The 144,179-nt window shown below is 31.4% G+C and overlaps 1 long non-coding RNA gene across 1 annotated transcript; it reads left to right on the forward strand.

Moving 5' to 3' along the window:
• Positions 1-18,273: 18,273 nt before the first annotated feature.
• On the forward strand, positions 18,274-92,121 carry LOC146529407 (uncharacterized). Its single transcript, XR_014878987.1, has 3 exons — positions 18,274-18,448; positions 26,442-26,513; positions 92,087-92,121. It is a non-coding gene; the product is annotated as an uncharacterized LOC146529407 (long non-coding RNA).
• The last annotated feature ends 52,058 nt before the right edge of the window (positions 92,122-144,179 follow it).

Genomic DNA, 144,179 nt, shown 5'->3' on the forward strand with positions numbered 1-144,179 from the left:
ACATAAAAGTACCATTTCATCCTCACAAAAGATAATATGATCGTAAATACCTTCTCCAAAATACTCCTAGAGGAATTTTAAGCTTCATATACGAGTTTTTACATCTAAAAGGGTTGAATATGAAAAAAATATAAAAACAAGGTCCTTGTCCCAACAAATTTTATTACATTTGACATTTGATGTATAAAATATAAAGGGATACACGTTATACAGTGAAATGTTTCTTATTTGAAATTCAAAGGACAATTGAAAATGGAACTCATATTTTATGAGCTTATCTTATTAGTTTCCTTTTAATTAGCTCCACGTTGTATCCCGCACACAGCAGGGTAGGCAGAGGGAACATAGTGTTTAGACACTCAGCTCTGGGTGCTAATAAGATTTCTGAAACAATATTAATGTTCAAATAAATAACCTCGCTAATTATGTTTAATTAACTACGCCATTAGCTGCTTATATGATTAAACTGATGCGAAAAACCTAACCATGCACTCTTTTAGTCAGATGTGGAATTTATGATACATTTTCTAAGATGAATGGACGGTTGGAAGATATCCGAGAGGCGTGGGTTCAATTCCCGCTACATTCAAATTCTTATACTTCCACACGCCAAGGAATTGGGGGTGAGTAACACTCCAAAAATGATAAAGTACGTATAACAACATGTCTTCGAGCAACCCTCAACCATCGCGTACAAAACTTTGCCTACTAAATTTCTCTATGGTAAAAAATGGTCTCTTCTTAAGTAAAAAAAGAAAATAATAAAAATAGGTGTCACCAACAAAAAATAGAGATACTATTACAAGGTAATGTGTCAAGATTGTATCATGACAGCGAATAATTTATTAAAATAAAGCATTGATTACAGTTGTTTGCATGAAGACGGCAAGGTCTTTGACACTATACTAGTTTTTGGTAAGTTTTTTTTGTTAAAACGGTAGAGAATGTCACTTCAAACATTATGATTCAAATAAAAAGAAAATTTACAATTGTCAGCTATTTCTCATTGTGGATTAAATATATTTGGCTTAAAATTTATATTTCAAATGGAGGGTTTTTAACATGTATTCTCCTATTATGAAACCTTATCTCTTTTTAATAGTAATATATATGTAGTATGTAAATCGGTGAAATAAATAAAATGTTCTACATTACTAAAGTAATTTCATTATCTTGTTTCCACACAGTATAATCAAGAATATTATGAAATGAAAATTAAAAAAACATATATTTAATGATTAATTATTTAATGAGTAGCCTTAAAAATATTAAAAAAATACCCTCCATGTGAATCCCACGATACTTGTTACGTCGACCAAAAAACTATGTGAACTCGAAGCCATAGAACATTTGTTTACAATTTGATAGAATCTGAACACCTTCAAGCGGCTTTGGCCGTAGTAAAATATTTGCGAAGAATGCGCGTACACATGTCCACAGGTTGTGCTCTTTTAAGGATTCCTTGCATACAGGAAATTTGTGAATGAATCTGGAGTACTTTGGGGTAACAGTATATTTGCTTTCTCACGCTTTTTCATTGAGATCTGATGACAACAACAAACTGTAAGATTTAATAACAATATGTAATATAAAAAAATACCTGAAGCGGTCAATATTAGCTAACGATACATGTAAAAAATCACCACTATACTGCAAGTAAGACTCACATAAAATCTCACCATAATAAAATATCACAAATTTTATATTATAAGTTTGATGTATTACTAAGTAGATGACGTCGCAGATAATCACGTCCAAGTCGCAAAAGTACACTAAAATTTTATGAATTATAAAAGAATAGAACGTTTAGGCAAAATATTTACAACTAACATAAGAATAAAGTTAACGTGGCCGTATTTCTTTTACTATGCTATAAAATTATATATTTTTGTATTTGATTCTATGCAGATATTAAATGTGATGGTGGATATTAACAATAAAATGGTTTCGTTATTACATTATATTTTCTACTAATCTTTAGGGGTGTTATAAAGATGAAAGTTATATCTTTTTTATATATAATTTATAGCTGCTGCACATTCAAAAATATTTCATTATTTTTAACTATATTTAGGAGAAAGAAAGTGCAAAAAATAATTTACTATAATCTTTTCTTTCATTATGGGTAAACTTCATTGACGTAATTATGCTAACTAGACTATGGTTTTACTAAATACAACATATTGCTTAAAGTATCTCTTAAGATATAAATTTTACATATAACTTTTTAAGCCGTTATACATTCGGCGACGTTACCTAATACTGCTTTTTATTTACAAAACCAAAGAAGTAATATATTTTTAAATATTCTGATGAGGCCGTCATGGCCCAGGGGCACAAGCGTCCAGCTGTAGACGAGATGGTCATGGGTACGATTCTCACTCGGAGCATGAAATAATTACTATCTCCTCACTCTAGTATGGAGACAAAATGGGCGATATATACATACTATATATTACGTAGGTACATATATTACATATAACGTATGTTTCTATGTAGGTAGTCCAAATAGAAAAATACATTATAATATTTTTATAAACAAAACATATTTTCCAATAATATGAATAGGCTAGACAATTTTCAATTTATTGGAGCTATAAAAGCAATTTGTTTCCATTTGTAAAGGGGGATAAAGCAATACACGAGATTTAACGTAACAATTCACACTTGGATTGCTGTTTTGACAAATAGGTGTTGATGTGTGAAATGGCCTCGCTTAACACTTGCTGCCTACATACTTGACGTTGATTTTTGTGAGAGTTTTAAATAGATATATTGCTAGATCTAGAGATAGTTCTCATATTATATACGAATATATCTATGATAAATTATTTAAATTATATATTTACTTTGTAGTCTATATTTATGAAAACAGAATCAATAAATATATTTGTTGCAAATTATATTTTAAAAGAGTTTATAGTCGTTTAAGGCTCTTCTCAGCAAATATGACTTCCGAGCAGGATCTTCATGTAGGACTGACACTACTCTTGTATCTTGACTTAATTCAAAAGTAATTTTAATAAAAACATATAATTAATTTATCATTTAATATCTGTGATTTATAAAGCTTTTACTTTAAATTCGATTCTGCAAAAGGTCATATAAACGAAATATATCTTGATAAAACATATGTTAGAAGTTTTCCTAGCTGACCTCGATTTCTGAGAAAGCGGTTACAGCTGTAAATGGTTTGAAAAGCGTTAGTCTAGATATTTTTACTATTTATGGACAATATAAGGCCTTTGTGACCTTAGCCATTGATTGTATAGAGATTGGCTGAATTATCTAAGTCATGGCCTGCCTGTGGCTAGTGGTAGCTTGGCCTTTGATTTTGACATTAAGAAAATATATTGCTATAGTATATTGTATTTTCTTATGATGAGAGGCAGAAAAATATATTATATGATAAAAATATATGTAAATTTATTATTGCAAAATTAACTAAAGAAACGCATATTTTGATTCGATTCACTGTAATATAATATGCAGAAAAAATGCAACGTAAAATACAAGATAAGCCTGATTGCATTCATACATAAACAAACAAAAATAAATAATTTATTTACGTATCGATATCGCAACGTCCATCGCTTCCACGGATGGTATTAAAGGCAATTAAAAAGCACACACTCATAAGTAAAGATCAAAATCAAGTGAAGGAGGCGTGAGATCTTTTAGCAATATGTTTACATTTATTATTATAGAAAGCGCAGAGGCACAAAGGTGTGACTGTAATGTGAAGGGTGTGAGTTCGATCCCCGCTCGAGGAACTGAATTATTATTTACTAGCGACCCTCTTGCGGCTTCGCCCGCTTTTACTACTAGATTATTCATATAATGTATGTTTGGAAAGCACTTAAGATAATGTGAAAATTAATTAAACCCTAATGCAACCCGCATTTTCGTAGTTTCAATAAGGATTTTCCAATTGTTTTACACAGCAAGAATTTTTTAGTAGGTACCGTAATTTTAAATCTGTGCTACTAATCTTTTCAAGTACTTATTAAAATATATTTAAATGACTATTTTTAGATAGTTAAATGACTATTTTTAAACGGAAGAAATTATAAACAAAAACCTACCTACTAATAACTATTACAAAAAATATGAAACCAAATATATCGCGCTGAAATAATACATTCAACTCCGATTATCCAATACGTGCAAACGCATCTAAATCTTCGTTGCTATAAAGGCAGGCGGGTTTTTTTTTCTAGCTTGTGGTTAATGCAGAAGAGGGTATTCTGTCCCTGATGAAAAGCAAGCACTACGTGGCAAATTAAATAGAATGCATCGGCCGGGAATCGAACCCGGGCCGCCCGCGTGGCAGGCGAGCATTCTACCACTGAACCACCGATGCGTGTAAGGCAGGCGGGTGCGGCAGACGCATGGCGAGTGGCGAGCCGTTTCGCAGCAAGGATTTTTTGATATTGTAACAACTTCTAAAGTACATATTAAAATGAAAAACAGTAAAAATCAGTTTTGGTCTACATTAAATGGCCAACGTAGCTAATATATATACTTATTTATATGCTGAGAGTAAAGGATAAGTGAAACTTGAGTAACATACAGCTGATGTGTCACCGGCGGGATGTGTCAACAATTAAATGCGTTTTTCTGTAAAACTATTCACAATTTCGAAATATTGTAAAAAGCAAATTTTATCTTCGTTTAACGTAGAAAATTAATAAAGTATTTTAAAGGATAAGGATTAATACCATTATGGAAAAATATCCCTCACAATAAAAAATATATTGAAATTATTATATTTAGACAGAAAAATGATCACTACACGTTATTCTTAAAAGATACGAATATGCTTTCGCGGACTTTTTTGTAGATCTTATTAAGAGGAACAATACCCCAGTACATTTTTTCATGTAGTACTTACCATTAGAGCAGCGCATGCGCGAAAGTGTCTCAACGGGTAGGACTTTATACATATTTATCGTATTTATGTTAATTTACATAAGAATGTACAAATAATAAACTATATATAAACCTTCTACGAAAAACACTCAACTTAATGGTGAAGACCGCATCAAAATCCGTTGGGTGGTTTAGAAGAAGAAGAGTTAGAAACAACAGACAGACACGAAAAGCGACTTTGTTTTATAAGATATAGGATAGGATTAATATTTTATTTTCTTCGCGTTGGCACGAAGGCAAAATGTTAGTAGGCTTATTCTCACTCGGGGGAATGATGTTTCCATATCCTTGCTGTTGTAACAAAATAAAGCGTGGCGTTAAGTTCCGCCACTCAACACGCTATATCTCTAAATCGTAGTAGGCAATTATAACTCGTTATAGATAATGTTAAAGAAATTTAAATAATGTTAAAGAATTGTAAGCATATCTGTATATCAGTTAATAATAATATTTGATAAAAATACTACTTATTAAGTACAATTAAAATAATTCATTTTTATACATATTCTTAATATCTATTTTTCATTCCAGTGGATATTCTTAAAGTTACTCCGTACTACTAATTCTTATAAAATTAGTAATTACTATACTAAAAATATTTCTTAATTCTTTGCATCTTAACTATATCGACATGATGTATAAAATAAAACATTTTTATTAGTTCTTTAAAAAAATCAAAACAATCAACACAATCATGTCCTTTATAAATTGTGTATTTTCAATAGAGTTAAAACAAAAATGAAAAAAAAAAGCTTAATTTGAATACACAATTAAAATATTTATAGCATCTCCAAACTAAATAGTTTATTACAAAAAAGCCCCAGGTGTCCTCTAATAAAGAATATTGTAATTGCTGAACAAAGCACTTTAGTCATTATTGAATTGGGATAAGGTAATGGGCGGAAAATGTTATCATAGCGACGTGGGTAGCCTTCATAAACATCCATGTTTGGACAGACGGACAGCTCCGGACACTTTTACGCCAATTAAAAAGATTTTAAGCATCCTCTATCACGGCGTGTCGGTGTTTTAATGAAATGATTCGCGAACCTGCGATGTTGATTAAAGATAAACATCTAATTTGTTCAATTAGTGGAAATTTGAGTTTTTGTAGGCCCATAGTTGATGTTTTCTGTAAACAAACTATGTGGCATGGAATTGCTGTTTTTTTCTTATTAATAAGTAATTAATTATATGATTCAAAATTATATTCTAATTTTGAAATATATTTAAACGTGAGAATACTTAGAGGTCATCGATGCGAGTCAATGGTTGTTGGTTCAAGCACCATCCAGGGGAATAAATAATTTTAATTTTCCCATTCTGGTATAGTAAAGCGGGCAAGGGAGTGTCTATATACTAGGCTCTCTTAGCCCTACAGGTTACAGAAACAAAAATCGTGATAAAGATGTAAGAACAAAAAAGATGCTTACGTTTTCTTGCAAGGCCGTAAAATATTAGTCAATAGCGTGAATGCCAAAATTTTTTGTATATCACATATGATTTTATTATAATAACGAACTGTAAAAAAGTGCTATATGTTTAATTTAGAAAAGTAAAATGTTATAATTTTTCATTTCACATCTTAATTTTTTATTACAGTTCGTAATTACTCAAAATTTAACATTAATAAGGCAATAACAATAAATCTGAATACAAATTAAATGAGAATTAGTAAGAATTTGATTAACCTACATCAACTAAAATAAAATTCAAAAGAATAATTGATTATACGAAAGAAACAATGAAGAGATTACTCGAACAAAAAGTTAAACAATGAGTTATTATTCAATGTATAGGCTTTTATTGTCAGTTGCCAGATACTGAGCTAGGCCTTTAAAGCGTAGATATGAGTCGATTACAATTAATAAATATGTTTTTAGCGTAACGTTTTATCCCGGACATAGCAGGGTAGGTAGAGGAAACATAGTGTTAAGACACTCCATCTCCCTCTTACCACTCAGTGTTCAAAACGGGAGTGCCGTAACTCAACGTCTCATATTGTCTTGTTACCAGAGCGAGAAAATGGAGAAAATGGAACTACTACCAGATACAGCGTTCTTAATTATCACTACATGTCTTAAAAAATTTAAGCCAAACATACCAACTTAAGGTGAAATAAATAGACATTTTTTTTTAAACGATATCTTCGAATCGTTAGATACCATAAGTCTTAAGACTTATCTTAAGATAGTTTTGTTTCATGTCTGCGCTTCACTCAACTCTGACAGCTCGGTTCGATGGCCGCGTTCAACTGTATCATTTGTTTGTTCGATCATCCGAATTAGATATTAATCTTGCAACGATGAAAAGTAAGATTCTTTAATCGATACCGATGAGATATGTGTAATCAATTATAATGATTGTTTTGTTCTTGTCGTCGATATTATAGGAGGTAAGTTTTTGTCGAGACAAACATTTTACTACTGACGCGATAGATGTGGGTTCATTTTCTGTCCGATAGAATGAGTTACTTATATTTTCTCGCCCTGGATAAAGTCAAAATGCGGCGTTGAGTACCGCCACTTATAAGGTATTTCAGAAGTTAGGTTTCCCTTAGCCATATGCAATATACGGGTATTTTGTAAATATACTCGTATCTTCACGCCGCTTCGCTTTACGCTTAAAACATTTTTTTGCTATCTTTTTTACCATTATGACAAGAAAAACTTTTGATCGTAATTGATTTAAGTTTGCATAAAAGTGACAATATTACCTAACACTAATTAATCTTTATCAGTAAGAAGTACAATGTATGTAAGTTAAATATCAAATATAAAAATTTGAAACCATATTAAGTAAATATGTCGTTCGTCCTTCCGTATATGCGCTATAAATGTGAAAATATATCAGTATTTTATACCACATTTAATAATTTGTATGACGCTAAGAGGATTATGTGCTGCGAAGAGCTATAAATTTAGGAATCTTTATAATTTTTAGTCGCCGAACCGTCTTACCATCATAAATTGAATATCGTTACATGCACCGACTCCAGGTAAGTGCTTAAGTAGGCATTATTCTATAAGATAAAGTCGTTAAAACTCACTGGGTTCCGTTTTAAATGAGTACAACTGACCGCCATTTGAATAAGACTATTTTTATGTTAAAGAATAAAAAGCTCTACTGTTTTGGGATAGAGATTAATTTAGAATGTTAAGTTTAGTTTACTGTATGCACGAATGTAAATAGTTGATAGTTATGTCGTATAACTTTAGTGGGTAACGTCTAATACGTAAAGCACGTGAAGTACTAACCCTGATTTTATTGGTCGATAATTTTGGATGCCCCTCTGAGTAGTTTTTTTTTTTATTTTTTAACATAAAACACAGCTTAAATATATCTAATGTTATATCTTTAAAACAAATAATATATTTAATTTTAATATAAGTTTATTAATATATGAAAATTGGAAGTAAGCTATTTCATACTGAAAATGTAATGTAAATATATAGATACTTTTTGAAGAGGTAAAACAAGGGCAGAGGTTTCTTAAGAATATTTTCTTTTTTTGCTTTTTTAATATCTGGATGTAATATCTTGTATACAATAAAAAAATATTTTTTAAATACTTAATGAATGTTTTTTAAAATATACAATCCCTTAACAAATGTTTATACAAGTTCTAAAATTATACAAAAGGCCGAGGCCGAGGCTCTTAATTCTAGGTTTCCTCTACCTAAATATGTACTTATATACAGTGTAATCCATACCATTCTTGCAAAGCTTTAAAATTCAATAATTTTTAAGCATAAAAAGTAAAACACAATGCAAAATACCGCAAACATTTATTCAAAAACATATATATAAAAATGGTTAGTTAGCAAGTAAAATACTTACACGTAACGTGGCCCGCTTCCCGCGGCGCTCTGCTTCGCGCCCATACGACTCGACTTTATAGCTTAATCTTTAACATGCTATATCAATAAATAAGCCGCTCGAAAACAAAATAAGTTCTTAAAAAGCCTCTCTAGGCGGTATAATTCAATTTTACTTTTTGTCGAGCTTAGAAGGGCATCGGGTATCTCTTACCAATTTATTAGCCGCCCTGCGGTTGTTTGTGCCTAAATTATTTGATATCCTAACTTGAATTACAGATAAGTTTTATTTGGTATTGCTTTGACTTTTAGAATGTAGATAAAAATTTTATGGTATTATTAAAGTTTGAATTAAAATGGATAATGTTGTTTATTATTAATAGTAGGGTAGGTCTTGCACATAACAGGTTAGGCAGAGGGAACTTGGGAACCTAGTACTAAGACATTCTGTTCTGTTGTTTATTTTATGATTATTAAACTTCTATAGGTTTCTATGTATTGTTAATTCAATTTCTTAGTAAGCATGTTAGAAAGCTAATAAGATATTAAAATAAACTATATAAATGGATAATAATAATTATATTCTGTATAAACTATAAATAGGCCCTCGTGGCACAGTAGGACAGCATTTTATTCGATTGTTATAGGTTCCAATTTCACTGGGAATAATGATTATATTTTTTTTTCTAGCTCTGGTAGACAAGTTACTGGGTTGCCACCATTCAGTGTACTATATTTCGAAATTTGAACGAAAGGTGGGGAAAAGAGTGTTTCAACACTAAATTTTCCTTATCTAACCTACTACGTGGGAAAAAATCGAGAATCAGCTTAAAGAATTAGAGTAACTACAATTTTACTCAAATAACTTGAGAATGGACGGTACTAATGCTTCGCACTGTAATATAATACTTTTATTGTAGCAGTTTCTTTCTTTATGGTCTTTTAAAATGAAAGCACGAAAATTTATAGCTAAGATAAAGCGACGACAATATTTAGATACAAAATGTACTATAAAGTTTACTTCTGGTTTCATAAAGTGGCCATTTTATTTTATGTTGCAAGATAACTATTATGAACAACTGCGAATAAAAACATTTCTTTCTGCAAAAATAGTTTATGCTCGTAATTTATACATTTTTTTATGAATAAAGGAGTGCCAAGTATTTTTAGTAACAAAATTAATGGTAAGATTGTTTTTTTCTTATATAACTAAAAAATGATTTTTTTTAATGAAACAACCTAAAACATTGAAAAGTTATTTTTTTCCAAGCAAAATCAATTTTACAGTCAATATAGCTAATAAATATATCATTTAATCAAATGCAAGTTTATTTTAAAGGCAATCATTATATAAGCGGACTAGGGGGACCCCCCCCCCCCTCATTTGTCGCAATGGGACCGTACGTACTGAACGTTCTATGCTGTGAACTGCGCAAATAAACTTTTTCATTATAGCCAACGTTACTTTGCGTCTTTTAGATTGGTAGTCCAGTAAAAATATCGCTGTTAATAAAGCAATAAATGCTAAAGCGATATTTTCTTAGAGAAATCTTATAAGAAAGCACAGAATCACTCTAAATTCTGTTCACTGAAATCTATATTTTAGAGTTGTCTGTAACTTGATTAATGCTTTATCATATTCTTAGTAAGACACTGAAAAATAAGTGAGGATCGGAGTGTTTTTACACTAGGTTTCCAGGTTCTTTTGCTTACCCTGCTATGTGCGGGATACAGCATGAAGCAAAATAAAAGTTCAACTACATCATTTAAATAATACAAAATAAGAAATAAACTGATACAGATACAACAAGAAATAAACTGATATAGATATTCTCTTATCAAAATCGATCTCAAAATATATGAGATAATCCTACTCTACATGCGACTAAAATTGTACCACGCGATAAAAGCAATAACGATAACACTAGTAGTAATGACGACAATGCAACAGACACTACGCTTGCTATATATTACCTACATTTAATGGACGGTAATCCTATAGCGGATCTCCCTTAGGACGGGTGTTAGCGTTCAGCAAAAGCGGCTTGGTATTTCATTCGCTCTTAACTTTTCACGACAAAAACTCATTTAGTTCATAGCTTCTACGCTCTTATTTTTAAAGAATTGCGAAGAAAATTTTGTTTTTCACTTCATTTTTACTATTCTTTATTGTATAATGTGTTTTCAGATATAAGCAGTTTTAAAACGCGCGGAGCGCGTGCCAAGTTTCTGGGTTTCAGAACTGGCGAGCAGCACCGTGTGTTATTTTACACGAACCATTTGAAGCCACTTTTTACCTATTCGTAACTCAAAAACTATTCCACTTAAAGCTGTCATATTTGGCTCAAATATTTAGACCCCCTACCTGTATACGTGCATTAAATTTCATAAACACAGCTCAAACAGTTATTTAGATAATGACGTCCAAAAATCGTAAATTTTTAGGGGGGTGACTGACCTATAGACCTTAATGTTAACCAAGTTCCAGATGATCTAGAATGGTGAAATTTAGCATCCGGTTAAGTAATTGGGTGTATGTCAAGGGAAAAATCCGAAACTAGTATTTTTTTAAATATTTTCTTATAATTTTTCAATAAATAGATTCAATTAGGAACATTTACTTATAGCACCTGTAATGAAAGCATAGCAATCAAAGTTAATGATAACTGATTTTTAGGCATAGCGCCTGCCAACAAAATTAGAGCAATGCATTATTTATATATATTTACTTTTATTTATGTCACACGTTAGTAAATATTTTATTTGTTTTGTAGACTAACTTCACTATTACTTACGTAAGCCATCTCAAACAACACGATGCTTTCAAGTATATTTTAAGATAAGATATGTCTCCATTTGTAGCTGAAAATGACTCTAATTTATGTCCTGAGAAAGCCTGTCATCATGTGGACTTCAAGGGCTTCACGTAAAAATATAAAAATATAATAAATGGATTAACATCCTTCATTATTATTTATTACTAGCGGACGCGCGCAGCTTCGCTTGCCTATTTAAGGGTGAATTCTAATAATCCATAAAACATGTGTTCAATGAAATATTTTTAAGTCTAAATTTCAAGTTTTATAATAATCGGTGGCGTTTTAAAAATTTTTCTATATAAACTTTCAACCCCTTATTTGCACCCTTAGGGGGTGAATTCTAGAAAACCATACAACACAACATATGTTTAATTATATACGTTTAAGAGTCTGAATTTCAAATTTTATCAATATTTATGAATATTTGCACCCCTAAAGGTTCTCTCTAGGGGGGGAATAATAAGAGGGGAGAATTCTAGAAAACGATGAAACACGTGTTCAATTAAATACCTTTAAAAATCTAAATTTCAAATTTTATAAAAATCGGTGCCGATTTAAATTTTTTTCCATAAAAACTTTGAACCGCTATTTCATCTCTTTAAGGTTAAAATTTTTCGAAATCCCTTCTTAGTGGATGTCCAGATTACGAAAGTAAACTTTTGTCCAAATTTAACGTTTCTACCATCAGCGGTTACGGCTGTGCGTGCGTCTTATCTCAGTCAGTGAGGACAAGTCCTTTTATATATATAGATAATTTAAACATTTTAGTACTTATTATACTAAGAGCATTTGCATAGTCGATTAACGTATTTGATATTGAATACCTGAAGAATTTTTATTAAATTAGTGAATCACTTTTACATTTTTAAATATAAATTATTATAAAAAAGAAACATTTAAAAATATAAAAAAACCACTCTTCCGAGGGCGGGACAAGGGTCCAAGCCATCGGTGGCTAGGGCTCCAGAGAGAGGAACCTCCGCACAATACGTGCCGTCTCAAGCAATACTGCCTTCTGTATCCGGTTCTTGATCCAACAGCTAAGCGATAGCCTCTTAAGGTGTTGGTCGAGGCTTTTCGCTATTAAACCGTTAACCGAAACCACTATCGGCACAATGATAACAAATAACAAATTATTATAACAAATTATTATTACAATATTTAAGTACTAAGTCCTATAAGGGTTCTGTTTTATTGCTTTCGAGGTACAGAATCCTAAAACAGAAAAAAATACACTAAAAAATAAATACAAATAAAAACTTTTAAAAAGTAATTATATTGATAGAAATATATATAAAATTTAATATTAATATACTATCTGTAAGGTCAGTCGTGGCACAGGGGCATAAAGTGTGACTGTAAAACCTGACTGGTTACTGGTTACTAGTTACTGAGTGTTTTAACACTAGGTTCTCTCTGTCTACTCTTCTGTGTGCGGGATACAGAGTGAAGCTGATTTGATTTTTGGGTCATAATCAGAAAAGTGGACATTTTCGAATTCGTAACGTAACTGATAAGTAACAACACTGATAATGTTTGTTACGAAACTGATGATATAAGGCATTATACACAACAAAGTAAGGATATTATACGAATAAAACTACTGTTGTTTTTATTTAATGAGACACAAATTAAAATTTTAAAGATTCATTTATAATCTGTTAATTCAACGGAATTAACAGATTATAAATGTAAGAAAACATAACAAAGTGACAATATTAACAATATAATAATGCTAGTTCGTAACGTAATAAACTTCTATTTCTAGTTAGAGATCACAAAGTTAATGATAAAATTAAATCCACCTTAAAATATATCAAAATTTGAGTCGTTATCACGGGAATTAAGTTTAATTCTTTGTAAGTGTTTATTCCGCATATCTTCATATTTAATAGGATTGGTCTTTTTAAGACGTTCTCTATATCTTTTATGTGTTTCAGCATTTGACATAGGAGCCATGACGCTTACTGAAAATAAAAAAATATTTATCAATAGGTATTTAATAATATTTTATGTTTATTGTTTAGATCTTTAACAACGCTAGTACAGAATGTATTTGTTTTTAAATAAAAGCTTCACCCACTTGAACTACATATTTATTAATTCACTATCTCCAGAGAAAAAAATAGTAATTACAAAATCACAACTAATTTCAGGAAGAATAAAAAAATGTTTTTAACTAAATCGGTTAAGCCGTTTCTGAGATAAGCGTGCACAAACACATTAGACAAACAAGCAAACAGGCAAAAAACTTAAAAATCATTATTTTTGGTTACTTTACGTTATCAAAAGTCACCAATTATTTTTTTCATATGCCAGCAATTTTTTTTTATATACATATCTTCCGATGGTAACGTAATTATGAACTAGGCTTCATATTTTCTCAGTTTCGTTACGTAACGAAATATAACGCAATTGAGAATAAAGTCTGAGAAATTCTAACCTTTTTAAATATTTGCTCATAAGCCACGTGTTGCATGTGTAAGCACTGAAGTTCTTTTTTGAGATTTTGTAAAAAGAAGCAAATAACATAAACAAGAAAACGAAATTATAGAATACTTACCAAAATAAAAGCCGTTTATAACCCTGAGATGTAATTTTACATATTCCCTCTAAAACATTTGAACCCCTCTACTGCTGCGAGAACACTACTTGTTGTAGCTACGACAGCATTTACTTTTAGAATTATGGTGCCACAATAAAAACTAATATTAAACACCATCCAAAATAATTGCATTCATAATTTAATTGTACGTTACTAGCCCTGAGTAACAAAAAAGACAATATTTTGGGACAAATTTACTTAATTCATATATATTATTTATTAAATAATATATCAATAAAAGTACTTTTGTTTAATATTTTGCATAAAGTAAAGTAATATAAACATATCTGAAATCAAATAAAACCATAAACATTCGTAACAAATCAATTTTTAAAAAGTAAAGTGGTGAATGGGACACGAAAAATTGTATGGAAGCATTTTGAAAAGTTTTTTGCAACTAACAAAAAATACTATTAATAGCCATAATACATTTAAAATATTACAAAAATCTTTAAGTTAATAAGTAAATTTATCGTAAATGGCAAAATATTTAAATTATCTTTAAAATTGTATTTTTAAAACGCATTCAAAGTAGCGGGACAAGAAAAGACACAAAATGTACACTTTTTCTGATTATGACCCTTTTATTTTGAAACATTGTCAGCCTACCAGCTATCTTAACAGAAGTAATTATAAAGTAATTATTAACAGTAAAAATTTAAGTAATTGTTAATAAAAAAATAAGAGAAAAAAAGAGAAAATTAAAAATTACTTAAACAAAATAATAAAAAAAACCAAAATGTGGTGTCGTGGGACACCAGTTAGGAACGAAGTTCGACGAACGACGAGTCCTTCGGCTAATGTAGAATCGACACAAATTGCAAAAAAAGTCGTGCTCAATTTTATGTAGGTTTTCTTGATTTTTCTCTTAAATTTTGCTGATTTGTTTTTATTTAAGTACAAGAAAGTATTTAGAAAATTCAGTATTTTAGGAAATAATAAATTACTTAAAATAAAAAAACATCGTAATTTAAATTATCAACTAAAAAAAGAAAGAGGGAGAAAGAGAAAGGTATTATACATTACTCGTCTGTGTATGCGACTGTCGCGCCTGCGCACGTCTCATTTAACGGTTTTATTCCACGCATTTTTCTTACGGTTTTACTATCACATTTTTTTCAGTTCGTTCACGCAGCGAAATCCCTATCCCTTCCAAGCCTGCCGTAAGGAACTTCGTTCCAATAAATAAATCCGCTTTACGGTGTATCCCACACATAGCGGGGTAGACAGAGGGAACCTAGTGTTAAGACACTCAGTTCCCCTCTTTCCATCGAACTCTGGAGGCATTGCGTGTTGAGTTATTCCAACAAAATAATAAAATTAGAAAAAAATAATAATAAATTTATCAGATTTCTAAACGCAGCATACATTAATTACTTTATAATCTGACAACTGTCATTTAATCAACAAAATAAAAACTATAGTCGAGATTCATAGATAAATATAATCTAAATTCATATATAATTAATATTTAGATACATTTTATTGTACGAAGGCGCTCATATTTTAATGGTTTTTTTGGCCTGGGTTTCATGATTTTACTGGTTTTAGGAACACTTGTGAAAACGGCAGAGAACGAAGTTAACCTTGGGATCATATCAATTCAGATTGGTACCGTCAGCACTTAATAAACTTATTGTTTATATTTTTTCCAAGACATGTTGAACAATGAGTCGTTCAATAGAATTGCTTGTGGGTGAAACAAGAACCTTACACCGAATTGTTCCAATGCCTCCCGATGGGAGCTGTCTCTTCCATGCTTTTGCATATTCTTTGTTTGAGCGTATTGATATACAACAAACTAATAAATTGCGCGAGACTATAGTAGAGTACGTATGTCGTAACTGGAATGATTTAAGTATCTACACTAGCGCTCGAAACGGGAATCCTTACTCTTCTAAAGAAGACATGCTTTGCTTAACTACGTACGGAGCTACTTCCGAAATAAAGGCTGCAGTAGATTTGTACAATATTAAGATAGAAGTGTATTATCACAATGGTGTCCTACTTGGTTTATTCGGCGAAGAGAAATGTCCTATGAAGCGCTTACTCTAAACTATGTTTTAAAAAGGGCAACTCTTGAGTTTCTTGCTATAGTAGCTTCCTATAGGAAAAGTACTTATAATGGCCAAATTGAATAAAGAATATTTTGATTTTGATAACATTATGAACCTTCCTACTTATAATTTCTGTACAAAAAGTAATGATATCCCATCAAAAACATAAATGTAAAAAGAAAGCCAAGTTCTATAATAAAACGTATGCTTTCAGCGATAAAAGAAGTGAGATGTAAATGTATGCCAAGTTCAATGGTCAGTCCTGAAATTTATTTTTAACAATATAAAATATTTTATAACAACTGAAAATGCCCATTCTTCTTACAACTTGGAGACTTTATTTATGTGTAATATCTGACTTGGCTAGTTTTCATATAAATTTACAATAGAATCTAAATAGAATAGAATAGAATTTGAATACATTCATTAATATTGATGTAAATTAATTTGAAAACTAGCCAAGTCAGATATTACACATAAATAAAGTCTCCAAGTTGTAAGAAGAATGGGCATTTTCAGTTGTTATAAAATATTTTATATTGTTAAAAATAAATTTCAGGACTGACCATTGAACTTGGCATACATTTACATCTCACTTCTTTTATCGCTGAAAGCATACGTTTTATTATAGAACTTGGCTTTCTTTTTACATTTATGTTTTTGATGGGATATTTTTATAATCTTCAAACAGTTTTTTAGATGTAGTTGGAGTTTTTTCATGTTATTATCAAGAATAATAGTGAACACTTATTTCGTTTATCGATTTATTTTGCATTTATTTATTCTTGTATCTAATATAGATCCGGACTATAGATATATGTAAATCTAGTACAAGTGTGTGTTGATTGTGTGTTCAATCACCGAGGACTCGAGAATATTTATTTATTTAAATATTATTAATGTAATGAGAATATTTATTTAAAGTTATATTTTTATTCCTCGCTCTGGTGTCCAGGCAAAGCGCGGCGTTTTCAAGACATTGGATGTGGAGTGGCAGAAGCGAAGAAAAGACAATAGTTTATTTCCTCAAGTGGTAATCGAACCCTCAACCCTCATGTTTTACAGTCAGATGCTGTGCCACTACGCAGCCTTATCTAATAAAGTAATGTAATCAAGTATGTTTTGAAGAATAGTACGTATATATAAGACTAGCGGCCCGCTCGCGGTTTCACCTGTGTGAACTATGTTATTATTCATTTCTGTCTCCATGACTACGTCCTAGTGACTATGCAAAATTTGTCTATGCAAAATTTGAGACTCCTAGCATTTGTAGTAACGAAGTTTCATACAAACTTTCGACCCCAAAAACAACCCCTTAGAAGTCGAATATTGCAAATTCCCGTCTTAGCGAGCACCTACGTCCTATAAGTAACTCCTATGCAAAATTTCAGATTTCTAGCACATGTAGTTTCTGAGATTTCGTGATGAGTGAGTGACCTTTCGATTTTATATATATAGATTAACAATGTCACTAGGGTATATACTCGTATATACATTTACAACTCCTTGTGCATCGCGCTTCCTAAAAGTTTAAATGTAGAAACTTTACTCCAGTAATCCTTTTAATTCTAAAGTTAGCAGAATTGAATTAAATTAGACGTTCAATTGTAACTTCTACTTAGCGACTTTTATTTGTTTATCTTTATATTTAAACTTTTAGTATAGATTTTTTACGACGTTCAGTAATCTATAAACAAAAAAAACATTCTTAGAATGTATTGCTAATTTTCATTATTAACATACAAAATCGAAAAGATCCATAGGTATGTAGGGTATGTAGGGAATTATTATTTATATTTATAGTTTATTTAGTATGTATCAATTAAATATTTTATTATTGGTAACTTATTTATTTATCATTTATATAAAATCATACATAAATTAAATAGAATTTATCTATTTTATAGTAACTATTCGTATTTAGTATATTTAAATGAAAGCGGTCGTTGCCGTCGACCGAACCACTAAACAGTTGTCGTTTTTACATCTACCCTCTTGTCGACGGCATAATATAATAACTCTAACAGTCGTCGCTTGCCACTCGGTGCGTTTTCTACACGCTCCATCGTTTTCTCAGTAATTTGTTAATATTGTTGTAATTATGGTGTTAAATAAGTTTGTGGTTGACTTTTGTATGAACTGTGTCGTGATATACTATTTGTGTTCAAACTATATATACTTTAAAGTGGTGTGAGACGAGTATACGCAGTGTTAACCGTAAGTAGACTTTTTATTATTCATCAACCCTACAGATATTGATTCCCAATATCAATACTTATTAAAAGCAACATTAAGACGAATCATTCCATAAGTAAGTTATTTTACTTATACTAGTAGTATAAGTAAAATAAAATTAATATATTTCATAATATTGTGTATTTAAATCCTTCAGTTTTTGGTTATTTATATTTCACAGACCGTCCGTGAAACATAATTTGTAAAAAGTTATAAAAATATAGAAAAACTTGTATAATTGTAAAATTACTGACGGTTAATAATATTTAAATGTAATGAGCACAAATTTTACTTTACTAGAATTTTATTTTACAAGAAGGTAGTCCGATTCCATTAACACACCAGCTCGACGGTACCATAATATTATATTTGTTAAAGATGATGCAACAATTAGAAACACGTGTAATTCATATTCTTAGATTTTATTATATACTTCCTTAGTTACTCAACCTAACAAAAGCGTGTAAAAAACCTGCTAACGGTACAGCAGAGACTACCGTATAAACACCAAAAGTGAATCAGTAAGTGCTGTGTGTGATACATTCGTCGATAAAACAAATCGTGAGTTTCGGATCTGTGGCACAAATCGTCGTGCAAACAAGATTCGATCTTAATTAAAACTTTATCGGCTCGTAATTGGAATTATATAATTGACTTTTGATATCAAAAAGCCTTTTGTTTTTCTCGCTTATAAGAAAGGCTTTTTATTTTTTATTTTCGTTAAGTCCACATTATGTTTTACAATAATTGATATAAATTGATAATTAATAATTGATTGAGGCTAGTCGTGGCGCAGGGGCACAAAGTGTCATTGCAAACGCGTGGTTGTGGAATCGATCCCCACTCGGGGAAATTAAATAGTTATTTAAATTTATATTACCATTTTCTTTGGTTACACGGCGAATTCTCGGTCTTGAAAGACGGAAAAAAAAAGATCCTGTTAGAGTTCCATTGTCACCTTTTGGGATACGGAATCCTAAGAATATGCACCTAAATAGGCATTTGTTATAAGCAAATTATTATTAACATCTATACAGCTATATCTAAAGTCTTATAGTCACATAAGGCAATTAAGCCGTTTCTTAAGCCTTTATTCGATATTAGGTTCTTTAGTTTAATATATTGCAGGGCCTAGTAATTAATGGGACGGTCTTGGAGCCTTTAGGGGGCAGGAGTTTATCGTGCCGTTAATACTAGTGTCCTATTTGTAATCTCTTAAAGGTATTTTCAAAGTTTCATTAGTGTATATCATAATGGTTAGAATATAATATCTTCTTATGTATATCTATATCTATAATAATTTGACATGTTGTCAGTGTGTGACTGTAATCGGTTGTTGTGGAGTCGATCTAGACTTGAAGGAATATTTATGGTTCCATCAGTCAACACACCTGACGCTGTCTTAATTTTATGAATAGTAGAAAACGAATTGTCTTAACATTAGGTTCCTTTTATGACATGCAGAAAAAAGTAATTCGCAAAAGTAGAACATAATAATAAATTTTAATATCGTGTAGAAATATTGCCTATATATTATCTATTTTAATTAGTAGTTCCAACTTCTATTTTCACTCGGGGCGTTTATTAGACAAGCTAGTTAATAATAATATGTAGATAATTAAAGGGTTAATTAACAACTATAGCCTAAAGCTGTGTAAAGTTTTATACAAGAATATTCTACAGAGTATATTACTAGATACTAGTAGATTATACATTTTAGAGGTAATAGACAGTCTTTATTAAGAATCTCAATTAAAATTGATAATTGATTTGCAATTAGCCGTGCATTACTCTTAACGTAGTTTAATAAATCCTTCCTGAATTGAACAATATCTGCGAGAGGGTCGTAGGTAGAACCAGTCGGAGAAATGATTCTATTTTTTAACTTCACGCTATATTCCGCACCTAACAGAGAAGGCAGAGGGAATCTGGGAACTTAGTGTCTTAGTTAACACACTCTATTCCTCACTTTTCGTCAAATTCTCGAGGGATTTTGATCACACATGATATCAATCAAAGCGGGAAAATGAAAATACTAATTCACTTTGCTGATTAGGAATCAAACCCACAACTAAAACGTTTTACAGTTACGCGTCTGCGCCACGAAGGCCTCTCTTGACATCTACCACTCAACACGCAATGTCACGAAAAGTGTAGTATCTTAACTTTAGATTTGCTCTGAGTATTCTTGAGTGGAGACAAAAGCGTGAAGATGAATAATATATATTTAATTTATTACCGCCGCTATAGCGCTTCTGGTAAGTTTCATTGTACATAGTGTTTCATGTTACCTGGTCCTCCTCCTGGTATTAATTGTTTGTCAGGGTCTGCCTTCCTGATCCACTTTGTACGGTCTTGTTACGTACTAAAGTTCATGTACATCTGGCATACAGAATCTCTTTGACCTTTAATGGACTCTCTGATAAGGGAACTACTATATAATAATATATATGAAAAGTATTCCATTCTCTTACGAAAGCTATTTTTTAAATATAGAAAAGCAAAAGCTTGTTTTTTGTTATTTTAACCTCAATATTTCGTTATTTTTGGAAATACGTTTATAGGCCACGTTTGCTTAATGAACGGGCGACGTCAAGACGTCTTGCCTTGATAAGTTTTAATAATTTATCATCGCGTCAAGTTTATTTTAGGTTCTGTTTACTTAACCCTTATTTGTGAAGGAAAGTGAAGGTGCTGGCGTGAAATTTGGATGTTTTAGATTATACTGTATTTTTGTATAAAGAATTTTACTTTTTCTTAATAAAAATAATTTCAACTTTCTTATTTATATTTTAGTGGTCGTTTTTATGTAATTACTAATGGATCTTTCTCAAAATGTGTATTGCTATAATTATATTGAACTTAGTAGTAAACCAAAATTAAGTGATATAAATAAAATAAGTATACAAAACTCAGCATTCAGTTGCGCTTTTCAAGACGACAAGTCTTGAAAATAAGGCGGTACATGGGAAACAGAGGGTTTTAACACTAAGTTCCCTTTGCCTACTATATGCGGAGAAAACCTTAGAATGAAAGCTGCAAGGACACAAAATAATTATTTCGTGTACATGCAGCTTTCCTTCCAAGGCAGACAGAACAACAACTTCGCACTTCTTTCTTAGTTTTCCGGCAATTTAGTCACAATGCGTGCTTAGAAACAAATCTTGAGTTCACGCTTTGTCTTAAGCAGACTGCGATAAACATTAGTCTAAGGATGTACATTCCTGCTATTATGTGTACTCATATTTTTACATTTAGTGTTATTTTTCATATATTTTATGGTAATTGTACAGCATAAATATTAATTACACTAAAAAGTAGCCAAAAATTACAATTAACTTTAATGTAGAAAACGACAATATTCCATCTCTTTACTCCCATAGTAGGTTTTCCAATTAATTTATTAGTATACGAATAATCTATCGCAAAATTGATTGTAGGTTCTTTTTTAATTTAAAATCTGATAACTCAACAGACATTATACTCTAAAGGTTAATAATATCTAAAAGACTTATTTTTTTTACGTCACTTATGTTTTAATATTATACACTACTCATCACAGATATTTTTACGAATAGGACAGCATCGCTATGGTGGAGGACAAAATTGTTCAGTGGTTTGAGATATGCGTTGGTTCTCTGTTCTTTCATAATCTTACGTAGTCTTCTTCTTCCTGGCATTAATCCCGGCTATCACCAGGGTCTGCCTTCCTACTCAACATACTCCACTTTGCACGATCTTTTGCGTCCTCGGTGGGTAGACCATAATCTTACGTAGTATAACTAATAAATTAACAAGGCTAACGACACGTCTTTGAAATAATCATATTAAGGTGTTATGTAGAAATGCCATATTTAAAATTAATTTTGATAATCGGATTATTAATGTTATTAAATTTATACATTTCACAATGAACATTGACGTGGTCCGACAGGCAACACTTGCTACAATAAACTGAATCAATATATCAGCTAGAATCACAACGAAATTTATTAGAAGTGATAATAGAGAAAGATACTAAATATATTATTAAATTAATTATTTTATTCGTTGACAGACTTAGACTTGGATAATTGATATTTTTTTATAATAATAATGGCTACATAAAGTTCTTTAACCCTTATATTTTTTAATGCACTATAAAGTGTGTTTTGTAGTTTTTGTACGTTTCTATAATTCTTCTTCTTTCTATCTTCTTACAAAACTGTAAATAAATACCATATATTTCCATATATTTCATTACTTTTGAATGGTGTCACTTCTAACAAATTTATTCTGTTCTAAGACTAACCCGTATACATAATCCGATTAGGAGCTAAATAGGGATATGTAACGGAACTAAAATGCTCAGTTATTCGAACTGTTAAATCGCTTGTGGCATTAACAATTCATTTAATAATTTTGTAATTTATATTGCTTATTGAACTATAGAGATGAATTTAATTCGTAATTACTTAAAGAAGTAAAGACCAATTACATAACATTTACTTTTTAAAAGCTTTTATTTAACTTGCAATGTATGTATGTGGGTTCGGGTGAAATCTTAGAGCTCAATTTTGAAGTAGATATCGTCAACCGATTGAGCTGAAATTTTGTATACACGTTTACTTTGGATGACAATGCACGATAGAATATGTGACGTCATTCTAAATTTAATATGGCGGACCGTGCAAGATGGCAGAATAGTTATTTTTAATGTACTTCTACAATATGGGTATCAAATGAAAGGGCTCGTTGAGAGCAACTCGAAAAATAATGTGATGTCATTCTAAATCCCATAAGGAGGATATCGAAGATAGCCGAGTATCTTTTTGGTCTACTTCTACAATATAGATATTAAAAAATGAAATGGGTCGTTGACCGTAACTCTAAAAATAATATGACGTTATACTAAATCCAATATGGCGGAACATCTAAGATGGCGGAATAGTTATTAATTATGCACTTCTGCAATATGGGTATCAAATGAAAGTTCTTGCCGAGAACTATTAGAAAAATAATGTGACATCACTTGAAATCCAATAGAATCGACACGATTCAAGTTTTTTGTGCTTTCATATAATGAAAGGTATGTTCGTACGATTGAGCTGGAATTTTGTATACACGATTGGTTTGGATGACAATGCACGATAAGGTTTGTGACTTCATTCTAAATACAATATGGCGGACCATCCAGGATGGCGGAATAGTTATATTTCATGAACTTCTATAATATAGGTATCAAATGAAAGGGCTTGTTGAGAGTAAATGGAAAAATAGTGTAACGTTATTCTAAATCCAATATGGCGGACCATCCAAAGTAACAGAATAGTTATTTTTGATGTACTTGTACATTACGGGTATCAAATGAAAGGGCTTCTTAAGAGCAACTTGAAAAATGATGTGACGTCATTCTAAATCTAATAAGGCGGACTATCCAAGATGGCGGAATAGTTATATTTAATGCACTTCTATAATATGGGTATCAAATGAAAGGGCTTCTTGAGAGCAACTTGGGAAATAATGTGACGTCATTCTAAATCTAATATGGGGGACCATCCAAGATGAACGAATAGTTATTATTTTTGCAATTCTGCAATATGGATATCAAATGAAAGGGCTCATTGAGAGCAACTCGAAAAATAATCTAACGTCATTCTAAATCCAATATGGCGGACCATCCAAGATAGCCGAATAGGTAATTTTAGTCTACTTCTACAATATGAATATCTATTGAAAGGGCTCGTTGAGAGTAACTCGAAAAATGTGACATTTTTCTAAATCCAATATGGCGGAACATCTAAGATGGCGGAATAGTTTTTATTTATGCACATCTGCAACACGTGTATCAAATGAAAGGGCTTGCCGAGAATAATTAGAAAAATAATATGACATCTAGTGTGAGAAACCTTCTTCCACCTGGCATTAATCCCGGCTATTCCCAGGGTCTGCCTTCCTACTCAACCTACTCCACTTTGCGCGGTCTTTTGCGTCCTCGGTGGTTAGACCATTGGCTCTCATATCCGGCATCACGACATCCAACCAGCGCTTCCTTGGGCGTCCAGGAGGTCTCACTCCAGGAACTGATATAGCAAGGCACTTGCTTCCGACTTAGTTCTTAGACCGGCGCGTAACGTAGCCAAGCCATCTCAGGCGGCGCTCTTGGAGCTTATCCGCTACGTCACAGACCCCAAGACTACCTCGAACGAATGTGTTGCGTTACGCCGCACATCCACCTCAGCATCTTCATTTTCGTGACGTGAAGCTCCTGAGTGTGCCGAGATAGTGCTGGCCAACATTTGCTGCCGTATAAAAGAACCGGTCGTATGATGCTCTTGTATATTCCTTGACCTTGGCGGTTTTCTTCGGACACAGACCACACCAGTGACCTCCCGCCATTTGGCCCAGGCAGCACTTATCCGGCCATGGACATCGTAATCGATGCCTCCAGACTCGTGCATAACGGATCCAAGGTACCTGAACTTTTCTGACTTAACGGCTGGCTCAGGACCTATAAGGATCCTGCTCGAGTCCGGGCTCCCGCAGGCCATGTACTCGGTCTTCGACACATTTAGTTTAAGACCGCCGTTCTTAAGCGTATCCTTCATGAGGTTCACTTTACGCTCCAGCGTCAGTCGGTTCTCGTCAATGAGTGCTGTGTCGTCAGCATACATCATCAGCCATAGAGGCTGCACTGCATTGAATAAGAACGGACTAAGAGTCGAGCCCTGGTGAACCCCCACTGTAATCGGGAAGGGTCTAGTGTCGCTAACAGCATTCCTAACCATAGAAGAGGAATCTTGGTACATATCTCTAGTGGGAGAAACCTTGCCGGTGGTAACTAAAAAGTAAAAAATAAATTATAAGCAAAAAATCATTTTTAGAAAAAGCTTTTATTTAAACGCTTTAAAAAGGAGAAAATAAAATTTGTCTTTTAAATTTTAACTATCAACTCATAACCTCATTGTACACAATTTATATGATCATAAAAGCTTGTCGCGTTAATCAATATTTAACTAAATTGAAACTTTAAAAATTGAAACTTAGCAGATTTTACATAATTAAATTAGTACTAGTTTAGTTACACAAGTGAATCGCGCGACAAGCTTTTATGATCATATAAATTGTGTACAATGAGGTTATGAGTTGATAGTTAAAATTTAAAAGAGAAATTTTATTTTCTCCTTTTTAAAGCGTTTAAATAAAAGCTTTTTCTAAAAATGATTTTTTGCTTATAATTTATTATTATTTATTTAGATATTTAAAAAAAAATGAGATATTTTTTTTATATAGGTACTTACGTATGTTTTACAAATATTATCTATTATTTTTTATTAAGAGTTATTAAATTTTGCAAGATTGGCATTACTACATATATACTATCATTGTTCATATCATATATTTGAAATAAAAAGTACATCAAAAATATAAGTTTGATATTACGCATTAAATTTAAAGAATTCTACTACTCTACTCCAACCAACCAATATGGTCTAATACAGTCGACCTAAATCCAAATAACCCATGCTTTGCTCTGACGTAGAAAAATTACATAAGAAACCTCGTGACTAAGCTCGTAAAGCGGTTTTCTACAATATTTATGGGCTTAGGTTAATCCTATCTGCACAGACTGACACGACGACCTTGCTACAATGAAAGTGAAAAATGTGAACTTCTTGGCCTTATGCTTTTATAAAATCCAGAAAAAGTAGAGAAACTAGATATATGTGGTACTTTATTAATTGTTTTGAAAGAGTATTAAGTAAATAACATTATTATAATGATGGCAAAAAAATGCTTTAGCAATTGTTGTTTAAATAGTGTAGAAATAATTAATTAAATAAAGATAATATTAATTATAAATTATGAAAATAATAATTGTGGCTTTAAAAATCATTATTTATTTATTATTATATTAATTTTAAGTAATTAACCATATCGATTGAATTAAATAATAAATTTTAAGTTCTTATCCCAATTTACTCATTTGTTTAAGGAATGGTGTCCTTCGATAAGGAAGGCCTTAATGTAATTCGTAACTTCCGAGATATCTTCATTTCTCCATCACGTGAGTAAAGTTTAGTCCAATAACACTTTGTCACTACTAACACTTTATAAAGCCCATGATTTGTACCCATTGCTTGAGATAGCTAGTATTTTATAGTGCTTAAATCAATGTATAGTGTTAAAAAGATTTATTTTTATCTTTAATTTTTTTGTATTTTGCGTGAAAGATACGATAAGTCACTAATTATATAAAAAAATAATGTCAATTTTAGAGGATTTACTTCCTGTTCAAAAATTCAGTTGAAAAAAAATTTCAGGAAAATGGTTATAGTTTTGTTTTTGATCATATAACTTGTGACAGTGCTTCCTTATGCAAGGTGAGGAGCTCCAAGCAGATCCTTCGATCGATTCGATCTGCCGTCAATGTCTCAGCTCGTCTCTCTACCTAACTAAATTAGTAAAAAAGATGTAAGAAAATTTACCAATTGTATTGATAACCTCCCCCTTTTAAAATCGGTTATAAACAAACCAATTAATTAATAAATCGCATTGTCACGTTTAAAACTGTTACTATATAGTTTATATATAGGTAGGTATATATATTCTTGTGGTCGTCTCGTGGTCGTGATTGGTCCGCCGATACGTTAAGCGTATCAGCACTTAATTGATTTCAGTGCCACTCGATAATCCTTTAACGGTGTTCAGCTATCGAAATCTGCATCTTGGCTTCGCTTCTGTTAAGCCATAGCTATGGTCAAACGGTATATTGACCGTATTAAATCGGTAATTAATATTTCTTCTATTAGTTCTATATTAAACGTACTGTAACGCGACGGTTGCGGGTTCGATCCTCAGTTGGGGGAATGAATTATTATTTTTTTAATATGTTCAATTATTCACTGGCAAAATCCCGGCGTTGACTTTCACCACTTAACACGCAATACCTTGAAAAATTCGGCGGAAAGTGGGGAACGGAGTTTCTTAACTCTAAGTTTCCTCTGCCTATCCTGCTGAGTGCGGGATAGATATATAGTAAGATAGAGCTCTTAGATATTCATATAAAACCTACGAATTCAAGATGCGGTGGCGAATTCCGGTAGTTAACATGCAATGTTGATTGGCGGAATTCAATTACGTGACGTGTCTCTATGATTTAGCTTAGATGTAAAAGAATATAATATATTTATATATTTTTTACATATATTAGTATGTATTTTAATTTGATAACAAAGAGAAAACTTCGCGTTATGGAGAAATAATGAAATGAATCACTATAATAAAAAGGCGATAATTGTCACATATTATGCAAATAAAATGTATTTTTACGCCGTCTTAAATGTTTTTGGATACAATTTGGTGTCAAACGACAAACATTTAACTTGTTTTATTTCGAATGTAAAAATAAAGTGCTATTTAGAAAGAAATTAAAAAGGTGCATAATTTAACTGAATGACTGTCTTAATTAACGGCGGAAATCGTACTTAAGAAAACGTTATTTCGATACCTGTGTATACATAATCCGTATCTCCATATATATCCTGTAAATAATTACATATCATTATTTAAATTGAATTCAATTAACAGAAAGATATTTTAGCAGATTTTTACAATTTAGGAATGTGGATATTTATTACATTAAAACAGTAATATATTCTTACTAAGATGATTAGGTGAGTAGTATAAAAAAGCTATGTATGGCCACATATTTCAAATTAGGCCACTGATTTTAATATCTCATAGTAAGAAATGGAAATGTCTTAACCGGGAACGGAGTGTTTAAAACTAAGTTATTAAATTATTTACCTTTCAAAGCGTGGAATGAAGCTAAAAAAATCTACAATATATATTACCAATATAAAATATATTATAGACATAATATAAAACAACTCCTAGTATATACTAAATATTCGTAATACATACATTTTAATTTCTAAATGAGGTTGCATTTAAAATAAAAAAAATACATTGTCGACTATCGCCAGCCTGTAATTAGAGTTACCCTTATTTCTTTCAACGGTGCCTTATCGCTACAATTTATCGTATCTGTTTTGCCTGTTTGTATGCTAATGGTTCTGCGGTTAATTTCTGTATATCTCTTATAAGTAATTTTTGAAATTTTTATTATAGAACTAATACACTAATATAATTATGTTTGTAGTTACGATCCTATAAGATTTAAGAGTTCTTTTTTTTAAACGGTTTTATTTAGCTCACCCCGTTTGTTTGTTTGTTTGGGTCAAATTTAGTAATTGAAATTTAACCCTCTTCCCGTTAACCGATTGATCTGAAATTTGGTATACGCCTTTGATTCTGGTGACAATACAATTATCCATATTCAATATTATTGTGAATCCAAGATGGCCGCCGCTACAAGATGGCGGACAACTTAGTTTTTTTCAATCCCATCAATATGGATATCAAATGAAAGGGCTTGTCAAGTAGAATTCAGTGGACTATACAAAATCAAAATCCAAGATGGCCGCCACTATAAGATGGCGGACAAGTTAGTTTTTTTCAATCCTATCAATACGGGTATCAAATGAAAGGGCTTGTCAAGCAGAATTCAGTGGACTATACAAAATCAAAATCCAAGATGGCCGCCGCTACAAGATGGCGTACAAGTTAGTTTTTTCGATCCCATCAATATGGGTATCAAATGAAAGGGCTTGTCAAGTAGAATTCAGTGCACTATACAAAATCAAAATCAAAGATGGCCACTGCTACAAAATGGCGGATAATGTAGTTTTCAATCCCATCAATATGGGTATCAAAATAAAGGGCTTGGTAAGTATAATACAGTATACTATACACAATTACAATATGAATCTCCCACCTAAGTCAAAATCTGGTATCCTGTCGAGGACTGTGTGGCTATAGGGTGCCTAAAAATGATACGTCGCTAGGGGTACCACCCAAGGTAAAAGGTAAAAGCGCGCCGAGAACTGTATGGCACTAGGTGGATAAAAATGATATGTCGTTAGCGTTTTCCCCTCAAGATTCAGGCACATCTTGTTGTACATAGCCTTGTCCCTCTATTGGACCTCTGGGGGGGTCGTTCGTAACATTCTCCATTAACCTTGCAATAATGAGACATCGAGCCTCATTTCAACGAATTGAATAGCATGAGAAATAAAAACTAAAAACTTAAAAATAAAAAAGTAAAAAAAAAATTTTAAGTTAAACGGTTTTATATTGCAGATAAATGTACTAAAAGCTAAAAAATAATTTCATAGAAATTATGATTACTAAAATAAAATCGTGGGGACACTTGCTACTTACCACTAGGTGGGTGAAGTCTCACGCTATGTCTTTCAATTGTAGATATTGGACGTGCCCGACGATTAAATTTTAGTAATCATAATTTCTATGAAATTATTTTTTAGCTTTTAGTACATTTATCTGCAATATAAAACCGTTTAACTTAAAATTTTTTTTTTTCTATTTTGAGGTACGGAACCAAACACTCAAAACCATAAAAGTGCTTATTTCACATACAAAATACACTGAACTGTAAGAAAATCATATATACTAAAATTAGTTCCAACAATGTATACTTACTGGTTACGCTGCAATATATTATATTGAACGTAAAATTATTACGATACAATAAAACTCAATTTGCGAAAAGATTCTGATCTTAAAACTACAGGCAAAGTTATAGGTCATAAACATCGCTCGATACTTATGGTTTGATTAATGTCGAAAATTCTTACTTGCAAAATTGTTCTTTACATTGTATACTTCACAATTGACTACTTAGGGGGAGTTAAGTTTAAGAGGGGGCTTTAAATCTAGGATTAATGTTGCTCCCATACTTGCCCTTAAGGGACAGGAGAAGAACAAAGATGCCGTAGGCCTTAGGATATTTCTGCTCATTTGATCGTAGGGTGGCGCTTACCGATTATAATTGAAGTCATTCAATTATTACTTTTACTTTTCAGATTTCATAGAGAAGTAAGTAATAGGGGTTAAGTCTATATTTAAAGCCGTCTGTATGATGAGGATGAGAAAATGAATAAATATTGAATAAATAATATAAAAAATAACTTCCAAAACTTTAAACTATTAAAGTACGAAAAAATTAAAAGAAATTAAAATATATATATTTATTAATTTTATATTTATTTAGTAAAAAAACTTTTATATCTAAAAAGTCACTGTGCAACCTCCATAACCGTAAAGCTGACGTTAGGTGTAATCAAAATAAAATTATATTTGTGACGATAATTTCGGTTCCGGCACTAATGGCCAGCAGGTGCAATGTTAAAATAACAGTTAAAGCTATATAAGTTGTGCAGACTCTAATTTTATAAATATAGAAATATATAAATATTAAGGTCATCATGACGCAGTTGCACAAGTGTGCCACTGTAAACACAACTGTTGTTTGTGGGTTCGATTCACACTTAAGGAAATTAAATATTTAATATTGGAAATATTCGCCCTGGTAAAGAGGAAAAGCGAGGCGTTTTTATAAAATTATTCAGCTCTCTGCCTCCAGAATTCGGCGGAAAGTGGGCAACGGAGTGTCTTAACACTAAGTTACGAATTATTTGCATTTTCACACTCTGGTAAGAACACGGCGCTAAGTACCGCTACTCAACACGACGTATCTCGAATGGATAATTTGACAAATTATTTTTTACATCTAATAATTTGCCTTTTTCCTTTCCACTAAGAAATTGAAACCACACGTTACACGAACCTAAGATATACTCCTAGATACATACATGTACATTGTACGTACACTCTGTTAACAGGTTCCATTTTATCTCTTGTCATGTAGTGCGAATTCTTATTCACACGTCATAATAACTTAGCTTATCTCGATCATCTATAGGACCGGGACGTTGGAACAATGTATCAAGTTAAGACAAGTATAACTAACGTGGTATATGTGAAATAAAAACACTATGATAAAGTATAAGAATACACCGTTGTGGTTTAGTTGTGTATACCGAGGATGTAGATTCGAATTTTGTTCAGGGGAACGAATATATTATATTATATTTATATGGCGCATCCTGGCTTAATTTCACAAAAACGGTCAGAAGAGTAAGTTTTTGCAATTTTTGGAGCGGAACCCAATACCGTATTTTGTTTTATCAGGGTGAAGAATGGAAAATATTTTTAATATACCCAATCATTCCCAGTTGGGGTGGGCTAGGGCCCAGTGGTTGAGTCCTTCATCTCAAAGAAAATTACAACCGCATTTTATTTAAGTAAAAAAGCACATTATTATCAGCAAATATAACAAGTTAACAATAATAAGTTTAAATAAAATAAAACCAACCACTATTATTAGCACAATCTAAAAAACTTAAACTCGAAGTAAAAAGCGATACTTTAAAAATATTTCCATTCATCACGACATCCTGTCCCATAAAACATTCACTTACGTAATGAACAGTGATTTATGCGGACGGAAAGTACATATCTGTCTTTAGTCCAGTACTAAAACAGACCACACACTAGTAGATAGATTTGAAACTCTGACTGTATGAAAATACTATTTAATTAATTTTAAAGAACCTGTCCAGAAAATACTTATTAATTTCGTTCTCAACTTACTGCCGAATTCTTGAGGCGTTGTGTGTTGTGTGGAGTGGCGGAACCCAACGCCGTGCTTTGCCTCGAAATCAGAGTGAAGAAATGGAAATATAAATTTAAATAAATATTTCATTACCTGGAGTGGGGATCGAACCCACAACCAGTTGCGTCACAATCACACTTTGAACAACTGCGCCACGACTAGCTTCTTATATATATGCCAATAATTTTTTTCCAACTTCACTTTGTATGCCGCATGTAGGGTAGGACGGAGGAAGCCTAAAGTTAAGACACTCCGCTCCCCGTTTTCCGCCGAATACTGGAGCCGTTACGTATTGAGTTTCGGAGCTCAACGCTTCAACATCAGAGCGCAGAATTTAAAATATTAAATATCCTTAAGTGGGGATCGAACCCAACCAAACAATGAGAAACTTGTGATTGTGACCACTGCCTTCAAAAAATATATTTGTATATATCTATATATAAAATAATAATTCAAATGTGTTAACCGCTATCAAGTGTACGTTATTAACGAGAGTAGCAATTTGGAGCGGTTTCCCGGAATATGCAGGGTATTTGCATTTCATTACACTGCCTCGAGTAGTGGCTCGCTTTGTTTATATTGATGCAGATACGAACTGTTATTGTACATAGTATATTAAGACAGAAGCGGACGAGCCATAATGTTTAATCGATAAATGTTTCAGTGGTTGTTAAAACTTTTGTAATATTGTATGATTTTGATTTTAGTATCACGCTGTATCCCGCGTACAGCAGGATAGCAGAGGATATGTAGTGTTAATACACTCCGTTTCCATTTCATTGCGAGTTCAATGACGGAATTTCAAACCGTGTCGCAGTAGGACAGTTCCTTAGTGTATATAAATACAACTTAAATAACTTTCACGCTGTATCCCGTATATAACAGAGTAGGCAGAGTGAAACTAGTGAAGGCAACCTTTCCGTTTCCCACTTTCCGCCGAATTCTGTAGGCATTGCGTGTTGAGTGGCGGAACTCAACACCGTGCTTTGCCTCGATACCAGAGCGAAGAAATTAAAATATAAATAACCCTTCCTCAGCAGTCGGGAATTACCTCTATAGAAAATGTGTAATATAATAATCGATAATTGAAGCTATTTTTAAGCTTCGTATATATTTCTGCATTACAACATTTACTTTTCATATTGAATAATATTTACAACAATTTCCATAACTTCTACACTTACACAACCTTTGTATACAATTATACATTAAGCCAATGATTTATACATTGCCTATTGTGCTACATAATCAATTATATTACTTTAGTAAGTCCAAGCGAAATGCAAATAAATTTATTTATAATAAATTCCATTATACAGATAGCTACTCGAGCATACCCAGAATTCGTTTCGAAACTATGTAAGTTGAACACTTTCATTCCGGACTTGTAGAATGCTTGGTTGTATCATGAAATACCGCAAATTAATTGCTGCAAACTTTGCTCATTGCGAGCTTTCTTGATTTTGAGAATTTATATGCTTTATAAATAAAATAAAAAAAATGTTTTTTACCAGGCATAATATAATAATTATAATCAATGAAAAGACCAGTATTCTGCTACTAGCTACTCTGGTGATACACGAAGTGACCACGACCATCAAGTTCTGGACGCTAGTTAGTTTTCTAAAAAAGCGTAATAATTATAAAATTAACAAAAAATGGATAACGAAATGTGCTAAGATGCTTTTTTACATTTTTAGTCTTAACTATCAGCTCTGTAAAGCCTATAGAATAATATTAATAATGAGTCTTCAATATGTTTTTAATACAATGAAATTGCCTTTAATTTAATCACATTTTTTATTAAACTAGATCATTTAAAAGAATAACTAAAAGGTCATTTTGTTGTGGACTTTTGTTAGGCCAGATGTAAAGAAAAACATGAAATTGTTTTTGTTATCATTAAAACCAAATACATACCAAGTTGTTTCTAGAAGGGTTAAATAGTTTACTTAACAAAAGATCAGAGCCACAGTTTCCTTTGATCTCATTTTATCACAAACAAAAAATACCAATTTAAAGTTGCAAGGTTGATACGTAGCTCTATTAGTTTCCGATTTCGATAAAAGAGAAAGAAATAAAACCCAAAGCTATTTGAGATAAAAAGACGTAACTTTTCTTTAATAAAACTTTATTTGGTTGCAAATCCTGGGTATGGATAGGTAAAGAGGCTTATAGTGGTAAGCCTCCTTTCTGCCAGCTCCAATAATTTTATACTCTGCTTCATTCAGTTATCGAAATAAATATGATAGCGGTTTCGTTGTATTGCTGGAAAGGATAGGTTAAATAGCAGTAAAATATTATTATGATTTGAACTGTTCCAACTTATGGCTACTTTTGAAGATCCTTCTAAAAGGGACAAGCAAACGACCACAATGAAAAATATCTATAATACCTACCCATAAAATAAAAATATGATTATTATGTAAAGTAAATTTTATATGATAAGTTTACCACGTGCAGTTTAACTATTCACTCTCTTCCTTCCACGCGCAGGAAAGGAATGGCCTACCTACGACAGTGTTTCTAGGTTGCTACGACATGGGTACCTTCAAAAAGCGCGTCTGTCTCCATCCTTAAGACCAGAAACCCCTGTAGCTCCTGTGGTGTTACATGGGCTCGAGGAAGATAGCGATCACTTATCATCAGGTGACCCGTACTCCCGTTTGCCTTGTATTTTCCATAAGAAAGCACATTTTTTAAGAATAAGTTATCCTATATCTTATAAAACAAAGTCGCTTTTCGTGTCTGTCTGTTGTTTCTAACTCTTCTTCTTCTAAACCACCCAACAGATTTTGAGGCGGTCTTCACCATTAAGTCGAGTGTTTTTCGTAGAAGGTTTATATATAGTTTATTATTTGTACATTCTTATTTAAATTAACATAAATACGATAAATGTGTATAAAGTCCTACCCATTGAGACACTTTCGCGCATGCGCTGCTTTAATGGTAAGTACTACATGAAAATAATGTACAGGAGTATTGTTTCTCTTAATAAGATCTACAAAAAAGTCCGCGAGAGCATATTCGTATCTTTTAAGAATAACGTGTAGTGATCATTTTTCTGTCTAAAAATAATAATTTCAATATATTTTTATTGTGAGGGATATTTTTCCATAATGGTATTAATCCTTATCCTTTAAAATACTTTATTAATTTTCTACGTTAAACGAAGATACAATTTGCTTTTTACAATATTTCGAAATTGCGAATAGTTTTACAGAAAAACTCATTTAATTGTTGACACATCAGCTGTATGTTACTCAAGTTTCACTTATCCCTTACTCTCAGCATATAAATAAGTACATTAGTTACGCTGGCCATTTAATGTAGACCAAAACTGTCTTTTAGTGTTTTTCATTTTAATAAGTACTTTAGAAGTTGTTACAATATCAAAAAAATCCTTGCTGCGAAACGGCTCGCCACTCGCCATGCGTCCTCCATGCCCGCCTGCCTTACACGCATCGGTGGTTCAGTGGTAGAATGCTCGCCTGCCACGCGGGCGGCCCGGGTTCGATTCCCGGCCGATCATTCTATTTAATTTTCCTCACAGGCAGCTACGTAATGCTTGCTTTTCATCAGGGACAGAATACCCTCTTCAGCATTAACCACAAGCTCTAGGTAGGTAGGCTTTTGTTTATAATTTCTTCCGTTTAAAAATAGTCATTTAACTATCTAAAAATAGTAATTTAAATATATTTTAATAAGTACTTGAAAAGATTAGTAGCACAGATTTAAAATTACGGTAGGTACCTACTAAAAAATCCTTGCTGTGTAAAACAATTGGAAAAGTTATTGAAACTACGAAAATGCGGGTTGCATTAGGGTTTCATTAATTTTCACATTATCTTAAGTGCTTTGCAAACATACATTACATGAATAATCCAGTAGTTAAAGCGGGCGAAGCCGCAAGAGGGTCGCTAGTTATAATATATTGTATAAGAATTTTAAGCAGGCTTTCAGAGGCTGCGACACTCATGATTGAGATAAATAGATCTATTGGCAGTTCATTTGTCAAAATTGACGTTAAGCCGTTAACAAAGGCATGTTACGTCGATACATATGGGGGAATCTTATGTAAATTTGTTTTTTTCCTTTACGCCTTTCTTACTTCCTGCGTTGTTGCCAGGAACGACAATAAGGTAAAGATGAACTCAAATATGTTACGCTGTATCCCGTACATAGTAGGGTAGGCAGAGAAAACCGGAGAACCTAACCTAACATGTTGTCCAATTTAGTTATATATTTTTATTTCCCAAAGCTTTAATTTTTACAGAATTCGCAATTTTATATGGCAACAATAGTATTTTTTGGGTAATAAACTAACGTACAATTTGTGTTTTATGAAATGCACGGCGTGTAAAGCACGCAAAATGAACAATATGGCTGTGATTATTGTCGCGATGAACCGTCATAACGACTCAAAAGCTCACCGCCACGTTGGCGGTAGGCTATCTGTGATATAGAAACGTGTGCAAGGTAAAAGAGAAAGGAATTATAGAAAAAAATATGTGGATATATCTGTCTGTGGACTGTTGAAGGAACTTAAAGCTGAACTTTTTAATCAGAATGGAGAGACAAAAATTTGATAAATTCTACAAAAAAATTACGGTTGTCTCCAATCACTACATTAAACGTTTATCAAATCGGTAATCCTCACAACAGAATACGTATTATTTTTATTCTTCTTGCGTAGAAAAGAAAAATATAAAGCTTTACTTAACTTTTAACTAATAACAATAATATAAATTAAACTTACTTTTTTAAATTTTTAGTATAAAAGATATGGTAGCTACAACTTATTACTTGCATCCCTTCAAAGAATTAGCGACAACCTTTATTTCATTTCGTTCAACCAACAAGGGTTGACAATGACATTAAATTTATGTCATATTCGTCTCGATGCCCTCGCGAAACATCCGAGTTCTATGTGCGTTAATATTGTATTTATACTACAGGATGTTTCTAAGTTACAAAAACAAAATTGTATATGGTTTTTCTTTGTAATTTAATTTTTATTTAATTAAATAAAATTATCTATGTTAGATTATGAGTAAAAATATTTTAAAAGTATATGTTATTAAATGCTAGGTATACAACTATTATAAAATATCTTTAGATTTGAAATGCTAAATATATAATGAAATTATTAATATTAATAAAATATAACAATTATATACGTTTCACCACTAAAACACCATATAATAAAGAGTAGAGGCCGATCAACCGTACCCCTAAGGTTAATCATTTTATTCAAAGCTCGACAATTATTATTGACATGCCAACTGTTGGGGTCGAAATACATTTGATCCAAACATGTTCAAATAGAAACATCTACAATGTTACATTAAGCATGGGAGGGCTTTTACAATTTAGGGTAAAAGTGCGGATAGTATTACACTAGCGGGCTATCTCTTGATGTACCATAAGTGATAGCTATATTTTTTTTAAAACCAGCATTGTGTGGAGCAGCGTTTGGCTGTAAGGGCGACGTTTATAGGTTCAATCCATATTCCTATTTACTCTGGTATAATGTCACATGGAATAATATTTTTCATATGAAAGAAAAATACATTTATAAAAATTGAGATCTAAGATATGCGACTATTTAAAGCACATTTTGTACTAATTTTTGTTAGCTACACCCTGTACCCCGCCCAAAGGTAAAGGGAAACTGGGAACCTAGTGTTAAAGCAGTCTGTTCTCATTAAAATACATCAGTTCCCCCGAATTCTCAAGGCTGTTAGGCTTAAACTTTTTACCAGACCGAAGCAATGGAAATATGTCAATCCCCACAGTGGGAAATCAACCCACACACAACATAAAAATTATTTTACATTGGCATTTTATCAAGGATCGTCCACATAGAGAAATTCCAACCTTAATAATAGATATTGGAATGAAAACGAATGGCTTCAGAAAATTATATCATTGTGTTCAATCTAGCCGCGTCAAAGGAACCAAATCAATTTTCAAGTTAGTACGTAGTTTGAGATCTCCATCACCGGAGTTCATTGATGTGATTTCATCGAATAATTTTCGATAATGATTGGAATCTATTTTTGGCGTTCCTATATACAGTTATGGTATACATAGAGGTAAGAACAAAACGGAATCCTTATAGGATCACTTTGTTGTCCGTCCGTATGTCTATCAAGACCTATCCCCTCGAGATCGCGTATATCTAACAGAATTAATATGATATATGGATTCTATGGTCCCTTAAAGTACAGAAAAAATCAAACTACTAAGTAAGAGCAATCAAAAGATGCGGGCAATTATACATCGATTTTAAATTTAAAAAATCATTACATTTATATTTGCAGTTCATTTTATACAATTGTGAATTTAAGTATAATTTACAGAATATTTTGACACTAGACACTCTTTTTGCCTAGCCGGCTTTGCGGAGAAATACTTTAAAATAAAACTAAATAATAAAAAATTAAAATACTCTATATGAAATGTAATATACTTAATAGCAGACCAAATTAGGTTCGTCCACAGTCTCTTGACCCAAACATTCACGAATTGCATAATTTTTAAATAAATGTTTCCCATAAGAGGCTCCCGTCGGTTTCGATATCTATTCTATTTATCTGATTCACACTAACAATCGAACTGATTCTAGGGACTTTGCATCTTGTCGTTTTAAAATGAGCTTACCGTTATGGAGGTTAGAGATGTTATCTGATGCGAAAATTATGTATATGTCTTATGTCGCAGTAGAGCAACAAGTGATTGTAAGCACGAATCGAGCCTACAGCCATGTAGGCTCGATTCCTACTTGATGAAAATATATTTATTTAAACATATTAAATATCAACTAAACTATAGTCTACTTATATTGCATCGTTAATATTATACTCCTACTTATTGTATAACATTCTAAATAATAATTGTATGTTTACTTATACACCCAATATATTTTTTTGGCATATGAATATAGGGTAAAAGTGCCAATAATCAACTATTGTCCTCAAACGCCCCTGTTGCAGCACCATATTGTGTCGGATGGTGTGGTTGTAAATTCGGTCATTTTAAATGACTACTAATTCTATAGTCGTTTTGTCACATGTTAGTGTTGGTTATTGTGTTTTTTATTATTATTTTTTTTAATACTGTTACAGTGCTTTAAAAATTTGTAGATAATACAAGAAAATGTATTTTATACATTTTGAATACTAATTCTTGACGAATGACATGTATATTAGACGTCCTTAACTCTTTCGAAATCTTTTTTTATAATTATATCTCTAAGTAGAATAGGATCTTTCTGATCCGATTTCGATAGACAACTGGTTTATTCGATAGATATTCGATAGATATTTTAATTGAGCAAGTAATATGTAAAAAAATAATAATAAAACAAATAATAAATCTTTTAGATACCAGTGAAAGTTAATAAAGGACATTCACATAAAAGGGCAAACAAAAACACAATTAGCAATACAGAGGTGAACGAACAAAGACTGCGGTCCGCATTCGGTTAGGTTACCCTAATTTGTTACTAATGTCAGATTCTAACGGTTGTCTTATGGTAATTACAGCTTATCTCGTTTTAATATTAAAATTTGGTTTATATTTTTCTAGTTTTTGCTGGCGAAAATCGAAATTTAATCACATAATTATCAACATACATATCTACATATATGTATGTATATAAAATTAGTCGCCCATCTAAACGTTAAAGTAGGTAAAAAGATTATTTATTAATTGAGTACTAACTAAATTTACTTTTTTATGAAATATTTTCTCAATCTTATAATATTTATAAAAGATGTGTATAAAGCTCGAATTACTGAAGGGGTTTTCTAAATTCAAGCAGCATCTGGGAATTTGCTTAGTTAACATTGTCTATGCTAAATTTATATATATCTTTATATCTACAATTCTTAACCAATCACAATAAGGTAAGGTATTCAAAACGGATTATATATGAATACTAGCGGACGCGCGCAGCTTCGCTTGCCTATTTAAGGGGGAATTCTAATAACCCATGAAACATGTGTTCAATGAAATATTTTTAAGTCTAAATTTCAAATTTTATAAAAATCGGTGGCGATTTAAAGATTTTTCCATACAAACTTTCAACCCCTTATTTGCACCCTTAGGGGAAAAATTCTAGAAAACCATGAAACATGTGTTCAATTAAATACTTTTAAGAGTCTGAATTTCAAATTTTATAAGAATTGGTGCCGATTTAAAAAAAAATCTATACAAACTTTCAACCCCTTATTTGCACCCTTAGGGGGAGAATTCTAGAAATTTAAATTTTTTTCCATACAAACTTTGAACCCCTATTTCACCCCTTTAGGGATAAAATTTTTCAAAATCCCTTCTTAGTGGATGTCCAGATTACAAAAGTAAACTTTTGTCCAAATTTAACGTTTCTACCATCAGCGGTTAAGGCTGTGCGTGCGTCTTACCTCAGTCAGTGAGGACAAGTCCTTTTATATATATAGATTACTATCGTTAACCAGTTTATGAGCAATATATCTAAATATTTGAACTAAAAATACAAATATATTTCTTTTTATTTTAATAAAAACATACAAAAGATATAAACGTAAAACAAACCGCGTCATGTACGATTTTAATCTACACCAATTATATAGATTTTGCGTGGGCCGACTACCATTATTCAAATGCACCTCGGTAAGAAGAATTGTAATACACTGTTTCTGGTACATTTGATTTGTTTCACAGCGCAAGCCATTTGCCAGCATTATGTTCTTGATAAGCACTCGAGAGAACATTATTAATCTCGTGGCGATTCACGTTTTATCATCTCCTGTGAAGTATGGTGATGGTTAATAAATCAAAAATTGAATAGAATGGAAATTGTTTGATGTTGGAAATGCAAAGTACGTGCAAGGTGAAGTTTATACGATTTTATAGCTTGTGTATGTAATTTCTATTATATAGCAGTATAGCAGCTAGGATTTGATATCTATGTGCGTTTGTTATGACCCATTTCTGGTAACGCTATAGTTGTCAATTCAAATTCTACTAAATGAAATATTTATAAATAACAGGTGTTTTTAGGCTTTCATGGCGCAGTGGTCGTAGAAATTTTAATATTTACACGTTAGTTGTGAATTCGAACGAATTTTTTCTTGGAAAAAAATATTTGTGATTTTAACTTACTACCACGCATACCATGGGTACATCAATGTGGGCGAAAAGAGAATAGCGAAGTGATTTGTCTTTTGATAAAACACTGTCTTCTTCGTTAGCCACAACAGAACTTTAAACAAATAATTATATTACTGTTATTATTTCTATCATCTTATTTATTGTGGCGTTAAATAAGAATAGTATTTTTTATTAATTGGATTTCTCTTCTATATACATTAAACGTTAAATATATGTGAAATAACCATTTATTTTATTAATCTAATAGATATTTGAACAATAAATTTAGTATTAATAATTATTAAGTGGCAGGATTTTAGTCCACACATTTAGGAATATGTGTGATCTGCCTAAGCTTAAGCTATACGAGTACGTCCTTAATCTTATTGTGAGAATAAAACTAGAATATCAGAAAATATTTTGCTCTCAGACTGAGACCACTAATTGTCTTTCTATCAGATTTACGGTCAATTGGTACTTACATCAAGTACGAGAATTGGAGTTGGAAACTAAATAACAACTAACAATTATTCGAAGTTATAAATAATAACTAAGTTAAGCTTTATTGGGAATTTCAAACTAGATTTGCTGGTTCTAAGGAATGTTGGTTTTCTAAACGTAATTGCTTATTCAATTATAATCAAATAAATTTCTCTTAGCTTCATGCTTTATCCCTGATAAACAAAAAATAGACGTATGACAATGATAAACCAAATAGAGACATAAAGAAAAACTTAAATGCATAGTTTTACTAACTATATTTAAATCTTAATTAATTAAATATAAAATAAGAACCTAATTGAAAACAAAAATATAAAATTACAAATATATTTTCAACATTACGCCATGCCCTTTTTAAACTGAGAGCGCATGAGACTTGCCATTTTTATTTAAGGTCCGATTCACATTAAATTCGACCCAATAAAGACATTATCGCTACCCTTAAGCCATACAACGTTTTATGGGCGGCGTAAAATTCCAAATTGATTTTATCCCAGCAAGTAATTAAAATGTAAATGAGTATTGTGATCCAGTGCCCGATAAAAAAGAGAAAAAAATGAACGTATTGTATTGGTCTCATTAAAATAAAGCGACTAAACCAACTATGGATGGAATGCAAGTAAAGAGTCCTTTAGCATCTTTGTTAAATAAATACGGTTTAACAAGTCAAAAAATTGCATTCAAAGCAAGACTTGGGTTTTTACGTTTTATACTCCATACATAAGACCACCAAGAGATCACTCGTGGGTTTCCAGGGGAACCTGGGAACCACGTTCCCCTGGGAACCACAGTGTTCCCAGTGGCCCCGGTGTTCAGAGGGAACCTCTACCTACCCTGCTATGTGTGGGATATAACGATACATTTTGTACATTAATTAATAGTAGAGATTTAAAACAATTTATAATTAAACTACGTTTTAAGTAGTAAGCAATCGATGTGAAAACTTAAGAGCATCTGAAGTAAACAGCTCGCTTCATCAGTTTTAAAGTGTTTCAAAAGAAAATCTTTCGTGAGCTCATTGCTGAGTATTTAATATAACTGCAAGAAAGTTTTTTTTTCCGTATTTTTAAATTATACAATATTTTAATTTAATTTCAATTTACTTTTATATTTGGGATGCTTTTTAAATATAAGCGATGACTTTATCTATTTCACTAACAAGTCTTAGGGTATTCTCTTCTGTTATTACATATGTATAATAAGTATTCTGTATGATAAATATGTTTCGTATGAAAAATTCATATGAAAATATGGAATTTGGCCAAATTAGTTATTACAATATTCATATTTCTTACTGTAGTTTTGTATTAGAAAAGTAAGTCGAGAACTATATTAATCATAAATATGGAAATTGAAGTATTTATATTATATTTTTTATTTCTCCTTATTTTGGTGAATTTATAGGATAAGATTTTTATCTACTTACATATATAGTACCATAACTGCAATTATTCAATAACAGCGTTCCATTTATAAGATGTGTTTAAATTATTATTATTAAAAAGTGTCCATTATACAAAATCCAAAACAAATAAACAAACAAACCAAAAAAAATCGCTTTCATTAAGAAAAATATGAATAATGTCAAGTCCCATTATAATATATGCGTACATCAGATATGCTGTTTATTATTAATAGCTCCACAACCGATACGAGCCCGCACGATAGCTGGCACCGGGCTGTAGTAGCACATAACGAAGTGGAACTAGCTTCTTACAATACTATCTATCTAAGGAACCAGTTATGATGCATTATCAGATCTCGAGCCTGGGGTGGCGTTAAAACATCGAGTCTCTTCGGCTTTGTTTATTAAATTATGCCCACTATATAGGGACATTAATTTGGCCGATTCGAAATATGATATGAATAACATCGTATTTTATAGAATATTTCTGAAAGATTAATAGTGTATTGTTTTGTAGGCATATCTTCTATGTTGTTAATGTATTGGAAATTTTATATTTTTAGCGTATTTTGTATGTATAAAGGTATAGCTTTATGAGTAATTACAATATTTTTAGAAAGTAAAATTTAACTTATATGTATTAAACTTAACGCATGTAAGTCGCTAAAAGAGAACAAAATAAATAAAAAATACAATGAAATAAAAACTCAAAATATCCTTTGAAAACATTTTATAATAACCCAACCACAATTTACTGTTAAGTCTAATTGAATAAAAAACAAATAGAAATGGTAGCAGAAAAAGAAATTAAACCGCTAAAAGGGAAGGATCGAGATGTAATGATGTAGATAAGTTCAACCAATTACTGGAGAGCAAAAGTGCTGCATCGGATAAAAATTGAGTCCAGTCTCACAAATATGCAGGATGGTATTATGTGTGGAGTAGACTCGAAGTGGGCTTTGTTAGAATTTATTTTTATTGCGAAATGTGGATGTGGCTTATGCGTACAGTGTATGGGGATGGGGATAGGGATAGCGAGGCTTAGGCGTTAGCACTCGTCCTTTTTCTGGTGTTTTTGCGGATTAAAATGAAAATATTTACTGTTAGGTTTATTTTTATAAATATTACATACATATTGTGTTATTGTCTTTTTGTATTTTCAACTTTGTTAATAATAAATTTAAAAATTACAAGTTATACCGACATAATGCTGCATGCAAATTTTTAATAACAATAATTAATCTATATTAGAGCGTAAAACATTAAGCAAAAGATATAATTTTTTTATTGCAGAGTTCTGATTTCCGCCGGTATTCAAAACACAGCGTGTTAAATACTGAACGGTACCATCGTACTTTCCTTCCCCAATTCCCCTTCTTTCCTTCCCCAGTTCTCAATGAAACACTGTTCCACCGTACCACTTTGGGAACCTTGATTCGTTACAATTACAACATTTTTTTTATAATTATGGGTTCTTAGACGAAAATGTCTTAAGTCTGCATCTTACCAAGACGGTACGAAGGCGGAGCCACGTGATTTTATCTCATACGAAAACGAGTCATTATTCTCACTGTCCTTTAGCAAATGGTGAAATTACTACGAGGTGGCGGTGATCTCTCTTATGATTGTAATAAAACTTTTACTAAGCACATTTTTAAGATCTCTTCTGGTGATAAATTTTTGTCATGACATTTTATCCTCAACGCGTAGACAGTAGACACTAACCAAGAGGATGTTCTGAAATGAGAGAAAGGAAAAGGAATTAATAGAAAACTAATCTGTGGATATATATTGTTAATTTTTTTCTATGTTACGTACAAAATTGATACTGTAATATTCATATAATTGAATCATTATAATTAAATTCATGAATATATTTTTTTAAGCGTCGCGTTATTGGAATAACTTAAGCTTACTATATTTTTTTATCTGTGGCCGAGCGTATTAGTAAATTGTTGTATTATAAAATTTCTACTTGTCGTGTATTGTAGTTACGAAAAACAAACACCGTTGTTTATATCGAATATTTAATCATAGCAATTAGCAAGTTATTTTTCTAATTCTAATTAAAAAAAAACAAATTTCATCTTGAACAAGTTTAATTGTCCTTGACTTTATACACTCACATAACAATATTAAATCTAATTACCAAGTCAAATAAAATTAAGTATAATTAAAAAACCATGTAACATTTTCATAAATGCAAATAAAAACATAGAAAAGCAAAAAAAAAACGAATGTTAATAATTAGCAAAAATGTACGATGATTGCTCTATCTCAAGCTTCAATCTGTACATCATTAATTAATATGGGCAGCAAATGAAATCATCACGCTTATCTCACCATCTCTAACAGGATATTTGATAGTTCTCATGCCATTATATTAATATTTAGTATAATTATACTTGTACGAAAGTGCCAAATAATTAGTTCCTTTTGTCGTTTCTTTATAATTTATTTCATCATAAATAATCACGAGGTTTTTTTAAATGATATATTTCTTTTTTAAATTATATATGAGAACACTTCTACTCATATATCTTATAAAAAATAAGTATTCAAATTTATTCTGTTTCCGCAATAACGTAATTTAAGCTTTTTGTCGAATATTGTAGATTATGTTCATCTCGATGTTAAGCAGTTTTAAGGAATATGCAAATGAATTTCCGTTTGAATATTTATATTTTTTCATATATATTTTCATTAGTACGCATATCCTAGACATTTACTTTTTGTACCTTGTTTTTCTCACTCTTCTAATTTCCTAAGTGGTAGTGGAATTCTATTTAAATGAAGTTATACTGGGTTTTAGTATCAGTTTAACGTTTACATAAAACAACACTTAATACAAATATTAGTATCGAAAGTTGACAAAAGCCCATTATGCAGTTTAAATAGAAAGCAAGTGGATCAAACATTGTGGTCCATCCAGTATGACAAATGACTGGCACGCCTCACCTCGCCATAGATTCCTATCACGGACGGCACAGTATAAACATTTACATTAGACGTGTGCTCGGTAAAAACGTACCTCAATTTTAGACTTATCTGGCTCTCTTTGTTTTCTTGACAGGTGCATTAGCGTGCTATCATAGAACAATTAAATGCATCACTTTGCTCTATCATCGTGAGTGGGAGTTTTATATCGAGTAGATTCGATCGGACATTGTAGATTTGATTAAGGAATTCCTTTGTTTCGTAATATTGTTGCGTGCGTGATACTCTTGATTGGTTTGGGTGGTGTTTACTGGAGGTATAATAAAATCTTCTATATCTGCCAGAGCTTTAAAAAGGGTGACCGATTGATTGTTTGAAATTAAGTATTTTTATAATATGTAATGTGGATTTAAATAAAAAAAATATATATATATTTCATGTAAAGAAATAATTGTTGAAAATTTGGATTTGTGTTTAAATTGTTTTTCATTGTATTGTTTTACGTTGTAATCCACTATTCAAAAAGCAATGTTTCGAAAATTCAGTTTAAAGTGGCAAACGGAGAGTTTTAACACTAATTTCCCTTAGCTTATATTAATATCACTATGTTTTATCCATAATTCTCTATCATTCACGCGAAGGCGATAATAAACACAGATAAATAAAAAAGTATTTCATTGAATACTGAATACCGACTTTGATATTCAAATGCGTGTTGAAAGTGCAGTGACTTAAAAACACTTTTATTGCTTTTAAATGGCAGGTAACAGTTCGTTTCCAATGAGTCATAAAAGTTTTCTATCGAATGTGTAGTATACTATCTACTCTATAGACGTGGGCTGGTGACGAAATCTTTTGATTAATATATAATCAACATCGAAGTAAAAATCGAAGTCAATATCTATAAAGTTATTTTAATGTGGTCTATAAAATTTAACTGAATGATACAAGTAAGCTACGAACGAATTATCTTTAGTATATCTTTGTAGAGCTGTCTTAATTTAATTTATTTAAATAGAGAAAATTAGTGGATTTTGTGGCGTTGAGTTTCGCCACTTAATACACAATAACAGAATTCGGCAGTAGCTCAAGAACGGCGTGGTTCTAATAGGAACGAAGAAAACCTGTTAAGATATTAATTCTATGTTCCCATATTCTCTCTGCCTACTCTGCTAGCACGGGCTTTGTGTGGGATCCAGCATGAAGCTAAAAAAAGAAAACGAATATTTTTTTTATCTTTTCAAATTTTAAGCAAATCATAATCTACACTGATCGAGCGAATATTATTTCTTATTTACAAATAACAAATCACAAATTATATCGTAATCCAAATTAAAATTAAAATAATTTTACAAAGACCTTATAATTTTGAAGTCAAAATTAACAAACATAAAAAAAACGTACAATCGAATTGATAACCTCCTTTTCTTACAGAAGTCGGTTAAAAAGTATCACCCAACACAAAAATGACTCAAGACTCAAGAAGTATTAACTCCCAAAACTTATCTGCAGTTGAATAGAATATATTTTTATCATATAGATAGATTTTGGATCTCTCTACCATTAAAGGTCATCGTGTTAGCTATAAATAAGGTGTTTAAATGTATGCGTGTGGGCTTTAACAGTGGCCCTGGGAACGCAACTACAATAGTCAATACGGATTCAATATAACGTAACTTGTAAGGTAACCGTATTTAGCTACGTAGATTTTGGTAGTACAATCGTGAACGTTAATCTAATAAATTATAATATGAGACGGTTTTCATGTATTTTTAAGTGGCAACAAGTGGGAAACAGAGTGTCTTGACACTACCCTATGTATGCGCAGAATACAGCGTGAAGCAGATTTTTTATAAGTTGTTATGAGTTAGACATTTTGACATTTTAATATATATTAAGCTTTGCTACGTTTTTTAGAGCACTGTACCTAATTTATAAAGACAAATTAATTGACTATATTTGCGATCAGTTACCTCAGACACTTAGATTCTTTCTCGTGTCAAACAATATTCTCAGTCACTTTCAATATATAATTCAGAAAAATCCTTTAAAAGTAAACAAAAATAAACAGATAAACCATTTGGTTAATATAATTTTTTAAACTAAAAAAAAATCTTCAAAACACAAAGCTAAAACAAAAACACCCACAACTAACAAATGTTGACTCGATAAAAGCTCGGCTATGAAACGAAAATATGAATCGAGATTACACTACGTCGAAATACGTAAACTTATATTCTGACCAACGTGGGACGTAAAAGGTAGTAAAATGAACATTTTACCGACTTACTTAGAATAAAGAATACAATGGAGATGCTAATTTACTACTATTTATCTAGCACATATATGTAAGTACATAATATAGCTAGTCGATAGAGATTTTGTTTTAAAAAATAAAATATGTATAATTATGTAATTGTAATTCGAGTATTCATGTTATGTATGTACGTTACTAAGCTGTTGTTGCGGGTTCGATTTCCACTCAAGGCTTTTTTATTTATTTTTAGCAATTTTATTGAAGTATATGATCATAGATAAATTATAAAAAATTTATGCATAGTACTAAATACATATTATATAACTGGTCTAAGAAACTTTATGATAATAAAATAGACATTATGCTAGGCTTAAGCTTACCTTTCTCATTTCAAACTTATCGAAAACCATTTCCTTGAGTACCTTCATAATTGATGTCAATTCCACATTCTGTTCTGAACGTGAGACAGCATGAGAGGACCATTTGCAATTACACGATATTGTGGCTTCATGCTATTAATAACAGGGCTTTTAGGATTCAGTATTGTAAGCAAAATAGTGCGTCGTTTATTTGCGTCGATTGTTGATATGTACATTTTAGTACCGCCATCCTTTGAACCCTTAGAAAGTCTACTGGTCTATGAATTGATGGCAGTTCTGCTAATTGCCTCATTTGTAAGGAAATCCTCGCGTACGATTTCTAGAAAAGGAAGTACAAATGCTTATACAACTAGTCTTGTAAAGGTACATTGCTTATATAAATTATGATAGACGACCTATTGAGTTGGAATTATCTACACTTCTATAGTAATATTGTAAAGGGAAAGAGTTTGTTTTGTTGGATGTGCTAATCTCAGGTGGTTCAAATTAGAAAATTATTTTTGTTAGAATGGTTTCCAGGTTCCCTCAGCCTATCCTGCTATGTGTGAGATACTGTATAGTAATATTTTTATTTTTTCACATTTTTTTTATATTGAAAAAAGCTTACAAAATAAGAATATCTACGTTGGAAGTGTACTATTCCTTTAAATAGGGACGCGTGGTTTTGTTTAATTATTCTCGTGTGCTTTTGTTGAAATAAGGACAAGTTAAAACGTTCGACATACATTGCGTGACAACACAGTGCACGCAATGCACGATTTTGATTTTTAAATATATTCCTAGAGTTAATGAAGAAATATGTCTGGTATTTGTTTAAAAATAATTTATATCTTTTTCATAATAAGAATATAGATTTTAGTAATTTAGTGGTATTTTATGTCACAAAAATGCTGCTACAGTAAAAAATGTAGAAAATAAATTCACTTATGTCAATTTATGTATAGTAGTTTATGGCATAGGCAAGATGGGGCTTGGTATCACATTAACTGCGTTTCAAAACTCGTGACATTACATGTTGAGAAGAGGAATACAACGCCGCCTTTTGTCTTACCAGAGCGGAGAAAAAAAAGTAGTCCTCTAAATAAACGTAAATTATTATTATTTAGAAAGAAATAGAGACTGTATTCAATATTTACAAAATGTATATAATAGATACATGAACAAATATGAAACCAATCTCATCCAATAAACTATTATGGTTGAACAGGGATTGTCTTCGATTTGTGTTAAATCAGAAGTTTAATTGTCCGAGAAATGAAGGGATTAAACAGCTGATCCCAAACTTGGAATTCTCCAGACAGCCGGCTAGCGGGATTATTGGATTTCTTTGTGTACTTGGTAAACTACTGCTAACTTGCTGTATCTTATTTGATGTATTTACATTATTATTGTCTCGTTGTGGGTAGCTTGCACTTTCTTTATCTATATATAGATATACTTTACATCTTTAAAAATAAACATTCGTATCTTGTCATAAACAAAATATATGACTATAAAAATATTATTAATTAAAAAAATATATAAAGCTAACACGGGCTCGGAAGGCAGTTTTACATAGTTTTGGAAGATAATTATTTAAACAGTATTTATACTTTCAGTATTATTAATGTCAATCATTGATTGATTTCTCGAAATATGGCGTTTCGAGCGTGCCAGTTGAGCACAATTCATTTCGCCAATGTCACGTTGTATGGAAAACCCACGAAGGAAATTGACCGGTAAAATGTCAATCATTGCGTTTGAAATGTTGAATCTTATTAAAAAAAATCAAATAATGTCATATAGTCAAAAATGTCACATGCCTTAAAATAACCATATTGATGCCAAAATAATGCAATTAAATTATATTTGTAAAATACACAATTTGCAAAAAAATGTCAATACTTGCGACCTGATATTTAAATACTTTTAATATAACTGAACATTTTTAAAATTTTCCTGTAAAGTTTCCGAGCTAGATTTTTATTTAGAACAAACATATAAATTTCTTGAAACAAACTAAATATTTTTCAGTCAAGTATTTGAAGTACAATGCTAAAATGAATTTTGATATAAAAATTTGTAAAATCCTTACTTAAAAGAAAAAATAAACAACTTAGTCCATATAAATTTGTTTCTATCTAAACCAAACATTAACTATATGATAACAATAAACCACGTAATCATATACCAAAATTCATACAAAAAAAAACAAATACAATATTGAAATAGTTGAGTCAAAGCAATAAATGTAAATCATAATGTAGCCATAACAAACAAATATTTTATAAAGGTATGTACACACCAAATGTACCGTAGCGTGTAATGCGTTACAAATTTATAATAGTATGCGGCGACTGTCCATGGAATTTAGTGCGTTTAATTGCTTTGTGATGTCGGTGTACTTCAATTAGATATAGATATCGAAGTTTTTAGTGAATTAAGGCTGTGTTCATCAATATATGTAAATAGTTTACCTATATATGTATAATATATATATAACGTCGTAGCTTTGTGTATCAATTCGAAAGTGCTTAAACGCGCTGACCGTGGCTTCAAATTCTAATAAGAGGGAATATTTTTATCATAAGCCTGTTTTTTCGTTATTCTATAAAAGGAAGTAGTATTTTGCCATAAAATCCATATCTTCAAATGCTATAGAAATACGATGTAGATTATTTAATTAGATTGGACAAATGAAAATATTTTTAATATAAAACTGGATATCGAACACACACTGATTCAAAGCAATTAAATACTCTTATATTTCTATTTAAATATTGCTATCAAGCAATTAGAAATATTAAAAAATACTAAATATCCAGCTAAATGTGTGAAAATTAAAATGTAACCGACTTATAATCAAATTATCATAAAATATACATAAAATGTATTATATTTTCTGCACTATAGTTGTGAACAAAAATTGACAATTTATAAGAATATTATTTTATGCGAAAATGGCAACATTGTTGATGATTTAGCAAAAATAAGTACCAACATAAAAAATGTTGAAAAAAAATACAGATAACAAATATGTCACTCCTTAAATTGAAATAAGAATTGCTTTAGCTTTTTTTTCTCGTTGTTGCCGCAATTTTAAGGCTATCAAAAGTTTTAATATGATATAAAATTAGTAATTTAACGGACATTAAAAGTGGCTGATTTGAATACTGGTTTTCACGGCGCTCGTGCCTTATTAGTGGACGCTTTGGACGCTTTTAATGAAGTTACATGTTTATTTACTTAGCTTATTAGCATAAGCTATTTTTCAGGTTTTTTTGGGGAAATTAAGTTTGTGAAATATATTTTGTAGATTAATTAAATTTTTATATCTATTTTGCTTTGAAATTATTCTGAAAAATAATGATTATTTAGTTATATACTATATATACTACTTTGTTTTTAAAAATGAATATCAGTTTTAAACTTGAATAATTTACTTTGACTTTATAGATGAGGCCATCGTAGCGCATTGAGACGTCTTACGCATATCGTCATTGTTGTGGATTCTATCGATTATTAAAGGGTTGAATTATTTTATTTTATTTTTTTCATTTTTTGAAACAAAAATGTGGTTTTAACTTCTATTACTCAGCACAAGTTATCAAACGAAAATGAGCGAACGAACAGCGGAGATTGGATATCTTGAAAAAAAAAAAGCTTTCATACAAAATTACAATAAGCTTATATAACTATCACTGACTAAAACACATTTTACATTATATTAAAATAACTTCCATTATAAATATAAAATGAACATTTATTAAGTATAATTGAACAAGTAGGTATATGACTGACCGGCTTCGTTACAATAAGATAATCCCGAAGAGGCACTTAATGAATCATTATAGCTGACATCACGGTCTCGACGCGATACGCACAATTTATAGCCTAGGATTAAAAATATAATCCGTTAAATAAAAACATGCCTTTATTTTATATTTTTGCAATAACTCAATTTTACTTAAATTATGTATTAATATAATAGCGGCGTATATAAATAAAATAATGTTCTTAAAACTTTTTTTATTAATAGTCAAGTTAGTATAGTAAAAATTAGAGAAATAATTGACTTATTTAAATTTAATAAAGACTTTTTGTTTAATATAACAACAAGTCATGTTCTCTTTGCGGGAGTTGATCTTATTAATATTTTTAGGATTCCATTACTTCAAAAGGTAAAAATGGTTGCTGGTTTGTCTAATTGTCAAGATAATTTATCTCGAGATTATGTGGTCTCGTAGAACACAAAGATTGTGATGATTAGAAGATATTTATGCATCATTTTTGTTTAAAATTTGATGAGATGAGAACTTCCCGTGGAGATACACTTAACGTACAATGAAAGTAGTAGTAGCATGCAATACCATTTAATAGAAAAAAATAGGTCACTAATTATATGTTTCTATGAGTTTTTGTTTATTAAAGTAACGTCATTTTTTTTAAAACCATGATATCAAAGGCTGTTAAGTAAACAAAAAATATCATTTTATTTACTACACTTAACTTATTACAATACTTAATTATTTCTTTTGCTAAAAGTGAAGTTATGACGAAATAAAATAGTATCCGAATATTAAAGTTCCTAATTCTGTAAAGAACATAATTGTTATACGAGTACTCGTATATTTACAATTTTATTTTTAAATTTTTTATACTCGTCTATGAATACTACCAAGGTGAGAAGAAGATAGACGTTTGAACGACTTGGAGTCAAAGGCGACGCGCGTCAACATCATTCACAGACCTGGTGTGACCTTGCCTTTGGAACGTCAAGTAATGTGAGATTACTTGTTTGTAAATAGTGTACACGTATACTTTTTATGGTCATTTTTTGATCATTCATCATGTTTAAAAGTACGTCGTAAAAATCTTTGACTGTAGGCATTTGGTATCCCGTTTTCTCTGTTTACTTAGAAGAATAAGTAAATAAATAATCAGCTTCACTCTGTATCCTGCAATATAGCAGGTTAGGCAGAGGGAAACTAGTATTAAGGAACTCCTTTCCCCACTTTTCGCTGAATTCAGGAGGCATTACGTGTTGAGTGGCGGAAATTAACGCGACGCTTTGCCTCGAAATCAGCGCGAAGAAATGAAAATATAAATTTAAACAAATATTCCATTTCCTCGAAGGGGATCGCACCCACAACCTCTCACGTCACATACTTAATCCCCTGCGCCACAACTGGTCTCAAGAATAAAGTGAAAAGTCAAAAAAAAGCTATTAGAAGCTATTAAAATCTTATGTACATATTTGCCTTTGGAAATGAAGTCTTTTTGATGTCGTTAAAGACTATACACACTATATTCATAATATTATGAATGTAATCCTTATAAATTTTGAACCTTTTTAATCATTATTACCTTCACTAGTTGCATTTATACTACGTAGTAGTAATTATAAATTTTAACAAACAACAAAAATATATAAATGTTAATATTAGATTTCTAATACTAAAATATTGTCAGTTATTCAATTTTAACCTCCATTCAAAATATTAAAACATTTTCAGGGCAAAAATTAAATTAATATCTTCAATTTTAAGGCAACGAGTTTCGAAAATCATCTAATTAATAATTTATTAGGCTTTTAAAGAACGGAGGGACACAAGTAATGAGAGTTTTGAAACGATTAGCCGCTTTTCTTCTGCATATAAAATCGGACTTAAGAGCTGGTGTAATTCAGCGTAATCGGAGCCATTTTACAAAAATATACAGTTTCAAATTCACAAGTATACAAATTTTGTAATAATTTCAACCTTTAATGCCAGTAATAAGGGCTGTAATTGCTTGAAGTTTTACTTTAATAATAGTTGTCTCTGCCTTGTCTCCCTTAGGGGAGAGCGGGCAATATATGTTGTTAAACGAGTAAATGGATGGTAAGTATCATTTTAAAATATTATCTGTGCTCGTAATATTCATTTATTCATATTTTGTGTTTCAATATGAAAAAATGAAGTATTCAAATAATGCCAGACAAGCGCTTAGTTTGCATACTTGCATATAGTAGCGACATCGATTTTATTGCTTAACCTAGAAATTAAACATTTTATATGCTATATGTTCTGCTAAGTTTTTGCTGCTGTTACTTCTGCCATTGCTAATTTAAAAATTTGTATTACAATTCAACAATTTCGTTAAAGTCACAAGTAGACAATCATGAAAGTGTGGCCAGTAACAATATAATGTTCGGCAACATCAGGCAGGTTACTGTAGAATATAGAAGTTTCCTAGAACGTATGAAAAGTAGGAAGGAAAAGTCATTTGCAATCTCTATCGCAGATTTTTACCTATGTGAGATATCAGGAAACCGTCTTAGAGTAACCTTTCAAATTAATTTATTATTACTTTTAGTAGTTTAAGTCATTCTTTCTGCTAGATGCACTTCTATTTAAATAATCTTGATAAATAAAAGGTACTGTTGTAATTTCTTCATATTTAAGCATATTATTAGTACAACAAGATTAATTAGAGAGTCATTTTATAAATTGATGTGAACCAATTTAAAGTGCAGTACATAAATACGGTAATGTATAATTTAACTAATTTTACTTATACTATTATTGGGTGTAGCTCCAAGCGACTAAATAAACGTTTTTTAGAGGCCACTGGTGAAAGAAATGCGGATCGTTATAATTCTAGAAGAATAACACGGTAATGATGGCTCAAGTTTAATTGGTACATATCTATTTGAACATCAGGCTTGATGCGACTAAAATTAGATACATCAAAATCATATCTTTATCACAGTTATTATCATTATTAAGGTATTATGTGAAGTACAACGACGAAGTTGTTTGATGGTTTTTGTTGTTAATACCGTTACGGTTAATTTTAAATTAGTCTTTTTATTGTTTTTTTAGTTTTATACCTCCTAGTTAGACAAAGATAAAATTAATTCATTCGAAGATCGAACCCACGAATGTCGTATCTACAGTCAGTCGCTTTCCCATTCCGCCACCATGCTCACTATTTTTTAATAGGTATAAGGAGTCATAATATTGTTGTATCATTAATTTTGTTTCTGGGTATGTACGAGTATAAGAAAAATCTAATCATTATTTTTTATATTAGGTTTTGTTTGGCTAAATTGGTAAATTTTGTATGTATCTCCAAAATATTAATCATAATTAATGAGACACATTTCACCTGTACCAATACAATTTTTAATTTTTGACATCACGACGTCTTACAACCTTAAATTCTTCTTAAATATTAAATGATATTTAAATAAATATAAACATAGCTACTAAACAGAAGTACTACAAAGGATCAAATAAATTGATTCTTTGAAGACAAAAAGAATATCATACATAAACTAAGGGGTTACTGGTTCGTTCATCTGTTTCAATCTTCTTTCTAATCAGTGTAGGTCGAACTAAAAATAAAACACTAAACGAACACATGTTATTTGTCAGCGCTCGTTTAAACGCTTAAAAATAGTTTAAGTTTTGCTTTTTAATTAGCTTTTGTCTATAAGTTTGATTTAAGCGACTGAATTTCTACTTTGAGTTTATATAATATAAGCAAATAAATTGATTTCAATGCATTTTTTAAATAATAAGTATGGCCTAGTTTTGAAATTTATATCAATATATTTATTTAGTCATAATTAACAAGCATTTTTAAATTTTCGCTTATTGTAAAAATGTTAATATTGTAGGCCCTATGGAATCTCAATTAAAGATTCAGATGATAAAGGTATACAAGTATACAATAAGTATAGGTCCATTTGAAATAAAGAAAAATGTAAAACAATTTCATTTAGTTATACTCATCTAGAAAAACAAAAAATAATGCACTAAAATATTATAGATCTAAACTATTTAGTGATAAAAAATCATTTTACTACAATTGCTGAAACGAAGCCATATGCAAAAACCCATCGATTGTACACAAAACAAACCAAAGCGCATATAGTTTTGTCCCGATCTGTTCAAAGACTGAAAATTCTATAGACGTTATTCTCATGACGGATAGCGTTCAAAATTAGGTCGGATTGGTGATTCCATTGATGTTTTTACTTTATTTTGTCGGTCTGTAAAACGTATTGGATTTCGAGCCACCGCGGCGAGCGGAACTGAAAAAATATGAGGCAGGTCCTTTTGTTTATTCTACGTGTGTTTTATATTTATTTCTTTATTTTCACTCTCGTTGCATTAATAAAATGCTATTATACGTCTATAGGGATAATTTTCATACGACGTTTGAACGGTGCATCTGATAAAAACATTTTGTTTAGTAAAAATATGAAATTAAAAACCTTTTGCATCTTGCGTATTGATGGCGGATATGGCTGTCTACGTAGCTAGCAGCAGGTCGGATCAATATTGATCTCATAAATATATCTATAAAGGCATAAATACACGGCATTAATTCACAATAAATAATTATAACAATGACGGGGATGGTTCTCACACACCAATGTTTATATTAGAGCAGTTATTGCTGCTTTTATGAATTTTAAAGTCATTATTTGTAAATAATAAGAACTAACTGTGACGATTACTAAATATAGTACTTATCTTGACATTTAGTGTGAAACTTTTCTTTATATACTGGCTAGCAAGGTGAGCATAGAGAACCTACTGACAAAGCACTCCGTTGTCTACTTTCCGGCAAAACTTAAATGAGAGATTGGTTATAGATGGTGTAACTCCATATTCGGATCCGGTGGCAAGCAGAGTTTCGCCAGATCCACCATTGGAATATATGTTAAAGGAAACAATGAATTTCTCAGAGCGAAGATTGAATCCACAATCATCGCGGCTATTCATGCGACCATTCATCCATTCGGCATTCACACAGACTGTCCTACTAAGTCACGCTGCCCCCTACTTATGTTTGTCATAAAAAACTTGTTTTATTTTAATAAAACCTAAAGTACTGAGGTGTTCTGACGAGAGGTGCCTAATGAGAGGTGAACATCACGTAATGTCCGGTTAGTACCTACTTCAGCATCGTGCATCGATAATACTAAATAACTTATAATCTTTGTAGCATAGTTAACAATCACACCAGTTGAGCGGACGGCGCAAATTGTCCCCTCAAGCTTTTAACAGAAAGCAACATACAAAGCTTTAATATTGAAAAAAGTAACACAATTTTCGATTTTATTTTTATGAGGCTAACAGTCAAAATAGTTTAACATAAATATTTTGCTAGCGACTTCGTATATAGCATGTATTTAGAAAAAATCATACGCGTTGGAAAGTATCAAGTCAGTTTTTGATTGGACTGTGTTTAAGGTAACATTTTATTTAATCGTAATTAGTATAATGGAATGTTTTGAGATAATTTGATTTAAGCTGGAGCCAAACATTCTTTCCTAATAATAGGGATTTACTATTGAACAAATACAAATTATGTATAAATGCTTGTAGTTTTAAACCGAATAAACTGAGTTTGTGGTTAATAATGTAATATTCAATGTTTATTTTGATGTTAGCTACCAATGGACGTAGACCCCATACCAATATAACAAAAAATATATAAGGTAATTTAATATAATCCTAGGTTCCCTCTGCCTACGGTGCTATGTGCGGAATACAGCGTGATGCCAAAATAAAATAAATACTAGCTTTAACTTGCGTCTCTTCCCGCGTTATCAAATGGAAATCAATAGGAGTTCCTGAGTTTAAGTGGGTTCAACCAAACAAACTCTTCTTAATTTCTTAATTTGAATAACTAACACAAAATATATCTAAATCAAAAACGTATCTCATTCTAGTGTGAAAGTAAACGGTAAATCTATTCGAGCAAATATTACGCCATGTATATTAATGTAGACAACCTACTACCACTATTAGAAAACAATTTATTCATTGTATTGCGTTTGTTACTACAATTTTCAGTAGTGATTTACGATGAGATAATGGAAGTTATGATAGTAGTTCTACAACTTTAGATATCTATTGATTATCATGAACACGTCGTGGCCCAGTGGTATGGCGTTTGACTGTAATTGAGGTGGTTGTGAGTTTAATTCCTATATAAGGGAATGACTTTATTTAAATTATTATAGTGTAGTCTTTTTTGTCTGTGGAGTACGTTGAAAATGGGGCAGAGCTAAAAAGTACAGACAGACTGCCAAGTATCTTTAATTTAGATCTCAACTTCTCTTGTTATATATGAGAAGTTGTGTAAATTAAAAAAATATATAAGTATGCATGAAATAAAACTGTTGTGGTTTTTTTAGCCTCACGGTGTATCCCGCACATATCCCGGCAGAGAGAACCGGAGAAGATTTGTTCCCATTAAGACACTTCTGTGATCTATTTTGCACCGAATTGTGCCGCTCCCGCTTTGCCTCCTTACCAAAACGAAGAAATGAAAATATTAAATATTTAATTTCCTCGAGTGGGATCGAACCCACCACCAGTCACGCTACCGCTACCGTCTTATGTTTATTAGCGTGAAATATATTGGACATAAAATATTATAAAATGAATGATCTAATAATAGAAATCGTTTGTATAATTAAATTCCTCTCAGCAAACAAGAAATGATTAGGATACTTCAAGTAAATTGAATGTTTTTGTATAAAGATACGATTTGAGATATTTCTAAATATAAATTAAAGTAAGAAATATATTTATTTAATATTATTTATTTTTATGTATATAATAAAATTTTAATAAAATAATAATTTACAAAGTATTGTGTAAAGACAAAAGAGTTATAATGATGAGACCTAATAATAAATATTATTATTTCCCTAGAAGGTATGTTTAGACTGCGGCGTTAAGTTCCGCTGTATCTTACACTAGCGGACCCGGACGCGGCTACGCCTGCTTGAAATATAAGAATATAATTTCTATAGAAATATAATTTCAATCTAGATGAAATGCTAAAAGTGACTATTATATTTATTTTCATAAGGATGAATATCAAAATGACGCGGTAACGAACGCGGTCGCGTAGCAACGACGGTTGTTATTAACATGGCAGAATAAATTGCATGTCAAATTAGAAAGTATTTTAATTTATTAGTATATATGTGCTATGTAATGTTATATAGCCTATAGCACTTCTGAAGAATGCAGCTTTCATACAAAACAAAAACAAAGTAAATCGATCCAGTAGATCCAGAGATCTTAGCGTTCAAACAAACAAACAAACAAACAAACTCTTCCGCTTTATTATATTAGTATAGATAACATTTCTGAATATGCAAAATTTAATAAACTACTGTCAACACTTTTTACCAACTGTTTTACACTTTTGACCCAAAAAATAAATAAACAACACTATACCATTATGTTTATAGCGTAACTTAAATCTACTATTTAAAATCTTATGGTAATCCAACGCAACCTGTGAGTAATGACACTACTTCATATCTACACTTTCGGTCCATTCTTCTCTGACAGGGTCCGCGATAATATTGAAATGCCGCCTGAATAGACCATCTATTCATTTATCTTTACATCGGCTTAATAGAACATACGGCTTGCAAGATATTTTAAAATGGTAGAAAAAGCAATTTTATCTTGGTAAATTGCCTTTGTAGTAACTGCTAATAATCATATTGTTATTTATCCAATTTTTGAGACGTTGTGTACTAAAGGTAGAGAGAGATCTCAACTCGCATTGTCATCCTGAGCAAGGAAAAGATATGAGAGGATATTCCTATGAACCTCCTCCTTCCTCAGTAGTAGAGTGCCGCGCATCTAGATGATGTAGAAAATAATTATGACATTTTTTGTGTATCGACAACGTGTTAAACTGACACCTATTAAGTTTTATACTGGCACCTATTAATTTACATCATAAAAAGGGTCAACCAACAACTAGCTTTGAGAAACAAGAAACATTTTTTTTATAAGAAAAAAAAATATAAAATCTTTTATTTAATTCATTATTTCTATACCTCTACTAATATTATAAAGCTGACGACTGTTTGGTTGGACACACTGATCTCAGGAATTATAGTTTCAATCCATTTATCAAGGAAAGCATATAATATAGGCTAAATTAAACCACTTCACCAGTTTCGTAGCACCCGTATGTCACGATATTTACAAGAAATTCTTGCAACACTATTAGGTTATTATTACGGCTACCGTTTTTATTGTGACAAGGTCGATGTTACATGTTTCTATGAGATATAATTAGGCAGTTCATATAATTAAATGTTGCATAAAGTTGAAAAGGAATATCTATCTAGTCGATTTCTAATAGCATTTGATATTTAATTTAGACATATTTTAATTAATATTATTTTATTGATTAACGTGTGCGTGGAAATGTGTAACCCCATTTATTATTTAATACGCAGTATATACGTACGGTACGGCGTTTATTGTTATTTCTCAACAAATTTTAACATTTATAAGTTTCATAAGGTAATTTAGGACATGTTTTCAACTTTTAAAATATACTTCATATATTATGGTTTTCCCTTCTATCCTGCGTTTAAAAACTTGCGTGCTGAGCTAGGGAACTCAAGCCAGCGCTTTGTTTTCTTACTAAAGCGGGAAATGAAAAGAATTTACTTACCCCAAGTTGAATTTAAATCCACAACCATAACGTTTCCAGTTAGACGCTGTGTTGCTGACACAAGTGTATTTATACAAACATACATACATAGCTTCACGCCTATCCCAAGCGGGGTAGTTAGAGAGAACGGAGTGCCAAACGCTACGATCTCTACATACCTCTTTCGCCTCGTCCACTGTCATCAACCTCTTCATACATACCCTCCGGGGGATTCTCATGCTTTTTACGTAACCTTCCTCCGGTATCTTTGATACTGTTTTCAAAGGTCAAAATATATTCGTTTTAATAATATTTAAAAAGACACACTAATAGGCTTCTATAATTATGTAACTACAATTTCAAAAACAGTACGTAGGTACAATGTATTGAGAAAATGTGGCCACTATGCTGGTTTGTTTAGGAGCACAGTGCGCCGCTAACGAGTTGCACGTCTGAATAAAACATTACTTGGGCAAGCGGTTTTTGGAACAAGAAATAGCGATGTTTAAGTAAAATTATATATTTTTTTATTTCATTTTCATATAATTATAAGTCACAACGATAACATAATATTAATTTTGAGTTAAGATTTCCTTCCCTGATTAGTAAAACTCAAAGCCGTATAGTTGTTTCTTGCCTGAGCCAAGAAATAGATGTAATCAATGGAGGGAATTTATTGGGGGAATACCCCCAAGTAGGAACAGACGCTGTGTTGCTGCGTCTCTGTAACTCCCATAATTGATTTTTTATTTTTTTATATTAGTACTATCTCCATTTCATTTATTTGATATTGATTTATTGTAATTTGAATTATTTATTTCACTATCGAAAATGCGAAATTAGAATAAATTCATTATCAAGCCCTTTGCGTTACCCCCAAAAAAAAACACAATATCACAATTTCTGTACTATAAATTTCACCCGCTTTAGTCTTTTAAATGACACCAAATAAAACGTTAAAACATTTCACTTTGCACAATAGACTAGGTTTGCTTGTAACCTAAATATCGAATTGCGGCACTACAGTCCACAGTCCACGGGCCACGGAAATGTCGATGTTTAACAGATTGAATAAAATATCTGTAGGTACAGCAAACGGGTAATTTGAATTATTTAATGTAATAGAGTTCAATTAACAGTATAATAGCGTGCTAGAACTCAATGAGTTAAAATTTAGTGTAAGCTGATACTTTAATCTCAGAATCTTAGAGCAAATTGTCACATTTTCTTATTATTTCGGGTTGTGAAATAGTATAATTTGTTTAAAGTTTTAGTTCTTATGCATATCAAAAATAGAAATTTAATAATGTTACTACTTTAGTCAACAATCTGTACTTATTAATGTATGGGAAAATCGATATTTTTATATTGTCTAGGTAAATTCTGGTTAAATATTTTAGATGCTAGTCATATGTTGACGAGAGGATGTTAAAGGCGCGTTCATTAGTGGTAATTGCATTGTACGTGACCATGCAGGTTTATCTATTTTTGTGCAGCCACCTGTAGCAGTGATACTCGTTTAACTACAAAACCTATATAAATCGTAAATAGGCCATCCGGTGGAGTTTCTTTATACTATCCTCACAGCCATCAATCATTAATTTTTCATTTACAATATTATATAGGAAACAGAAAGTGCTGATTGAAGTAGCTATTTTAGCGCTTTGAAATGGAAAGAAAAATGGTAATGATGGTATCATGGTTAAAGAAAATTTCATTTCATTTAATATCTATTTAAGGAAGTAGGTACGGATATATTAGATAATATAAATTCTAACTAATCGTTTAGTCAAATCATTTAGTTGCTTAATGCATCCACATATAACACATAATTTAATAATTTTATAATATTATTATTTTTACTAAAATTTTTTTCGATTGTATTCACTAGTTCACTTATACAAATATTGAATAAAAAAGAGAATTAAAACTTTCTCACGGTGTCGTGTCGTATGGTGTAAATAGTAGTAATTATTCGAAAATATCGCAAAAAGTGAATTGTTTTGTAAGTAAAAAAATATGGCGGTCACCATATTAATAGCTGACATTGTAATGCTTGGATTGACGGCAGATGGTAAGCGAGGTAGATTTAAGAGATTAATTAACTTTTATAGACATAAATGACTTTGATGATATGAATGTTACAAGTTTCATATTATTTTTCTTTGCTTTGTTCAGTTTCCGCATATAGCAGGGTAGAGAAAACACTCTGTTCTCAATTTTCTGCTGTTTAAACTGTATAACTTTGTCACATTAGATGGGGAATGATAATAATTGCAATATTTTAATGATAGTATTCCTTGTTCCATTTAACATGACTGTAATGACAAGATGATAAATAAAGATAACTTATCGAAGTAAAATAGCATTTTTGTTGCAATAGTTCCGAGGGGATCGAAGGTTTCGAGTCATTTAAAATGTATTCCTCTAAACTCAAAAACTTTTTCAGTACCCAGAAATATATAAATGAAAAAAAAATCAATATATTGTCAAATATACTATACCTTCATTTTTCATTAATATTTCTAAGTTTATAACAAAATATAATATCATTGACAATCTAAAATTCCCATTTGAATAAATACAATATTTTGGGAAGATATGAAAATAATTTATTTCCCCGAATGGAAACTAACTCACTACCGTCAGGTTTATACAACGCTGCGTCATGTCACCCTTAGTAGATGTTAAAAAGCACAATTATTATAAAAAGCAAATAAAACTCATTCCCAGCCATTTTTACTTCGATAAACATATCTTTATTTATCGTAGTGTCAATACAGTCATGTTAAATGGAACAAGGCATACTATCATCAACACGACTGTTTTCGCAATCAACAAGTTTTATTGTAATTATCGAAAGCTATTTCGCTTTGTTTCACTTTTTACCAGTATCTGCCGCACCAATTTAAAAACACATTACCTCTAGTAATGTAAACGTTTGTAATTATAAAATAAAGGGGCCGTATACATCTGCTAAGTTATTAAAGGTGGGAAAAATACACACACCTTATGATGAGAATGAAAATAATTCCAACGTATGCCATTTTTTTATGACGATCAACTGCCTTCGTCATTTAAAGCTATTAACGCTTCGAGCGCCGCGAGCTCTACTCGGTCGCGCCGTCAGCAACACTTGTGCCACATTTAAATAAAATTACAATATTTTTCTTGCAAATTGTGAAAATAACATCTAAATGATAGTGTAATTTCACACGAAACCCTTCCAATAACGTTATCGAAAGGAAACTGCCGCATTAGTTTTTATTTATACAGGGTGTCTATTCCGAAGTAAAAAGGCCGACAAACCTCCATTAAGCCCAACAAAGTGCCGTGGACATCATAAAATATATTTTCCGATAGTCAAATTGCAGCATTGGCACGATCCACAAATCTTTTACGATAAATTTTGTGCGGGCGACTACCATTTATATAGTCGTCCGATTATACCGGTATTGACTGATTTTGCTGTAGTTTTCGAGCTATGAGGAGTTTCGGGCTGATCTTGTTTACTGTAATATATTTTTATAACATTGGAATATGAGCACAAGCATGCAAATCTAAGCGCGATCGGTTGTGGGTTCGATTCTCACTCGAAAAAATGATTTTTTTTATATGAGACATATAATGAAAAGCTAAATAATATATTAAGTATACGTAAGTATGTGTGTATAGTAATAAAACACAATTAATTATAATTTGGAAATAGTTGCATTCTAAAAACCGATCTTTTTAAAAGATTACTATATGAAACTAGACAATCAAGCGTTAATTATATGCATCAGTATATATAAGCTTTTAACAGCTTTTACATTTTAGATATGGCCATTTCAGTAACCTTTTTTTAAAATAATTTTTTGACTATTTTTATTGAGCGAGAAAACATCGAATATTCGACAAGTGGTACTCCATAAAAGTTTTAGACGTTCGGTCACCTTCCTGGTCCGCAATGCATTTTCTGAATTATTCCTTAGCTGCGGCGACTAGTGAATATTCGACGTACGATTCAGTTCAACGAATTCTTTGCACCTGTCTACGGTTGAACGTGCTTTGCGGCAAATCTGCGGTTTTGTGACGATTATATTATAACTTGCTATACCGAAAGTGTCAAGCGTTTTAAATATAAAAATCATTTAGTACTCTATTTGATAGACTATTTGTATTAATAATTGATTTTGTGTGTTATTCATATTGTTAATATACAAAATTATGCCTAAATATCGAAAGACGTTTATTAAGCAACCTATGTTAAAATATTATGTTCCTATAATAATTCCTATCTAGGTTCCTATACTAATTCCTTTCTAGGGGAGGACGTGTCATCGACAAGGAGACATGGTGGTGGAATGATGAGGTGCAGGAGGTGACTCGTGAAAAGAAGGCTGCCTTTAAGAAGTGGCAGGAATCCAACTCTCCTGAAGACAGACTGGAGTACACAGTAGCTAAACGTGCCTGTAAAAGAGCTGTAGCCAGAGCCCGCAGTGAAAGTTTGTCACCATTGTATGATAAACTTGAAACTGTGGAGGGGCAGAAGCTCATTTACAAACTGGCACGTTCCCGGGATAAAGTGACGCAAGATATTGCAAAATGTCTTTGCGTCAGAGATTCCCAGGGCACGCTGCTCTGTAATCATGACTCTGTGAAGGAGAGGTGGAGAAGCTACTTCCAGGAGTTGCTGAATACTCAGCACCCATGCAGTCTTCATCACGACCCACCGCCTAACCTCGGACTTATTGCCCCAATAACCCTTGACGAAACACGTAATTGCCTTCGACGCATGAAGAACGGAAAAGCGGTGGGACCTGACGACATTCCGATCGAAGCGTGGAAATCGTTGGGCTCTCTTGGTGTGCTCATGCTTACTGACCTTTTTAACCATATCTTGAACACTGGTAAGATGCCGCATCAGTGGCGGCTTAGCTTCATTACCCCTATTTACAAAGGAAGGGGCAGTGTTCAAGATTGTGGTAGTTATAGGGGCATTAAGCTTATGAGTCATACCATGAAGCTCTTCGAGCGCATGATCGACCTCAGGCTCCGCCGAGAGTGTACTATCTCTGAGTCTCAATATGGATTTCAGCCAGGATCGGGCACCATGGACGCCATTTTCGCCCTCAGAACTTTGATGGAGGCATACAGGGAAAAAAGGAGAGCTCTGCATGTGGCCTTTTTAGATCTGCAGAAGGCCTTTGACTGTGTGCCTCGTCAGTGTATCTGGTGGGCATTGCGATCCAAAGGGATCCCTGAGGCCTATATTGAGATTATCAGAGACATGTACCACGATTCCGCTTCTATGGTTAGGACTGCTGTTGGCGACACTAGACCCTTCCCGATTACAGTGGGGGTTCACCAGGGCTCGGCTCTTAGTCCGTTCTTATTCAATGTAGTGCTCGATACTGTCTCGGCTCACATCCAGGACCAGCCTCCATGGCTGATGATGTATGCCGACGACATAGCACTCATTGCCGAGAACCGACTGACGCTGGAGCGTAAAGTGAACCTCTGGAAGGGTACGCTTGAGAACGGCGGTCTTAAACTAAATGTGTCGAAGACAGAGTACATGGCCTGCGGGAGCCGGGACTCGAGCACCATCCTTATAGGTCCTGAGCCAGCCGTTAAGTCGGAGAAGTTCAGGTACCTTGGATCCGTTATGCACGAGTCTGGAGGCATCGATCACGATGTCCAAGGGCGGATAAGCGCTGCCTGGGCCAAATGGCGGGAGGTCACTGGTGTGGTCTGCGACCGCAGAATACCGCCCAAGCTCAAGGGGCTGATATACAAGAGCATCATCCGACCGGTTCTTTTATACGGCAGCGAATGTTGGCCGGCACTATCTCGGCACACTCAGGAGCTTCACGTCACGGAAATGAAGATGCTGAGGTGGATGTGCGGCGTAACGCGGTCTGACCGCATACGCAACACATTCATTCGAGGTAGTCTTGGGGTCCGTGACGTAGCGGATAAGCTCCAAGAGCGCCGCCTGAGATGGTTTGGCCACGTTACGCGCCGGCCTAAGAACTATGTCGGATGCAAGTGCCTTGCTATATCAGTTCCTGGAGTGAGACCTCCTGGACGCCCAAGGAAGCGCTGGCTGGATGTCGTGATGCAGGACATGAGAGCCAATGGTCTAACCACCGAGGACGCAAAAGACCGCGCAAAGTGGAGTAGGTTGAGTAGGAGGGCAGACCCTGGCAATAGCCGGGATTAATGCCAGGAGGAAGGAATAATTCCTATCTATATTATATGTATCTTGAAACTGAAGATACATAGAAATAAACGAAAACAAAACAACCACAAACTATATTAATTAAAATATATTTCAAACTTATTTATAGATAATCAATAAATGAAACGAACATTCACAGATTATAATTGAAATATAATCTGTGACTGTTCATATAGACCTAGCTGGTAGTACAGTTATAATATGTCAAATATTTAGTTGACATTATATTAAATTTAGCTATTGAAATTGAAATCTAGTTATGCTTATCTAGATTTATACAAATTTATTGCAAAATTACTTTATGTCACTGTACTATTACTTTATGTCAATATAATAAAATACTATTGGCTGGCAAATTTTATGTTAGGCTTAGGTCAGTCGTAGCGCAGGGGCTCAAACACGCTTATGTAAACACGACATATTGTGGGGTCTATTCCCTCTAGAGGAAATGAAATGAAAAGTGTGAAATTTATATTTTCCTTTCTTCATCTTGGTGTCGAGGCAGAGCGTGGCGTTACGCTTCAGTGTTAAGTTACTAAATATATTGATTGCTAATAATTAATAAAAAAAATACAATTAATTGATTTATATAATACAGGAAATGCGTAAAGATAAAAAATATGTCGTTCATTTGTCCGTTTGTTACTTTTTATCTCATTTTATCGTGAATAAATCAATTATCTGTCGAAATTGTTTGACAGCATTACTCAATGTTTTATTACTTGCCCTAACACGATTGAATAATGTAATTGATCGTAAAGAAACGCGCACACAGAATTTTTGGAATTGATGGTTTTTTTTTAATTTTATGGTTTATTTTCGGATTTATTAAAATAAAAAATTAAAAAATGATGCTTAGAAAATATAGTTGTCATATAGCCAGACTTTTAAAATTTGGTTCAATAGTTTAATGTCTAGAATGTGTAGTATATATGTACTAACCTTTTTATATATCATGTAAAATGTTTATATCTAGGGGCGATAAAGATATTGTGTCATATATTTTGTAACTGTAAACATATAATTGTAAACATTTTAATGCAAATTTAAAACCTTTAATTATAACATTAATAACATTATTTGTACAGTTTATTTATACTTTTAATAAAATATTAATAATATTATTTAAACAATTTACCCATAATAAACGTGTTTTATATATATTTTTTATTTTTAAAAATTCACTGTACGTTTTCCATTAGAGTTAAAAGTGAGAGGCGTTTGAATTCATCCGCGGTCGCCATTTTATTGTCACGTCTACATTGACACCGCCGGAATTACGAGGACGTTATACATAATGCGTATAATAATAATATTATATTATTGGACCACAAATTTCTGCAATGTCATTATTATGTAATGAATTTTAAGTTATTTTTTTTATTGTGGCTTCACGCGTTTCTCCCCATCACGGTAGGTAGAGGGAACCTCGGGTTAAAACACACCATTCCAAACTTTACACCCAATTTTCTTGTCTTTACTTTAGTGTAAAATTCATATTAACGAAAATAACACTAAAATCCATTGTGTTCAGCTAATAGATTGAAAGATCTACGAGTACCTCACTGGGAAACAGGTTTGTTTTATACTATGAGCTAGATGGGGCTTCTTCGACCCTTAGAATCACTTTATTTCAGAAATGGCGATTCTGAAAACAAATATAGATATAATCGCATATGATTTTATGATGGTATATTGGGGAACGGAAGTATGTTAATGGTAATGGAGTGTCTTATCTCTAGTTATCCAGATTCCCTCCAGGCCTACTCCTTAGGTGCGGGATAAATATAATATTTTCATTTTCCATAATCAGTATAATATGCGATTAAAAACATATCAACAAACATTCCGACATATAAATAACGTCGATAACAATCTTGCTCTACTAATAACGATCATTCGCTATTAAAATGAAAAATTAATTCCAAATATCAATATATAAGCAACATTATGCTTATTCAATATGAAATGAAACATTTCATATCATGAATAGATATTTGATTAATTCGTAATTAACACCTGCTCGTGTCACATGTGTGGCAGTTTTGCTTATATTAATTACTATTCGGTTCAAAGCTTTAGATAATATAGAGTAAAATTTTATTGCCGTTATGGCACCGTGGGTAGTGTTTGATTGAAGCCAGCGTTTAATTCCGCCACACAATACTCAAGTCCGTGAGGCCGTGAGACCTTTATGGTGGATGGGTACAAGCTTGGCAAAAAGACAAAGCGCGACGTTAAGCTCAGCCAAGCTTCTTTCTATAAATACAGAAATGTGAGTAAAAAAAGACAAACGTACATTGACTGTCTTGTAGATGTAGTATCTAGTACATATTTTCGCAATATAGAAAGACATTAACATTATAATATATTTGACATTGCTATCGATGCAATGTTCCTTATAAGGCATTATTTAAGAATGAACTATATCAAACTCGAATCTACGACCTTCAACGTAATAGCCAAAACTAGTTCACCTTCGAAAATATATATAGGTACCTGTCACATAAACCTACTCTAAATACCGATCTGATAAAGGTAATTAAGTCGTTTAATACAACCAGCATTAAATTAAGGAAACGTATGAAATTTCTATATATACTCATATACAATTATATCGCTTAGTGGTCCAGTTCTCATGTTAGTATCCGCTTTGTCTTGCTTATCTGGATCATAGGGGTCTGGCTGGTTCTAATGTCACAAATTATAAGATTAAGCGAAAATACCTTAGTAACTCAGTGGGTAAATACAACGTCGTTTGTTTATAGTAGGTACAGATTTGAACCTTGTTTTATATGTAGACTAGTGGGCCCGAACGCGGCTACGCCCGCGAAAATATAAGCCTAAATAATTAAAATAAGTTCAAAAATAATAATAAGTGGAGATTTATTATTAGAAAAAAATATCTGAGTAACCCAAATGAACAAACAAAAGAAGTAAAAGTAACTAAAGGATTTTTTTAATATTAGAAAAAGTACCTAAAGTTTGCCGTGCGCGCGTACTAAGCATTTTTCTATATTAAATAATTATTAAAATTACGATATTTTAAGTATATAACATCGGTATAGATAACCGAACTGAGATAAATTAATTATAAGCAGTAAATAATTTCATAAAAAATAATAGTAACTCGAAAATATATAAAAATTTACTAAATCATCAAAGTCATTTGCCCGTTCTCGCATTAAGTTCATGCATTAAGCAAACTCACTTTGGGTGACGTTTTCTTAAAACAACAAACTTTGCAAGCCGTTGCTTAGCAACGCGTAGCGACGATTGTTATTAACATGGCGGAATAAATTGCATGTCAAATTAATTATTTTAATATATTGCTATATATCGAAAATATTACAAATATGAGAAAAAAAAGTACCCTATGTTCATCCCGAGACCCTCAAGTATCTCTATATGAGTATTTTATCACAATTAAATTAGCGGTTTGGGCCTGATTGCGTAAAAGACAGACAGACAGACAGACAGACAGACAGACAGAGTTACTTTCGAATTTATAATATAGGTATGGATTGTATTTATGTAATAAATAAGAATTGTCATTGTTGGTAACTAATAAAAACTAGACAAGTGCGAGAAGGACTCATCCACCGAGGGTTCCGTACAAATTTCAGGATGAAATTCCAGGATGGGTTTGCTTACATTCATTTTGTGTGAATTGAATACTATTATAAGTTTGTAATAGTTATATTTTTTTATACATGTATAATATAACCTAAATTTCTTTTTTTGTAAGGAATAACAAAATAATAAAAAGAAATTCATTAGTTAACAATATACTAAAAAGGTCCAGTGACATTAAAAAAAAACAATTAAATGGAACATGGAATAATAATCAGCCTTTACACCTAGACTCACGTTATCTAAACTAGTAGCTTGTTTCTTTTTATAATTAAAATTTAACGTCTCATATCCTACAAAACCACGTACAATTATCACACGACCTTGCTTTCTAATAGCAAAGCAATCTAAACATGCTTTATATTATTTCAATGAGTAAATAACTTATCTTATCTTTTTAGATAACAAAGTCTACTAATTACAGTGTAACGGGTGACAGATACGAATCTATGAAGTTATCTTCGGACTTGTCTATTTATTTCTCTCTATCAGATATATTACATAATGTATTTGGCAAGTAGTCGCTAATATTGATAAATATCTTTTACAGTTGCCTCAGTGGCCTTTGATTGTAAACATGATAGTCGTAGATTCGACGTCTATCCAAAGGAACAAATTATTTGCTCTAAAGTTATTTGCATCTTTTATATTTACGTATTTTTTTTTCTCATTTCTCATAGGTAGGTGACGGAGGTTAACTTTAAATTTTATGTTATGGAACTCTCTTTCTATCTCTCTCTAAAGATTAAAGTTACATTATCCTTAATTAAAAAAAAAACGGATTTGTTTTGAAAGCCTTCATTAGATATTTTCCAATTATACCACCACGGTGCCAAAATCTTATATATTTCTAATATATTTATTTAATATTTCTATAAATTCCACTGATGCAATAATCTTATTGGAACAGGTCATGTAAAAACGGAATTAAAAAAAATATATATTTAATTTCATTATATATGCCACTTATACCTACTTACTTTGATACCAATAAGTAGGTACGTAATTAGACTAGTTTTTATTGCTATGAACATCTACTTATTGCGTCAATAATCATTCAAATATTAAATTATCATATTAGATATCGTAGAGATAATTTGAGTAATGGTTTTATAGTTTTTTTTTCGAAGTGGTTCCTTCAATTATTAAATTTGATTCTAAGCTGGGAAACGGAAGTGTCTTAATGAGAAAAAGAGTGTCTTAACCACTAATCTCTCAGGTTCTCTCTGCCTCCTATGTGCGGAATACAGCATGAAGCCCAATTACATTTTTTAAATAGAAATTAGTCCTTCATTATATATTTTCAAAAAATAGTAGATAAATTATACCTAATAAAAATTGCACCGAGTGAAAATCGAACCCTCAACCCTCGCGTGTACAGTTAGATGCTGCTCCGCTGTGACAAAATGCGATATATATTTAACATTATATATAAAAGTATGGAAATGCATATTAATTCTTAATTTATAGCATCGCTGTTTAGTAAAGCCGTGTAACTGTTATCGTATGACGATGTGAACTTGAATATTGTAAGCATTTGACTGGATTTATGTATTAGCTTTTAAACGTTCGTGCTATACTCGTAACTTAAGAGACGTGTTCTATGATTTATTATGTAAAACTTCACTTGTAAAATTCTAGATATAGCGATATAACTATATGATTTACGAGTCCTTGTAATAAGCGTATAGGTCGTTTTTGTATTTTTTTAGCTTCGCTCTGTATGAGAGAACTTGGGAACCTAGTGTCAAGACACTCCGTTCACGTTAAGACATTTCCGTTCTTCACTTTCCGCTGATTTTTGAATCGGCGGAACTTAACGCCGTGCTGTACCTTGATACCAGAGCGAAGAAATGAAAGTATTAAATGTTTCATTCCTCCGAGTGATAATGGAACCCACAACCGTCGAGCTTACAGTCGCACACTTGCCTCGCGTCATGACTGCCTCATATTATATTATATTCGTACTATGAAAATTTGTGTAAATAAAAACCGTTCCTGTAAGAGGTGGATATAAACAGGGTTGCAAGATCTTTTTATGTTAATTAATTTATAGATATTATGAATAATAATAATTCGTTGTTGCACAGATAAAAAAAATACAGTTAATTTAAAGATACACAGATGTGCAATGGCAGCTTTATCACTAAAAGCAATTTCTAGAAAGCATTTTCTATTAATATTATAGAATATTAAAAAAATAAATACTTTTTACGTACTGATAACACATTTCCATTGTAATAATGATCAACTATAGCTCAAATATATTACCGAGGACACAAAGGACGAGCCTATAAATTGTTAAGCTTGTCAATCTAACAATCCATTAAGCTGATGTAGCTTTTCTAACTGCGAGTACAAAACAGCATAAATATACGATGTCATCCGCTAATGCTGATTTCTTACCGAATCAGCTATTATTTCTGTTTCATTATCGACGTACCTATGCATTCGAGTAAAATTGTTTTTGATTTTTGATATTTATATTAAAGTTGAAGCAAGAATCAGTTGAATAGGATAGTTTCTGGTAGTTTCTAAGATTAAAGAGTTCAAATTGAATAATTAATTATGTTTTGTCCATTTAGCGAGGAAACGTATGAGCTATATTATTTTAGCTCAATCCTGTATCCCACATATATAGATAGAGCCTAATTTTAAGACACTCTACTCTCCACTCTCCGCCGAATTCTAGTCAATGAATGAGATGCGTGAGTTTAAATGAAAATATTCAATATTTCATTTCCTTTCCGAGTGGAAATCGAACCCATAGCACGTCGCGCTCATGACTGGCTTCAGTATTTATGGTTTATACAATATCACGTTAATTGTTTCAATGCTACCCAGTGATCTTCCAATTAGAATAGCTGAATGTAATACGTCATTCACAACTCCTAATTATTTTAATTTGACAACAGGGAGAAGCCACAATACTAGCTGGTCTGCTAACCACCTCACACAAAAACTTACTTTAAACACATAATTTTACTTTAACCAAGCCCACCGCAATTTTTAATTAATTAAACGACAAACTCAATTATTTGTCTGAAATACAACGATATATTAAATAAAATAAAATGTCCATATGATAATTAATAATAGTATGGGAAAAGAATAATTGATAGCCACGTACATTATTAAAAACGGGCACTGATTAAATAAAAACCTCAGTGGTAAATTATTATAAGTGATAAATTTATACTATAATTAATGAATGAGCAATATCGAATGTGCCGCCGGTATGAACGTTGCGAGTACAAATGTATATGAGAAAACATTTGCTTACAGCTTAATGAAAATATTATTGACTTTTATATTAAACTAGCGACCCCCTTGCGGCTTCGCCCGCTTTTACTACTGGATTATTCATATAATGTATGTTTGCAAAGCACTTAAGATAATGTGAAAATTAATTAAACCCTAATGCAACCCGCATTTTCGTAGTTTCAATAAGGATTTTCCAATTGTTTTACACAGCAAGGATTTTTTAGTAGGTACCGTAATTTTAAATCTGTGCTACTAATCTTTTGAAGTACTTATTAAAATATATTTAAATGACTATTTTTAGATAGTTAAATGACTATTTTTAAACGGAAGAAATTATAAACAAAAGCCTACCTACTAATAACTACTACAAAAAATATGAAACCAAATATATCGCGCTGAAATAATACATTCAACTCCAATTATCCAATACGTGCAAACGCATCTAAATCTTCGTTGCTATGCCTCTATAGCGGGCGGGTTTTTTTCGAGCTTGTGGTTAATGCTGAAAAGGGTATTCTGTCCCTGATGAAAAGCAAGCACTACGTGGCTGCCTGTGAGGACAATTAAATAGAATGCATTGGCCGGGAATCGAACCCGGGCCGCCCGCGTGGCAGGCGAGCATTCTACCACTGAACCACCGATGACTGCTCATGACGCGCTTGTATAAGCAAAACGTCGCGGGGCGGCAAGGATGTTTTGATATTGTAACAACTTTTAAAGTACTTATTAAAATGAAAAAACAGTAAAAAACAGTTTTGATCTACATTAAATGGCCAACGTAACTAATATACTTATTTATATGCTGAGAGTAAGGGATAAGTGAAACTTGAGTAACATACAGCTGATGTGTCAACGGCGGGATGTGTCAACAATTAAATGCGTTTTTCTGTAAAACTATTCGCAATTTCGAAATAGTGTAAAAAGCAAATTTTATCTTCGTTTAATTATGGAAACCATACCATTATGGAAAAATATCCCTCACAATAAAAAATATATTGAAATTACTATTTTTAGACAGAAATATGATCACTACACGTTATCCTTAAAAGATAAAAATATGCTCTCGCGGACTTTTTTGTAGATCTTATTAAGAGGAACAATACTCCAGTACATTTTTTTCATGTAGTACTTACCATTAAAGCAGCGCATGCGCGAAAGTGTCTCAACGGGTAGGACTTTAGACACATTTATCGTATTTATGTTAATTTACATAAGAATGTACAAATAATAAACTATATATAAACCTTCCCTGAGAAATACTCGACCTAATGGTGAAAACCACATAAAAATCCGTTGGGTGGTTTAGAAGAAGAAGAGTTAGAAAGTTCAGACAGACACGAAAAGCGACTTTGTTTTATAAGATATAGGATAGGATAGGAAGTATAAGGAAATATACATACAAAAGTGTATATTTTTTAGTTCTCTTCACATTGTTTATGTTTATTCCAGAATACGATGTAAATTAATTACTTGGCAATACTAGATACTAGGTATATTGTTACCGTAATCCGGTGCAATATTTAAGAATGTTTAAGCATTTAACTGGGATCTGGGATCTATTAATATTTTTTTTACAATTGAAGTTTAAATAAGACTATTAAGAGTATAATTTTAAGGAATGGTTATAGTAAGAAAGCAATTCACGGACTTACTTACTATATTTAAAAAAAAATAGGCAATTTTTCAGTGAAACTAGAACATGATTAAGATTTCAAAGAACAAATTCTTACAATGTTTCATAGTAATAATAATAATAGAATTCCTCCAAGTATGCACAATCACGGGACACACATTTGATATTCTTATCTGCTTTATTTCTCGCCACCGAACCTGTTCCACAGCCAACAATAGCCGCGGGCTTTATACTACTTTATTCATATGTATGTAGCGGCTTAAGTGATAGAATGTAGCGAGAGGTTATAATAAAATACTTATAATTATTTAACATTGAGAACAATACAAAATACCATTTCAATTTTCGTTTCTATCAAAATTGAGATTCGACTTCGCTTCGAATTTTCGAAAATAGTAATTTTAATTATTAAGGATCAATGAATTCTATCTTATAAAATATTTATTTGCTTATGTCGACTAGCGCCAGTAACTGCTAAGTCCAGAGCCATGGGTTCATTCCCATCAAGGACACATGTATATTTAGTACTTTTTTCATTTATTTATATTTTTCAAAGTTTTGAACTTAAACCATGCTTTTAAACCGTCCAGGCTATTACATAGAGCCTTTATGTCCTCACAAGGTCTTAAACTATGCATGATTTTGATGCGTCATAACGACCATACCAGTGATGTAGAATCCCATTTCTAAGCTCTAATTTCTTCATAAGTATTAAAAAAATTGTACTATTCTTAAATAACCATACATTTTTATAACATAGAATTCTAATTTTGAAATAAAAATATTTTTTTTTAATTGTCAAATATAAACAAAATATGAATTGAAATAATTAGATCACTCATTGGTAGATAGATATTAGGTATTTATGAAATAAATGAAAATAACTAATATGAGATTTATCAGCTAATATTTTTTCACTATAGCTTACAATGTTATGTTTACAATTTACTTATTATTGAGGATGATTTTGTAACAATTATGTTACTACTTTTTCGTTATATATACATAAGTTTTGTTTTTGTGAGAAAAGCTGTATTTCAAATGTTATGAGTTACGAGTAAATTATACCAACATAATTTCTAAATTAAAAAAAGCAATAGTGTTTTCTTTCTTTATATCTTTCTATCTACCCGAAATTATAATTAGAATTCAAAATATGCATTAGAAAGTAGTACTTATGTACATGCGTCGTTTTATTTCGCAACCATTCATTTCACTTAATGAGGACTAAATTATTGGTTACTTTATGCGGTTGCCATTTGTATAGAATTACAATTTACGAGTTTATATTTGAGGACACTTACCCGTTTGTGATCTTCACTTATCTCTGTCATATGTAGGAATAAAGATAGAGATTTTTTCTTTTAACTTCACGCTGTATTCCGATAATACCAGGATAGATAATGGAAACCTAAGAACCTAGTGGCAAGATACTCCGTTCTCCATTTGAATCGTTACCAAAGCGAGAAAATAACATATAAAATACTTATTATTTTCTTTTGAGTGGTAGTCGAACTCACAACCTATAAGGTTAACAGTCACACGCTTGTGCCCCTGCGCCACGACTGGCAAAAAGAGAGAATTTATTGTAAAAACACTCTGCTTTTCACTTTTTGTCCAAAATCGAAAAAGAATATAATAATATTTCAAAATTAAATTACAATTATCGATGTGATTAAATTTCATATCCATAAAGATTATGAGAGTCAAGATAAAAATAAATACAAAAGGTCTAATAAATACAAAAAAGTAAAGTATATTAAATACAATAAAGTCCACCGTATTAAACAGCTGTTCATATTAATATTGTATAACATTTTAAATTTTTTAAAAAATAACTTTTTAACTCTTTTTCAACAATGGGATGGCATCTGGCGGTCAGCCTCCGGCGCAGGGTCTCAGTAATCAGCGTACATTTTAAAGTAATTGACCAGTTATTTGGACGGCCCTAGGCGGAAACCGTCGCGACTTACCGTATGTCGTTTATATATAAATATTATATGGCATTATTGGGAATTGTGGGATATGATGAAATCCTTGAATTATATATTTTTTAAGTGAACTTCTTGCATACTTTCTCCATCTACATTTTGATATACCTGGCAGGTACTCGTAGAACTAGCGACATGTAGCTACTAATCAGACAAGAAAAAATGTGAATATAACTATTCTTTCGGACTTTTCTCGAAGTAAATTGTATATCAATTTATAATATAGTATGATCTATACAAAATTGGGCATTCATATTAATAAAAAAATGTAAATATTGTAATTTCTTTTCTTAAGTCGACTATTAAAAATGTAAAACCGCTGAAATAAAATCTAAGAAACTGAATAATTTTAATTGCATCGTCATGAAAAAGTTACATATAGTTTAGTTACCAATGCAATAATATGATATTATGATCAAGCTGGGCTGACGATGGAGCCAGGAACTGAAAAATAGAACTCTTCAGAAGTTACTAGTACACCTTTCGAATTTTGACTTCTATGATTTATTTCTCTGAGCACATTCTATAACACTTGTAGCACTTAGTATAAAACTGAGTATTTTTATTTATTCCAAATTATATATATTTGTTTTCATATCTATCAGATAGCCAGCCGACTGTCGGTAGCTTTGTGCCTACTTCGACTCGAACTTTCTGTGTTGTGACAATCAATTACTCAGTGGTCCGATGTTACCAAACTACATTAGTATCAATCAATGTCGCATTAATTAGATCTGATACGCCCACCGGCCTGTACTCGTATGTAGGCTAATATAACGTGCTGTAATGACAACAGCTTTTTTGTTAACGTGTAACACCTTTTTCCATTAATATACGTATATCCTGTCGACTAATTAGATAGAGGCCACTTATGTCGCAGGGGCCCAAATTGTGTTTTTAAACGCGACAGTTTGTGGATTCGATTCTCATTCGAAGTAATTAAATATTTAATATTTTTCATTTTCTCCGTTCTGGTGTGACGCGGCTTTAATTTCCGCCACTCAACACGCCATGTCTCCAGAATTCGGCTATTAGTCTCATATTAGTTAAAGAACAACAAAATTCGATCTGTTAAGATGATCACATCACTATTTGTGTTCTCTTATTACAGACAAATACATTTCTCTAAGTAACAAATATTTCTCTAAGTAACATTTATAGGATATGGGAAGAATTTTCTTATTTTTCTTTTCTTTCATAATCAATTTTAAAAAAATCTATTTAAAACATAAAAAACTAATTTTGATATATCTATATAATATCTCAACAGTTTAAAGCGAAACAACTGTTGCTTTCTCTATAAATAGATTCACTGCTAACAAACCAATTAAATTGTCTGAATAATAAGCTTTGCTACAGTTTGAATAATTGAAATCACCTTTTAGAATGTCGATCTCAATTTTGAAAATAAGAAAGGTAATTATTTGATAAAACAGTTTTAACAATTTTGCAATTTCAATAATATAAATTATACGATATTATTCTCTGATATCCTTTAAATGGATATAAAATTTTATCCTGCATGATGATTGTAGGTTCGATTTATACTCAGGGGCAAAGAATAAGTTTTAATTTCCCGCTCTCGTCTCGTAACGTAAAATGTTGCTTTAGATTTGGCCATTCAAAATGCAATGTCTTGAGCACACGTGGATAAAGCAGGCCAGTATTGATTCTAGTTAATATTATGCCAGCCTCACCCTGGTATGTGACATAAAGAATGAAGCTAAAGAAAATCACATAATAATATTTTATATTATTAAGGTATTATCACGGTAACGGCAAAGCGTGGCGTTGTGTTCCGTCACTGAATATGCAATGCCTCCAAAATTAGGTGGATATTGGTGAACGGACATGTCTTAATGGGAATGGAATGTCTTAGCATCAAGACAGGTCCCAGGTCTCAGGTTCCCTGCTATATCCAGAATACAGCGTGGAGCTCAAAAATTACAAAAACATCTTAAATAATACAAATCTCTCCTTAAACGTGAAGTATCTATAAATTGTTATACCTGACACATTAAATCTAACTTATAATGAAGAACTAATTATATAAGAAGCTGGTAATGAAATTTCTTAATCATATTTTGACATTCTCAATTTAAGTAACTTGAAATGAAATTAAGTTTGGTTACCTTTATATTTATTTGGCATTGACTTTGTCTATTACAATATTAATAAAGTAAAAAGATTTACATTAAATTTAAAAAAAAGTGTGATTATAAATTTGAATTAGTAGACAGAAACTATGTATAACATCTTAATTTTATTAATATTCAATTTATTACAAGAAAATAATTAAGAATATTTTTATACGATACTTTAAAAATTAAGAAATAATATTATATTTAATTAAAGTTTATCTAAAGTAATAGACATTAAAAATATTTTTGTTCAATGTTCATAATAATATTAATACCAAAATTGAAATACGCAAATCAAAGTACAATTTTAAGGGTTACTTTCGAAAGTTTCAAATCTTCGTCCGTTGTAACATTTCATATAAGAAATTAAGATGGGGTCTTTGAAGTTCCTTTTCGCATGCAAAGTTTCGCAAAGGAGCCAGATTTTTACTGCGTCTCGAACAATAGCCGTGTTTTGAAGAATTAACCCATGGATTAATTAACATATTCACAGAGCGTATCTAATTACCCACCCTTTAATTAAAATTTTAAGCCTCACGCTTTATTTGCTTCCGTTGGATTGAAAGGGCTGCCGTATTTACTAGCAAATGCTATAGCGAAAAATGAACTCAAAGAAGCGATACTGTAAATACTAGAATGTAGTTTTCCTGTCTAACCAAAAATAAAAAAAAACTATATATGTGGAGAACCTAAGTGACTGGTCAATTAAGATACCGTTTAATTTTTTTATGTTGCAAGTAAAATTTTTAGCATCTGAATTAATATTGAATGAAGTGAGAAATTTTACCGCTAGTATAGTAAAATGAGACGGGCACTTAGCGCGTCATTTCTCGAAAATTGGGCTAACATAGGGGGCCTGGAGTGCCCTGACACTATTTTCCCTCTGTCTAACTTCAGAGAGAATTATACCAGGTATTTTTTTTGGCGTACATTTTAAAGCACAACGATAAGCAAGGTGTCATTTCGCCATATCATTCAAGCAGTACAGTTATTAGGTTACTTAGCCACTGTCTCTATTATAACATTAGGGGCATTAGTAGCAGATAGACAAAGATACTGGCATATCGAATATCAGATGTAAACTGTGCTGGGACAGGTTAACAACCTACGGCTGCATTCCGTTCACTGGTTTAATGATAGAGCTATGTATAGAGCTGTTTTTATGTTTTAAATTTAATGCTTATAATTTTTTATAGATACTTTTTAATTAATTATTTTAATATATTAAATAATTAGAAAAGGAAAATATTGAGTTTGAAAAAGAAAGTTGGAAAAAAGAACTCTACGTCATGATTATAGATTGAAATTACTAGGATTTTTAGATATCACTAAAACAATGTAAATACCATGACGGGTCATGGGTTTGTTTCCCGCTCGAGGAAATGAAATATTGAATATTCTTATTTCTTAGCTCTTGTGTCGAGGCAAAGCGCGGCGTTGCGTTGCGCCAACTCAACGCTTTCATGTTATCTTAAAATTTAAAAGATACGTCATCCAAATTTATTTATTTAAAGAATTAAGTAATATTTAACAATAAAACCAAAAAGTCGTCAAAATACAATAATTTCTAACAACTATAATAAAAAATCTCCCACATATAAGCAGCTCTATACAATTTAATTATACCAAAAGGTCCTATACAGATAATATTGAAGTAGAACGATGTTTACTGGCTATTAAAGGTGAATGCGATTCAATTCCAGCTTCGTGTTCGTCGGTAACGAAGTTTGTGCTGGCTGGTGCTGGCTGGTGATAATGAAACGACGGTGACTTGCCGATAATAAGATGCGTATATTAGTAGAGTCGTAAGGAGTCACTAGTCTAGTATAGAATAGAGAAGTACTTGTTGTATAATAGGTGTGTTACATTGTATTGAGTAAGGAAGTAATTTTAGCTCTAGGCTTATTACCTACTATATGAAGAAAACTTTAATTAAATGGTCCTTATATTAGAAGTATATATTTTGAGATAATTATATTTTATACGATATTAGGTATATGTAGGTATTAGAAATTAATCGCGATGAATGTTGAGCAAATTGTGTGAATTCGAATATGGTAGAAATGGCAGAACGGTATGACGTAACACTAAATTCTGTCTCAAAAAAATGTCAATATAATGACAATAGAGACCAGTCGTAGAGCAGGGGCACAAAGTGTGACTGTAAAATCGACTGGTTATAGGTTCGATCCCCACTTGAAGAGATGAAATGTATTTAAATTTATATTTCCATTTCTTCGCTCTGGTGTCGAGAAATTCGGCGTAAAGTGGGGAACGGAGTGTCTTAACGTAAGCTGACTCAATTTAAAACAAAAATTACCTACATATAAACCTGGAATATATATTCTATTCCTAGTTCCTAACTTTTGTTACCTGTATTACGTATTTTGCAAACAAAATAGTTTGTCCTTTCTAATTTTAAAACTTCCAAGTTTATTTTAGCGAGTTCAAGTTTCTCAGGCAGTGAGGCAGTTGACTGTCTCAGGTGGTCCAGTTACAAAATACCCCTTGTCCGGTCTATTTTAGCGAGCAGCTGTCGCGAAACCGGTATTACCCGCAGCTTAGAAATGGTAGAGAGGCCATCGAATTATTGATGATTATATAGTGTTTTATACGAGACAGAATAAGAAAGATATTGAAATTAATATGTTATAATTTAATATTAATATGGCTTATAGTTTTAGTTAGGGGAACTAGCTTTATTTGTAAAATATAATATCTTCTTCTTTGTCGTTTCGCTCTTGACAGAGCGGTCGTGGTCGTCTTTTTTAAAGGTTGGTGGTGCGCCACGCAGTCCGACGCCATTCTATGCGGTTGACTGTCTACCTGGTGCACTCGTTGAGAGGGTCATTGAGGACACCCTTGGTCTGTCCATCGCATGGCGGATCTACCGCGTGGCCTGCTACCCTCAACTTTTCCCTGAATCACATGGCGTTGCATGGAAATATCTTTTTGTCGATAAAAATGTCCGAAGAAAGTGAAAATGCGTGCTTTGACAATGGAGGACAACCAAGAAATATAATATAGGTATTATGAAAGTTTGTTTTAAAAAAAAAAAGATATCCTTATCATTAAGATAATCTATATTTTTGTCACAATAGCATACGCCACTTCTAAATTTTTTATGTTCAATTTGTTAAACATGCAATATGTTTTATACCGACCGTGTTGTAAAATACATAATTCGATATAAATCGTTCGTAAATATTAGTGTCATGTCGATTTGCGCTATTTAGAGTTATCGAAACCATTTCCATAATTTAATGTGTTTATCTCTTGTGTTTATCGGGTTTTGTTTCATTTGAATACATGTGTTAGTTTTCCTACATACTTTTAACACTTCTTTTATATTAATTTAATTTTGCATTATAATGAATTATATAACATAAATTTAAAAAAAAACAATTCATTAATATCTTTACTAATTATTTTTATCATATACCTTTTACGCACACATAGCTCTCTCATTCATTTGATTCATTCATTTCATTCATTCAACAGTTCATTTATTTAAATTATACAATTTAACATGTTTATTAAAATTTAAAAAACACAAATCAGTCTATAAACTTTGAAAGCAAGCAATTAAAGCTTTCACGGGATAAGTAAATATTTTCCTTTTACCTTGTAAACCATTTATGACTCTTCTAAGGCTTAATTAACCCTCTTTGATGTTCAATCTGTAACTTGAGTACCAGTAATTGCTCCTACTGAGATATTTCGATAATATTATTATATAAGTAAGTTTAATTCTAAATTTTGTAATGATCAATAACTTATTTTATAATTATTAATAACTTATTTTATAATTCCTTTACTTATATAAAAAAATCGATTACTGAGCGACTGACAGACAACGTACAGATGAATTTTAGACTTAGAGAAGAATATAAGACACAGACAAAGGGGGACGGCCCCCACTTTCCACCCAATTCTCGGGGCATTGTGTGTTGCGTGGCGGAAGTCAACGCCGCGTTTGTCTCCGTTGTCAGAGCAAGAAAATAAAAATATTCAATTTTTCATTCCCCCGAGTGATGAACCCATAACCGTGGAGTTAACAGTAGCACGATTTGATTAAAAATGATTTCTTCTATAAACACAAAAAAATCAACTGTATAAATCTATTTACCTATAGAAGTACAAATATAATTAACGTTAACAAAAAAATGTTTTTTTAAATTATACGAAAGCAATATTCTCTAATAATAATCATGAACACCACATACAAACGGTATTTCACATAGGAAATATTACATATGACACCGTGACATAGCTAATACTATTAAATATACGGCCGCCATACTCGCAAGTACCGTATGATTTAATCATTATAACCAGATTGATGGCTGTAATTTTATTTTTCATATTACGGATAATATTAATTAATAGTGTGAAATCGTCATAAATAAGGTATTTTAGATACCTAATATAGATATAGTGTGTCACATTTCTTTCTAAAGAAAGAAATTGAAACTATACTATTATTATAAATGCTTTTTTGGAATATACATATATTCTTATTTTTTTAAGACTTCTAATATGTTTGAAGTAACAATTTAATATTTTAAAAAAATATTTACTATATATAAGTTTTATTTATGTTCTCTACGTACACTTACAGAGCAATATTGGATAAACTAAGATTAAACAGCCTCCCGGTCCATAAGCGTGTCGCTGCACTCCCTTAATAAAAGCTGCTATATTGTTACACAACACATTTTATTAGACCACATGCTAACAATCATTCATGTACCTACAAACATGAAATAACAGTGGACCAAACATTTAATGTTTACTCTCTTTGCTCTGTGGCTTTCATATTATCACCACGTGGTCTTAAGCTTGGCAAAATGAAACAATTCATCACGCAACTACAACCCACATAACTTGGTTTTAAAGGCGATATTTGCTTGGATTTCAAGTAGTATTTAATGTTATGTAAGGCACGAATGCTTCCCTTCCTTTAATAAATGAGACTAATTAATCTATGGCAACTGTCATGGTAAAGAATAATCAGAAAGCCCCTTCGAATAATTGCTTTGTAAAATCATCAGTTGAAGTACTGGTAGGCTTGGACCGTCGCGTCGCGTCTCTTAAATGGACTGGGCCTATTCGTTATTTGTCACTTTTTAATGTATCACTTACTCTCCTCCTCGTTACTACCGGATAGAAGTAATATATTTTTAATTTTTATAACATTTTGTTTAGTGTTATATGAGAATTTAATAGATTAGGCAACAAAACGTTAACGACAGAATTAAATAAAGGTAGAAAAGTGGAGAATCAAACTTAGTATTAGGTTCCTATTGAATATCCTGCTGAGATTTTAGGTTTAATTTCTATACTTTAGAAATATACAGTAACAAAATCACATACAAACTGTATAATATATTCTTAATTAAAATATCTATCTTATTTGAATTCTCCAAGTGATAAATTAGGTTAAGTTCAACAAAACGGATTTATTTCAAAGTGAATGTCACGCAAAATTAAGGATGTTCAGTGAACAGTACACCCACATTGCTTGTACGGTTCAAAGACGGGAGGATTCTCAGCAAAATGTATGGCGCCTGTAGAATTTTGTAAGGAAAGATTTTTTAAAGTAGGTTAAATACGAGGTTTTTAGCTTAAAATTCGTAACAAAAAGATTGTTTAATTACGTAATATAATGGCGCTATACACAAATATATTTTACAAAAATTATAAATATCTATATGTATAAAAAAATCAACTTCACGCTGTATCCCGCACACACCTACCTAGTTAGACCTAGTTTTAAGACTCCGTTTCCCATTTTCCCCCGAATTCTGGACGAAAATTATAATTTTTTATACTATTTATTTACTTAAAATCACTCCTATTTAGAAGTCAGTAGGCTTTATAACTAAATGAATAAACAGCTCTAACATAATCAATAAAATATATTTTTTGAATTTTTAAACAGATAAATTGTATAGAGTAAAGTTTTTAATCCTCTAATTTATGCCCTAAAGAAATATTTCAATCCATTATTGGCTAAAGCTTTGCAATACTAACAATAAATCGACTGGGCATGCGCGTGAGCACTCGTAAATCTCTCCGCACAGTATCTGACTTGATAGTTTTCCAGGGCACTATATTTTATGCATATATTTCGCGGTGTGCAACACAACTGAGTTTTATTTATAGCTAATTGTAAAAAGTATTTACATGTTTATTTAGATATTTTATACAAAAAATAAAATTCGGGTCTGATTTTAAACGTGATGACTGGATTCAAGTAATTACTTTATTTTTCTTCAAGTTTCTTGCTATTGTAAGACAGAGCATATTGCTTAGTTTCGACGTCTAATATACAAAGTCTCGTAAATTCCAATAAAAATGGAGAACAGAGTGCCTTATCACTACACTCTCTCTCTACAAGCGTAAAAGAAAAAATATTGATATAAATCTGCATATCAGCTTTTAAAAGCATCAAACATTCTTTTAACAAATTGACATTATAAATACTTTTTACTAATGCTCCTGTTACTTGACTAAACCATTTTAGTTAATATTGTCAAAAATAAAAAAAAGCTTATTTTTGGAATTCATAGAATCGATTAAATTATATACCTATTAGTTATAATGCTATAATGGATCTCACCTTAGCGAACGTCAAATGCTGCATTCAGCAGCTCTAACTTGTCGGAACATTTAGTTATTTAGGTATTAAATGTTAACATGGCTTCTTAGTAATTCCTTTGCAAATCCAACCTTGTCACACTAAATATTATTAATTTACGATGCTATGTAAATATCAGCAGTAACGTATTCCGCGAAGAACTTTATTACTCTTCTAGATCAACGATATTTGATACTGGTTTATAAATTATAAGAAAACCATGTCGCTTTTATGGTATTCACTATAAAATTGACATAAAAACTTTTCGGCGGTCGCATTAGTCTGGTTAGCCATAAATCTAGGCTGTTAGTGTCATTGATACATTACAGATGTACTACATTTTGGGGAATAATTCATGCACTCATATTAGTCAAATAAAATATTTTAAATAGCAAGCTAGCAAGCAATAATAGTAAGCTATATTCAGTATATAAATTGTTATTATAAATAATAATACTAAATTTGACACTATCATATTTAGTGATAATAATATACACGTATGCGATACAATCCACGAACTGTACTGTACGTGACGGAAGTTATCTAGCCTTCGTTTTAATTGAACATGCAAGCACTTGACCGATATTCCAGCTGGCTTGTGAAACGAGCAATTTTAGAAGTACCACACTCTCATAAAACTATTGGTGGAAATTGTGTCAATTTTAATTTATTCGACATTTTCTAAACAGTGCAAAACTGTTAACAATAAATCTAGTTAGAGTAGGAGAATGGCCATGGGGAAACGGAGAAAATGAAAAAAAAAGGTAAATTATTTTGGGCTTTATAAAATTTTGGTAAAGCCTTTTCAGCCAGTTTAAATATTATATTGAACTTAATACACTTCAAGATCTTTGATATTCCTAATCCATGATATCGTGTTGAGTAGCGAAACTCAACGCCGCGCTTTATCTCACCACTTTTGTCTCATCCATTAAAATGGAAATTCAATAGCAGGGATATTTATACTACTTTATTAGTGTAGTACTAGTTTTATAGTGTTATTGTCACTTGTAGTTAATCCAATGGCGTTATTATGTTTTCTTTATTTTTATCCGAAACGCAATATACAAAAGAAAAAGAAGCTATCGAAGCTATCTAAAGAAGAATAAGCTTGGGTGGTGCGTGAAAATACATATTTAATAGTTTATCTTGTCGATAGGAACATAGAAAAATAAATGTAATTTCTTTGATTACAACCCGTCAATACACAAACAATCATCAATCAATAAGTCAAAAAGATTGATGAATGGGTCAGTCAGTGACCAATATTAATTCAGTACTGATAATGTATTTTGTTTGGTAATTTGACACTAAACACGTTTGACGTAAACTTTAAACGAATGTCTTGACTCGAGTCTTATTATATTAAAAGTTGTTTTTCATTAGTTTGAAAGCTTTGGTAGCAAATAGACACCAAAATATCGCTGCAAATTAGTTTTCACTTAGAGATTAAAAGCTTTGGAATTAGCGAAGTTGGTCCCTGATCTTTAGATGTCTGGAGATGATTGTGTTAAGCATAACTATTTAAGTACTTGAGTACTATAAAATTAATCATTTAATAATCATAATGTTTGTAATTGGTAATAGTAATGTACATATTAATAGGTTATGATTTAAAGTGCTTGTAATTTTTTTTTTAGCTTCATAATGTATTTTTGTAGCAGGTTAGGCATAGGGAACCTAATGTTCATATAGTCCGTTTTTCACTTTCTGCTGCCTCACTGTGCTACGATTGACCCTTTTATTTTTATTTCTATTTTTATAAATATTAATTACTTCCGTATAACAATATCATTAGATATATAGAGTTTTTTTTTACTTTAAATTTTTCCATATTTTTATAAACCACTTTAAATTTAAAGTCGTAACAACGTAGGTACTGACTTGTCTGCAAGACGCCGTACACCAAAGTAAGGTAATGGAGTGACGCATAATACCGCAACGCTGACTGCACCACTGGGCTCGTTTAAAATAACTTATACATAAAATATAACATATTTATTATTTTTTTGGGTATGAAAGTCGGTTTCACACCTTACCATTTTTTTCATTATTGCATTAAAAAAATAAATAAGGCCAGTCGTGGTGCAGGGGTATAAGCGAGTAATGTAAACGCGACAGGTTGCGGGTTCGATTCCCACTCTAGAAAATGAATTTTTTATTATTTTCGATTCCTCGCGGTAACGGTTAAGCGGTTAACAACGAAGAGACTTTGAGAGAAATTGATGATACAAAATAAAGTTAGACATCACTATTATATTATCACTAAGTTGACTGTTCGTATATAATTAGAAGATGTTTTAAAATATCTTTTCATATATAACAAAGATATTTAAGGTTAATCGCTGTAGCACTTGTGACATGTTCTACGTAGGTGGATATTTAATTATTTCGTTTCGTTCCCGAAGAAATCGACACCGCGGCCAATTTACTTTATGAAGTGTCACAAAAATATTTCAGATGTTATCTAAATAAATATATTATGGATTTATTTCTTGAAAAACCTATTAAAACTAAGATAGAAGAGATAACGGAAATTAAATTTATTGTTTCGCTCAAAAACTAAATCTTAATAGTCGTAATCGTAAAAAAATAGCAGGTTTTACTGATTTTCAAGGTATATGAAGTAATTGTAGTGCAGTAGCACAATCTATGACCGTAAGAGCGAAGGTAGTGGGTTCGATTCACACCCGAGAAAATAAATTATTTTCATTTCATCGCTTTAATAAGGTTGAGTACGGTAACGCTACTAGGAGTAATTGGGCGAAATATGGGGTACGAGGTGTCTTTACCCTAGGTTCACTCTGGCTGACCTGCTATATGCATGATACAGTGTGCAGCTTTAAAAAATATGTATGTATAATTCTTAGTATATTATACATTTCATTTTTTATACATTATATTATTATACATTTCATTTTTTTCTTAATTATCGAAATTAGCATTGCTAATAAAATAATGCCGTCCATTTGATACCAAAAACAACATTAACATAATGACAGGAACTAGGGGATTCATTAATTATGTTGGGATTTTCTTTCGGCTTCTTTCCTTAAGTAGAAATTTGTGTGCAAATATTTTGTAAGTCTATACATTAGTTAATAAATGCAGCTAGCTCCTCGAAATGTGAACCTTCGTATTCTTATTCTTGTTCAGAGGAAATAAATTCCTCCAATTTTATTTTACTATTTTATTATATAACATTATACTATCGCACTTAAGAACCTTTAGTTTCTACTGTAGAATCTTTCTTTCTAGAAAGATTCTACAGTAGAGGCTTTAAGTTTTATGTCTTTTAAATGGTTTTTTTTTTCTTAAATCGGACCGAGGAAGTCCTGTTTTAAGATTTCGTTTTGTTTGCAAGTACAAATTCTGTTTTTTTGTATTAATTTACCTTTAAACTACTTTATAATTATAATTCGTATTCAATTAGTCTAAATTATTTTTCATAAGAAGTGAATATAAAGAATATGGATTCGCCTATAATGGACGGCAATGAACCTGTCACTTGACGCACCCTTACTATTCTTACAGCTTTTATACTCTCGAGAATGTTATGAAGGTTTTCATAAATCTATTATCCTTTAATTCTAAAAGGATCACCAATTATTATTTCAAATAAAAAAGTTAATAATAAAAATATTCTTTAGTGCTATTAAAAAAGAAATAAATCATAGAGATGAAACAACAATAGAGATAAGAGATTCGTAATGCTCATAATACAAAATCGACATAAAATCATTTTACAATTTCAATAAAATTTTCTGATAGACTTTACTAATTTTCTGACAAGCATGTGGTAAACGCAACGCAAACGCACGCAAGCATAAAATACTACCTACAAACAAAAGTTGAGGATTATTAGATCTGTTCTTAGTCTACGTTACAAAAACAATATCACTTTTCATTAAGCGTCCACCCCTCGTCCAGACTCTGTCGCACGATTCTATTACATTAGGAGACTATATAGTAAAATTGTTGTACATTTTTAAGAAATAATAAAATAAAAAGAATATACAGTTTTATTTATTTGTACGTTATCATTATATTTTATTACGTTTAATAAAATGCTTATTTGTCTTTTTATATAATAAGATATTTTATTTCTTTATGGGTGTACATTTTTAGACTTTACTTTGTATCCCGTATTCCCATATCAGAATAGGCAGAGGACTTATCACTAGTTTCTTTTACAAATACAAAAATGGATTCTGCATTCACTTAGTTTATAAAGAAAAAAAATCAACTAGCCAACACTATATTTTTTAGATCCCAACACGTCGAAAGCGTAGGAATTAATGACACCAATAAAACAAATGTGAGACATTCGTTTACACATCCCTGTGTTTATGTCCCATTTAAGACGACATACACTTTTACAGCGGCTCGTAAAACATCGCACTGCGATACAGATACAAAGCCAATTCAAACGTAATTTTAAATGGCTATCACTAATTGCGTTCCTATTTTCGTTACGGTTGTAAATTATTATATTTTTTCGGTTAATGGCCCTCCACCCTTAATACTCTTATAATACAAATTTCCTTAAAAACATTTAATTAATTTATACATATAATAAAATTGTGACTGATCGTTGCCTGTCCTTGCAAGATATATGGAATATTGGGTACATGGATCAATGTAATAGAACCCAAATCAACTGTGTGGCTCTTGTTTCAATATAACATTTATATTTCTATACAAATTTGAAGTCTAACTTAATTTTTCATATCTAAACTCCCTCCTTCCTCATATACTTAACATTTATTTATTTAAATAGTAGATGTCATAAATGTTTTAAATTTTGACATATTTCAAACACGAATATCTTAGCTTATTCTCATTATACAGAAAAAGTTGTACATATCAAAGAAATCTTTTCAACAAATAGGTTTAAAAAAAAAGAAATAAAGACCAAACGTGCCATAATGATTTATAGAGAACAATTAGTGCGATTTAAAAGAATCACGTAGCCATTAAAGTCATAAATATTTCGACGTAGTAGATACGACAAATTTCTTATTATAAAACTAGCGGCCTGCCAGCGGCTTCGCCCGCTTGAACTACATGATTATTTATTTAATAAATGTTTTTGTGAAGGTGATTAAATGGGGGTTTGTAATAGATCTACTCAGTGATGAGAAGTTTCTTTCAATCATAGCAAAGAAGTGAAAATATGAATAAATAAAAATTCCTTCCTTCGAATGTGAATCCACAACTACGTTACACGTTTGTACCACTATGTCTAAACGGCTTCAACCATCAACATCTCGACATATCATATTCGTTTCTAACAATATAAATAAGCATCTCTGGTATTGACATTATTTCAGATGTATCATATATATATTACAGTAAATATTGTTAATGTACGCTGTCACGAGCAGTGCTTAGACAATTTGCTCTCACAATCATTTTCTTTGCTTACAGATGTTGTTTGTTATGTGGACATACGTGAGACAGGGTAAGTTTTTATTTCATATAAAAATCTCTTTTCTTTCATAAAATATGTGTACTGTGCCTTTCATTTATATTATGTTATATTATATTTAGGTGCCATTTTTCTTGAGACAATATTCAACTAGCTCTACAATTATAACTACTTCTTGTTTTAAGAAGAATATTCATAAAAATGTATTTTGACGTTATATTATTTTATATTTTAGGGTTAAAATAAATAATAATATAATAACTCTAAGACGTATTAAAATCAGTTTGCGTTATTTGAAAATTTTAAATGTCGATGATTTTATACAAAGGAAATTTATTTCATAAGTGGATTAACCAATATGGCTTGGTTTAATAACAATATCAAATATTTGCTTTACTGTCCATAAATAAATTAAAAGTAAATATAGCCATATTAAACACAAGAATCCAGTTGGAAATTAAATAAAATGGACCGCAAACACTTGCTGTGACGTGTCGTTAACACTTACATACGCTTCCATAGGGAATATGTGAAGAGTACTGATTATATTGACGCAGTAATATAAATGTGTGGAGAGAACCTTTCATACGTTAGTTAGCGTAGCGTAGTAAAATGAACTTGTTTTATATTTTAAAAAATATTGTACGCTCTTTTTTATGAATTGTAGATTTAATTATGGTTAATTAATTATTTATAGATAAATAGATAATATTATATATTATTACGAAAAAGTATTAATATTGTAAATACCTTTGCATGTTTTCCTTTGCGTGTTTTTCTTTGCCGATCTTGCTATTTTCGGAAATTATTTTTACAGCGATAAGTTAAATTAATTTTTAACAAAAACAAAAACCGACTTCTAACAACGAACTAAAAAGTGAAAAATAATTATATAAAGATTTTATAATTTTGAAGTCGGTGTCAAACTAATGCTACAACACCTTTACTACAATATCTAATTACTAAGCCTGTTTGTTTTACTTGGCACCGACTTCAAAATTATAAAATCTTTATATAATTATTTTTCACTTTTTAGTTCGTTGTTAGAAGTCGGTTTTTGTTTTTGTTAAAAATTAATTTATTTTACGATTTTTAGTGATGGGTAGATCTTAAAATGATGCTTCTTGAACGAGTGGTGATGGTGGTGGTAGTGGTTGTCAACGAGTGGTTGTGATTGTTCTATGTAAAACTTCATTTAATTAGCTATTATTTTTGTGCAAAGTTACATTTTGGTATATTGACAAGAACAAACATAAAAAGTATTCGGGTGAATTCGGAATCTCCCTTTTTTGAAGTTGGTTGAAAATGAGAACATCCTCTTTTTTGAGATTGGTTGAAAAGAAATGCAACGATCAGGAATCTCACTTCTGACATCAATTTAACAAGTTTTTGCTTGTAACTATTACAGTATAATTAATTTTTGACCAAAAAAAACAAACTTTCTCAATTTTCTCCGGATTCCATAATCGAAACCTAACCAAACTTTCACCAAATTATCCTTGAAGTGTATCCTTTCAAATAAAAAAAGAATCATCAAAATCGGTTGGCGCGACATTGAGTTATTCGGCTATTAGTCGCGCACATGCATAATGCAAATTTAAGACTTATGTGATTTTCTCATGGATACCATTGTCAGACATGGACCAAAAAAAAATGGGACCATTCGAGAAGCTATACCTTTCAAATAAAAAAAAAATATCAAAATCGGTCCACCCATTTAAAAGTTATGAGGTAACAAACATAAACATAAAAAAAAAAAAAAAAAAAAATACAGTCGAATTGATAACCTCCTTTTCTTACAGAAGTCGGTTAAAAATTACAAATATAGATTAAAAATGAATATTTTAATTTAAATAATAATGATGTCGGCGTTATTCTTGAACGGACTACATATTCAGCTTTTAGGCACGACCTCGGGGATTCCTACCAGTCCACCATATTCGTGATATTTATATTTTGAATATTTACTTATATAGCCTATTGTTAGATTCCAATACAGTAGTGCAATAACCATTCTTATAATAAATGCAATTTTAAATAATTCTAAACTACAACAATTTGTATATTTGTTTCTGTATTCCAAGTAAGAGAGAAAGAACTGTATGAACTAAGTTTTAAAACATTCGAATCATTGCTTTAAGAAAAACTGAGGGATTGAGTCCCACCATTAATATCGATTGGAGCAACGCCACATTTTGTCTTTGGCAAATCAGAGAAATTAAAATAATTCATTCCGGCGAGCGTTTGCGTACCATAAGTTAGTTACTTCTAACCTTGATATACTGATATTTCGGTATTATCAGATGATTCTCGCTCCATTTTCGCACCTTCAATCTCGCGTGTTGCGGGATTGCAGATGCAGGATCCACAAGGTTTGTGGACTACTTCCACAAGAAGCATGCACAAGATCTTCCCGAACACTATCAGGAAATTAATATCTGACAAAATAATATACAAAAATCCTATTGACAGCATAATTATATCTGTTTAATAAAGTATTTATTGTAGTCCCCTTATTAAGAGTCTTATTGAAAGCCCCATGTTTCACCCCTCGAAATTATGAAAGTGTATATAAACATTTTCACGCCCTAACTCACCCTCCTGTCGTTACCTTTCGACCTATTATTATCAAATCAGTATGGATACCTGAAAGATAACAATTTTACTCCCCCCATAATGAGAAAATAGGCTCCAGTATCTAAATCATTGTTTTACGATACTATAATTTTGTGGAGGGGTGTGCTACAAATTTTTTTTGGAATTCAATTTCATGATTGCTACTTTATATTTCGTAGGGGCTCATAAAAGTTATTTGGTTTATTTTGACTTATTTATTAACATTGTGAGGATTGTTAAGGCCCTATTCTACACAGGCACTGTTTCTAAATGTACGTTTTGTTTTGAGATTCTATTCCCTCTCTCTAAAGTAAGAGCAGAGAAATGCGGCGTTGAATTCTGCCATTCGAAATAAGGTATTAATATCTTTAAGATATTTTTTTTTTAGCTTCTCGCTAGATCCTGCACTCTTTATGCCGCAAGTAGCAGAGTAGGCATCCATCTATCCAGATCCAGAAATGGAAATATTAAATATTTAATTTCCTCGTGTGGAAATCGAACCCACAACCTGTTGCGTTTATAGTGATACGCTTATGCTACTGCGCCAAATTTAACCTCAATCAAAAGGATTTTAAAATATAATTAAAATTATGTAATTCATATGATAATATTAAACAACAAATATCATGTATAACATTAATATTCTAAACTCACAAAGCTCATCTTATCGATATTCATAGATCTTACCTATTATATAAGCGCTGTAGGTTCCTTTGTATACCGACTTACACAATTTGAAAAGCTATTGACATGTAAATCAACGGTGGCTATTAAATTTGCATTCTAATTAAATACTACCGTTTTAGTGCCCTGGTGCTTATGAAATGGAATTTTTTACATCGATTTTAGTATGATTAAATATGGTCTCCCCTAAATTTGTTTGCATTAAGAATTTTTTTATGCTTTATATATTTTTTAAAATGAATTTTTAAATACCTAATCAGCTTTAAAACGTGACGTTGTGGATTTAAATCGTATTTGGGAGGAAAATGTAAAATAGTTTTGTTTTTGCCGCCTTCGTAGACAAAGCACAATATTGACGAAAGCTAGAAATTAAAATTTCTTAACTCGCATAGCTGCCACATTAAGAAATCCATTCCCGAAGTGCGTTTGACTAATATTTTACTTATAACAATTTTTTCTATTGTAAAAGCTTTGATGACAGTCCAACATTACTATTCAATATTATCGTCTTGTAAATTCTTACAGAATTATATGGTTTTATATCTAATTTATACATAAATACGACGAAACAAGAAAAGGAACATAGACTGACATCTCGTACACCAACAACAAAAGCTGGCGTCGTGAATAAATAACACAAATAAAATTCCTATAAATATTGAAAGGTATATTTCACACTTTACCGAAACCAGTAACTGAGATATATTATGACACTTTTGTATATCGACCGAGCTTTTTAGACGACGACGGTTTTACTGAATCTTTGTTTGGAAAAGATGAAAAACAATGCGGCAGTTTTTTTCTTTCTTTAAGTTTTTTAGCGTTCGCGTTGCGTTCGGATCGCAAAAAATTCTGGGTAGACAATGTATTAAGCTGAGATGACAAGGCTGTTTTGGCGCGCCCGTCGTTACTTTTTTCGGCCGCTATCAAGCGATTGTGCAGTCTTTTTTAGTGTAATGGCCGATTATTTAAAGCTATCTCAGAATAAAATCTTAGTATTATTTTGGTTAAAGAAAAAAAATATGAATAAAATAATTTCTGAAGTTTAATAAGTATAGCTTTTTCGATGCCATCGCGATGCATTAGGATATAGTCTATCAAACATTATGCTAAAATGAATTGCCACTTGGATATACATTAAAAAATATATAAATATTTTTTATTATAAAGACATAGCTTTGTTTTAAATATGCTGTATTAGTGAATCCATTTCTTCAATTACTAATATTGATGAGGTTATAAGTTTAAAATATGAAGACGTCATTATGGGGCGCGCGGCGGCCGGCCTCTTAAATTTGCATTTTTTTATAGTGCTGTATTCTACTAGCCAAGACCTTTCAATTAATACTCGATAGGGTATTTTACATTTTCAGTACATCTTGAACCAGTAGTTCCTGACATTAACCCCCATTTAACCGAACTAGAGGTTGTTCCCATTATAATATCAGTAAAGCCGTTCTAATTCAGAGAATAATTAATACCTATACAATATTAATATACTTATTTTTTGTTAAAATATAATTATTTTTAGTGCAAGTTTTTTTCTATAGCGATTTAATTTATATCCATATGCACATTCAGAAATGCATTGGCATATAAACGTAAGGTAAGAATATTCATAATCTATTACACTAATAGCGATGGTGTGTTAACGACAAGGGAAATAATTTAAACGGTCATATTTTTAAGCCACGTGAAGCCTTCAGTTATTGAAAACTTAAAGATTTGCTCAGAAAAAGTAATTTTGCTGCTATGTTAATAAAGTCTACTTTCGTTTGTCCTAAATATATATTTCTTGATATTTTGCCTCGTGTATACGACATTAATACTTCATCGGGAAAAGGTTAGCTGAGAGTATTCAGTACTCATACATCAACAGTTTTATTTAGCGTTTTACGTTTTAAAATTAAAATGTGTAACTTATATGCTAATAAATTCTTATATATATTGCATTTAATTTAAATATGAAAGAGAAGAGAATTTAATAGAAGTAAAAAATAGAATAAAAAAATCCCTTTTTGTTCAAAAACAGAGGTATTACGTCTAGTTTTTTAAACAATTGCTTTTGATACTTTAAAATTTTAGATTTATAACATTTTTTAAATACTAAAAAATAAACAACTATCTGCCCCAATTTAGTTGATTGCAAGGGTGTTTTTCATTAACCCTATTGCATACGTTGTTCATCTGGCCATACTATCTAACTGTACCGATTGTTCTTAATCAACGTTCGAATTGAACGTATTGGGGTTATTCGTAGTGATTGGAGCGAGAACTAGAGCTAGAGCTGACGAGCAATTTCTTGCAATATCCTTCATTCCAACTCAATTTCATATGCAATATGTGTTTCTTTGCATTTTTGTATTTACGATAAAAATGTTTTTTAAGGACTTTCAGCGTGAAATATAGGGAAGTTTTGGTATATTTTAAGCATCACGCTGTGCCTCGCATATTGCAGGGTAGGTACTTTTTGCAGGATTTTCGAGGCACTGCGTGTTGAGTCGTGGATCTTAACGCCGAGCTTTGCCTTGGTACCAGAGTGAAAATGAAAATATTACGTAATAATTCAACTCCTTTAAGATTGATTGATTTCTCGGTATATGGCGTTACCTCCTTTGAGTAGGAATTGAATCCACAACCGTTACGTTACTGTTATACGAGTAACGTGTCGTTATGCTCCTGCGCTACGGAGGCGTAGGTATAATATATTTGAGAAGTTTTAGAAATAAAAAATGATAACAATAAATTATTTAGTGTTTACAAGAAAATGAATTTACCGATAATTTTTTAAATTGTCATAATCGAAGTTTTTTATATAATTACACGGTACGGTTACACAAAGTGCTTTGGTTATTAGTCTTTAGCTTACTGGAGTGATACTCGGAAACCGTTTTGTTTGATTTTTATACGTTTCCAAATATATTCTATCCCCATTGTTAGATTACCACCTTTTAAAATACGTACAGATAAAAAATATAAAATACTCTCTTAAATTAAATATATATATTTTTTTTATTGAAGTCATAAAATACTGATAAATGTTCATTGTTCTATTTTCATAAACTTTCTTAAGTTTTTTATAGTTTTATGCTTTATAGCAAGGTAGAGATAATCTAGTGTTAAAACACTATCTTCGTTTCTCACGTCATCAACACAACGGCCTCTCCAATTTTACTAAATAATATAGTACAAAAACGAAATAAAATAACATAATTCCAAGTAAAACGCACCACGCTTTATCACAGAACAGCTTGCATATTTATTAATATTACCACAATGATGATAAATCGTGTGAGGAGTTTAGCAATATGTAACCATTAGCATTGAAATGGCGCTCGTTATCCTATCGGCATCTTCAATTGGAATGGATTTAAGCTTCGAATTGTGCATTGTTCATATTGTCGATTATCGATAGATGGGTATCTTGTCTTAGAAAAGGTAGGTTTTGTGGTGGAAAAAATTAAACTTAAAAAATATATGTAAATTTTTTAAATAATATAAGAGTTTAGATAATGTCATAAGTTCTATTCTCATAAATTAACAAAGAGATATAAAAATATTTTGCATCTCGACATGTGATAGTCCCCATACATAGTCAAAGGGGTTTCCATACATTTCCTACACTTCAGTTGATATTGGATTTGATTTCGCATTTCGTATTTCGGATTTTTATATAAGCAGGGAGGTTAAAGGAACCTAGTCCTAGGGCATTCCGTTTTTCACTTTCTACTAACTGAATAAGAAAGAATCCCTGTATGATATGGATTTAAAACATTTTTAACAAACCAGTCTCAATTCCACAAGTAAAAGATATATACAGAAAATAACAATATAGTAATTTCATATTATATAGATAGATACCATTTGTCTATAATACAACATCTTTTATCTATTTCTAATAAATAATTGCCTCGAAACAGATAAGCGTGCGATTATTATAGCGCGAATGAAGTACTTAATATATTCCATCTTGCAATCAGTTCATTCGATCGGGGAACAGGCCCTTGATGTACGGTGGCAATGCGTAATATCCTTTAAGATAAGCTATAACTGTATAAACTAGCTCGGGGCGTCGGATTCTCTTTTGTAAGTTCTGGTACGATTTTTTTTTTAAATTGTATCATATTTCTGTTGTATTTTAAAATGAAATGTGATTAAATGATAAGGATTTCTTTTTTAGCTTCACTTTGTATCCCACACATAGCAGGTTAGCAGATGGAATCTGGGAACTTAGTGTTAAGGCACTTTGTTCCCATTAAGTCACTACCATTCTAGACTTTTCGCTAAATTCTAGAGGCATTGCGTGTTAAATGGCGGAATTCAACGTTACCAGAGCGAAGAAATAAGAATAAATAAATTAACTTCACGCTATATCCCAGCACAGCAGGGTAGGCAGAGGGAACCTAGTGTTAAGACACTCCGTTCTCCACTTTTCTGTTCAATTATTTTAACATACTTAGAGCATCTATTATATTTTGTGTTACGACAATACAGCAAAAACAAATGTTTGTTTGTTTTACAATAAAAATAAGTTATTAATCAATAAAGTCTCGAAACTGTCGCGAAATTGACGCCTTAACTCTCAATGCCTTAACTCTAGTTATCTTCATCCTTGATATAAAAGAAAGCGAAGACTAAATAAATTAAAATTATCAAATAAGTAAATTTATATAAGCACTAAAGCTAAAAGATTACTTCTATACAGATTAACTACTACTAAATATCCACACTACGAGATCTAAGATAGTAATAGTGAATTAATGTGCGTTTTAATTACATTTTAAACTTTACAGTATCTTATCTTAATAAGAGACACGATAAAACCTGATGATTATTTCCCTATAAAATATTATCGATAGCAGATAAATATACTTAAAAAACTACTCAGTCAAAAATGTACACTATAAGATCTATTACGCATATATAAAAATGAGTTTTCCTAAAAATGTTATATATTAAAAAATTGTATAATATACACATTTTACTTACTTTTAAAGTATATTCCTTTATTTCCTTGAAAGTAAGATTTAAACCCAAAATTATCACCTTTAGTACACACCTATTCATATGTAGTGATATACTTTAATTACTATTATTCCCTTGCTTCGGTATACAAAAGGTCCTGAAAATCGGGCAGAAAGTGGAGAAAAGAGAGTCTCAACGGTAAGTTTTTTCTAACTTGCTATGCAGAAAATAGTGTGAATCTGCAAAGGCCAAGCCTCTCTCAACTCATAACTTTTAAATTATTTCTTTCTATCGATTAAAATCTTGTATTTTTTCTTTCATGTATAAAATCTTCTACAGCTGGATACCCATTATAGTAAATCGTCATCGATACTCCAAGCACGTTCTGCAAACCTTGTCCTAGCCTGTGGATATAGTAAAAACGTATGAGCAACTTTCACGAAAAGTGGGAGATGTCGTTTATCAAGCCAGCTGTAAGAACTCTCGACGTATAAAACTTTTGATACAAGATGCCGAGCCAAAGGACATTAATATTGAAGATATCACACTAGTTAGAGTGTTTTTGGGTGTTTTGGTGTTTTATGTGCTAAGTGTGAATTGATATAAGAGATAGTAATCCTTTGTGAAACCTTGGGAAAACTTGTTGCAGTTATTGTTTATTTTTTATTTTTTTTTCAATTTGTTAATGGCCTAATTTGTATAGGTATGGCTCAACTGATTAGGTATAAGTCGGCATATATCTGATTTTTTGTTGAAAATTTTGATTTTTTGTTGAAAAATTATATATTTATAAATTTGATGCTAGTCATGGCGCAAGAACAAAAGCGATGAACAAAAACTTAATTAAGAATATTCAATTAAATTATGCATTTTTAAGTTTTAATAAAAAGAAAAATAATACACTTAAATACCATCCACACCACTTGGATACGTGGCACTCCACTACTGTGCGGTTTCGTAGAAATTTCCTTCCACGCGCCACCGAACTGTGGAATGGCCTACCCGCGGCAGTGTTTCCAGGTCGGTACGATATGGGTACCTTCAAGAAGCGCGTCTATCTCCACTTCAAAGGCCGGCAATGCACCTGTGGCTCCTCCGGTGCTGCATGGGGTCGTGGCCGGCGGTGATCATCATCAGGTGACCCGAACGCTCGTTTGCCTTATCCTTTTTCCATAAAAAAAAAACTTAATATATTATGTAGTATTCGATATTGTCTATCCGTCTATATATTCCTAATTATATATAGGCGATTTTATAACAGGTATACGAAACTCAAAACAAACCCAAAAACAACTTTCCATTTCAAAACTCTCTACACATTACTTTTGACAAAGTATGTGAAGGGCATGTGGTGCCGAACAAGCTTTATTGGGTATCCTTACCAAACTATGTGAATAGAATCCAATAAGAGACAATGAAAAGAATGTTCGTGACTAAAACAAAATACCGTACCCTTTCTTGACTGATTGTCACTTTGATGTTCCCCTTTCTGTTTTGAGTGGTTTTGAACTATTTTTCATTATCAATAGTCGTTATTTCTTCAATTAAATAAGATGAGATCAAATTTTAGGCTTGTCAATTATTAAGATAAATTATCAATTTATATTTTAAATATTTTACTCCTATGGCATTAAGTTATATGAATTCTTTGCAAACATTTTATAAAAGAAGAGAGCTAGTTCTGTTACTGGTTGGTGACTGCGGGCTGGGTGGTCTGTCTATGATTCTGTCATTTTCATTTTAAGTTAATATCGTAAATAGCTTCGTGAACAATTTCATTGTGTCAAATCTTATGTATTGATTATGATGTGTTAACTTACACGAACGGAACGAGATGCACAGTGAAAATAACATCAATAACAAATTTAATAATAATTATTAATAATCTGAGTTTTAACGATTAAAAACAAAATGTTATAAGAGCTTAAATAAAGCGTAAGTTAGTCATTTAACATTGATATAAACTAACTAATATGTCTTTATTAAATATTAATAAATTATTGTTTCTATGTTACTATTACTTTGCCATAACTGAGTTGTGACAGGCACTCTTTACTCTGATAATAATATCTTCAAGGTATCGGTAAGTAATAATAATTTTCATAGAATGCCGCTACTTTTACTTGTATTTATTTACTTAAATTATTTATTTTTATTACACTTCTTGACACCTTTCAAGCGACAATGTAGTGCGGACAGCTTGTACGGATATGTCATGTTCCTTTTCTTTATATTGTAGCTTATGTAGAAGCACCTGCTTGAAATGTAAATTAAGATGAAATATGGAACGTAATAGTATTATCAAATACTTCATTGCAGCTTTGTAAAAGTAGAGCCATGTTTAAAGAGAAAATATTATTTATTGTATGAAGGCACGAAACGGGTCCTGTGTACCTACTTAGAATGTAAAAATTAAGGACATTAAATCCAAGGTACAATTAATTTAAATATGTAAGTAGAAATGATAGAAATAGTTAGTAACTAAGCGATAGTTGTGAATTACACTTCATTGTTAATTACACTTTACAAGTGTCATATTTTTATATATTTGTAAAAGATCGTTTAGATAAATTAGTATTTTTTTAAGATTAGCGCTCTCTGCGTGGCTTCGTGCGCTTGAACTAAACGAATATTTAACAATTTTGCATATACACTTTGAAACTATATAAAGCTAAACAAATATTGTATCAAAGTCTTTATAACATTTCTTTCTTTCCCTCTCTTCCTTCTGCTTTTATAATCACAAAAATTCGATAAATTATCATACACTTTCCACTTAATGTATACCGGAAATTAAATTATCATAAAATTCACAGGAAGTAAAACGAAATCTTGAAGGGCGGAAATTTATGCTGTCAAGAATGCAAGCCGCGGACGTATAAATTATGAAATTAACGCTCAGTTTTATTAGTTCGGACTTCTACCCGTATCTGGCAGTGCTATGGAGAATAAGAATGCTGAAAAATAGAAAAAAAGTACTTTTAGCTAAATTTTAAAGAAATGGTTGCATTAATTCATAAAATTTTAATAGACATAGAAGTGATATACAATTTTCAATATAAATGTCTGAAAAAAAATACTTTAAAATGAGAAAAGCTCTTCTGATAGTAGGAAGAGGAGGTTGAAGTCCACACAAACAACGGGCGACGACAATTGAAATTTAAAATAATTTTTAAATATTAATACATTTATTACAAATAACATGCTTAGTATACATTTTACAAGACTTCATTGAAGTTTAAATTTCGTTCAGTATACAGTACAGTACGCTAACTATCGTTATGTCAATTGCATACGAATGACAGACATCAAAGCTCCACCAATTTACACGTTAATTGATGCGTAGAATTGTATTAAGCGCGCGTTTCATCTGGTTAATATTACTGTAAATACTATTATTACTTACCTATATAAGTATATTGAAAGAAAATATTTAACTTATTATTTACATGCTTTTATTGGCAAAAATGTTAAAATAATATTATTTGTTTGTTTAATTTTTATTCGGTAGAAATCAAAAAAAAAAACTTAAGTAAAAAAAATCTTTATTAAAGTACTAATAATAAGATAGTGCGAAGAAATTTTATAAATTTAAATTAAATTTAATTCAGAAGCTTTGACTACTTGACTATTGACATAGATACTGAATTTTATTTTTTTTACCTTACTGAGAAAGAAACACAAAAAATATTACCCCTAAATTTCTTTCATATATATTAATACTAGCGGACGCGCGCAGCTTCGCTTGCTTAATTAAGGGGGAATTCTAATAACCCACTAAACATGTGTTCAATAAAATATTTTTATGAGTCTAAATTTCAATTTTTATAAAAATCGGTAGCGATTTAAAGATTTTTCCATACAAACTTTCAACCCCTTATTTGCACCCTTAGGAGGTAAATTATAGAAAACCATGAAACACATGTTCAATGAAGTATTTTTAAGAGTCTAAATTTCAAATTTTATAAAAATCGGTGGCGATTTAAAGATTTTTCCATACAAACTTTCAACCCCTTATTTGCACCCTTAGGGGGAGAATTCTAGAAAACCATGAAACATGTGTTCAATTAAATACTTGTAAAAGTCTGAATTTCAAATTTTATAAAAATCGGTGGCGATTTAATTTTTTTTCCATACAAACTTTCAGCCCCTATTTCACCCCTTTAGGGTTAAAATTTTTCAAAATCCCTTCTTAGTGGATGTCCAGAATACGAAAGTAAACATCTGTCCAAATTTCACGTTTTTACCACCAGCGGTTACGGCTGTGCGTGCGTCTTACCTCAGTCAGTGAGGACAAGTCCTTTTATATATATAGACTAGCTTTTACATTCAGCTTCACCCACGTGATCAAATGGAAATAATTAAAAGCTGTTTATTCATACATTTACGAGCCCAAAGTAATACTGACCACAGATGCAGTGTTATATAAGGGATGATATCGTGATGTAATGTAGACTATTTATTAAATGGACTATCTTAAGCCAATAATTGAAACCAGTAGGTTCTGAGATTAGGGCATTATTAGCATATAGGGGTTTTAAACCTTACACTGTATCCTAGATATAGTAAGGAAAAAAAATACATACAAAACTAGTGTCAGGATACTCCGATCTCTCCACTCTTCGCTGGGCCTAACATGAATATATTATAAAAGCCTAAGTTAGATATACAACCAGACGGTTCGTGTTCGTTCCATATAATAGGTCCATTGTGTATACATCCTGATTGATGAGGCGGAAGTTAACAGATCGATATTACTTTGAAGCTTCGGCGTTGATAATAGCATATTGGTGAAGAGGAAATGCCTTAAATGTTACAGCTTTTTCAACTTTGCTAAATAAATTGTGTTATAATAATATATAGGTATATGATTTTCTACTTTATATTTCAATAAAAGTGGTACAGATACCTAGTTAAAGACGATTTTTATTCTTATCATTTATTGTTTTTTTATATATGTTTTCACTTAAATGCTTAACTTAACTTTAATTTTGAACTTTATTTTACAATCTTGAATATTTAATAATTAATATAATTTAGATATACAACTTTCACTTTTCTCCAAAATCTAAAGATGATTTGAAGTAAGTAAAAGCTTTTGTAATAAATAACTATATTATGTTAATGCGGCGTCTCATTCAGCCCTAACGAGAGTGGAACGAGCGGCGTTCATCTTCAACTACTCGTTAGCAAGAATTCAAAATATTTATTATGAATTAATTTACATAAAGAACCTTAGCGTCTTTAAACGTTCTTTTAAATCAGCTGTTTTATTGTTATTTTTGTTGCTGTTATAAATAAAAATAAAATCAACTCAAATCAGCTTCACATTAAATCTCGCACATAGCTGGGTATAAGCAGAGAGAACATATTTAGTACTTTAAGACACTCCGTTCCCCACTTTCCTGTTGCCTTAATGATAATTTTAATAAATAATAATTCATTCTCTCAAGTAGGGATCAAATCCACAACCGTCACTTTGCAGACAAACGTCCAAATTTCACAAGATATTTGTAAGACACAAATATTCACATCTTATCCAAATGTTTTTTAAATATTTTAATTGCTTTGATCTGGTGTTTTGTCTTGAGTTTCGTCACTCAACACGCAATACCTCCACAATTTGTCGGAAAATGGGATGAGTGTCTCAACACTAGCCTCCCTCTCCCTACCCTGATGTGTGCGGGATACAACGTGAAGCTGAGTCTTCTTCTTCTTCTTCCTCCTGGCATTAATCCCGGCTAATTTCCAGGGTCTGCCTTCCTACACAACCTACTCCACTTTGCACGATCTTTTGCATCCTCGGTGGTTAGACCATTGGCTCTCATGTCCTGCATCACGACATCCAACCAGCGCTTCCTTGGGCGTCCGGGAGGTCGCACCCCAGGGACTGGTATAGCAAGGCACTTGCGTCCGACGTAGTTCTTAGGCCGGCGCGTAACGTGGCCAAACCATCTCAAACGACTCTCTTGGAGCTTATCCGCTACGTCACGGACCCCAAGACTACCTCGAATGAATGTGTTGCATATGCGGTCAGACCGCGTTACGCCGCACATCCACCTCAGCATCTTCATTTCCGTGACGTGAAGCTCCTGAGTGTGCCGAGATAGTGCTGGCCAACATTCGCTGCCGTATAAAAGAACCGGTCGGACGATGCTCTTGTATATCAGCCCCTTGAGCTTGGGCGGTATTCTGCGGTCGCAGACCACACCAGTGACCTACCGCCATTTGGCCCAGGCAGCGCTTATCCGGCCATGGACATCGTGGTCGATGCCTCCAGACTCGTGCATAACGGATCCAAGGTACCTGAACTTCTCCGACTTAACGGCTGGCTCAGGACCTATAAGGATGGTGCTCGAGTCCCGGCTCCCGCAGGCCATGTACTCTGTCTTCGATACATTTAGTTTAAGACCGCCGTTCTCAAGCGTACCCTTCCAGAGGTTCACTTTACGCTCCAGCGTCAGTCGGTTCTCGGCAATGAGTGCTATGTCGTCGGCATACATCATCAGCCATGGAGGCTGGTCCTGGATGTGAGCCGAGACAGTATCGAGCACTACATTGAATAAGAACGTGAAGCTGAGTATCCATATATATACTTCTGGAAGACATATATGTATTATAGATTACCATAATCCTAGGTAATCCACGGATATTATGTTTCATTTTTTTCAAATTACTTTTTATAAAATATATTTAAGTTGAGAACCAATAGTCGGCAAGTACGTTGCCTAAACCGTTTTGAAATAAAATCCAAATGATTTTATTCAAAATATAAAGTTTTATTCCACCTTTAACAACTCAATAAGCCTAGATTAACATAAATAACGTGTGGTGTTGAGAGGTCTTCATTTAAATATTTTATGCTAGCACTATTTACAATGTCAATAATTTTAGTTTTTAACTGGTTTGTCTCACGGTCCACGGATAGCGTGTAACTAACGTAAACTAACGTTTTAAGTAAGGCACTTAGCGTAAATATCGCGAATCCCTTAAAATATTGGATATTAGAATCCTTATAATATTATAGGGATTATAATATCTAATAAATATGTGTAAGTTATATAATAACTTAGAGTTGTGTTAGTAGGAGTTGTGTAGACACATGATAGGTTGTTAGTTCTTGAGGTACAATGGACTACAATAAAATGATGAACTTAATATAATAAATAGTCTTTCTTGAAAAATTTATCATCATCATTATCCCTCATGGACATATAAAACGATTTTATTCACAACCAAGTAGTTCCTGAGCTTTTCGCGTTCAACCAATCAAACTCTTTATAACATTAGTACATATTACTAAGTTTTTGATTTGATTATATAATATATAAAAATGTTTTAGCACCATAATCGATTTTACTGAGTGTAAAACACTTTACAGTCCGTAGTGGCAAATGGACAGACAAACGCCACCAAAATGAACCTGTCACCAAGAATTACTCTTACTGGTAAACCAAAGACCAAGCACATAATCCTTTATAAAAAAAGCGCATAATTTAAAAATATTTAAAACAGAAGCAAATTCAAAGTTAGTTTTCAACGTATTGAATTCGTAAATTACACCACTATTGTTCGTGAGATTTGTTTCGGAAAACCAAATGTACGGCGCTCCAGCCTGCACAATTGTACCGCAGACTGTGAAGCCCCAGCCAACGGACGGAAAATTAAAAGGCAAAACGAAAGCTGCTTTCTAACTATCTTTTTTTTTACAATTCTCCAAGCGCCATGGCTGATGCTGTAAAAACATTAAATATAAGAGCGTATTTAAAGAGATAAAAATTAAGTGGAATTTATAATTTAAGTGACATTTTAGTGATTACATTACAAATATTACTAAGATCGTCGTTCACAACAATTCTCTCTCATTCATTGTCATTGTTATACAAAAAATATCTCAAAAATAAAATAGTACTATTACCTAAATTAGTAAATTTAGTTCGGGTTTATTATCAAGCACGACATATGATAAATAAATAATATAATATAACGTTAGCTGTTGCACTTCCTCTTTTAGCGTGTACTTCCACCTTCATTACTTTCTCACTTATACACATGGCGTGAGGAAGAAGCAATCAGTCACCGCTCGAAAGAGTTCACGAAAAGGAAATAAAAGTTAAACACAAATTGTGAACTGCAACGTAAAATGAATCTTAAACGCCATCTCTTGAATTCTGTCTAATTATTTATTATTAATAGTTAAATAGAGGTACGTAATAATAATTAATGGAATATTTAAATAATAATACCCTAATAATGTTTGGTCACCTGAGTGTTGGGGGCTCATCAGTTATTAAGGAATATCTTTAAATTAGTCAAAACTGTATATTATTTTAAAATAATAGAGTTGCGTGGAGAAAATAAAATGCAATTTTTCGTCTAATAAAATAAAACTAAACAGCACAAAATTATCTACCAAATTAAGAAACAAACTTGAACTATGTTTACCGTTTTCTCGATAATGCAAAACTAATTCTGAACAAAGCTCGCCCTCGAATAAGAACTGGAATGAGAGTTAAAATAGATCGTTAATAAATAAGTCAACGATAGTGGCATGGTTGGTGGCACAAAAGAGTGGAAATCGACGGTTATGATACTAGCTATTACAATTTTTATTTGAAAGTAGGTATTATTTTACAGTTTTTGTAAAATAAGAATAACTATATGATTTGGATACAAATAAAATACTATTTTTTCGTATCATGATATAGAGTCTTTTTCTTACTCCATACAAGGTGGCTTATATATTGGAAAAAAAAATGTTATTCTTCTATAAATTATTATATTTCACGATTATTTAAATCAGAAGTGATCTATAATGAAAATACAAAATTAGCAAAAAATAAAGTGCACTAAAATACCACCCATAAAGTATTTGTTTACTCAAAGCTGGATTCTGTTACGTTAAGTTAAACTTGAAATACTTGAATTTTAAAGGAATATTCTCGTGGCAAACAAGTACTTCACTTTAAAGTCACCCGAGATGAGAGCTGATGGCCGGCATGTACTTTGATATTTAATACAATCCAAACACCCTGTTGTGTTAACGCTTATCTTTGTGTTTTGTTGTATTTACTTTGTTTTACAATTAATGGATTACTTACTGAATTTGCTTAATAGAGAAATGATTTTTTAATGAAGTCTCTCATAATTATATAACATAAAAAATTATTTAAAAAAGAATAAATAAAAATATATTTAAAATCTTTTTAAATTTAAATTATTTTGAAATATATTTTGAAAGTAACAAATATTTTTTGGACAATATTTTCGTATTATAAATTAAAAAAACTTAACTAAATACCTTTCTAATATTTAAACTAGTCCAAGGTCATAAATAAAGAACTTAACTGAATATTCTACTTTAATATAGGTATATTTTTTATAAATAATTAATGAGTAAGTAAACCTAGTAAGTTTAATTTAATTTAACCTTATTATAACATGCGTTATGAAGCGATGTCACGCAAAATCCTAATAAGCACAAGATTTATTAGCTGTAAATTGTTTTTTATAACTAAATCTTTATATATATATTATAGTCATTTTATCAAGGAATTATATTATAATAGTAAAAATACTACACGCTATATCACGCATATAGCTACCCTAGTGTTTTCTGTTGCCTACTATAGGTAAATATTATATAAGCACCTATTCTCTCCTCACTCTCCGTTTTCGATTATACCTTAAGTAATTAGTTATAAAAACTGTAAAGCCAAGCCCTACAGCAATTTATATAGCCTTAAACACTCACATAAAAATAATATAAAGAGTTAAAACAAAAAATATGAATTAGTTTTAACTTTAAAATTACGTAATATATGAATTTACATTTACACTACGGGTTGACTCAAAAAGCCTTCCTACGGGTAGGTATGCGGCGTTGAGTTACACGTACAATAATAATGATTATGATGAAAAACAGCATAAATTCCAAAATGTAATTTTTAATATTGCTATAATAATTTATAACAGCAATTTCAGGTGAGTCTTACATTATTAGGTTACTTATGAAAAATTGCGGTACCGTCGTAAATCCTGATACTAATAATATGACTTAATAGAGGTCTTTTATTACAATCATTTTAGTATATAGATATTAAAGTCTCCTTTTTGTGAATATATTTACAATGACATTGTGTGAAAATAAGATAAAAATAAAAAGGTAACTTACAAGTATCCTTTTATAATCATTATATATCTATGTATATTTTAAATAGTGTTTTTCAATCTTAAAAGTTTTTTGCTTTCCTTCCTTTACGTGAAGTTTAGTATTACAACGAATGTATCGTTATCATAAATTATATTATAACTAGTATAAACATACACATATACAAATATGTTTGAATATATACAAATTATATAGAAAACATATAAGAAATGTAAGTTACAAAATAAAATATTACACAATTTTTAATATTATTCAACATAGCTTTTACAATTCCTCGTTTTTGCCATTAAAACGTCGCTTTTCTTTTATTGTATGTGACACAATTGTAGGCCATTAGAGATTTACTTATTTTGTATACAATCAAAAGCATTTTCATATTTGTTACTACATATTTTTTATCCTTGTTTCAATTTCCAGAAAAACTGTGGTTTCTATGTATATTTTATTTAAATTTAAAATGTAAGATATAAGACTCATTCAAACTGTAATCCATACATAATTTTTGAATTTCTTATTGAATTGGTTATTTTATACATATGCCTAAATTATAAGATCGACTACTTTAAAATTACCATTCTTAATTCTATGCAGAATGAAATACAACTTATTACTTCTTAGATGCTGTCTCCAATTTGCCTTTTATTATTAAAATAAAACGGAAACGCAAGCGCTGGAGCCAAACCCATATTGTCTGACAAATGACAATTTACATAAAGTCACTGAACATAGAACACTATTCCAGCTTGGAATTGCGCGTAAAAGCCTTTGCATGCAAATTAATGATACGAACATCTCGCTTTTATGTGTTTTTCTTTTATTAAGAACTATCTTAGATTTGTTTACATTTTCTTTATTATTTCAATATGTTTTTATGTTTTTATATTGGAAACACACTGGAAATGCAAATAAAATATAAACCTTTTCAATTTCTTCTTTTTTAACTAAACAATTAATAAAATAAGCGAAAAAAACGAATAAAGTGTTAATATTACTTTGAATTTCATCTAGAACTTTGAATTACCTTGGGTGATATAATAAAAGGCTTGTAAAAATAATCTTTGTATATTTAAATAATGTAGAATTTTCTTACAAAGTTAATATTGCCTCTGGGTACAATATTTCTACCTTAACTAACTAGCACTAGATGCTACATTAAAAACTAGATTACAGTCCTTTTTTTTATTTTTTTAAAGAATAATTTAGTTATATTTAAAAATATTTATTTTAGCGACTATAAACCCCGACGGTTGTGGGTTCAATTTCCAATCAGGGGATTGAAATATTTAATATTTAAATTTTCTCGCTTTAGTAACGGGGCAAAGCGCGGCGTTAAGACTCGCCACTTAACATATAATGCATCGAGTATTTGGCGGACAATGAAACGAAATTGTTTTAATGGATATAATTTATTCCTTTGATAAAGATCGAACTCCGAATTTACAATCAAAAGGTTTATTACGTTATAATATTTTTTAAAGATTAAAAAACCTAATACTTTATCTTAAGTGCTACTAAAAGTAGACAAACGAAGCAGACGAACATTTCGAAAACATTTTAGCTGAGTGTTGCGGATTGTCAATTGTGTCTAGACAGAGCATTCACGCTTTACTTTTACCATATGTCTGACATTGGGTGTGGAAATTTTATTTCATTTATTGAATCTTATTTAAATTTGCATATAAAAATATATACTCTTATTTCTGTATATTTTTCGGATGTTTAAAAGATAGATACAAAAGTTATTGGTTGAATTCCCGCTCGGGGTAAAGTTTGTATTTAACATATTATAATTACGTTTTAATTATTTGTTTATGTCTAACTAACTCAATTGACAAAAGTGATATCTTGGGTAATGTCTTTAAGCCGGAGGAACAAAAATATTTTTTAAACATTAACTTTCGTCAAGAAGGAATCGAACTCCCAACCATCGTATAGTCAGACACTCTACAGAGCTACGACAGCATGAGACTACATCTTGAATTATCCAAATAAAAGAGTGTGATTAAGAGTTTACTTAATCCGCTTACAGTTTTAAAATGCCGTTAATGCTGTTTGCGGTCAGTTCAATCGATTCAATTATTTTAGCGTTTAAGTTTAGATAGTTTATCTCCATTAGACACTAGTATATATTTTTATGTAAAGAGTTTATACAATGTCTAATAGATATAATTATGTTATTTAATTGTTACTGATACAGTTCCAATTCTGTGTAATCAGAGACTGAAAATAATTAAAATATTATTCACATTGAACGGCGCAACAGCTTAAGGAAATCTTCATACTGAAATTATTTCTTTATTAAATTTAAAATTATTTCTTGTTTATTTTAAGATATTTAGGCGTGACAGATGAGTATACTTTTCTACGCCAATGTCAGTTAAATATAAAGGAAATAACACCTTAAAATCTGGATTAATGGTAGAAAATTAAACGGTCATATTAAATAATACACTACGTAATAAAATATATATATATACAAAGTAAATATTACTTTAATTTCTAAGTTAGGTTACAATTGTACTTGGATATGTCTGCTTCACAAATCATTTTTTAAACTACATATGCCATAACGACGTTCACACATCAAAAAATATACACAAAGTAAACCAAATACTAAAATTATTTGTATAAGCGATACATCAAAATACATCATTATAAAGTCGTTAGGAACAAAAAAATATTAGCATTTTATTTTACAACTCGACGATCGACAGCCGATGACGTTTCGCTCCCACAAAGGCCCAAATTACTTGACCAAATTATCTACAAACGATTAATGTTAAATGATACGTTTGATCCATACATTTTATTAAAGGTTAAATACAAATTGCTTTTTAATTTTTTCAATATAATTTTGGGTGGAATCGATTTTGTTTTTTTTTTGTTAAATATCATTATACTATACAGTGCTTAGGATAATATAGGGTTATCTTTATTTTTTAAGATTTTTTTTGTTAAAATGCTATTTAATATATTCATTCATCTCTGAGGAACATACGAACATACAAATGTATATGTAATATGTATGATAAACATAGAAGGAGTTTCTCGCAATATCTCACACATAGCGTCCCCAGGTTTCCTGTGCTTATATGGCAGAGGCTTAGTTTTAGGACACCACGTTCGCATTAAGACAAATTCGTATCCCAACGTTCCGCTGAATTCTTGAGGATTCCCTCCGAGAAGAAGAATTCCCCCCGAGAAGCGAACTTACAACTGCACACACTGTTCTACACTTTCCGCTCAACTTTTCTCCACACCCACACCGCACCGATTCAGGGCTCAGAGCTTCTTAATTTTTTTTTTCTTAAATTTAAAATTAGAAAAAACAATATTAAACATAAAAACAAAAATAAAACTTAGCTGAATTTCATAGTTTCCACATAAGGGCGCATCAGGCCGGCTTTGAATTCGCATCCCACAAGATATGAATTGTAAAGTCACAATTTAATTAAAATATCAAACTTACTGAACCTCAAAATTATGTCTAACAACCTTGACAGCTATTCAAAATTATCCCTAAAATATAAAAAAATCGATTTACCAAACGCTCGATAGTTCAACAGGCCATGTAATTTTAGGTTAATGTAAAGCATTTTGATCGCATATAATCTCCACCGCTTGCTCATGAATAAATATTATAGGAACGCATTTTAAGTCACCCATTAAGCAATTATATTGTTGTTATCATTATAATATTCTCAAAAAACATTTAATTTTTTATTATAACAAATTATAATGTTGTGTACGTTGCGGACGGTTATTAAATATCAATCAAGTTTTATAATCCTTAACTTAAGTTCAGTGTAATAGGTGGTAGATTGCCTTCTTAGTACGATGAGTCAAGAAATGAGGATAAAAAATTAGCACATAATGTTCCTTCAATTGGCATTAATTTTGGTTTGTTTAGTTTGTAAGGAAGAGGTTAATGGTTATTAGGTATGTGGAAGCTCAGCGCTCAGCAGCTCAGAAAAATACAATATTTTGAAAATTGGCTGGAAAATGGGAAACGATTTCAACACTAGGCCCCCTTTTCCTATAAAACTATGGAGGAAAAGAATATTAAAATTCGTGTTAATCGAATTTTATTTATTATTATTTTATTAACTATTTTCTATAGTCAGATTAATAAAAATATTGTTCAGCCATTTATTTTTTTATAGTTAATGTTATTTAAAAGTAATAATAGAAAACCTGTGAGCCAATTAATGTATACGTTTAAGAATTTTCATATTACAATATCGTTAAAATTATAAGTGAAGTCATATATTTTCTTTTTACGATGCATGTCTAAAATTATTCAATGCTTAGTAATTAAGTGTCTTAAAAATGTGTGATTTATTGTGGAAGATCACGGCCGAAGAGGACGCCTCGCTTGTTTGACTGATTTACTTTCGTTCTCGGACTTCGCGATTTTGTGATCGCATATTCTTTTAAATATGCTACGTATTGTATTTTAAAACAAAAAAAATAAAGTAAAAAGAAAGATATCTTTTGTTCATTAACGTTTTTGAAATTTTTACCTTTATTTGAGGGGTCAATGGCTACAGGCCAATTTAAATAAGATATATGGTTGTAGTTAAATTCTAAAAGTGGAAAAATTATCATCTTCATTATATTTAAACTATAATGAATTTCATAATTATTATTTGTTTATTTTACAGGTATTTCCTTATGAGCTATTAACAGGTCTCTTTGCTCTTAGTTTTCCACTTAAATAGAGACGATGGGTTTAGTAGCTAAATATAAAAGTAAATAAGTGATATATAATAACTATAGTTATTTATTAAAGATTTTTAAAATCTTCAAACGTTATTATACCATTTAGCTAAGAATAATAAACATTTTCGATATTAATTTCAATGAGTACTTGAAAACATTTATTATAGAAACAAGTTTAAATTCGGAGTCCTTATCCCACAAGCGGTCACCAACATGTCGCTTGTGACACGACTTGCTAAGTTCATCTCCAACCAATTCGATTGATGTTGATTGAATTACCCATTTCGCTGATGCTATTAAAAATTTTGAATGGAAACGAAATTCGTTTACAAGCAAAATAATCTGAATGGGACATATAGAATGATAGGAGCAAACTTACTGTTAGAACTATTCTACACCTCCGCCTAATTCTGGCAACATAGTTTTTAGGGGTTAATAGCCATGCTTACCAGTGAAATCTCCTCAAAAGTTTAGAATAACACTTCAAATATACTATTATATAATATTTTTAACATAAATAGTTAAAAAATATGCCATTATTAATTGGCAAGTCTCACATGACCTTGAAATTTCATGATTATATTATGTATACCTACACTCCAGCTTCCCACGTAGCGACATCGGACAAATTAAGAACTTACTCACAATCACTAAAAAGGATTATTTAAAAAGGTATTTTCATTTAAGACGTATTCGTGCGTGTATAATATTATGATAAAGTTAATTACTCGAGCGTATACTAATGTTTAAATACTAAAGTGCCAATCAAGCTTTAATAAGGCCCACCTACTTGTAACTGGATCGGGAGAGGGACATGACAGTTTGACTCTTAAACGATATTTATTTATTTCACGCTTATCTTTCTTAAGTTGGAATTCTGACAAAACAACCCACACTTAGAATGTATTTATATAAATGCATAAATTATTTATTTTTAAAACATATATTAAAGACCCGTGGCTTCGACCGCTTAAATTTATTGTAATATTGTAACTAAATTATACAAAATCTTTACATAAGGTGTAGCCTATGTTTTATTCTTATACAACCTATGTCCTATCGGTTTGCCTAAAATAAATATTAGATATAAAAAAATTAAAATTTAAAATTATGAAAATAAAATACCAAGTCAACTGAGTATCGAATATCGAATTCATTTGAATAATACTCTAACAAAAAGCTTAAAATATTATTCATTATATATTTCTAACAATATACAATATCTACAAAAGTTCCACTCCCAAGAAATCTTTGTTGAGTTTAATAAGGAAACATCCTGCTAAGATACAGCAGTTCAGTTTCACTAAGTGAGCTAATATTGGCCGCAGATTGTATTTACTCACCTCAAGTTAGGGGCAAATAACTGGATCATAGTATCGAGAGCGTAACGGAAATACGAGTTTGTCAACCCTCAGTTACTGATTTATTTGATCTCTCTTCGTAACGCTAGACGTAAAGGAACGTACTATTACGTAATGTTACGTTTTTCATACTTCTATAAATTACGTTACGTATAATGCAGTCTATTTTATAAAAATATCGTAAAAGTGTCGTATCGTAATGTCTTAATTGATTCCATATGTTCGAATTGTTTAACAAATAATGAAAATAGATATTTTTATTTTTTCTTTATATATTTAAGCAAAATTTTCCTAGGCTAGAAAGGCTCTAAGAGCCTTAAACTTTTTGTTGGTAATACTGTCACATGGAAATAAAATACTTAAAATATTTTTTGTAAGCAAGTACCTTGAAGATTAAAATTAAGAACGAATTGACCAGGAAGGCGGTAAGAGTTAATATGTACACGGTAGAAGTACGTTCGAAACTTTTCTATATTTTGCTAAAATTCTCGGCCTTTTTTCAATTTTCATCAATTCACATGCATACATTCACATTTCGTAATAGCAAATGATATAATGAATGTAACTTTTAATAGGTATATATTTTTCCATAAGCTTACAATTAAATTATAGTTATATATTTGTTAAAAGGACTTGAAATAAACAAACAGACAAGTTTCTAATTGCGTCCCAGCAATATTCGATACTGTCGATATCGCAAAATTGGTTTCATTGGTTAAGTAAACTTTGTGAATTCCCTCGCGAAGTGTATTCGATGTAAAGTTTTGGGACAGTTTGCTTCGTAGGTACTTTATAACGTTTATCTTATAATATTAACACTGTATATATAAGAGATAATGTGCTTGGTTATATACTCGTACATATTGTAGATGATATTGGTACCTACTATTTACTTTTTCAAATTCAAGTAAGATAAAGTACATATCCATACCTCCATACCCATATTATAAATTCGAAAGTAACTCTGTCTGTCTGTCTGTCTGCCTGTCATTTACGCAATCAGGGCCAAACCGCTAATTTAATTGTGATAAAATACTCATATAGAGATACTTGAGGGCCTCGGGATTAATATAGGATACTTTTTTTTTCATATTTGTAATATTTTCGATATATACCAATATATTAAAATACTTATTAATTCGACATGCAATTTATTCTGCCATGTTAATAACAACCGTCGCTAAGCGACCGTTGCTAAGCAACGATTTGCAAAGTTTGTTGTTAGAAAACGTCACCCAAAATGAACTTGCTTAACGCATCTCTCTATTAAAAACTGAAAATAATTTCATAAATATATTTAATAAATATTCGTATAGTTCGGGTCCACTAGTACATTCTTCTTCTTCTTCCTGGCATTAATCCCGGCTATTACCAGGGTCTGCAGGGTCCACTAGTATATTATATGTACATAATATATTTTTTGATGATTCGGCGGAAAGTGGGGCATGGAAATGTCTTAATAGGAACGGAGTGTCTTGACAATGACTTCCCTACCCTGCTATGTGTGGGATACAAGAGGAAGCTAAAATAAAATACACATAATAAACAAAGTCAACAATGACTATTTTGGCGTACAATGTTTCAGTGAGAAGTACATATAAAACAACTTCTATCCAGAGTAAGCCGAGACGTAAGGAATTGTGGAGTTCTGCAAGCTCTAAAACTTGACAGTTCCTACTCTCGACATAGCTTAGCATAAGATAATGAATTATTGAGTGGTTGACGATCTCCGTTCGAAGAAGTTTGTCGAATTCATTACAAATTGAACTCTCTTTTGACATTTGAGAGAGTATTCCTTTGTTAATAACTAATAAGTTTTACAATAATTCATGAAAAGTTATAATATTTTGTTTTACTTTATTTATTTGCTAAAATAGTGTTATTACCGATTAATATAATAAAAACATTCTATATTATTCATCAGTAAAGACAGCATCAAGTCCATAAATTTTTCAAATAGTATCCCAAGTTTCAATTAGACTTCTCTTTTGTATTTAAGCAGATTAAAACTTATAAGTCTCGAAGCACAGCGGACGCATTTTAATTAAACATTTAATAAAGTGTGGCATCTGACGACTGCAAACAGATATGACCGGGCTTTATATTTATACAAATGCTTGTTAAGATTAATTCTGCCTTGTTGCTTAATAAGGAACGTTGGATTTACATTCGTTTGTAAAAAAATTGTAATTAAAAAGTATCAAAAATATTTGGTCGTCTTGACTCAGTGGTACAATGGTTGTTGTGGGCGCGATGGCTGTGAGTTCAAACAGCGTAACATCTTTATTTATTTAAGTTATATAGTAAATTATTTACACCTGCACCATGGGGCATTATATGTTAGCTATTTAAAAAAGTCTTATTTTTATATGTATTTTGCTCTGTCACTACAAATTTAATTTATTTTTTTTATATTTATGTACGGCGTTGGGTTCCGGATAATAGTGTCTTGACACTCTGACTTATGATGAGTGACATATTATTTTATAATCTATATATATAAAATCGAAAGGTCACTCACTCATCATGAAATCTCAGAAACTACATGTGCTAGGAATCTCAAATTTTGCATAGGAGTTACTTATAAGACGTAGGTGCTCGCTAAGACGGGAATTTGCAATATTCGACTTCTAAGGGGTTGTTTTTGGGGTTGAAAGTTTGTATGAAACTTCGTTACTATAAATGCTAGGAGTCCCAAATTTTGCATAGACGCCACTAGGACGTAGTCATGGAGACAGAAATTAATAATAACATAGTTCACGCGGGTATAACCGCGAGCGGGCCGCTAGTATTTTAATATTTTTATTTAAATACATACATATTATAGAAGATTCTCATTTCTATAACTTATCCAATAAGTATACATTTTAAGTAGTAAATCAGTGTTACAATAACACGTTTGTGAGCTACTTCTGAGTCCCGATTAAATGAAGCTAAAGTCGGAGCTAACCTTTTTACAATGAAAACTAAACTTAACTACTATATTATTAGAATTTAAAATAGAACAAATAATTTGTAAGGTTCTTCGCGTGCCTACGAAACATAAAGCATGGCTTAGTAATGAAAGCTTATTGTTTTATATCGCCGCCCGCCCAGTAATGTGACAGAGGGCGGAATACGCAACTCCACGTTTACAGTGGCATTTAACTACTTTAGACGACTCTGAATGCTGAAGAAGTTTATATAACGTGATAGATTTTTGATTTTGTTTTCCTTGAACCTTTAGTTGCTTCTTTGCACTTTCACGCTTTATCCCGCATATAAGGGTTTGTAGAGGGCATTTAGTGTATTACACTCCATTCTCCATTGATTTAAAGATAGTATATAATATGATATTTTGTAATTAGGGCCTTTTAAGAAGAATAGGCCTATAAACATCGTGTAGATTCAGATCCAGTACTATAATGGTGTCAAAAATACTAAGATTTGTATTTTTTTAATAACTTTACACTGTGTCCCACATATAGTAGGGTATTCATAAAAAAAATATTTTAACTTCCCTACAGTTACGTGCTGAGTGGTGTGAATCAAGGTTTTGGGTTGTTACAAAAGCGATAAAAAAAAACGATTCGTTCTTTTGAGTGGAAATCGAACCCACTATTACGTTCACAACCGCTATGCAAATGCCCTACAACGGCTTGAAAAATACTAAGTAAAAGTGAATATTTTAGTAATAATAACTTTAAGTTGAAAAATGTAAACGTTGCATTTTATTATACCCAGTCATCAATAACGCTTTCGCCATATTGAACGGAAAATTCAATAAAATTTTATCAGTCAATTTCATAGTTCTCACGATCGCCTTGACGGCTCCATTTGTTAGCGGGAAATTATATTCACTTGACATGGCATTTATAACTACGTAAATGATGTCGATTTGCACATTTTTTATAAGTTTATTGTCATTTTTATGTTATTGCTAAGAAAATCTTTAAAGTAGATTAACAACCACATTGGACTCTATGTAGTTAAAAAGATAATAGATATATACAAAACAAAATTGTATAATGTAGCTTTATGCTATATCTCCCATGTAGATAGAGGGAAGTAAGTGTTAAAACACTCCATTCTTCACGTACCGCCCAATTTTTGAGCCCTTTATTTTATCAGAATGCAGTAATGAATATAATTCTCAAGTAGGAATCGAACTCACAATCGTCTGGCTTACAGTTATTCCGCCACGACTGCCCTTAATACAAAATTACTCAAAAAAATTATAACTAAACTGATTTTACTCCGCTTCAAGTCCAAAGAAAACACTCAATCGTCCGCTAGCTTTGTTTATATTCATCTTAAAAGCTTTACTGCGTTACTTCTGCTACCTGAGCTGGTAGAAACGAAGATTACTTATAATGGAAGAAAATTCGCAAATTTATATAATTACTATCATATTATTTTGAATTTTAGTATTAGTTAGTGTTTATTTAAAGCTGAATGGTAGACTTTTAATTTTTATTAAACGGTTTTATTTAGCTCACCCCGTTTGTTTGTTTGTTTGGGTCAAATTTAGTAATTGAAATTTAACCCTCTTCCCGTTAACCGATTGATCTGAAATTTGGTATACGCCTTTGATTCTGGTGACAATACAATTATCCATATTCAATATTATTGTGAATCCAAGATGGCCGCCGCTACAAGATGGCGGACAACTTAGTTTTTTTCAATCCCATCAATATGGATATCAAATGAAAGGGCTTGTCAAGTAGAATTCAGTGGACTATACAAAATCAACATCCAAGATGGCCGCCACTATAAGATGGCGGACAAGTTAGTTTTTTTCAATCCTATCAATACGGGTATCAAATGAAAGGGCTTGTCAAGCAGAATTCAGTGGACTATACAAAATCAAAATCCAAGATGGCCGCCGCTACAAGATGGCGTACAAGTTAGTTTTTTCGATCCCATCAATATGGGTATCAAATGAAAGGGCTTGTCAAGTAGAATTCAGTGCACTATACAAAATCAAAATCAAAGATGGCCACTGCTACAAAATGGCGGATAATGTAGTTTTCAATCCCATCAATATGGGTATCAAAATAAAGGGCTTGGTAAGTATAATACAGTATACTATACACAATTACAATATGAATCTCCCACCTAAGTCAAAATCTGGTATCCTGTCGAGGACTGTGTGGCTATAGGGTGCCTAAAAATGATACGTCGCTAGGGGTACCACCCAAGGTAAAAGGTAAAAGCGCGCCGAGAACTGTATGGCACTAGGTGGATAAAAATGATATGTCGTTAGCGTTTTCCCCTCAAGATTCAGGCACATCTTGTTGTACATAGCCTTGTCCCTCTATTGGACCTCTGGGGGGGTCGTTCGTAACATTCTCCATTAACCTTGCAATAATGAGACATCGAGCCTCATTTCAACGAATTGAATAGCATGAGAAATAAAAACTAAAAACTTAAAAATAAAAAAGTAAAAAAAAAATTTTAAGTTAAACGGTTTTATATTGCAGATAAATGTACTAAAAGCTAAAAAATAATTTCATAGAAATTATGATTACTAAAATAAAATCGTGGGGACACTTGCTACTTACCACTAGGTGGGTGAAGTCTCACGCTATGTCTTTCAATTGTAGATATTGGACGTGCCCCACGATTAAATTTTAGTTATCATAATTTCTATGAAATTATTTTTTAGCTTTTAGTACATTTATCTGCAATATAAAACCGTTTAACTTAACATTTTTTTTTTACTTTTTTTTATATCGTTAACTTTAAATTCCATTAGTACTACTTCAAGATAGAAACCCCATATGCATTCCCGACAAGCACATTAAAATATATATCATATACTCGTACGCGTTATATTACACGTGGCGTTGAGTTTCGTCATTCAACATGCAATGCCTCTAGAATTCGGTGTCTTCACATTAGGTTCCCAGGTTCCCTCTGCCTACTACTGAGCTTAAAAAAAGAAAATCGATAAAAACGAAAAATTAAAAGCCAACATTTTAATTGTAAAGATAAACCAAAACTATGTAATTTATAGTTCTATAATTTCGTCTATTCACTTTAAGTGCTATATATTTATATACAAATTAATCTTAATTAAAATGTATTTCAAAGTAACCTATTTGCAGCTCCAGTACTTAAGTTGCTATAAGATATACGCGCAGAACTAAGTAAAGGCTTAGAGAGCATTAGATTAAATAGCAACTGTTAAATTTAACCGCTAAGTACGTAGAAATTACAATGTGTAATTACTATTTAACTAAAAAATATTCTGAAAACAAATTATCGTTTGTGCTTATTTAGAATTTGGTTATATCTGTGAATTAAATTTAATTCGTATTTTTTTTTTCAGCTTCATTTTCGTTTCTTTTGATCGAAAGCTTAGTGTCAAGACACCCAACACATTATAGGGATGAAAATAATTAATTAGCCCGGGTGGGAGTTGAACCTAAAACTATGTACTCGTATATAGCCCTTACAACCAGACTCTGTCCAATCGCGATGCAAAGACCTCGATAATTTCGTTGATTTCAATAATGACACTAACAATAAAAACAAATATTTAGTTTCTATGTTTATTCTGAAAAAATCACTTAAATATAGAAATCTAAAAGCAATATATCAATATTTTTCATACATTACCTTAAAACGAAAGAAATAAAATGAAGGAATATATCTAACAATAGTTTATAAAACGCAGCAGTTCGAATGAACACTCCACGTAAAGGTTGACTATGTGATACGTTTCCTTGTCTTTACGTAGCACGTACCGCTGCCGTCACACTATTCTGAATAATGTTTTAGAAACCTCTATTCTAGGGAAATAGAAATTCTAGTAGTAGAAAACTTGTAAGTTAAAAAAAGTTGTAAAATTTGTGTATAAAAATAGAATTTTAAACCTAAGCTACCTTACCTTTTTTTTAACCTAAGTGTTTAATATGAAAATCTTAACTATTTTAATTTATACAGTATGTGATTTTCTTAAAAATCTTAATTAATAAAATAATATTAACATTATTTGTATAGAATATTAACGATTTATATTACTTATTAATTTCACGAAAAATATACTTACTCTCAAAGTAGGAGTGAAAATCTAGTATCACAAACAAATCTCTTTCATCCTTTGCTTCTCACTGACATAAGTTAACCAAAAAAAAAAACCTTAAGCCATAAAGCCTACAGATAATTCGTAAACAAGGAATACTATCAACTTGCACCCTCCATTTCACGATGGGCGACAGACACCTATTATTTTTTACGATCCATTAAATTCTTTAACCTGGTGGAATCGATTTAAAGGAGTTTTACAGCTTACGCTTCACAGTGGACTGTATAGCTTCTGTCGTCTAAGCACACCTCGTGAACTTTGTATGCCAGTAAAGTTTAGTAACCATTTGTTTCTGTTACATGACCGCAGGAAACAATCTACGACTGTGTGTGACCTCTGCGAATTTTGTGTTCATTTCTAAGCTATACTTAGTATATGTATATGTACATATATGTTGGTTATCTTTATGTTAGTTTATTTCTTATTATTGTATATATTGTACTTATATATTGCGTTACAGATTAAATTTTTCAAAGGAATCTATGTACGTTTTTTTTATGTAAAAAAGGATTTTCCTAAATTTTCTTTAAATTTTACATCTTAAGAGAGACGGATGAGAGATTGAAGTCCACGCAAACAAGATTGCGGGCAACGTCTGGTAAAGTATAATTATTAACAATAACTATAGATCTAGGCTTTTTATTAAGTTGTGTAATTTTTCTTTAAATGCCTTATAACTAAAAAGCCTCATTAGCGAGCGAAATCGAGTTATTTTAATAATTTCACAGAATTTGTATACAAAATCGTCTGTGGGACCTAAGCCCAGACGTAGCAACAATTGAATGAAGTAGGGCTGTCTGCTTTATAATACGAAAATATGCTCAAAGTTTTAATTGTCAAACGTTTAGCTCTTTGGAGGGGTGCTCCAGCTCGTACTTGATTATGAAATGTTTTAGAATTTTAAGGGCCACGACAAAATTTAATGAGATTTGCTAACGTAATTTGCTTAACTAACCGTACCTACTGACATTTTATAGTAGTTTACTGAAGATTTCCTTTGAATATCGAAGCTTTTCAAAAATTAAGTATATAAATAAGCTTGATCAATTATTACAATAACAACCGTGTATACTTAGAATTTTAGCGCAAGAAAAGCATAATTAAATAAAAAAAATAAAATCTTGAAAAGGTAGGTAGAGGGAACCTGAGAACCTGGTGTTAAGACATTTCAATTCCATGAAAACACTTCCGCCTTTCGCTTTGAATGGGAATCGAACCCACCGTCCCGTTTACAATCACACGCTGTGCCCACCACTCCCACGGCGGCATTTATATTACTTTATTCAATTTCTTAACAAAAAAAATATAGTCGAATAGTATATAAAATTTCCTTAGAGAATTACCGTTAAGAGAAACGAGGAAACTATTGAAGAAGTTTGCAAAAAGTGAACTAGCAAAAACTCTGAGGAAGCCTTCCTACGAAGCGAACTAACATTTAATTTGCTACAGACTTCTATGGTCTCTTAACTTAGTAAGATAGATATGTATATATAAAAAGTCTACAATTTTATTATATTTTTACAGTGGAGAATTTTAAAGTTAAATATTATTTTTATATGGTTGCTAAGCTAAGCTATTTCAGTGTCGTGATAGAGTGTGGTATGGTGGTTTCAGGTAATTATTATGTTCTTAATAACAGAAAAAAACGACACAATTAGAATTCTCTACACTTTAAATGTATTTTTATTATACGCAGTTTCACACTTGCCGTTTTACCATAAGTGTAGGCAGAGAGAATCTAATATTGAGCCACTCTGTTCCGTTTGCCGCGCTTTGTCTTGTTACCAGAGAGAGGAAATAAAAACAATTATTCCCCCAGTGGGATTGAACCTACAACCATGGCATTTATATTTAGACGGCCGTTCTTAAAACACCAATTGCAAAACAAAAAAAAAAAATAGAGTTTCGACTAATAATATGAGAATTTCTTTTTGGGTTTTATAACCCAATTTCTCACGTATTGCAGATCAGCGCATCTACTTCTCTCCGTGCATTTAAAGTAGATGTAAAGGTGCCTGTGCAGAAGATATTTTATTGAAATCGAATTCAACCTATAAAGACTGGTAGTAATATTTAGTTTTACTATGTAAATTCAATTACATTTTCTTGTTTTTCACTTTCTGTATGTTGAGTGGCGGAACCCACCGTCTAAGACTAACACTACCAATTCCAATACAGTACAAATTGCGTTTAACGCTGCCACCGAGTCAAATATCGTATCTTTTTATATTTCAATACGAGTGGAAAAATATAAGACGTTATAAACCCCGAATCGGGTTTTGCGTGCTCGGAATCCCCATATCTTTTCATAGATAATTTCGTGCTTCCCCGATATAATATTCCGTCCGCCAACATATAAACATTCCGCGATATGGAACGATGAGTAGAAAAATTGCATTATTAAAACATAAACAGGCGAACATAGAGAATTTTATGATAATGGATGCCCCGGGAATAGGCGGCATTTTAAATAAAACGTGACTGGTTATGAGTAAGCAGTATATTGCATTTTTGTATATTATACGTCTGTTATCTTAATGGTAGTAGATTCGATTCTCACTCGGGGGAATGATTATATTTTGATTATTATTATTTTTTTATCCTCACTCTGGCAGAACTAGAGCGGTTTTGAGTTAAACAGCAAATTTGATGTATAATTTCGGACAGCCAAAACTACTGGACTTAGAAAATTGAAATTTAGCATTTTAGTTCCTCGAGAAGGAGCACTAAGAAGAAAAGATTTCTCGAATTTCTCACGTTAACGAGAAAAAAATAGATTTCCCATTTTACGTCTTACAGTCTACATGAATAAGCTCGTGGGTGACTAGTTAACTATAAAATGTAGGTATCGTGACCTTTTAAATTGTATGTCAAAGGCTTCATGTCCTAATTAGCAGATTCTCGTTTCGTACCTATCGGTCTGGAAATTATTGTTTATTGGTAATAACTGTGCCTGGCTCCCGAAGCGATGCTATCGATACGGAAAATTGAGGCAAAAGCAAACGATATAAGCGTCGGCCATGTTTCCAGATGAAACTCTAATTATTTTAAGAGCAATTGATTCTTGCAATATTAAGCTAATTTTTGTTTACAACTTTGTCAATTATTTTTATGTACTTATATATTTGTTGTATTTTTGTAATATATTTTTTAATAGAGATTTTTTTACATTTTGGCATAATAATTCTTCTCAATAATAAATGCTCTGCTTCGGCATGAAATAGGTGCCTTAAAAAAAACAAAAGGTTAAAAATATTTACTTTTAAAGTCATTATCAAGAAAATAGAGGCCAGTCGTGGCGCGACCGCAGGGGTGTAACGGTTAACGTGGCTGGTTGTGTGTTCGAACCCCACTCGAAGAAATGAAATATTTATTTAAATTTATATTTTCATGTCTTAGCTCTGGTGTCGAAATAAAGCACGGCGTTGAGTTCCGCCATTCAAAATGCAATGCCTCCAGAATTCGGTGGAAAGTAGTAAACAGAGTGTCTCAACACTAGATTCCTTCTGCCTAGGGTAGGCTGTGCGAGATACAAAAAAAATCTTCATAATACTTATTGGAAAGAGATAAAACCCTAATTAATTAACTGCCGTTTAAAATGGATTCATTCATATTAATTTAAGCAAGAACGTGGTCCTCGTGATGCAGTTGTGAATTTCCGTCTCCAGAGATTTCTCTCTTAAAAATAATTCCTTCGCAAAAATATCTAAATGCATTCAAAATAACATAAAGATAAGTAAATGTTTCCGACATCTTCAGGTGTAAATTATTCAAACGGGCTCATCCTTGAACGCTTCGTTGACTATACTTCTTAATCGCGGTAAACCTGTCCTTAAATATAAATGCAAATATTTTGGGCGGTGTCCTTGTTACTCAAAATTTAGCTGCTTTATTTTTGTGGCATTAAGATTCCTAAATATTGTACAAACTATTTCGATAACATTGAAGGCAGAAGGAACCTGGGAACCTAGAGTTAAGACATTCCGTTCCCCACTTTCCGTCGGTTTCTGGAGACATTGCGTGTTAAATTTCGTAACTCAACGTCGCGATATGTCCCGTTACGAGAACGAAAGGAAAATATTAAATATTTCATATTCTTGAGTAGATAATGAACCCACAACCGCACTCTAGTGCCAGTTCACGACTGAACGGAAGATAATTGACACCAATCCTCTATTTACATTCTATTGCTTGTAATATCAATATAGTATTTAAGTAAACTATCGATATAACAATTAAATGAAAAACAAATTTGGCTGTAAGCGCTGTATAAACATCATTATTGGTGTTGCACTGGCTGCAATTATCACTAATTTGGATTAAATTTGGCCTGGAACGGTATAATGTGCCATTTTATTTGCGTTTTCTCTATAATGGTTTGCAAACGATCCTCTTAACTGTTCTGTGAGTGCAGTTGGATGTCAGTTTATATTTTAATGGTGGAAGTGTACTGATGAGCTATTATAACAAATGTTATATAATAATTATAGAAAGGCAGCGAAATTTCGGCGGAAAATGGGGAACGGAGTGTCCTAACACTAGGTTCTCTCTGCCTACCCTGCTGTGTAAATGATAAAAGGACACTACAATGTATTAATTTGTAAGTGTCGAACACAATGGTTGTAGTTTCGATTCACACTCAAGTAAGTATTTGTCCATTCTTATTAATATTATAAGTCTAAAGAATTTGTTGTGTTGACGTGGAGCAACTGGCATACATTGAAAAAATATTTTTGTGTTGGAAAGTCCATTATTGGATCATAACTGTAGGATATTTGACCATATATTAAAAGTTCCCTCGGTCACAAGAAGCGTGTCATGTGTCATATGAAATTTTTAGTTATTTCCATTTGACCATTGTTGGAAAGCCTCAAAAAAATGTTGACATGTAGTATTTGTACCACTGATCAACTACCTATTGTATAATTACATAGATAATGATCGAAACATTGGTTAAACAATATAGTTGAAAACCACTTGAAACTTACAAAATTCTCTAAATCTTCTTAAATTCTTATCCTAAAAATACAATTAATAAATCCAATTATTACACAAAATCAATGTAATTATTAATAATTGAATTTCAAATAGCATTGCATGTATTGTCACGTACAGCTTCAATTTCATGTTGTATTGTAGCCAATTCCCAAGTAATATTAGCTAAAGCCTAGCTAATAACGTTGAACTACAGCCAATATAGCGTTTTGTGTTATACTCTACGGGTACTACTACCAGCTAAGCTCCATATATTATAAGGTAATTGTGATACTAATGTCTATGAAGTTGTATTTTAATAAGTATTTTGGTATATGCTGGATTGATAATAAAACCTTGTTAAGATTACAAGATTTTTAATTATTACATTAACATTATTGATTACATTAACTTGCTAAGGGTGCAGGTTTTATTTTCGATTAGGGAATTGTTATTTTTCTTATTTGTTTATTTTCACGCATATAGTAGGAAGAGTAGAGATAACTTTGTTTTAACATATTCCGTTCTCCATAATCCCTATAAATTTGAGATATTATGTGGTGGGTAATTTAACTTGACTAGATCGGCAAAACGAAAAGAAATATCGAAGTAGGTACATATATAAATTTCGACTTCAATCAAACACTACGATAAGCTTCAATAAGATAGATTATTTTAAATTGTTTTCCCTATTCATTACTATAGATATACTATAAGGAGTAACATAAATTTTCCTATTCTGAGACGCGCCGCCGCAGCACTAATGAAATGGGGTCCCTTGGGATCGAACCCCGCACTGGCACGTCAGTGCACTGTCTCGTTAGTGTATTATTGAAATTTAGTAAAAGTGGGAGATGTCATTCTTTTATAGAAGGGAATGGTAAATAATAATTATATAATAAAAGTATTTTTGTAGTTAAAAGGTATATTAATAATATCGATTAAAATTATGATGTATTTGTTTGTTGCTGAAATAAAAAAAACTCCGATTTTATATTTGGCAATATAATCAAGTATTAGTTGGGATGTATTTTGTATATAAAATTTCACATTTTGAACAGAAATATATTATAATTATCAATGAATAAATGATTAAGCAAAATAAAATAATTAAAATCACGCCTATAAATCATAATGTGTCAAACATGTACAACACAAACTTTTCTGAGCATGGAAATCATGTTCCCACTGGGGTAATAATTCCTACCAAAAGTGTGCTAATTTTAATTAGGCCTAATCATCGCGGTGAGAGACTTATACACACGCGACGACCCTACTCGACCCTACAAACCCCCGTATTAACTGGAAACTTAACGACTTTACATCCCTATCTGGTGGAAGGGTCATAAAATTAATACATTGCCTCTAAATCGTCAGGTTACTCTCCAGATGGTAATTTGCCTTAAATATTTAAGTTTTCTGTGCACCCCTAACAAGATTCAATTTCACGCCCCCAATAAGGGCTGATTTTAGACTATTCTCTTCACCTCCAAATGTCACGAGGCAATTGAAGTATCCAATAACTCAAGAACTTTACATTTTAATACAAATATTTCGATACTGTCGAATAAACGTGAACGTTTGGAACCAGGGTAGATCATTTTATAGTGGTCTTTAAATAACTCACTTGAGGTATTACGGTTGCATTCAAAATGGAAATAGAATTCGATTTGAATCAATCTTGTATTGAAACGTTATAAATTAGGGTATATTTGAGTTGATTGGTTACTCAATAAAATTTTTCGGCATCGTAAGATGAATGTTTTGGGAATGTTTGTGATGGAAAGTGTTTATATAATTATATTTTAGCAAAAATGCTCAGAACTCTAAATGTGTAATCTTTACTGATGGAATAATTTATATATACCTACTAAATTTAAATAATAAAATACTTTAATTTTTACGACTATTGTGTATCTTTGTGGCTTTTAAGAAAAAATAAGTGATATATTTCTTATATACACAGTATTAAATTCAATTAGGAATCAACAGATTTTCCTGCAATTTTTTATTAGAAATTAGTACTATATTTAAAAAAAAACATGTAGCTTTTTTTATTAGGTAGTCGAGAAAAATATTATTTTAAATATAATAGTGGAAGAGCTTATTTTCTCCGTTGGCACAGGTTGTAAGTAAATACCATATTTTTTTGCACTAAATTTTATTTATATTCAAATGAGCAAATGTCCATCTAAATAAAAGTAAAATTCGACGAAGAAGACGAAGTAAAATCACTTTCTATTAACCAAGTAGCTGTGCCGACCAAGATGATATTGCTCGGCACACTCTTTAACCCACTTATAAAAGACGCATATTAAATTAAACTAGGAAGATAAAGATAATAGAGAAACAGTAAATGGATTTGGAACAGAAAATATATAGAGTCGTTTTGATGTGAAGTAAGATTTAAGTTCTCGTTTACTATGAAAAAAAAAAGTTTTGTATGAAAATAAACAAAATCGAGATTTAGAATAATTCGTTTGTATTGTAAATAACTCGTGCTGTAATAATAATATCACAAAAAAAAATCTGATAATTTTATATTAAAAAAATATTATTAATGTGTGAATATTATTAATGTGTGAAAAAACGCATTATTTTATTCATTTAATGTAAAATATTTTTTATCTAATATTAAACTTTAAAATTATTTTTATTTAAATAACATTTATTTTTGCGCTTCACTCTTTCTCGAGATATTGCATATACAGTGGCGGAACTTAACGCCGCACTCAAATTACAAATATAAAACAAAATCTCAATATTATATAAGTAATCTACAAAAATATTATAACAAATAGATAACTCTATGCATTCCGCGTAATGGGCCCACCGAAACAAGCGTATTGTCGGTTCGGCATAACGTCGCAAGTAAACACCTTAAAGGAGCTTCGAGGAACATTGATAAAGGAAAACACTTCTGAACCTTTGCATAATCCCATTCCAATTTGGTTATCATGTCGTTATCATGGAATCTCGTATATATAAAATATTATGGTAGCTCTAGCTTCGTTGTATCGAGCTTACAAATATTGAAAGTTTGTAATATAGAGGATAATAAAAAGTAGTATATTTGGTTTATATAATAGTCAATAGTCTCTAGTTCATTTGTGTACACTATATATCAACTTACAATGTTTTGAAAATACGAGGGAAATTTAGGAGCAGAACATCTTAACTATGCTATGCGGCAAAAAGAGAGCAGCTACTTTTTTATAAATTATATTTTTTTCCATTTGTATACCTATTTAAATAAATAATTAATATAATAATATTTTAGGTATAAACTTATAACAATTTTCTTCATATGAACATGTAGTGAATTGTCAATCAGTCCAGATTTGAAACTAGTATTTTAACGACACATTTAAAAATCTCACTTTGTACTAACTTAACTTGTAACTTAACGCCGTATGCGTGGAGCTTTAAATATAAATTTTTTTTTACATTACATTAATCTTTCATTTGATTTCGAAGATATTAAATCAAATTAATTCAAAAAGTAAAATGTAAATAGCAATCGTAATTAATCTGGCTTCCACTAGGATATGTATGGATGATTAATGTATGGCGCCCGCTTTTGTCGGCTCTTTTCCAATAAGCTATATATACGTTTTATCGTAAATACTCAGAATAAGAGCGCGGTATTCACCATTTGCATTCGCAAATATATTACACTGTAGTTCATTAGGTTAACTGAAAATTCTGCCAGTTTATTTTAACTTGTGAATGCATATAATGGATCTTTTTTTCTTTTACAAAAATTTTAAGTACAAATTTAATGAAGTTAAAATTTATTTATAGGGTGTAATATTTTTTATAGAATTTATATTTGTATTATTAGCCTATAATAAAATACCAATGTTTTTTAAAATATGATATCTCGTGACCGAAGCGCAGCTTCGCCCGCTTTTACTTGTGTTATATTATACCTAAACTAGTGGACCCGGACGCGGCTACGCCTGCTTAAAGTATAAGAATATTTATTAAATATATTTTCAGTTTTCAATAGAATTAGTAAGAAAATATAAGCTTAAATAATCAAAAAGAATAATAATTAGAGACATATTATTAGAAAAATTATCTGAGAAATTGAAAACCAACATAAGAAGTAAAAGTAACTAAAGGATATTCTTAATATTAGAAAAAGTACCTAGAACCCGTGCCTTAAAACTACCTAAAAATATTTTTTGCCAGCAATATCAAATAAAATAAGAAGAGAACCAAAGTGTAATTTTAAATTAATTATAAACAGCAAATAAAGTTCGAAAATGTATGAAAATTTATAAAACCATCAACGTCATCTGCCCGTTCGCGTCGGTCATACTCACACTGTGCCGCCCGTAGGCTAGGTCATTCCGAATCAGTGACATCTCCCTTAATTATTTATTAGAATGTTACACAGTAAACTATAATGTCAATCTAGATAAAATGCTAAAAGTGAGTATAATATTTATTTTCATAAGGATGAATATCAAAATGTCGCGGTAACGGTTGCGTAGCGACGCGACGGTTGTTATTAACATGGCAGAATAAATTGCATGTCAAATTAGAAAGTACTTTAAAATATATTAGTTTATATGTGTAATGTAATGTTATATAGCCTATAGCACTTCTGAAGAATGCAGCTTTCATACAAAACAAAAACAATGTAAATCGGACCAGTAGATCCAGAGATCTTAGCGTTCAAACAAACAAACAAACAAACTCTTCCGCTTTATTATATTAGTATAGATTATACAAAATTTTTCATAAACTACAGCTTTTGTGTTATTATAATATGTAAGTTTAATTATTGTATAATTTTATGTAATTCCGTTCAGTATCTCGGATTTGGGCGGAAAAAGATTGTCTTGAAACTATTCTGCTTTTAATATGTTTCACTTTTTACCCCGGATACGGCAGGGTAGAGCGTGAAGCAAAAAGGAAAAGAAAAATCTTGTATATAAATAGATATTTTTAACCGTAAGAACGACGCCCGACTAATTCTTTAAACATTAAATCTCGCAACCGTCACCCGACAGTCGCGCCTCTTGCCGGCTGTCAGACGCCTCTGTTTAATCAAAATGCAAATTAAAATGTTTGCGCATCAGCTTGACGTAACAAAACATAGTTTGAAATAGTTTTTGTATTTTGTATTAGATTTTTTTTAACATGCTAGTAAGCAGTAGATTTTATATGTTTATCAATAAGGATCAATGATGTAGTGAACTTTTTATTAAAACATATAAAAATATATATTGTATAGTAAATTTGATGTAATAAAAAATAAAAAAATGTTTAAAATAGATATTATCTACCCTACGGCATAGAGATTCCCCCCGGATTCGAATTCAAGGGTTCGTTATAGTGTGGGAGGAACTTGGCGCTAGAAGAAAGTGTATTAAAAATTTCTACATTCTGAAATGTCTGAAATAATTACTGTTTCGTTAAGTTTTCACTATTGACTATTCTATCGAAATCATCATTACTTTAAAACTAAGCAAATAAATCGAGCCGATCGATTTCCATGTTAAGAATAACGTTTGCTTATCGTCCTGTAATTATGTTTTATTAAAAGTAAGTGAATCAGGTATTTTTTAAACGAGAATTTATTTAGAGTATTGTACCTGCTAATAAATATAAGTTTTTTTAATTAATAAGAAAATTAAAATAAAAATCCATATAAATTACATTGATATAAAATATAAATATGAAAATGCACTGTAATGATAATCATCATTACTATTCATTAAATAAATTTAAAATATACAAAAAAATCATTTAATCACACAACCAAATGCTTTAATTAAACTCCTTATTTCTGAATCTTGAAACATCTAAAACATAAAACGAATCCGTTTTTATTACATTCTTCCGCAAAAATAACTGGAGGGCGTGACAAAAATTAGCATGTATTTTGCTTGCGTGGTCGCTTTGACGGCTTAATTACTTAAAAAATGATACTCGCAAGCTTTATAATAACGACACACTTTCCTGTCCGAATACAGAACGTGTTTTCAAGAGATACGAATATTTAATCAACTTTGAAAAGGCTGAAAAACATTTTTTTATGTTTATTTACAAATATAACTATGAATAGTATTTCGGAACCAAATCTATCAAGAGCGAGTCGGACTCGCTCACCGAGGGTTCCGTATCAATTTCAGGAGATAAATGGTCGTGATAGACAACATGGTGAACCTCGTAGAGTAGTTGTTCATTAATTATTAAACTTAAAAAAACAATTTTCAAAATTCATTCATCACTATCTACATAAAATTGTCAGATAAATTTAAATAAATCCCTTCCTGATATGAATAACACAGTAGATCATAGCAAATGAAATCAAACATTCTGACAAAAGTCATATTTTCTATATCACGAATGCAGAACATTTTACAGACTGGACAATAGAACATTGTAGTAGGTGAAAATAGGGAACCGCAAGACAGTTCGGACATCAGCAGTACTGACGGCGAATACCGATGAACCCATACATTATTTATACACTAAGCCCTGATAAATGAATGCACCAGCCGAAGAAAACAACATTCGGAAACATTGCCAAAATAATATGGAATCTAGAAGTGATTGTAAAGTATGTTTAAATTTATGGAATTATAAAAAAAATATATAAAATTCACAAATATTGTATAACTGTAAATGAAATTTTATTTCGTTAAATGATTATTAATTTTTATTTTTTTTAATTGATTTTTTAAAGGTAACCCAAATATCTGAACTTTCTTAGGTATTAAATATGTACATATTAATTATGTTTAGCTCTAAGCCTAGTTTAAGTAGCAGATGAAAAGACAATGTAATTAAAGATAATAATTTTAGAAAAGTTGAAAAAAGATACGGACCACGAACGGACGTGCTCGTAGAGTTTTGTTAAAAATATAAAAAAAACCTTAGCAATTCATAAATTAATAAAAAAATATTAAGCAATAATAAAATGAAACCAAAAAAAATATATAGGTATTATACGTTCTAGTCATTTCACGTTAACACAGATCAGTGAATTTTGTACCGACGGAAAACACTTCTAGTGTTATCTCCCATTGTCCCGACAGACGTGTATTCGAAGTTAAACGACGGAAATAAAAATCCTATAAATATGGAGCAACCATATTTTTCTCACTTTGTCGCCTTGACAATGGTCGGTCTTTTAAGAGCATTGTCACGTTCCTTTCTAAGATACTTACCTATTATTACTAACTTTTGCTTACTACATTCTAGATATAAAACTTGAGGCTAGTCGTGGTGCAGGACCACAAGTTTCTGTGTATCCAACAAGTCGTGGGATCAAGTCCTACTTGAGGAAATTAAAAGGAAAATGCGCCATTCAGAACGTAATTCTTTCAGAATTTAGCGGAAAATGGGGAACGGAATGTCTTAGACACTTACAGGTTGCCTCTTCCTGGTAGGAAGATACAACTTAAACTTGTATGAGGAATATAGCATGAAACTGACAAAAAAGATACAAAAGTATTTTAATTGAGACTAAGGTTTTGTATTTATTTTTTTCCTTTAATGTAGGTGTATATACGGTAAATCTATTTTGGTTCAATAAATAGTGCAATTTGTCTAAGTCAAGTTGCGCTACTGAACACGCAAACGTCATTTTATGTTAAGAGCTTGGATATCAGAGCTATTTATGAACGAATTTCTATTTATGTAGTAAAATATAGAATTTGTACGAAAAAAACACAAATTTAACTTATTTACTTATCTATATAAGATATTATTATAACTTATAAGAAAATTAATTTATCCTAAACGTTAACAAAACGTTTTGAAAGTGGAGAGCGGAGTGTCTTAGCACTAGACTCCCTCTGACCACACGTGAAGGACAGTGTTAAACTAAAAAACCTAATATTGCCTTGATTTAGTAAGAATAAGATGTTTTATACAAAATCCGGAAGTGAAATAATATATTTAAGTTCCTACCAGTCTTGTTTTCAAATAACAAACAAAAAAAAAACAATCTCTGGCAAAAAATATGATCCAAACATACAAGTAGTAATATATTTCGTTAAATTTGAAATTCAAACGGACTCTCATTGGTATGTGAATTATTTTGCAACGCAGATTTACTAAGAACAGCATGATTCATTTTATTTGCCGTTATCGCAACACGATCGTTTAAAATCTGATGGCGAGATTTTTATGTGTTTTAAATGGGTGCTGAGCTCGTCCTGGTGCAGTGGGACAGCAACACTGTGAGCACAATGGTTGTGGTTTCTATCCCCGCTCGAGGCGATTTTTTATTTATTCGTTCTAGTAGCTAAAAGCGGCGTTAAGTTTTGCCACTTAACACTTTCTGTCTTAAACGAGGTGAAATAAAACGAACAGAGTGTCTTAGCACTAGGTTCCCTTTGATAAGCGGAAAAACATGGAGCTACTTCTTTTTAATTGTTGCAAGATTTTTTTTGTGAGTTATCTTCCAGCTTATTCACTACGTAGTTAAACGATGTGAAGAAGAGTAGCTTTTTACTAGGCTACCTTTGTTTATCACTAAGGAAAACAATACTTATTACAATTTCCTGTATTAAATAATTTAATGATGACTATTTAACTTATTTACTTAATATATTACAAAAAATACGAGGCCAGTCGTCTCACAGGGGCACAAACGTGCGACAATAAACGCTACATGTTGTTGGTTCGATCCCTACTCGATGAAATGAAATATTTAATATTTTTAGTTCCTCGGAGTATATAAGTGTTTTAACACTAATTTCAAAAATTCCCTCTGTCTATCCAGCTATGTGCAGGATATAGTGTGAAGCTAAAAAAAATATATTTAAAAAAATAAATTACTTGACACATGTTTAAAGATCAAAGTATAGGGAGTTTGAAAAAATTATATTACGACCCCAAAAAGACAGTTTGTGCGATCCAATTCGTGCGGAGGACCCAATTGAATTGAGCCAGGATAAAACGAGTATTGAATTGTTTTATGTTCAAAAACAATTTATTGTAACATTAAATAAAATAAATTTATGCTATATTTGTTTTAACGGTAATGGCAGTCATATGTACCTTGTTTTCTTTTATATTACTTAATTTCCAAAAACTAATGATAAAATTATTATAAGAAGTCTGACAACAAATAGGAAAGCCAATAAAGTTAAAAATTACTACCAAAATTATAACGACAGCTAATTAGCACCTACTAAATAATTAGTACTAAATTGGTTTTGTTTTTATTTTTAAAATATTTAACGGTAAACAATTTGCTTTATAAAAAATCCCCTTAATAGAATTTGAACCTGTAACCTTCATCTTTATAAATACTAACAAAACTAAAATAAGTTCCCCTTATCACTTAGGTTCGTACGTTATATGATACCACTAATATGTGCAAAGCTCTGTGCACTCTAAACTTACAAGAGTTAAACTTCTAAAGTTCGCCAACTGATGCTGCTTGCGTATAATACGTACAATTCTAGAAGATATTGGTACCGCAACATGTACGGTATTATATGCATATTATATAACTAATTTGAATTTAGTATAAGTTTACGTAATATGTGAAAATAATAGTACAATAGTACTTGAGGCTATCGTGACGTGACGGGTGTGGGTTCAATTTCAATTGGCGGAATGGAATATTTAACATATTCATTTGATCACTCCTGTAACCAGAATTTGGTGGAAAATGGGGAACCAAAGTGACTCTTTGGGAACGGAGTTCGTTAACGCTAGGTTCCCAGGTTTCTTCTGCCTACCCTGCTATGTGTGGGATACATCATGAACCTAAAAAAACTATAACTGTAGGTTATTGACAATTCCAAATAATTTCACCTTTACAAGCTCATGTCGAAACAAAGGTGTATCACAAATGTTAAAGCAACAAAAATAACAAGAACTTTTTGTTTTATATCATTTGTTCAAAGTAGCTTTCATTATGTAGACGTCATAATGTCAGCGCCTAATGTTGGTGGTGCCTTTTGTGTTATTTCGGGAGAAATCTAATGAATGGGAAGCGGGTAGAGCCGCGTGACATTATTTTTGTTTGGCAAACTGAAACCAAGAACCCTATTTATTTAAATTTGTGTAGGTATATTATTTTTATATTCTAGCCCATTGTAGCACAGTAAGGCAGCATCTGATTGTAAGCGTGGTTGGTCGTCAGTTCAATCCTCTCGGGGGAATAATAGTGTTTAAAATTTGTAAACAATGTGTGGCGTTGAATTTTGCTAAGTGAATCGTAAAGAGGAGAACAGAGAGTCTCTATATTAGGTTCTTTCTATTATAATTGAAAAGGTGAAAATATAGAAGACGACATGCTCTAATAATCTCCCTGCGAATGATTTGAATTTATTATCAACAATTACACAACAGGCACAAAACATCAATTTTACTATAATATTGAAATTTTATTATATGTATAAATATAAGAAAAGTATATAAAATTATATATATGTTTTAAAAAATTAAAGATAAAAATTGAGGCGCCAAAGTAAAAATTTAACGGCCTTTAAAGACAGTAAAAGCCATATGGTCAGTATGAATACGACTCATCCTGTTTAGATTAGTTAAGCTAAGCGAGGTCAATTTTTTTGTTTTTTCCTCTTCCTTTCTCAAGTATCCAGAGATTTACTTCCGGTTTTATATTTTTTTATTTTGCTTCCACAAAATCAATTTGTTAATGCTAAACTTAAAATGAAAAATAAACTACAAAATGTCAATTGTTTTATTTTGATGAAATTTTTTACAAATAAATTTTAATATTACTACTCATATTTTAACCAAGTGTCTCTATCTATATATATAAAATCGAAAGGTCACTCACTCATCACGAAATCTCAGTAACTACGTGTGCTAGGAATCTCAAATTTTGCATAGGAGTTACATGTAGGACGTAGGTGCTCGCTAAGATGAGAATTTGCAATATTCGACTTCTAAGGGGTTGTTTTTGGTGTCGAAAGTTTGTATGAAACTTCGTTACTACAAATGCTAGGAGTCTCAAATTTTACATAGACGTCACTAGGACGTAGTCATGGAGACAGAAATTAATAACATAGTTCACGCGGGTGAAACCGCGAGCGGACCGCTAGTATTACATATTTTTACGTGATATTCCTATTTAATTACATTTTACTGCAATTTCAGAAAGGCTTATACACTTCTAAACTATAACGAAAAAAATGCGTCTCCAATACATAACAAGGAAAAACAAAGCAGTCTGGATACATCTAATGAGATGCAACAGAATACGGCTCACAAGTAATGGCGCTCGGTGCAGGGCACTATAAATATGATCAAACAAAACGTGCAACGGAGGAAGTACTGCATAGATAAACGACCGACTCGCGTTCATAAACATGAACTTAGAGTTCCCAGGGCTAAATTGACTCTAACGTTAACTTATTTAAGCTTTTCCTAGATAATTGGTGAAATTTACCAAAGCTTACGTTGAAAATTCTTTAAGGAATAAATAATGCTATTAACAGTATCTAAAGTTAATTAAATAGTACATCTATTACAATTAAGTAAATAAATAAATTATATAATATATTTTTATCTATATATCTTTTGTAATTCATATAATATTTAGTAAAATATAATAACTAATATTCAAATAGGTTCTTTCAAACACACATTTGCAACTAATCATTATTCCACAGCTTAATGCCAACCATTGTTAGGAAGTGACGTGACCGCAGCCAGGTCCAGAAGAATGGAAAGGACAGTTTTGTTCAACAGACACTAACAGACGTTTAAAACGAAGCTTTAGTTAGTATGGTAAGTATGTATGCGTCATGCAAGTAAGACCTGAGCCAGGATATGTTCCTATTGTATTCGGTTGGGAGGACATATCTTACACGACAGCGACATACAGGATTGCTATGAAACAAAGGTCCTGCAGATGCTCGGTAGCCTCTAAAGAATGTCCGATGTAGAACTTGACCTTTACCATTTGACTTTTGATATGTGTGTGTCTATATTATTGTGCTATATATCGTTAAATCATAATATATATGAATCATCTTTATTTTTTTTTCGTACTTCTATCACAGTTACCAGGATAGCCAGATAGAACCTAATTAGGGCACTCTGTTCCCTGCTGAAGAATAGCTACTTTAAGCTACTTTTTTAAGACGAGCGAAGGCTACTTTAAAAATTACTTCTTAAGTGGTAAAACTTAAACAGAGAAATGGAAATATTTTTGAAATATAGTAATTATCCTTGCTTTTTTCTTAAAAATATCAAATTCAAATTTTATTAGCAAACAATTAAGAATATCTCTATATTACTATTCAAATGAAATTATTGTAAACGTACCTACATTATATTTTAATTATTTATTGATATATTTACGCGAGCAACATAACTTTTTCATATCTAGACTAATCTAGACTAATATAATAAAGCGGGAGAGTTTGTTTGTTTGTTTGTTTGTTTGTTTGTTTGTTTGTTTGAACGCTAAGATCTCTGGATCTACTGGTCCGATTTACTATGTTTTTGTTTTGTATGAAAGCTGCATTCTTCAGAAGTGCTATAGGCTATATAACATTACATAACACATATATACTAATAAATTAAAATACTTTCTAATTTGACATGCAATTTATTCTGCCATGTTAATAACAACCGTCGTTGCTAAGCACCGGTTTGCAAAGTTTCTTTGTTGTTTTAAGAAAACGTCACCCAAAATGAACTTATATTTTGCTATTCATCCTTATAAAAATAAATATATTATAAAATATTTAATAAATATTCTTATAGTTCAAGCAGGCGTAGCCGCGTCCGGGTCCACTAGTTTTATATGAATAGAAAGACAATATGATAAACAAACTGTAACCTGGTCCAAATCTACAAGTATTATCTGTTTGCCTTAATAAGGCGCTATCCCCTATCGCGTGCGGCGTGTACATAAGCAACCACCCACATTTTATTACGAGTTATACCGATCTCACATTATACTTGTATGAATATAATATACTATTCTTTACCTGTTGTATTTACTTAGTATAATATAAAATAAATAATAATTATATATTTTTTTAGCGTCACGTCATATTCTGTATGTAGCAGGGTAAACAGAAGGAACTAATTGTTCGCCAAGCCTTTCAACACCTCCCGAGGGAATTACTGTTGCCTACTTTCCGCTCATTTTTCAAGACTTTACTAATTGAAATTAAAAATAACAGCTTCTACTCACTTCGTAGTATAATGGATATGGAACCAAGAATTGTGTATGGCACTCAACGCGATGTATGGCTTGTATATACCTTCATCGATAAATTATTTATTCATTTTTTTTGTATTCAAAACAGTAGTTCCTGAGATTAGCACGTTCAACCAAACATTTTTTTATCATTCGTTTAATTATGTAAGAATTATGTGGTATTCATATCATCTATTTTAAATAATAACACATATAATTAAATAAATGTATTTGAATTTATAATATAAATAGGATTTTCAATAAAGTATAATTAAATTCATGTTTCTTAAGTCGCTCTCTTCTTACAGAGGTGTCACGTACGCTCTAAGTAATTAATATTTGAGTAATTAAAACTTTGTAAACAACTTGCTGTAGAAATGAGCTAAAAACAAATACAATTTTTCTTTTTATGCATCGTTTTCAGGTTATCATGGCGGAATCACACACACACATTTCGGGATACATTACCGCGTTAAGTGGCGGAAGTTAACGCCGCTCTTAACACCAGAGCGAATTAATGAAAAATTAAATATTTCAATTCCTCGAGTGGGATCGAACCCACAGCTCAAATTTATATACAATAGCTTATTAAATAACAATTACACGTACTTGTCACATAAAATCATTCAATAAAATGTATAAACTTCAGAAGGGTTCCATTCACATTATTCCACAAATCAAGTACAATAGACAAATTAACAGCTGGTGGGTAATGTTTCCAAAACGTTATACAATATATTTTGGGATCAACAAGCTGTCGCCGCCCGCATTCTGGACAATTGATGCAATCATCGCCAATGAGATTTTCGAATGAATAAAATTCGATAATTACATAGCCGCAACTGAATTATAGAAATAGTGGATAATTTATTTCAGTAGGTAATATTTGTGGTGTGCCATACTAAATGGCAGCTATTCGTAATAGTAGGTACTAAGTTTGAATCCTTCTTGAGGGAATGTTTTTTTGTTCAAGTTCGGCAACTTACAACTTTTTTTCGTTCAAAGCAGTGTCAGCCTTTCTTTGATCTAAATTGAAGACATTACGTGTTGAATGATGGAGCTTATCACCGCCGACAAAAAAAATGTCAGTCTTGACGCAAGGGCATAAGTGCGCGACTGTCAACGCGAAAGGCTCACAAACGCGGTGGTTCAATTCCCACTCGAGGAAATTAAATATTACATATTTTTATTTCTTTGCTTTGTTATCGAGGTAAAATGCGGTGTTGAACTCCGCCACTCAACACACAATATGAATCTAAAGTCCAGAATTTGGCGGTGAATCTTGCACTGCATGATTTTCAAATTCATATTTCTTATTCGCAGACTAACAAAATTGAATATAAGAGTTATAAAATAAGGTTTGTAAGATGAAGATTTTATTTGCAATTTTCTAATTTGTATTTTCTATTTTCATCTTCATAGTACACATACCTACGCATCTAATATCCGGTTTCACATCGAAGGTTTCTTTAATTTTATTCTTATACAAACATGTACATGTACATATTGCGGCTTATAAAAGGCGCATCATAGAAGCTAAAACAAATAAATATTTTTAGATATATCTATTCTATTCTATTTTTACTTACAGATAAAATATAATATATATAGCACTCACAAAAAGTAATATTTTTAGAAAAAAAATAAAGTAATCTTCCTATATAAGTATTGGTCGTTTTAATTAAGTACACAATATCGTCTAACAAAGAAATCCAAAGTAACATTAGGATGTTGTCTCGTAATGAAGATATGTTCGTCGCTCTCGTAGTGAAGAGAGTCAATCCACATATTACAAATTTCGAGGCAATAAACAATTAAATGTAAGATTAAGCAAAATAAAATTAAATTTTAAGTTTATTCCACACTTAAAAAGAAAAATATATTTTTAATGTAAAAAATTGTTGCGGGATTTATATATATGCCGTCTCTTGGAAATCGTCCTAGCACTCCGACGACTAAGACATAGGCTCGTTTTTCGTATATAATTATATACTAAATCGACAAACAATTTTTAATAAGATTTTTGATACATTCATTTTACTTTATTGTACATCATCTCAAAACTTATAATATGTGGGTTGGCTCTCTTCACCGCCAAAGCGACACGTTATTGTCCCTTAAGACTTATATAGAAAATCTGTAATCTCATACGCGGGCGTTGCCGCATTTGTTAGAAATGTAAAAGGGTGAGCCTACCCTTGTTGTATATTTTTGGTTAAAACATCCTCAATAAACCCGGGCCAGGCTATTTCTCGATAACAGAAAATATGTTAATTTACTCGCCCGAGAGAACTGATATGACCTACTAAGTGATTGGGTTTCTGATGCGTTACCGTGTTTCGAATTTAAAGTCATCCCACCG

Source organism: Heliconius melpomene, chromosome 18 (genome assembly GCF_056956725.1).
Source record: "Heliconius melpomene rosina isolate 202511_hmr_F chromosome 18, ASM5695672v1, whole genome shotgun sequence".
Lineage (NCBI taxonomy): Eukaryota > Metazoa > Arthropoda > Insecta > Lepidoptera > Nymphalidae > Heliconius > Heliconius melpomene.